This window comes from Poecile atricapillus, chromosome 22, assembly GCF_030490865.1.
Source record: "Poecile atricapillus isolate bPoeAtr1 chromosome 22, bPoeAtr1.hap1, whole genome shotgun sequence".
Taxonomy (NCBI): domain Eukaryota; kingdom Metazoa; phylum Chordata; class Aves; order Passeriformes; family Paridae; genus Poecile; species Poecile atricapillus.
Window position 1 is genome coordinate 2,124,763 of NC_081270.1, and position 140,020 is coordinate 2,264,782.

The 140,020-nt window shown below is 45.4% G+C and overlaps 6 protein-coding genes and 1 long non-coding RNA gene across 18 annotated transcripts; 1 reads left to right on the plus strand and 6 right to left on the minus strand.

The window, feature by feature from the left end:
* Positions 1-4,196: 4,196 nt before the first annotated feature.
* DVL1 (dishevelled segment polarity protein 1) lies at positions 4,197-70,267 on the minus strand. Of its 3 annotated transcripts, none has more exons than XM_058855246.1 (15): positions 69,881-70,267; positions 42,923-42,992; positions 29,825-29,946; positions 26,188-26,300; positions 20,678-20,816; positions 16,093-16,186; positions 15,086-15,155; positions 14,234-14,373; positions 13,883-13,959; positions 13,352-13,419; positions 11,840-11,989; positions 9,029-9,160; positions 8,005-8,172; positions 7,203-7,409; positions 4,197-4,630 (listed from the first exon to the last, which is right to left on the minus strand). In XM_058855246.1, exons 1-15 carry the CDS (start codon positions 70,048-70,050, stop codon positions 4,245-4,247), a joined length of 2,106 nt encoding a protein of 701 aa, XP_058711229.1. In that variant the 5' UTR covers positions 70,051-70,267; the 3' UTR covers positions 4,197-4,244. The 3 variants fall into 3 exon arrangements, with proteins under 3 accessions (XP_058711229.1, XP_058711230.1, XP_058711231.1); XM_058855247.1 differs by having other exon boundaries at positions 11,912-11,989; positions 69,881-70,266; XM_058855248.1 differs by lacking the exons at positions 29,825-29,946; positions 69,881-70,267.
* LOC131587403 (uncharacterized) lies at positions 69,888-74,135 on the plus strand. The gene is made up of 2 exons (XR_009279355.1): positions 69,888-69,999; positions 72,935-74,135. It is a non-coding gene; the product is annotated as an uncharacterized LOC131587403 (long non-coding RNA).
* A 3,888-nt stretch (positions 74,136-78,023) lies between these two features.
* Positions 78,024-95,765, minus strand: MXRA8 (matrix remodeling associated 8). 2 transcript variants are annotated; one of them, XM_058855252.1, is made up of 12 exons: positions 95,662-95,765; positions 95,222-95,311; positions 90,238-90,258; positions 89,341-89,649; positions 88,036-88,137; positions 86,652-86,782; positions 85,700-86,027; positions 81,652-81,810; positions 81,134-81,164; positions 80,529-80,605; positions 79,265-79,342; positions 78,024-78,418 (listed from the first exon to the last, which is right to left on the minus strand). In XM_058855252.1, exons 2-12 carry the CDS (start codon positions 95,268-95,270, stop codon positions 78,393-78,395), a joined length of 1,311 nt encoding a protein of 436 aa, XP_058711235.1. In that variant the 5' UTR covers positions 95,271-95,311; positions 95,662-95,765; the 3' UTR covers positions 78,024-78,392. The 2 variants fall into 2 exon arrangements, with proteins under 2 accessions (XP_058711235.1, XP_058711234.1); XM_058855251.1 differs by lacking the exon at positions 95,662-95,765 and having other exon boundaries at positions 78,025-78,418; positions 95,222-95,463.
* An 11,835-nt stretch (positions 95,766-107,600) lies between these two features.
* Positions 107,601-111,126, minus strand: AURKAIP1 (aurora kinase A interacting protein 1). 2 transcript variants are annotated; one of them, XM_058855301.1, is made up of 4 exons: positions 111,092-111,126; positions 110,555-110,643; positions 109,458-109,900; positions 107,601-108,453 (listed from the first exon to the last, which is right to left on the minus strand). In XM_058855301.1, exons 2-4 carry the CDS (start codon positions 110,604-110,606, stop codon positions 108,346-108,348), a joined length of 603 nt encoding a protein of 200 aa, XP_058711284.1. In that variant the 5' UTR covers positions 110,607-110,643; positions 111,092-111,126; the 3' UTR covers positions 107,601-108,345. The 2 variants fall into 2 exon arrangements, with proteins under 2 accessions (XP_058711284.1, XP_058711283.1); XM_058855300.1 differs by lacking the exon at positions 111,092-111,126 and adding an exon at positions 110,767-111,055.
* Positions 111,127-112,899: 1,773 nt separating this feature from the next.
* LOC131587349 (C-signal-like) lies at positions 112,900-124,776 on the minus strand. Of its 6 annotated transcripts, none has more exons than XM_058855128.1 (6): positions 122,436-124,776; positions 115,635-115,686; positions 115,222-115,409; positions 114,723-114,878; positions 113,839-113,949; positions 112,900-113,643 (listed from the first exon to the last, which is right to left on the minus strand). In XM_058855128.1, the coding sequence occupies exons 1-6, from the start codon at positions 122,574-122,576 to the stop codon at positions 113,542-113,544; spliced, it is 750 nt and encodes a 249-aa protein (XP_058711111.1). In that variant the 5' UTR covers positions 122,577-124,776; the 3' UTR covers positions 112,900-113,541. The 6 variants fall into 6 exon arrangements, with proteins under 6 accessions (XP_058711111.1, XP_058711110.1, XP_058711115.1 ...); XM_058855127.1 differs by having other exon boundaries at positions 112,900-113,655; XM_058855132.1 differs by lacking the exon at positions 122,436-124,776 and adding an exon at positions 116,195-122,396 and having other exon boundaries at positions 112,900-113,655.
* A 137-nt stretch (positions 124,777-124,913) lies between these two features.
* On the minus strand, positions 124,914-134,578 carry CCNL2 (cyclin L2). 3 transcript variants are annotated; one of them, XM_058855104.1, is made up of 11 exons: positions 134,053-134,578; positions 133,199-133,273; positions 132,804-132,913; positions 132,432-132,552; positions 131,275-131,339; positions 128,411-128,510; positions 128,212-128,316; positions 127,858-127,999; positions 127,038-127,155; positions 126,864-126,956; positions 124,914-126,570 (listed from the first exon to the last, which is right to left on the minus strand). In XM_058855104.1, the coding sequence occupies exons 1-11, from the start codon at positions 134,320-134,322 to the stop codon at positions 126,216-126,218; spliced, it is 1,554 nt and encodes a 517-aa protein (XP_058711087.1). In that variant the 5' UTR covers positions 134,323-134,578; the 3' UTR covers positions 124,914-126,215. The 3 variants fall into 3 exon arrangements, with proteins under 3 accessions (XP_058711087.1, XP_058711089.1, XP_058711088.1); XM_058855106.1 differs by lacking the exons at positions 132,432-132,552; positions 132,804-132,913; positions 133,199-133,273; positions 134,053-134,578 and adding an exon at positions 130,419-130,532 and having other exon boundaries at positions 131,275-132,416; XM_058855105.1 differs by lacking the exons at positions 132,432-132,552; positions 132,804-132,913; positions 133,199-133,273; positions 134,053-134,578 and adding an exon at positions 128,868-130,532 and having other exon boundaries at positions 131,275-132,416.
* A 426-nt stretch (positions 134,579-135,004) lies between these two features.
* On the minus strand, positions 135,005-138,242 carry MRPL20 (mitochondrial ribosomal protein L20). Its single transcript, XM_058855139.1, has 4 exons — positions 137,961-138,242; positions 136,803-136,913; positions 136,411-136,488; positions 135,005-135,601 (listed from the first exon to the last, which is right to left on the minus strand). The coding sequence occupies exons 1-4, from the start codon at positions 138,045-138,047 to the stop codon at positions 135,425-135,427; spliced, it is 453 nt and encodes a 150-aa protein (XP_058711122.1). The 5' UTR covers positions 138,048-138,242; the 3' UTR covers positions 135,005-135,424.
* Positions 138,243-140,020: the final 1,778 nt, after the last annotated feature.

The following is a 140,020-nucleotide window of genomic DNA, read 5'->3' on the forward strand; positions in this document are numbered from 1 at the left end:
GACCATTTAATATACACTTAAATCCTGACCATTTAATATCCACCATACTGGAAAATGCTGGGATTTATGGTATTTAAATTATGTTTCCCTCTCCCCTTGCTGTGTGATCTGTACCAGCTGGGAAAAAGAAATCTGCCTCACCAAGCTGCTCCTGTTCTTTTTATTTAGGCTGGAAAATTAGAATAATTTAGGCTGGAAAAAGCCTTTCAATTTTGAGTTCAGCTGAGCCCCTCAGACTGTTCAGGGTGTCCTGACAAACCCAAGGCTCACCAGAGTCACAGGGTGTCCCACTGATCCCTGTTTCTGCTGCAAAGTCCAAAAATAGGGAATATTTATGAAATAAATAATAAATAAATACTGCAAATAAATGAACACATACACTGTGCTTATCACATAAAATTAAAAGCTTTTTAGTGTTTAAAATAGCATTTACACATAAGCAGCTATATATTAACTATACAGACACTTGGGTTTTAATACAATATCTACAAAAAAGAATTCAATTATGCAATAGACATTTAACAGGAACAGTGCAGTCCATGCTAATAAAGAGGTCACTCTTTGAGTAGAACCAATTCTAGGATAGGTGATAGTCTGGGTTTTCATTATTTAAAATCATGTAACTTTGTTCCTCTACTGTACATAAAATTCTTTACATGTATTTCTAATCACTGATTAGAATTAATAATTTTAAGTCAATCTTATTACAATCCAGTTAAATGCAAAACAAAGTAAAAAACCAAAACAATTACATCAACCCATGAGCTGTCAAGTCTTAGGAGAGGAGAGAACAAAAATTATAGCAAAAGTCAACATCTGTGCATCATTGCTTGCCATCCAATAAAACCTTTGGATAAACTCCAGGGGAGTCCAGGGGACTGTTTCCTTGGAAAAGCAGATTCATTAACAGGAGGTAAAAGACACCAGCATGCTTTTAAGACTATTTGCCAAAGAATATACTCCTCAGAGTTTAAATACTGGGTGGAGACACTCCCCCTGCAGATCCTGCCTCTTGCAGATGGGAGATGTCATCCCAAAGTGTTTCCTCACCCTTGTTCAGGATCCTCCAGACATCCCTGCTGCTGGATCTGAGGCAGGGATGTGTAAGCACTGAGCTCAGCTTCAGAATAAAAATGTCAAATTACTTCAGGCTCCTGTTCTGAGGGTGTTCCCTGCACAGCAAACCTCTCCCTGGAGCCAGAGTACTCCGGGGCCATTAAATCAAAATTAAATGTCAAGCCCTGGTGGGAAAGAAATGATGGGTCTGCAGCACTCCAGCCTCCAAATTTTCTTCCACCTGGCACAATTCCCACAGTGGGCAGCTCCACTGGCATCGTTGGCACGTGTTCCTGCAGGGAATGCCAGACCCAACAGGAGAGAGCTGTACAGGGAGCTCCCAAGGCTGGAAAGACATAAAGAATGGAAACCAAGGATGGGATTTGGGAAATCTCCTGCCTTTGTTCCCTTGAGGAAATGGAGATCTGGCAACAATTCAGGCCTGATCTTCCACTGGCTCAGCCCAGCCTGTGCACGGTGGGGAAATGCAGGATTTGTCTTACTGTTCAATATTGCACTGTCCAAGAGGGGCACTGCTCCCTCCTGCTCTCTCTGGAAACAGCAGGATCCACCTCTGGAACAACACCCAGAGCATCCTTGACCTGCACTGGAGGAAGCTCCTCCAACCTGATTCCCTCAGCAAAGGCTTTCCCACATCTGTTAGGGACTCCCAGCCTCGTCCCAGGGTGAGCCACGAGCACACACGTTTAGAACACAGTCATTTTTCAACATAGCAGCAAAGACCAGCAAGACACAGAACAGTTTCTGCCAACAGCAAAACCACGAGACAAAACCAAACTCCCAGCAGGTGTGTAAACCGCAACTCTTGGAAAGACACGAGGAAATTACACATGGGTGAAAGCTCAGCCCTCAGCTTTAATCCCTTTTTTTGGAAATATTAAAAGGAGATATTTTTTTTTTCCTCCAGCCCTCTGAGTTATTCCTTAAAACAGGGCCAGAGAAATCATAATTTAAAGAGGCCAGAAAAATCTCAATTAATTTAAAAACAGAACCACTAGTGACTGTCAGTAAAGTCGCAGACTCCTCAGCAGTGTTTCTTGGAGACAGAGCAGAATTCAACCATTATTTTACCCTGTTCATTGTCAATCTTTCAGAATAGTTCATTGTTCAAGTGTCAATCTTTCAGAATAATTTACTAAGTCAGGTTTGCATCTGGGAGGAGGAAGGAAGGAAAAGTCCTGTTGTACAGTCAAGCTTTGGGCAGGGCCTCTTTTGGAGGAGCCATTCATGGATGGTGATGAAAGCTCTGCTTTCTGAAGCCTTGGGCAGCTTTTTGGGGAGGTTTTTGTAAAGAAAACTAATTTAGAAGCCCAGAAATGGGCCGAGTGACAGAGTTTCCCAAATGCCTGGCTCCCTATGGGAGAAGGAATTTAGTCTCCCATTACCACAAACACCCGGAGTCTCTGACAAAGTGAGGTGGGAAAAAGGAAAGAAGTGAAAAATCAGAATGAAATGGACATTCTGAAGAGTCAATTTTCAGGGTGACAAATGAACTCTCTTCACATCCACCTTGGATATTTACCCAAAAAGTACAGAACAGACCAAAAAGAAGCTTCTTACCAGTGAAGAAAATGCTTATTTACAGTAAAGACTGATTTTAAAGCACCTATCCTCAATCCTGCCAGCAGCAGGGATTTCACAAAAGAGGATTTACCTAAGGAATGGCCCCGTGGTCAAATGCCAGAGTGGCTGCAGCTCATGTCTCATTAAATGAGCCACTGTGGCAGAGGGTGGCTGTGCTCACCATACCTTAAAAAAGCTTAAATACCACTGAAGCTTCCTGAATTTACTTTCCAGAGCCTCAGGCCAGAAAATAGCCGGAAATTAAATTTTGGGGATATTCAACAGCAGTTGCTTCAGTCAGAGCAACTCAGCAGGAGGAGTCAGGGGTAAGGATTTCTTTTTGAGGAGCTCCAGGGTGAGTCTCACTCGATGTCAGGGGTAAGGATTTCTTTTTGAGGAGCTCCAGGGTGAGTCTCACTTGGTGTCAGGGGTAAGGATTTCTTTTTGCACCATTCCTGATCTGTTCTCAGATGTCCTGACACCTCTCTGCCCACTGTGCTCAGAAATGTTCCCTGGGGGATCAGACATCTCCAGGTCTCTGTTTCAACAAAAGTGAGAAAGATTCTGCTCAGAAAGGAAGGAGGGATCACAATGAAGAGCCACGTCCCAGTGGGAGCCAGGATTTCCCAGTGCCTCTGCTGAAATGGGGTAAACAGCCCCTTCAAAAGGGAAAAGCTGACAGAACTGCAGTAATTTTCCTATTTCTGTGGGAATAATTCTTCCAACCTGCAAGCAAGTGCACATCCAGAGGGAACAGCCACACCTGGCAGCAGGGATGTGACTGAAATTCCCAGGAACCGAGTGCAGCTGCAAAATCGCTCTTGGGAAATAAGGAAATAACTTTGTAAGTTCTGTACAATGAACACATACAGTAGCAAGACTCCAGCACTCCCTTGAGAGAATATCTTGAAAAAAAGCTCCTCAAAGAACCCAAGAAAGATTGATTTATACTCCCTAGACAGCAGGAAGTAGCCACAACTTTGTTCTCCTCTAGGAATTGGTTGGATCCTACTCCTTTCCAAGTACTTGAGGGTGCCATGTCTGCTTAGAGCTATGGATGCATCCAAGAAACATCATTCCAAGGCAGTATCCCAGATACCAGCCAGCAGTTGCTTTGTCCTTGCAAGAGAAAAAGCAGGAAAAAAATCAAAGTGCTCCTATGCATTGTCAGGAATTTAGAAGTCATGTGAAATACCAGTCCTCCAATCAGCCCAAAAAGAGACACTAATTCCACTGAAGTAGGTGCCACAATGACCAAAGCTCATTAAGATGTGAATATACACCAGCCATTCACAATCCAAAACGAGATGGGGAGGGGGAAAAAATCAAAGATAACGAAAAGATGCCGTCAATTTGCAATTTTTCGATATTTAACAATCCCAGGAGATTTTGTTGCTCATTTTTGTATTTTTTTTCTTTTTTCTCTTTTTTTTTTGTTCAGTTTTGTCCACTTTTTTCTGCTACACACTTGCGAACAGGAAGGTGTGACATGCAAGACAGCCAAGCCTCTTCCACTGAGCGTCCCACAACGACTCCCCCAAACCCACCCACCCACAAAAAAAAATCCCACCCTCGTGTGCAGAGTCTTTTGAAGGCACTTCCTCTCACATGATGTCCACAAAGAACTCGCAAGGGTTGCCCATGGCCTTCTGGAAGGACTGGCGGCTCCCGGTGAGCTCGGGCGGCACGGCGCTCAGCTCGCGCACCGGGGGCCCTCCGGGCGGGCCGCTGCTGCCCAGCACCTTGGAGCCCAGCTTGGGCAGGCTGTACAAGGGGGGCACCCCCGGGGGCCCATACGAGTGGTGGCTCTGGTGGCTCCTGTCGCTGGCAGAGCCGTGGCTGCGCTGGCTGAGCTGGCTCAGCGGCCGCTCCCGGCGCGCTCCGGGCTCCGACTCGCTGCCGCTGCCCCCCGACTTGCGCTCCTTCTCCCTGCCCGCTCCTCTCCTGCTGGTCTCGCTGGTGCTCCGGTTCGAGCCGCTGCTTTTGCTCCCTGCCACACCAAAAACAGGAGAGAAAAGCAGGATGAGCTGGGCTCTGTTGTGTGTCAGCCCGGCCGTGCTGGTGGTGGCTCGGCAATGAGGGTTGTGCCATGCTTGGGGACACACAGACACACCTCGGAGCTTGCACAGTGACAGCAGCTAAATTCCAACTCCTGGCTCAAATCCGGCCTGCCAGGAGTGGGGAGGAGCAGGAACAGGAGGAAAAAGCAGGAATTTGGGGTCTGACTCAAGCAAATGAAGTTTAATTCTAATTGTCTCTGCTATGGTATTTTGTACATTTTTCTAAACAAACCCCTTTGCCTCCTCTTTGTCTTTGTCACCCTTAAATCCCCAAGGTTTTGTGGCTTCAGTGGGGAGGTCCTTTTAAAATCCCTCACCAAAGTGTTGTGCTGTTGGAGAATTTGCTAGGAGACAGTTCCTGAACTGCTCTCCCACCAACCAGTAACACCCAGGATATTGTTCCCAGGAGAGGTCACTAAATCACCTTGGAAAACCAAAGGATTGCCACTGACTATCAGTTGAGTTGTTATTACAAACAAGCTCCACTAAACTCCAAGAACTGATTTTTTATGGAAGCTGAACATCTTGTTCTGTTCCCATGAGAGACAGATTAGGAGACAGTTCCAAGCTAATAATTTTTTTTAAATCCAACTAATCAACCCAAGGAATATCCCATTAAATTCATGCACTTTTAGTGCAAGATAGACTTCCCAAAAAGGATCCCCAACCAACAGAACAGGGGACCAGCTTTTGAGTCTAAATGAGCCACAGAAATGAGAAAAACAAAATTATTTCAGGCTGCTCCTTCTTTAGCTACAGATGCCCATTACTTTCTGCTCCTCCAGCTGATTGGAGAGATGGGAAACCAGAATGGTTTTTGGGAGTAAAGGCCACATTCCCTGCAGAGTGTGACAGAGGTGGCAAACAGACTACAAAACTACTGGATATTAAGTTAATATTCTATGTCTGGGCCTCTGAAGTGGTATTTGCTGATTGTTATGATTTAATACTGCAGATAAATGACAGAAGGCACAAAACCCCAATTTTAACACCATTTTAAGAGTGACCCGTGCAGCCCGTGTTCCAGCACTCCCAACACCTGCCTGAGGCACCTGGCCATCAATTAATGGGCAGTGCAAGGGCACTGGCAGAGAAATCCAACCCAGAGGGGTGACACCATAATAAATTTAGACTATTTATTTTCTGGAGGGCCTGGGGATGGGGTTTTCCTACCCAATTCCCTGCCCTCTGAGCTGCTGCAGCACAGTCCCATAAGTTGATATGCCAATGTCACACCACTGTGCACTGAGACAGGTCAAACGTCCAAGACAATTCAAAATAAAAATAAAATTAAAAATAAGAATTAAAAAAAAAAAAAAGGTACAGCTAAACATTTGGGTCACAAGAATCTAAAAACAATCATGCTGTGAATTCATCATGGAGGCATTTGAAGCTTACCAATCCCCTAGAGTCAGCCATCCCTCTAGGAATCCTTCAGTCTAACGCTTGCTCAGGACAAAACAAGGGAATAACAGTTACAAAGCAAGAAACAGCACAGAAGTTGTTTTCCACGAGAAAAAGTGTGGAAACCTTTCAGAGCTGAACACTCCCTTTTGGGAGGCTCTCCACAGCATGGATAAAACACCATTCCTTTCCTATTCCAGGGAGAGAATTTCTACTGCTCACAGAAGCAGCTGCCAAAAAACCACCCCCACATTCTGTCCAGGACAATCAGCTTCCAATTCTAAAACCTTTGTGAGATTCCTCATGGATATTTCCTATTTTGAGATAAGGTGAGAAGCAGCTGGGCCAAAATCCTGTATGCAAGTTCCTGTTATGAAATCCTTTAAAATCTGACTGGCTGTGTTACACAGGGATAAGTGACATCCAAGTTACTGGATGATCACTGTAAAAACATTAGGAATCCTCACCCCTTCTTTACTGGCAGCGTTTTCAAAAGCAAAACTCACTCTGGGAGTGATTTAAAAAAAAAAATAGAAATTTAAAAACAGTATCTGTACAGTCAAAAATCACGTAATTTTCATTTACTAAGGTTTCAAAATTAATCACAGCATTATGCTAGGGCAGAAAAGGAGGAGGACAGGTCTTTAATCCATGCAGCATTCTCTTCCTGTCCCTGTCACACATGCCAGCAGAGACTCTCCTCCCTCAGAGAAGTGTTTCAGCCCTGGAAACCCCTGGCTGGCTACCTCCCACTTGCAAAAAAGTGATTTTCCTTTTGTGCTGAGCACTGAAGTGAAAGCCAAGAGTACCTTGGTTCTAATCCCTGTCCCATCAGCACAGAAATTGCCTCATTTCCAGCAACAACAACGCTCTGCCGGCAATTCCTGACTGGGTTAAGCCTGGCAGTTTCCACAGAGAGCTGAAAGCCAAACCAGCTCCTCCGGAGACACAAACACCTTTGATTCAGTGCTGTTGCACACAATCCATGCAGGGAGCAACCAAAACCATGAGACAAGCACGGACAGCATGAAGGAACTCAAGCAAATGGTGGGGGGGCAATGAGAGCTGTGGAATTCAAACCAAATTATCCCATCTTACCTTCACTCTGCTGGCTGCCTGCACTGCCACTGCCATAGCTAAAGCCTGGGTCTTGGTAGGCTGGTGGGAAACAAGGAGGGGGCAGAGGATACTGGTAGGGATATCCTTGGCCCAAGGGCCAGGGAGCAGCAGGATGTGGGAGTGGAGCCAGGGTGTCCTGATCTGAGGCACCGCTGGAACCGTTGTTGAGGTTCAGTGCAGCCAGATCTGGGAAAGAAAAAAGGTGAAAACTTTTACCCAGCAGGTAAAATGATCACTGTGATTCATTTATGGAGGTATTTGAAGCTTAGAAACACCCTGGAATCAGCCTTCTCACCCAGCAGTGAGTGAGAGGTGAAAACAGGTTGAGAAAAGGGTGAGGACATCCCCCTTTTCCAGGCTGGGAACTGAGTGGGACTGACAAGCAGGGAATGAAATAAATCCTGCTGTCCTCTGTGCTCTACTTGATGGGTTCATCCTCCTCCAAGTGCTCTCCTTGCCTGGGCCACCAAGGAGCATCAGCCACTTGTCAATGTCCGGGTAATGAAGGGTTCCCCTGTTCTGGGACACACCCTGTGAAACCCCAGGAGAGCAGGGATCAGAAGGGACCTCTGGAGATGCCCCTGTCTAACCTCTTTGTCCAACCCTGGAGCAGGTGACACACGAACATGTCCAGCTGCGTTTGGAATATCATCCCCTGCCTGCTCCAGAGCTCTGCCACCCTCATGGAAATGCCTCCTCATGAAATAGGGCACTCTCTGAGCACCCTCAAGGCACAGAAGTGACACAGGGACAGCTCTGCCCCTCCCAGCTGGGGACTTACTGCCACAGAGGTCTCCGAAGACATAGTAGCACTGCTCTGAGAAGGTGATTTTGTTCACAGTGTGCCTGAGGTAGCCGTGTTTCAACATGCTGCTGGCGTATTTCCTGGCCTCCCGGCGGTCCTTGAAGCCTTCCACATGTGTGTAAAGCCAGTCCACCACATCTGCTCCTGAAATGGGGACAGCAAGAGGAGACACAGGATTATCTGAGCCAAATTGTGCCATCTGAACACCTGCAATGGGATTATCTGAGCCAAACTGTGCCATCTGAACACCTACAATGGGATTATCTGAGCCAAATTGTGCCATCTGAACACCTACAGTGGGATTATCTGAGCCAAATTGTCCCATCTGAACACCTGCAATGGGATTATCTGAGCCAAATTGTGCCATTTGAACACCTACAATGGGATCATCTGAGCCAAACTGTGCCAGCTGAACATCTACATGGACACTGACACTAACCACACACACAAAAAATCGTATTTACGCACACAGTGCAACCCTTTTAAACTGTAGGACTGAAGATTATTTTTTTCTCTGGATTTCACCAGAGAAGGTGACTCTTCTCTGGGAGTCACCTTCCTCAAGAGGCAGATATTAGGTTGCCAAAATACCTGTGTTCCAACCCCTTCCTCAGCAAAAAGCAGTTACAGCCTGGACTGGCTAAATATTAGCACAGCTCAGGTCACAGGCAGACTGGCTGTGGTGATTTTAAGTCTAAAGAGCTTTATTAAGGTTGTCTAGTTGAATTCCAGTTGCTCTGCTGAACTTGGGCAGATCTCTAGAGCCACCTGAAAACCTGAGATATAAAAACAAAGAAGAACCAGTTCTGTGTGGGCATGAGAAATGTGCAGCTATTTCGGATACCCAAGCTCAAACAAGAGTCACACTTACAGCATTCCATAAATGGAATATAAGTGGTCATAGACATGGAAAAAAACCTCATTAAAAGGTAGTTTCTTGAATCTGTTTTCATTAAGTCACTGTTTTTTTGACCCCTCAGCATTCCTGGGATCTGCTTACCTATTACTGCATTGGAGATGGTGATTTTTAACCACATCCTGTCCCGAATTTCAAGGCCTGAGTCTGGCAGCTGCATGACCTTGACAATAGTAGCCATGTCACTCTTCACAGTTAAGGGAGATTCTTCTAATTCTAAAAGGAAGAGAGGCCACAGACTGCTTTGAAATGAACTGAGGCTGGAGGAACTTCTCAGCTCCCAGTCTGGATGAAACAAAAATACAGTTTTATCAACAGATGCAAAAAAAAAAAAAGAAAAGAAAAGACACAAAGGTTCCCAAATGCATCCTCATCCATGGAGTGAATTACAGCATTTCTAGCAATTCTTCAGATTTTGGGCTCAGTGCCACCAGTTTAGTGACAGAAATGCTGAGTCCCCATGTCTTGGCTTCCCAGAGCACCTACAAGATCCACTCTGCATCAAAACTGGCAGGAAAGGAAATCCAAGAATTTTTGTGATCCATCATTTCCCATTTCAATGTCCAAGGAACACCCCCTTCCACCCAAGGGATCAGCACACTGCATGGAGAACTCTGTGGGACAAGCTTTTGGGGTTTGTTCTTTTAGTCTGAGGTTCATTGTCAGGATTAACACCCATCTCCATGGAGAAAGAGGATGACCATGGCTCAATCCATGTCCAGTTTTTATTTAAAGGTCTGGACATTCTTGTGGAGAACTGAATTTATAAAACAAATCTTCCTTCATCAGAAGAAATCAGTGATTTCCTTATAAAACCCCTTCCCAGAGTCCCAGAGATGGCAGCCTCACAATCCACTCCTCCCAGGATTACTTTGCCCTCCATCTTTCTTGTGGAACACTTTGAATAAAGCTCCCAAATACCTCCATAGCCATTCCCAGTTCACACCATTACGGCAGAAGTGGATCCCCAGAGGTTTCACACTCTCCTGATCAATTTTTACAATAAAATCAGAACAGGGTTGAGGTTGCTCTTGTCAAATTCCCCTTCCTGTCCCATCTTCCAGCCTTAGAAAATTCATTTTTATCTGTGTTTGTAGCCCAAGCCCTTCTCCAGCAGGAATTCCAAAACCCTCTTCCCCTCTCAGTTCCCCACATCACCCACCTTTTAAAAGCACAAGGGAAACACTTATGTCCTTTTCCAGCCACCCAAAATTTTGGATAAAAAAAAGGTACAGCAAGCGTGAAACAATGAAAACTGAAAATGCTTCTTTCCTTACATGCACTGCCAATATGCATGAAAACATCCCAGACCAGCTCTGCATGCAGCTTCAATACTTACAAACCTCAATTAAACACTAAAACTTTGCTTTTGCTTTAAGTTAGTTTGGTTAGTGGCAAAAAGCAACATGTCTGGGGAAAAAAAATACACCAACAAACTAATACTCAAGTACATGGGGAGCAATAAATTGTGTTTTCTTGGAGATCTGAGATCTGCATATGAACAGAAAACCGGTATTTTCTGAGTTCTGGTTGCTGTACAAATATGGCAAATTCTGAGATGCATCTGAAATGCTCCCATTTTGGTCTGAATTCAGCTGTGGAAAATTCACCCAACCCAGGTCAGGGCAGGTAACAGGGCTGAGCTGAAGGAAGAGTTCACAATAAAATCAGGGGTACCCTTTATTCTCTTGCATTACAGAAAGGAAATATTTTAAGTCACTGGCACAGAAATGAGAAGCTGTCTCCAGAAATGTGGTTCTACTCCCAAATACCTTTATTTTCAAAGTATGACTGAGAGGGTGCCTGTTCCCCACTTCCCAATCCCAGCACTATAATCAAGGCACAGGATACATCAATTGTTCAAGAGGAATGATGAGTACAGACTTGTTTGACAGCAATCACCAGAGACACTGGATTCCAGCAGTACCTGTAAGGCTCAAAATACATCTCAGGATAAAGCAGCCAGCAGGAAAGGGGTTATTTGTTTCCTGCTGCAGACTATGTCTCTTCAGTGGTGCTGCCTGATCTCTAAAAACACCTACAAAAAAGACCCCCACGGCCTTTCCCTCCAAGGTGAGGTGGAATTCCAGCTTATAAAATCTGAAATACTTTATAATCAATACCCCACAGGTCTTTAAAATCCTCAAAGTGTCGTTCTGAGTTAAATAAAAGGAAGAGTTAATATTCCTTACAGAAATTTTCTAAGATAAGGAGTTGGAGCATAATGTTATTAACACCAAGGCCGTGGGTCTGATCCCTGTCTGGGCCATTCACTTGAGATTTGGACTCACTGATCCATGTGGGTCCCTTCCAACTAAAAAGATTCTGCGATTAGAGTGCTCTGAGAGGCTTCTGAATTAAAGAAGCCTCTCTGAATCATGGCAACCTCCTGGTTTCATGGATATGACTATTTTAGACTGCCACAAACTGACAAACCAGGAAGAAGGCTTAACTCTAACCATAATTTCATGTGGAACGTTAAACTTAGTTTTAGCTTGTTCAATAAATTCTAAAAATATAAAAAGACCATAAAAAAGGATAAAAAAGTATAAAGGAAGGCCATGTGAGTATCAGGGAAGGATTTCCCAAATGAAACACTAACATTATTGTTGAAATTTATTAAAAACCAATCAAATGCAAGAAGGGAGCTCTCCCATCCACCTGAGAGGATAAACCTGAACTCATTTTTAAAATCCACCAGCAACCACTTCTCCCTGAGACAGAACCCTGACCAAACACCTCTAGATCAACCTTTGCCAAAAGTTTTTCCTGCTTTCCCCAAGTGTGAGAAAGCGTTCAAGGCCTGGCTGGCGCTGCCGCTGTCACCGTGCCTGTGGCCGGGCCCTGCTGGCCCCGAGCAGCCCCCTGCCCTGGGCTGGCCAGGGGGTGACTTACTTTCCGACTCGGGAATTGAGCTTGTTAGTGAGGAGCTGGTAGATGTGGTGATGCTCATGGAGGGGCTCATACCGTAACGGGGGTACGCTCCCGTCATGGCTGTGGTATGAGAGATCCACGCCGCGGGGTCGATCGGCCGCACCGGCTCAGCTGCGAGCAAAAGGGACAGAAAACGGGGTCAGACTTGCAGCAACCACCAAGATTTTGAGAGATCTGAGGGGTTTTCTCTTGTTTTCTTGTTGTTTCTCTGGTTTTCTGAGGTTTTCACAAGTGAGATCCCACAGACTGCTACCACCACAAATGGACAGTAAAACGGAGTCAGAGTTGCAGCAAATACCAATATTTTCAAAGATCTGAGGGGTTTTCTTCTGGTTATACTGGTTTTAATAAGGGTTTCACAGGATTGAGATCCCATAGTCTGCCCCACCACAGAAGAACAGCAAAATGAGGTCAGAGCTGCAGCAAACACCAAGATTTGGAGTGGTCTGAGGGGTTTTCTTTTGGTTATACTGCTTTCAATAAGGGTTTCAAGGGGGTGAGGTCCTGTAATCTGCACCACCACAAAGGGACAGCAAAACAGGGCCAGACTTCCAGCAAACACCAAGATTTTGAAAGATCTGAGTGGTTTTCTCTTGTTCTCTTCTTGTTTCTCTGGTTTTCCTACGGGTTTTTTAGAGGAGTGAGGTCCCGTAGTCTGCACCACCACAATGGGATAGAAAACGGGGTCAAGACTTGCAGAGAACATCAAGATTTTGAGTGGTCTGAGGGGTTTTCTTTTGGTTATACTGGTTTTAATAAGGGTTTCACAGGAGTGAGGTCCTGTAGTCTGCACTGGACAAAAGGCACAAAAAATGGAGTCAGACTTGCAGTAAATATCAAAATTTTGAAACATCTGAGGAGTTTTCTCTTGTTCTCTTGTTGTTTCTCTGGTTTTCCTATGGGTTTCAAGGGAGCTCCCACTGTCTGCACCAGTACTGTATTTATTCCACCCTCATCTGCAATGCCACTCTCATCTCCTGTGAACTGGGAACAAACTGGTTCCAGCACAGCCCTCACCAGCAGGAGGCAGCTGTGTTTGTCACAGGAGCACAAATCTTTTACAGCTACTGAAAACAAGGTAATTTTCAAGGTGTTTTATGTGTATCACTGCTGCTTCCCTCACATCTGCAAAGCACTCAGTTTAAGTTCTCTCTAAAAGTTCACTGTGAGAAAATGAGGATTTTTAACACTTAGTGTAATTATTTCCAAACCTTTTATGAACTGAAAGGTTAAGATCACCTCCCAAAAGGTTAGTGGCTTGATCAAATATGTGAACCAAGAGAAAAACACACAGGAATTCAATGGGCAGTGGAATCTCAGAAGAAAGTATCTTGAACCCCTGGCTCCCAACACATAAGTAAACAAATAAAAGAACTCAATGGTAGAATCTGTTCAGATGCCAAAACAGGTGAAAATATTCCAGACCTTGGGGGCTTCCCAGGAACCCAGCAAAGAGCCCAAATGTGTACTCACCCCTGGGGATGGTGAAATAACTCCTGGGAGTAGGGTCCCAGCATTTGGCTACTGTTAGGCTGATCGGTCTAGGAAAAAAGAAAACAGGTAAGGATGACTCTTAACTTTCCTACAGAGTTGGAAATGCTACAAGAACTATTTGAAACAAATTTCTTCCCATCCAGCAGTTGTCAAGCACATTCTGAGAATGGTTTTGAGAAGCTTTATAATATTTTCAGCATGAAGCACATCAGGATGTTCCTTCTTTTGCACAGATGATGAGCACTGGTGGTAAAATCTGTTGGATGATCAGCTCTTGAGATATTAAAATGCTAATCACATAAACAAACAGTGCTGCTGAAACCAGGCAACTTCTCATTCATGTTGGTTTTGGCCAGAACCAACCTCATCTATTCATCATTTACACTGAGAAGTTCACACATGAGATTAGTCATGCTGATGGATATCAAGATGTTGATTTCTGTGAGGTTTTCCCAGCTTCTGGAACTGCACATGGAGGATAAATAGGAAGAGGTTTTGTGATGTGCTCACCCTGGTTTGGAGACTATTTCCCGTAAAACCCGAACGGCATCATCATTGCTCATGTTCTCAAAATTGACATCATTCACCTGAAACAGTGCAGAAAGCAGAGGTCAGGCTTTGCAGCAGGAAAGTTAAATGTGTTTTAATTACTTAATTAAATCCCCCAACTTATCTACCTGGTCACTGCTTCCATTCCTTTGAAATGTCGTTTCTTAGAGTGTCTCACAAAGAATCACTGATTTCAGTGATCTTTTTGCCACATTTCTCTGAGGATGAGTAAATTGTGTTCCCTGGTTACTACAGCCCGTGGGGCTGGTGGGATGGTGAGCACAGCAGCAGGGTTTGGGGACAAGGACCCACCTGCAGCAGCATGTCCCCTGGCTCAATGCGCCCGTCCGCTGCCACTGCCCCTCCTTTCATGATGGAGCCGATGTAGATGCCACCATCACCCCGGTCATTGCTCTGTCCCACAATGCTGATTCCCAGGAAGTTGTACTTTTCTAGATGGACACAAAGTGGAGGGTGGGGAAGGGGGAAAAAAGCAAAGTGATTGGAATGACAGCAAAAAGTGAGGCTGCTTCAGCTTTGAAACATCTCAACTCATCAGCAGGGCAAGGTTTGACTTGCAATGATCTCAGGCTGCTCTAATGGTAAATATTTGCCTGGCACCTTCAGGGAAAGGCTGCTGAAAACAGGATTTTTTAATCTAAGACAGTGTTACTTTAAAAAAAAAAACCAGCAAGAGGAAGAGTACTGAAAAGGCTTGTCCACACCTGGAAATTAGAACTGCTCACATTGAGCAATGTTTGTTCCACATGTCAGAGAGGCAGGAAGGGTTTGGTGCTGCTGAAAGGTGCTGAATTCGTTGGCAGCCCTGCACATTTCTGTCTGGCTGACAAATGGAACACATGAGCAGCAGAAATGCAAACCTTCAATGCCCTCTACACTAATTCCTCACCATTAACTCCACATCCTGGAGTTCCAGCTCCTTCCCTGGACAGAACGCTGATCTGCTGGTGAAAATAGCCCTGTTCTGGATTAGAATCCAGGTGCAGTCAACACAGCAACAACTCTCAGCTGCCATTCCCTTTATTCACCTGGCATCCTTTCAAACCAAGGAACTCCCTCCTGGCTCCAAAGGCTCCCTCACCATCACAAAATACATCTCTACAACTTGAAATTCATCATAAAAAACGTGGCTTGTCCTCTTACCCATGTTGAGTGTGACAGTGATGATATTTAAGGACATGGTGGAGTCAGTGATGCTGCTGAACGAAGATGACTGCAAAACACAACAGAGAAGTCTCAAGGTTTTAAATGGCTCAGAGTAAGAACTGTTGAGGATTAACTCATCAGGAATTGATTAACAGGTCTCCAATTGAAAGGCATCCAGAAATTATTCAGGCTTCCTCAAAATTATGCTTCATTTAGAAACTTTAAGGAAAGAAATCTGAGCAGAGCCTGCACTTTCTCTAAAGGCTTGCTCACAAAACCCACAGAGCACATTCTTATTTTGAGGTTTCTCAACTGCACTTCCCCTGGAGTTATTTCTGCTTCCTGGCTGTGACTGACAGGCAAACATTTAGATCCTGAAGTGCCCAGCGGAGTGTGAATTACTGCACCCACAGCTCCTCCCTAAAGGGAGGAGTGAACAGCACTTCCAGCAGGAAGTGAGAAGAGAGACACTCCCATGCCTCTGAAATTAAATGCAAAGGTGCTTATCAAAGATCTTCTAAAATACTATCCTGTGATAAAATGTGTGTGAGGTCATTCTTTAATGTGTGAAGACTGGGAGAACAAAACAGGAACTTCAGGAGTCTGTGAGGTCACCTTCATCCTGCTGCCAAGGACTAGCATAGGACAGGGAAAAGGAAAAGATCTGGGATTTCCTATAAACTTTGATTTCTCCTTCCAGCAGAATGCAGGTCTCAGGACATCTCACACCCCTTCCCACATCATAATGGTCTTGGAAAAGACAGATCGGTCTTGGAAAAGACAAGAAATGGGATCACTGAACAGTGAAAGGAGAAAGGGAGAGGTGAAAACTTAACTTTGGAGCTACAGAATCCAAACGTAGAGATTTAGCCCAGACTGGAGCCACAAGGAGCCTTCCTAGTGAATTCAACAGGCACAGACCTGTCCTGGATCCCTTCCTAAGTCAACAGCTCCACTCAAAAACTATGGTTCACCTCCTTGGATAATGCTGGTGCCAAGCTTACCCTGTCAATCTGCCGCATCCTCTGTTTCCTCCTCCGGCGTTTGTGCTTCCGGATGAGCCGGGATGAGGTGCTCTGCTCCGTGGAGCTGCTCAACCTGAGGGGAAAGCAGAGCAGATGTCATTCCTGCAAGGCTCAGCCACCTGCATTTTCTGCCAGAAAGAGCTGATTCCTGCAGCAGCAGGAGAGGGGAAATCAGAGAGCTTAGGAGAAGATTCCAGCTAAACAACAGCAGGGATCAGATGAATAATTTAATGTTACAAGGTATAATTTAGCACTTGTTTTCTTCTGGGACCAGGTCTGAGTGCAACCCTTAATGCTCATTTTTGTGAGTGGTGCTGTATTTTCTTCCACTGTTACCAGGAAACAGTGATTTTATTTTTTGAAATTAAAAAAATCAAATAGAAATTGGTAACAGGAGGACAGTGAATATGATTTACCTTCATACATTCTGTTAAGTTTTATTTTGCTGTGGATTTTTTCCAGGCTCTTCAAACTTGCAGAGCCTAAATGTGCCACATTTTACATATAAATCTTTGAGGTCTTTAAGAGTTTAGAGAATTAATCATCCTCATTTTACAGAGAATAGAATGAGACAGAAATGGATTTGCCCAGGTTAATTTCAGGAGCCTGGAACAAAGCCTAGATTATTAAGATACCTCTATAACACCAGAGAGACATCTCTCCACTCTTTAATATGTTAAGAATGGCAAAAAAAATTGAAGACAAAGCAATGCTCCATCATTAACCAAGATTAAAAAATCCAACCTTATACAACACAAAACAAACAGTGCCAAGCTTTTCCCCCATTTTCCACATCCCTGCCTTCCATGTTCCAGCCACATGCAGGAATGTGAGAATAGCTCAAAAACTTGATGCCAGCAATTCCAAAAAGGAGCTCGGTGTCCTGAGAGCACAAGAAACCCCTCTGGCCTGAAATATTTTTATCAAGTATCACCCCTGGAGATGCTGGAGCTGCTCAGAGGGTGTGAATCTCCTGACATTCCCTTGGAGTTCACACAACTATTTCAAGCATGTTAACCTCACACACTCCTTTTTCCCCTCCCAGCAAGGGAAACTGAAGAGCCAAGAGGTGACATTTTTCAAATATAATAATTTCAAATATAATAATTCCTGGTTGGTAAAACAGCTCACACAGCACCTGGGGTTGGGAGGTTTTACCTTCCAACAGGAAAAATAAGGAGGTGTCAAACCCAGGGCTCCCAAAACTGGGCATGTTCAACATCCACTAAAGACTGACACAAAAAACCTCCTCTTATATTTTGCTGTCAATATTCTCCCCCTTCCTGCTTCCTCTCCCATTTCCTTTTCCTCCTCTTCCCTTCCAGAACATCTCACCAGAGGACTCAGCTACAACTTCCCAGTTCAGGAGAATATGAGGAAAGCCAAGGCACGTTGCTCACTCCACAGTGAAGCTGCCTGCTCTCTAAAAGGACATTTTTCTCTCAAATTAAACCATCAAAACCAGAGTTCCTAGGAAAATCTCTGAGTTTCTGTTAGCAGGTGATAACATGTGAGAAGTGAAGGTGTTCTTTGTTGTTATTTTTGCCATTCTGCTCGGTGTTAGGATGGAAGGATGAGAACCAGCTGCTTAGAAAACACCCAGTTCAGGTTTAGTTCAAGGGAACACAAAACATTTCAGGGAAAAATTGGAGCTAAAACAGCCTCTCACATCAGCTGCACAAAACTGATGATCAGAAGGCTCTGCAGGAACATTTTTACACCTATTTTCACGTAGCTGTGGCACATTTCATCACCTCTCCCCGTAATTTCTGCTCAATCCACAGCCTTAACACATCCTTGCTGAATCCTTAATATTCTGGGAGCATCTGGATGCCAAAAAGCAGCTCAAACCTATTGTAATGAGGAATATTTTGCTCTCTGAAGCATCTCCAGAAATGCTGGGTAAAAGTTGTTATTATTACAATCTGATGAGCAAGACAAGATGGTAAATTTGAGCTTTTGAGATAAATAAAGTGCAAAGATGAAAAACAAATCTGGAATTAACACTACCAATTAATTTCCTGCATCAGCTACTGCCAAAAAACCCTGACTGCACTTCCGACACAAAGGTCAATAAACACCACAGAAGAGATTTTTTAAAATATAATAATAATAGTAATAATTTTTTCACCATTTCACAATTCCAAAAGGATGGGGGGAAAAGGCAACATTTGTTAAAGAAAGCTTATCCACATGGTTTAAAAATAAATTATGGTAATTCCTTAAATGAGAAATAAACAATTTTTTTGCAGTGAATTCTTTTAGTTGCACTGAACTGAGAGCAGCAATTGCTGACAACAATCCTACAGTAACAGATGTCAAATTTGTTAGACCTTTACTTTAGAGAAGACAGAAAAAAGGCTTTTCCTGTAAAGTTCCCTACATCAACCCGTGTTCAAAATCCTACCTGCAAACAACACAAACATGCAATTATATCACACTTTGAAAAAAAGAAAAAAAAAATTATGGTGCTCCCACTGTCACTCTGCACTGTCCTGAAACGTCTGTGAACAGGTTAATTCACCAAAACACAACATTATTCTATAACTGAATGCAACAGATCTTCCTTGGGCTGGGAATTACCCAGCTCTGCTCCACTGCTCTGAGTTCAAATCAAACAAAGCCAAAGACACACAGTCAGAAGAGCATCCTCAGCCTCACAGCCTCTTCCCTTCCAGGACAGCAACATCCTTTCCATCTGATTTCCTCCCTCACAAAGCAGCTTCTGCATCCAGAAGCCAGCAGCTGTCAGGAACCAAACTCACCCCTCAGACCCCTCTGTCCCCAGGCTGGTGCCTCAAGCAGCTCTGGAACCTTCTCCATTTGCTCTTTGCCTGATTTGCCTCTACAAAAGAAGAAAACTTCTCCCTGCCAGCACAATCTCTCCCGTGCCTGAGAAGATCATCCCTGGAACACAACAGCATACCTTGGAGCATTCCTTTGAGTGGTTCTTCCTGACTAGCTGGCCTGGCAGCTCTTCCCTGTGCCAAAAGCTCCTGCCCCAGCCTCCAGAGGGAAAGGCAGGAGCAGCAGCTTCGAAGAATCTCTTTCTTCTCAGGTCAGACTCAGGAAGTTTTATTATTTTAGTCATACAGAAAGATTTCCCTGGGTCTGCTCTAATGTGCCCCAGTGGCCACCCTGAGCTAATCCTGCCCCACTGCATCACTTGCTGCCACGCAAATGATTCATTTATTTACAAGAAATCCAAATCAGCTGCAGGGTTGTTGTTGTGGGCTCGAGTTTTTAGGGGAGGCTTTGGGAAAGCTCAGGGTGCATTCAGGTTTAAGGGCAGATCTTGCCAACTCTCCATGCACATGAATATCCAGGTGAAGCACATCCAGAAAAGTGAATTTTTGTATGTCCAGGTGTTGTCAACTTCATCATGGAATGGTTTGGGCTGGAAAGGACCTTAAACTCATCTCATTCCAACCCCTGCCATGTGCAGGGATACCCTGCACTTCACTGGGACTGCAAAGTAAGTTCCTGAAACTAATTCAGGACTAAATCTCCAACTTGCATTTAGTTATCCTTTCACCCCTTTGGAAACACTCAGCCTTTAATCACAGTTGTGAGGTCTTTAAGCCCTGACTGACAAGACCCAACAGATCCACCAAGATCCATGAGCTGATCGTGTCTGTAAACACAGCAAGCGGTTCAAGATCTCCAGGAGTAGTTGCTCTTTGTTATTTTTATTAAAAATGCTGTGTTCTGCCTTATTTGTTTTAGCTGCAGATCCCTGTGACCATCCAGAGATCTGTCACCCTGCTGTTCTCTGACAAATCCATAATGGATTCTCAGAGCCCATTGGGATGAACAACAGCTCTAGAGGCAGTGGTCAGGAAAAGGAAGAAAAATAATTTTGATCCGTTTTACATCCACAAAAATAAGTCTATGAAATGTATTGGCTTAAAGACTTCTTAAAGAAAAACAAAACTATCTTTAGATATAACAAAAGATATCTTGAAATTAGAGGTATCATAGGTAGGGAATAATTCACACACTCTGCCTGCACAAAAAGAAAGAAATAATGAAGAATCCATAAATATATGGCAGCCCAGACTGCCTTTGCAACAGCATTAACTTTGATGAATTCCTGAACTGCTCATAGGTCTCAGACTCTGCAATTACCCAGGAATTCCTTTATAATTGAGCTCCAGTGAAGTGCACACTTATTAGGAATCTCTGCTGACAGTATTTTGTTTTAATATTCACACCATTTCTTTATAAATAGGTAGGCAGTTACACAGTGCTTTGATCTTGAAATGTGGCCATTCTTGCTATGAAAAGAAGAGGATCAGAGCTTTTCTTTCAACTGGAACAGTGGTTTGGACAGCCTGGACAGTGACCCAATAACTGAGGAGTGATTCCACACAATGATGTCACTGATGAATGACCAGTGCTCAAATCACAAAAGCAATGAAAGGAAAATTAACAAAAAAAAAAAAAAGGGGGGGGGGGGGGGGGGGCAGGGGGAAGAAAAGAAGAAAGAAGAGGAGATGAAACCAGAAGAGCCCAAGAAGGTGCCAGGAGGCTCTCCCAGTTCTGGCCCCTGGCAGGGCTGTACCTGCTGGTGTTGTCATCGTCCTCAGAGTCGATGAAGCTGCTGGACTCTAGCTCACTGCTCATCATGGTGGAGGAGCTGTCGTAGCCAGGGGGTTGCTCACGGTGCCTGTCCAGCTTGGGGTGCCCATTGATCCTGGGGACTGGAAAAGCACAATAAAGGGAGTGTTACAGTACAGGGGAGGAGCAGGGGAGTTATGGCACTGGGAGCAGCAGGACAATCACACCGATGGCTCTGCAGGAGGAGCTTCCTCCCAAAACCAAGCTCCTTGCAGGACCTGATTCCTCTCAACAGCTGGGAAACCTTCTGTCCTGCCTTTCCCTCACTTTTCCACCTGCCCATGGCTCAGTTTCTGGGCCAGCCATTAACAGTGTCAGGCATGGAAAAGCACTATTCAGGTACCAGACAGCAACAAGAAGCTGTGTCAACAGGAAGGGACAAACAAAAGCAGTTTGAGTTTGGCATGAACAGTCCCAGCAGCACAGAAATCCTGGAAGCAACATTCCTGGATGAATTTTATTAATATCTTACCCATAAAACCACTTTTACCTGGACCTGTGCTACACATTCCTGTCCCTCGTGTGGGCAGTACAGGACATCAAACACTGCCTGGACAGGTGTTTCAGAACAAATCCTCACTAATCCCTGGCTGAGTGAACACTGTCAGACACAAACATTCCCACAGATAATCCCCTCCCAAAAATGCCATTTACTTGAAGGCTGCAGTGACTCATCTTTTTCTAGAGATATTTTAGGGATTTTGCTCTGCACAGCAAACTTCTCCTGCACATTTCATTAGAATATCCTTAATTCCTAAGTGCTCTCTTTTACCAGGAATGCTTCTTTCTGTAAAACAAGAAGGGCTGAGCTTAATAAGGCACCTGGTAAAGAAATCAACATAAGAGATTTCACAGATAGCCTGAGATTTTAATCCACCTTCTCCAAACACACAACTCCAAGGTTTAAGGGATTTTCCCTTCAATTACAGAATGGAAAACCTGCTTAGGGGAGGAGGGCCTGCCATAGGAATTATGCCTGATGCATATTGAGAGTTAATTATTGAAATAACATGGTTTGCTTTTCAAGTGAAGTATCAGAGAAAGTTTGACAAAGTAATGCTCAGTGTTTATTAAAGATTTCCAGCACCAGGAGAACAATCAGGAATAGAGGAAGCCAAGGCATGGAATAAATCTGGTTTATACCTCCCAAGCAGCACCAGGTAGCCTTGAGCTCACAAGAAAGGTTTCCTGTGTAATTACGGTGAGCATTTAAATCCATAAAGTTTTTTTTGCAATTTCCCTGCAGAAGTGAAATTCCTTTTTCCAAGCTTTTCTAACGTTAGCCAGCATTGTTTGGGGGCAATTAACCATTATTATAATTCTGTACTTTCACAAACCATTATTATAAGGGGTTTATTCATAAAATATTCCCATGTAGCTTTCCAAAGCAATAAGGACTTTTGTTGCTCAAAGAGAGAAAAGGGGAGCTCTGATACCCTGATATTTTTTTTCCAGATCAGTTTTCCTTAGGAGTTTCTTAGTGTTTGTATCTGCAGCATCACACACCTCCAAATAAAGTTTTATTATGTTCCTCAAGCCACCACATTGTCTTTGTGGGGATTATTTTGAAATCAGGGAATATAGAAGTTTAAGTCTAAAGAAGAATCAATCATTCCCTGCTCTGGTTCAGTGCCTGTCCCACTAATGACCAGGGACTTTCTGCCCTGCTGACCCCCTGCCCTGTCCCTTCATTAGAGGACAGCAGAGTTCACCAGGCCAATGTGACAAAAGCCTTTCAGTGCCTCAAAGAGCTGAGAATAAAGCATAGCCTGGGAGGGTAAAACGTCTCCTCCTTGACTTTTATCAACAGCAGAGCAGGCCCTGCCTGAGGGACAAGAGCACATCAAAGACCAAATCAAGCAAGGCCTGCAAGCAGAAAGGTAAAAGCAGCATCTGCTCAGGGGAGCTGTGGAGAAGGTTCTGTGCCACTGCAGAGAACAAGGGTGAGGGCAGCTCAGAGAGAAGGCACAAGCTCCCAGCTAGGAGGGAAAACAACAACCCTCTCAACCCCTTCCAAAGGTCCTTCCCATTTATTAACAGGAAATGTGTTACCAATCCTCAATAAAGACTTAGTACCCTGCTGGGTGCAGGGCTCAGTCCCTGCTGCTTAAATAGGGAAAGACACTGGGATTGTCCTCTCCTGACTTACGGCCACATCCCTGTACCCTGACCTGCCTTGGGACTGAAGTTCTTTGGAACCTCTAACAGCCTCCAATCCCTCCACCCCACACAGGCTCAACATTCCCATCCCAGATGCTTTCCAGTTCCAGCCCTCCTGCAGATTCCTTGGCACACAGGATGGTAAAAAATCCACATATTACAGCAGCAAGGGAAAATCTGCAACAGCTCCTCTTCCCAAACATTTGGGATCAGTGAGCCTGCCCACATGAAGAGTTCCTCCAGACACAGGCATTTCTCAGCAGGCTGCACAAGAGTTAAGTTCACCCCACAGCAAACTGGGTGTTGAAACCCCAGTGTCAACACTTGACATCTGCAGACTTGTCAAAAACCAAGCAGCGGCTATAAAACATTCCTCAACACCCAAAAAAAACCCCAAAAAAAAAGCCCTTGTCCCTTAATTACCTCCCTAATTAGAGCTTCCACAGTCCCCTTTCCCACTCCTCCTCAGCAAACTGACACAGGAGCTTTGTTCCTCCCAGCCAGGGGTCCCCACAACATGTGCCAGGCAGACCTCCCACGGCCCTAATTAAGATCCTCACTCTACTTTCACTTAATAGGACTTTGTCAGCCTCCCAAAGCAACTTGGGAAGTGTGGCTTGTGGCTTGAAGAAAGAAAAGGGCAAGCTCTGACATCTTGATTTTTTTTGGTTTTTTCCCAGATCTATTTTCCTTGGGATTTTCTTGGTGTTTGTATCCGCAGTGTCACACAGCTCCAAAAAAAAGTTTTATTGTGTTTCTGAAGCCACCATGTTCTCTTTGGGGGGATTATTTTGAAATCAGAGAATACACAAGCACATATGGAGATTCATTGTCTGTGCACTTAGAATAGGAATACAATTTAAGGGAAATGGGTGGAAGAGCTTAGGGATACCCAGAATTCTTCTGCATTTTCAATGGGAAGAGGTGTGAAAACACTGTCAGATCACCCAGGTGTATCCCATGCCTTCCAGCTGCAGTTGGAATCAATATTTATCACAGCCTATGTGTGTGGAATTGCCCAGTAGCAATTCAGCAGAAACAGCTTTTGTGGGGTCAGTAATCCTGCAGCAATGAAGGAAAATTTCCAGGCTGCTGTGGTGAACAATCCACCCATGGTACCACACTTAATTATCACCCACTGCAGAACCTGGGGAATTCACCATCAGCCTGACTCCAAATCAAACCTCTGGAAGGATCTTGTTGCGGTTCAAGCCCAGGCTGAAAGCTGGCAACATTTTTCAGTAAAATAAGAAAGCTATTTTTGTAAATTAAAATGGAGGGCAGCAAAGAAAATCTTTGTTCAGTGTCCCTTTTCTTCCCTGGGATTTTCCCAATCTTCTTTCTGTGGAACCTCTCTGCACTGGGCTCAGTGGACTCAGCCTGTTTGACCTGATCAGGTTTTAACTTGGTGTTTCTCTGTTCCCAAATGGCTCCTTCATACCTTTCCTCACTTCACCTGTTTGAAATGAAGGCTGGAACACCCTGCTCCTGTTTTCTTGTGGAACAAGAACTCCTTTTCCCTTGAGGGAATCGAGGGAAATCCTTTTTGCCAGGGTGGGTGATTCTTTGTACCAAACAGTTACAAAGGCAGGTAATTGTCCAGCTGGGTGAGCTGTTCCTGTGCCTCTGGAATAAAAACTCTGTGAGTAACACAGAGCTCCAGGAGATCCCTCATCCTGCCCCTCTGCCAAGCACCAGGGCTATAATTTGGGCATTATTCGAACGAGTCTCTGCAGGAGCACATCAAACACTTTTACTGCATTTCCTGCTTTCTGCAGGGAAAGGAGAATTTTCCCATTTCACAATGAGGGGAGAGGACACAGCTGCTGCCCCTGGAATAGCTGGGACCCTAGTGTCACAGCTCTTTCCCCATCCTTGTCCCCCTTTTCCTAGGGCTGTTCCCCCGTTTTCCATCCAGCTGTGCTCCAGACAAAAAGTGAAGGTGCAAGAAAAGAGTGACTCTGTGATCATTGTTATGAAAAGGCCTTAAAATCCTTCCCAGGATTAGGGAATTTTACTTCTTTTAGTATTGTCAAGTGGCAGTTCAGGACAAAGAGTTGAACTGTGCATTTTAGACTTGCTTTCCACTGAAAACAACATACTCATGTTGTCATGTGTACTGGATGTTGTTATTGTTAAATGAAATACTGTTTTAACCACAGAAACACTATGGAACATTAAATAATGTATTTTAAAGCGGTTCTCCTTGCTTGCTGCACATTAACAGAACTCACCTGCTGCAGGCACAAGGCCTAAATTCCGAGAACATGTAATTTTTGTGACAGGCTCTTGCCTGGGCTTTGACAGAAGGAGGAAATTTTATCCCATTTATTTCTGAAGGGAAATGCATGAATTGGTTCCAGGCCACTCCTAGCAGAAACTCCTGTGCTCAAACAATTCCATCCACCAACACCGGCTATTATGGCATAAATATCCACTGCAAAACATGCACTGGCACAGATTTAATGTTTAAAACAACTCCCCTTTTCACATTCTTCCTGCAACAAGTTTTTAATCAAAACTCTGAGAGGATTCCACCTCTTTCTGTCAGTTCCCAAAGGAATTTGCAGTCAGGATCAAGTACAGACAGCTCTCTGCTCCTCCTACTGAAGGATTTTCATTCACTCCTAATCAGTGACACTTTGGAAGGGTTAAATGAGCAGAAACCCTCAGTATAAATCTGATTTCTGGTGTTCTAACTGGAGGCAAATACTTTGGTGTGTGGAGCTGTGAATAAAGGCCACGATGGCATTTCTTGGGCCCAAGTATTCCAAATTCTGGACCATTTTAAACACAATGGGCGGCACCTATTAATTCTTAATTAAGCCTGGAAATTCTTGTCTGACAATGAATGAAAAACCCAAGCTTACTTTGATGTACAGACCAGAGGCAAGAGATGGAGTTCTGAATTTTATAGGAGTACTTTGGGTGTATTTAGGTCTAAAAAAAGATCTTCATCGTTGCTGTTACAGAAAACACCCCAGCTGATCCAAGCCTTGAGAAATCAACAGCCCATCCTCTCCAAGCTGTTCACCTTCTCATGCTACAGGAAGCTCTGCATACTGTCAAAAACAATCTCTCTGCCACTTCACTGTGGGTTGTGCAGACCTCTCAGAAAAACACTGAGCTTCAAAGAGTTTCAGAGCAATTATCAAATTATTCCATTAAAATAATAATAGTCCCTGAAAGCAGGCAGGAATGCAGCCACAAGTCTCTTGTGTTCATGATGCAGGAGCTGTTGCTCTGAGAGATGAGAGGAAGGTTGGGAAAGAGGGAGGATGCAGCAGGACTCACCATCCTCATGGCCTTCGCGGTTCCTCCGCCGGTGCCGCTCGCGCCGGTGGCTCATCACAGACTCTGTTCCTGTCTCGTTGTCCAGGCCATCCCTGCTGCTGGCAGCGTTGGGGCTGTCATAGAACAAATGGGGACAATCACTGGATTCATCTCTTTTTCCTTTTCCCACCCAGGCAGTTGCAGTTGTGAGCACGTTGGTGCAGAAGGCACAAAACTGCTCTGAAGCTGAGCACTGCAAACTGCCCCAGGCTGCTGGGAACACCCCAAAAACCACCTCAGGGGTGAAAAGAGAACTCTAAAATCACCTCAGGGGTGAAAAGAAAACTCCAGATCGATGCCCTGAGAGCCAGAGCTGTTTGCAGGAGCACTGGCGCATCACCCTGGCGCTGGCAAAGCTGCCCCAGGGCTGTGCAGGACATTCCCACAGGGAAGAAAGGCTCCTGCTGGGCCAGGAGAAGGGATCATTCTGGCACCCGCTGAGATCCCAGCCAAGAGCAGAAGCTGCAGCTCACCGGCCACTTTGAATTTATAGCTCTGGCCTCGAAGGGTGAAGCCTCGCAAAGCTCACAGTAATTAAGCACCAGAAGCACAGAATGTCCTGGGTTGAAGGGGACCTTAAAGCTCGTCCGGTGCCAAAGCTGGCCTTGGGCACTTCCAGGGACGGAGCAGCCACAGCTTCTCGGGAAATCCATCCCAGCACCTCCCCACCCTCCCAGCTCTGAATTCCTTCCCAATATCCCACCTAACCCTGCCCTCTGTCAGTGTGAATCCATTTCCCCTTGTCCTGCCACTCCAGGCTCCTGTAAAGCATCTCTCTGCACCTTTCCTGCCAGCTCCAGCGCTGGCAAGGGCCACAGCTCGTTTAAATGCTTAAACTGGGGAAACTGCCTTAAACTTCTACAAATATAATAGTGACAATATAATCTGATGTGGGCCAAAGCTCCTAGTGCAAGATCTCCCTCAGAAAGTGACTGCTCCTCTCTGACCAATAAATCCCACCAGAATCTAAAGTCTCCACTCTCTCCTGCCCTGTGTACCTGTTATTCAGGTAATTCAGCTCCCTCACCTGAACACACAGGGAGGGCAGTGGCCAGCATTTACCTCCACTGAGCACCACTGATGTGTTTCTCCCACAATAAGGAGACTTTTTTTTTCTAGATTTTTTTCTGGAATTTTCTTCCATGAGGCTGGACATGCATGTTTCAGACAGGGAGTTAAACCACCAACACTGTAACCAACCATGCCCAGGCTCCTGTGGCAGCTGGAGCCAGACCTGGCTGTGTGAAACCACATTTAAGTGTCACATTTCCACATTTCAGAGGCTCCTGCACACCCACACTCCCTGTGCATCAACGAAATGCGCTGACATGCCCACCACAGAAATTAGGAAATCAAGGTTGTCGTTCAGGAAAACATCTGAGTGCACATTTTAATCCCTACCAAAATGCCAGGCTGGATTTCAGTGCTGTCACACAGCTTTTTTTACACTTCTCGGTTAGTCCAGCACAGCAGGAAAAGGGGACAGGGTGACACATTGCTCAGGTCACTCTTGGCCATCGCAGCAGCACCATCTACTGACTCCTGCTCAGAATTCCCACTCCTGAATCACCTCAGAACCCAAACCTGCCTCCAAAAGGTGATTTAAACCATTGCAAAGGCTGCAAAAGTAACTCCCAGCTGCTTTGTTCCCTTGCCATTAAATGCAACTCCATTTTCAGAGCATGTCAGAAAAGGTCACTGCTCTCACCTCACCCCTGCACCTCCACCACCAAACTCAGCTCAAAGTGGATTTGGCAAGAAGCAGCAGTGGAGCATGAAATGCAGAATGAGCTTCAGAACCCGCAGCAGGGAGGGGAAAAAAATAGTTTTATTTGGATTTCATTAATGGTGAAGCAAAATATCAGCGCTGTCAGACAGAGAGAGAGTAGAGTCATCACTTTAGCTGTGAGAAGGATCTCGTTCCCTTGGACAGGCTTCACCTATTCCTTGGATTCTTTGTTGTCCAGCACCATTTCTGTTTGTACAATTGCACAACACCCAGCTCAACTGGCACTTATTTATGTAAGGCCTCAGTCAGCACTGAAGGAGATGACAGATCTTTGGTAGCTTGAAGAGCATTTAAATAAAATCACAGGGATTTAGGAACCAGGAAAGTACAAGTCACTCCTATTGCACAAGGGCCACAGCAAAATCCCAAGAAATGTAATTTTCCATAATTTCTGGAGATCAGAAGAGGACTACAGTCATGATCCAGGTTCATCTCTCACAATGAAAGACTTGTTAAACTCAACAGCGAAACAAATAATTTCAAAGTATGGCGGATTCTTTGTCACTTTAAATCTACAGTGGGTATGCTTTAAAATTAAATTCTCATAGTGACAGAATTTAGGGCTTCATGCAGAGTAACAGACTGTCTGCACTGTGTTATGGACTAAACTCAGGTCAGCATTAGATTCTCTTCTGGACTGAAAAAATGAAACACAACAGAAAAATCCGCTGTAAAATGCTGAGATGTTGTGGGAAATTGTGAGGAGAAGAACTCAACAAGGCATGAAGGGAAAACAGGTTTTAGTCTAAGAAAACTCCCCACAAGCCAGATTCTCTACTGGAGTTCAGAAAAAGAAAGGAAAAGGGATGGAGGAGAAGGAAAGCAGGAAGGTGATTTATCTGGGAACGGGAACAGAGGCAGAAAATGCAACCTGAGCAACATCCTTCAGCCCTCTGAGCATTCCCACATGTTCTCTGTAATATTTGAGAAGAAGCAGGTGGAGCAGCAGGGCATTGGATCCACAGGAGTGAGCAGCCCCACAAACCTCACGCCTAATTCCAAGCTAATTATCTTTTGAAACAAAGCTCGAGCTTGCAGCTGTTCCAGGCAGGTTTAGGCCAGGAAAGACAAAGCCTGGTTTTGTTTTCTGGCCAGTTCAGAACACAGGAGGGCAGCACAGCCCTTGCAAGGCACTGCCAGGCAGGGTCAGGATTTCCCAGGATTTGTTGTCCCCTCAAAGAGGTTTTTCTCTGTGAAAGACTCACACACAACACTGGGGGCTCTTCCAGGCAACAGCCATCCCAAAAAAATCGCAAAGAGGCAAATCCAGGCCACATTTCCTTCTCCAAACACAGCCTAAGAGCACTAGGCCCTGCTTTAAATCCTCCTGGTGGAAATTCCAAGGCCCTCCCTGGAAATGAAGGTATCCTAAGGATACCCCTTGGATCAGGAACAGGAAATAACAATATCAAAGCAGATATTCCCAGTCTGGCCACACACAGATGGAGCTGGCAGCCTCTGGATGGACATGGAGCAGGAATTATCCCTTATGGAAATTTTCCCTCCTGCCAGCAGCATTCAGCTGGCTCTGCACCCTCCCTAATTACACATAACACACTAATCACTTGTCAGCCACACACTACAAAAAGCATTTTGGGCTCCCTCCCTACTTAACTCATCCACAGCAGGCTTGAAAATGAGATATTTTGGATAAATATTTCACTCTAACAATGACAGGGGTTTTTCATTCCTCGATATTTGATTTTTATAACCACAACAACAAACAGCTGGCTTGCAGCAGGAAGAGAAATGAGGGTGAGAAAGAGATAGAAATTAGAATTTGATAAACAAAAAGGCATTGGGGCTTACTGGAATGATGGGGGCCGGGAGTCTCCGATGCCTCCTGTCCTCTCCAGGGGTGGTGGAAGGTCCGTGTGGCTCTCAGTGCACTGGGAGCCCGTGTCAGAATGGGAGCTTTCAGCCAGGACCAGCTGCCAACAGAAGAAAAGCCAGAATTACACAAACTCCCACCAGCTTCTCCATTTTGGCCCAACGTGCTCAGCCAAAATCCCGGGACCAGGGGAAGTGCAGGGATCCCTGCCAAACTCACAGAAAATCAGGTTAAATTCAGTCTCCACATGAAAACATCAGCAGCCTGGATGTGCACAGAATTCCTGCAAGCACCAGGTATTCTTCTCCTCTTGTTAAAACAGGCAGCCCAGGCAGGGAGGGGATTTTGGGGACCTGGCACTGCAGCATCCACCAAGTTGTCAGCATCCCTTGCAAAATGCACCCACAGTTAAAGGCTGTGCTCCCAGCCTGGCTTTGCCAACACAGAAATGAAAAGCAAAAGCTGGAACGTGACAGAAATACAGCCCAAAACTGGTGTAACTCCTCCTACAAGAGCTTCAACCCCCTGAAAATCCACAGTCCAGTTTGCCCCCATCATCAAATCTCTGAGTTGCCACATCTCTGTTGGGAGCCTGAATTAAATCCCAAATCCACCCAACCTCAACAGAAAGATGCTTTCAAGGAGAAGCAGATTCCTGCTGTTCATCCTCCTTGTGCTTCTTGTGCCCATTTTGTCTCCAAATGTTCCCTTAAGGCAGAGCTGCAGATACAAAAAGGCATTTTCCAGCCATGCCATGGAAACCAGGATGTGCAGAGAAGAGTCTTCGATATTTCATGAGAACCTGAAAACTTTTCACGCTAGTCTGATGTAATCATCACCTTCAGAACTTCTCTGACACTGACATTTGCATTCAGGGATGCTGGAGGGGCCTGGCAGGTGGGGAAGGAAACGCTGCAGAGCACCCAGCAGCCAGAATCCCCATGGAAAAATGGAATTAAAGATACTGCAAGGATCCAGCTCCTCATTCCAAACACCAAGGGCCTGCACACAGCATTCCCTATCCTTAGGAATTATCACCAATTCCAGTCCTGGACAAGGCAGGATGTGGATTTTAATGCTATCAATATTCCCAGTCATTAGCAGGGACGCTCCTGGATAATGGATCAATACCCAGAATCCCCATGGAAAAATGGAATTAAAGATGCTGCAAGGATCCAGCTCCTCATTCCAAATACCAAGGGCCTGTGTGGAGCAAAGTGCTTGAGAATGATCACAAATTCCAGTCCTGGACAAGCAGGATGTGGATTTGAATGTTATCAATATTCCCAGTCAGTACCTGCATAACGGATCACAGGCATGGCCATGGCACACAGGAGGATTTCTGATCTCATTTCCAGTAAATCCAGGCCAGCCCATCTCCCCTCAGCACACACAGTGGGGCATCTTTAATCAGCAGAGAAAGAAGGAGTCTCCTCCTTTCCCCACCCTCGTGGTTTGTAGCTCATTTTAATGACTGACAGAAGATCTCAGATTGAACCAAGATCTGACTCCTACCAGCCTAGCACCTACTTTTCTGTATTCATAAAAGAAATAATTTATTTTTTTTTTACAAAAGGCAGAGATGCTTTGTGTAAAGAGTCCTTTTGTACACTTTGGGTTTTGACATTAATATATTTTTTTTAAATCTTAACAGTGTTGGAAAAAAGCTCCTGACTGAAATGTACACCCAGGAACCAACCAGAGCAGGTCTTTTCTCTATCAGTGGTTCATCAAATCAGCATTTTTGCCTGAATTTTCTAACCTAGAAAATTGGCACTGCCAATTTTGCAGCAGTGAGATGAAAGTAATCAAATATATCTAAATTCAACCTAAATCCCAGGGGAGGAGAACCCTGCTCTGGGTAAAGCACCACTATAGAAAAACAAACATGCATTGATCCAAGACTCCTTTTAATTCATCTCTGCAAACAGAACAAGGTGATTCCCAATTAGAAATTCCAGTTTAAATTCAACTTCACCTGTTAGATTAAGTGGTTATGTTTTATTAAAAAGCCTGACAGTGGAGAAAGAAGTCCCCAGTCCTCTGATTTACAAACAGCAAGGCAGATGCCCAATTTTGTGTCAAATGAAATGAGAATTCTATGAAGGACTTAGTTAATATTTTAAATGACTGTAGAGAGATTATTCTCCCATTAAGATGGGAGGATTTTGCATATCCTGTGCAAAAAAATATATTTAAACAATCCAGTGACCGCACACAGCATTTTCCACAGAAATTAGACTTGACCTGGAGGTGACCAGTGTGACTTTATCAACAACCCCCTGGGCACTTCATCACTTGGCTGAGTCTCTTTAAACACTGTGATTCTAAGGTCTTTAATTAAATAAATCCTCAATTAATGATAAAGATTAATACCTTTCATTAAGAGGCAACAAAGGTCTCGGCTTCCCTTTACTTTTAGCTGTGGAAGAAGCAGAGCAGGAGAGATTCCAACTCTTAACTGGTTCATTTATTAAAGACTAATTCTAATATAATGATAAGAGGGATACTGGCTGTTAAACAAGGGGATGGAGAGGAGGGAATTGGCATTCAGGATGCAGGGAATTACTCCTAGGAGCATAAACCATAAATATGAGGAGGAAAACACACAGAGGCTGTCAAAAAGGAACTGCCTGGAGACAAAACAGCTTCCCAGCACCACATGGAGTCAGCTGCATTATTCAAACTCTTATCACCAAAGCAGGAGCAACAGAGGAAACACTAAAGGAAAAAAAAAACCACCAGCTTTCCTAATAACTTGATAATTAAGGCTGCTTTCTTCCAGGTGGGGAAGTTAAAGGGAGATGTTTAGGAAGTGTGTTGGTGTTATGGAGATACAAGGATGCCTCTGAGCCTGGAACATTCCCTGAGGAATCTCTGGGCAAGCACTTTCGCTGACAAAAATCAAGCCAAGGGATGAAAAGAAGAAAAAATAAAGCAAAAAAAAGCCCGAAAGTGTGTGTAGGCAAGATCTGTTCATCCCCTCAGCCTTCACACTCTGGGCTGGGAATGCAGAACAAGCCCTTGGCCTGAGGTATTTGGGAGCAGGAAAAAATGTCCTTTAAACCTTCCTGCTGAGGACAACACCTGACTCCAGGAGGAGCCAACAAGACCAATCCTTCCCATATTTCAGGATATTTGCTCTCCAGCATTTCCCTGCTCCTGAAGGAAGAAGTCTTGGCAAGGCAGAACTGATTCTGCAGGCGGTCGTGGGTCACCTTGGGAGTGCAAAATCCACTGTAGCAAAGCATCTCCTGGTGAATGCTACCCCTGGAGTGTGATTTCCTCAAGGATAAAGCACTGGGAATCCATTTCTTACTGATCTGCAGTGGGATTAGAGCCACAAATAGCCTCCGATATCTGCATGCCGAAGGGGAGAGGGCTGCAGGAATTACCCATTCCTGATCTTCCAGCTGCACTGAGGAAAATAAACCACTTTAAACTTGAATCAGCTCATTTCCAGACCTCAACCTGAGATATATTTGAACTCAAGATACTGCCAGTATCTCCCCTTTTCCTAAGCAGCTTTTAAATCCTAGATAAACACTTCCAGGAGTAAATCAGAAGCACAACAGTCATGATAAAGCATTGGCCAATGCAGACATTTCCATGTTTACCTTCCCAAAAAAAGTTCCAAGCTGTGCTGTCTGCAGGCATTTCCCCACAAAGCACACTTAATTTAAACACATCCTCTGGGGTGAAAATTTTGCCCCTGAGGAATACTACTAATAATAATAATAAATAAATAAATCCAGGAGTTTAAGAGTTTAAATAAGTTTATGATAACCAGGAGCTGGGAGCTCCTGCAAGAGCTCAGCGGTTTAAGCGAAACTTGAAGCAATTAAGTTGTTTAAACCAGACACAGACTGTCCAGATCTGTGCCTGGTTACAAGTGGAGCACCCTCCCTTCATCAAAGCTTTTCCTCTTCACTTTCAGCTCCCTGTGTTCATCAAGAGCACTGAATATAAATGGGTGACGGCAGAGCAAATGAACAAAAAACACCCAAAAGAGCATTGGAACAACATTTGTCATGCTAGAAAAGAAAATCTGCAGCAGAAGGTGGAAGATCATTCCCACTGCACTGCCTGGCTGATTATTCCCATCTATCAAAAGGATCTAAAAGATGGAATTACACCCAGCTCCATGGAATTCTGGGCTTAGTTGGAGCTTTTGGATGGGCAGCAGCCCTGCCCCTCTCCAGGCAAACACTTTCAGTTTGCTGAGGGTTTATCAGTAACAGCTGAAGAATAATAATTCTAGGCAGAAGAGGAAGAATTCTGGGAAAAATAGGAAACGTTCAGGGTGCACTTGTTGAGAGAATTCCCGCATCACTGCCATGGCTGCAAGGTGAATGCAGAATTCCTGCTCCCTGCTTTGCTGTGCTAGCTTGGAGTCCCTCCCTTCTTCCAACAAGTGACACTCTGTCAATCATCATTCAGATAAATTTTTGTCCTTTTCTCTGACAAGCTAATAGGAATAAAGCCCTTCAATATCCCATAATTTTGAATGGAAAAGGACTGCCACAATGCAGTGGTTTTGCAGGAGAAAGGCAGAGTTCCAAGCAGTTCCCTGGCCACAAGCCAGCCCTGATAATTTTATTTCCCCCATCAAGCTTCCCCTGTGGTTTTGAGTGGCAGGAGCACTTTTTCTGGTTTCTGTGCTGTGCAGAGCAGGGCCTGTGGAACAGCTGCCAGGTTCCACCCCAAAGGACAGGATTTCCATGGATGTCTCCCATGTGCTGCACATGGAGGAAGTTCATCAAGGAGTTCATCAAGAAGTGTGGAACTAATTGCAGCTGTTGATTCAGTTAATTCCACCACACTGAACGCTGTTTCTTTTTACAACTGAGGTGCTGCCACCACATTCCTTACTCATCTATCCCAGGGAGTGAACAGAATATCCATAGAATGTCAGAAAAGAACCTCAGGTGCTTTTGATATCCCCAGTGATCCCCACAGAGCCACCTCCAAGCCCTGAGAGGACCAACACCAGTGAGTTGTGCAAATTCCATGCTGTGGTGACAAACCACTGACTGAAAGCTCCTGTTTCCTTCCCTCTTGTGCAGGAGAAAGATTCCAGCATTCCTGGCAAAAAAATCTGGCTGAAAAAACAGTCACAGTGGAAGTCACTTGCAGAAATCAGTGTTCAGTTCACCGCTTGTGTCACCACCAGACTTCCAACAGCATCTCCAGTCTTTGGATCAGTTGTTTCACCTCTCTGTAGCAAAATTTCCCTTTTTTTTTCTTCCTCTCTACCACATTTGCTGATGCTTTTTTAATGAATTATGGCAAGGCCTGACTCTTCCAGAGTTCAGCAGAAATGTGAACAAACTCCCCCAGGCGCTGAGCCAGCTCAAGGAATGGCCAGTGCAGAGTCCAGGGCTGAGGACAGCAGACAAAAACCAGCCTGGGGAGGGGAAAGAGCAAATATCGGTGCACTCTGCACCCAAAGTCTCATCTGGCTTAATATTTATTAATTTACCAGCATGAAAAGTACAATATTTAAACTCACTGAGGAACAGCAGCAGCTCATGGTGTTTCTCTGAGCTCAGAGAGAGGTGAGGAACCAATCCCAGTGACTAAAGAAATACCCAAAAGAGCCATTTATATTTTTGACAGCAACTTCAGAACAGCCACATTCATCTCCGAGATGGAAGTAATTATTTCCTATAAAGTCACAGGCATCTCAAATCCCAAGTCAAAGCTTCAGAGCCATGGCCCATTATCCACACGAAGGCTGCTCCCAAAGGAGCAATTGCAGAAAAGGGCTGTGCTCCACCAGGAATTCTCTCAAAGACACCAGGACTCAACATCCCTGGAAAAACCTCATCAGGAAAGGGATGTTTATTTTAGCAAGGAGAAATTGTCTACACTGAGATGAGGCTTGGAATGAATGAGGGTTTCTATCAAGTGTGAAGAGACTGGCCCTGCAATCCGCTCATTTTCTACAGAAACTCAACAAGATGCTGCTCCTGGGGATTTTTATTCCCTGCCTCAGCTCTGGGTACTTTTTTCATTTCCCAGCCCTGAAGCTCTTGTGCTGCCCTTGTCAAATGGTTCTGCCCCACAACGACGTTAATTGTAATTGCAAATACAGGCTCTAAAAAGCTGATGTACAAACAGGACAAGAATTATCTGCTGGCACCCAGATAATGGGGAGGAAAAAGCAGGGAAAACCTCATAGGAGGCAGTGACATCACTGCCAGCCAATGGGAAATTGCACATTCCCGGCAGTCAGGCAAGGAATTGTTCCCAGATGTTGCAAATCCTTCCTAAAAAATAGAGGTAACAGACCAGGCAGCAGCCACAAGCCAATTCCTGCCACACTCCCAGCTTCCACCATGCAAAGAGAAGGGAAAAACATTTTAAGCCATTGCAAAAGATCTTTTCTTTCACACTTTTTTTTTTTTTCAAATTGCCCAGTTAAGGCCCTAAAATAAAAAGGCAAAAAGCAAAATTGCATTAAAAATTTCATTCAGTCCCAGAAAACTCCAAATAAATGATTCCCAGAGAAAAATTATATTCTGTGTTGTATATTAGAAAAACAGGACAAATATCAACTATTTCTGGCAAAAGATGTGTTTGTGTAAATGCCATTTACTGTAATTAATTAAGAATTTTGACATACAATTAATGATAAGTCTCTCTATTGTCGAAAAACTAAAGGTCAACTACTTTAAAAGGAAAAAAGGACTTTCAAAAGGATTTTAAAGGATTCCTTGAAAAGGAATCTAGGAAGGAGCAGCTCTCTGTCCCAAATTATTTCATGCTTAAAAAACACAACAACAACAAAAACAGCAAAAAGAAACAAAAACACACAAGGAGGAAAACAAACCCAGCCTGAAATCAAAAGAACAAGATCTGAGATGCAGAGGAGAAAAACAAGCAGGACACAGGAGGGTTGGGGAGGAAGTTTAAATAGCTAATTAGCAGCAGTGATTTTAATTCAACACTAATCCAGCTATACAGGAGTTCTCAAGGCAGCAACGTAAGCAACAACTAAAGACTTGCAGATCCTCCCTTGAACATTTTCCCCTATGGAAATCAGTCCTGCAGATGACACCGAGATCAAAGTTCCCACCTCTGACAAATAGAAGGATTCAAATGTTATTAAAAAAGATGAAAATCTCACATTTCCAAACGTCAGTCATGGTGGAAACTTCAAAGTGGCCACGGTATCAGTCAGGAGGGGAAGAGGAGGCTCAGCTGTGGCATGTGCATTTAATTTCCCGATTTTACATGTGTGGTGTGCCTGTGAAACACACTGCAGTCATTTCCAGGGAGCACCACAATCCTCACAGATGGGTTTGTGCAAGAATCCCAAGCTGTCTCCCACCAGCTGATACTCATTTTATAGCACTGGAGACAAAGAAAGCTCAGGCCTAGTTAGAAAAAAAAACAACAAAACCAGAAATAAGGAAATAACCCTGCACAAATGACATTTTTTTCCAAAAGGTAAAGACCCAACTTTGCTATCCCTGGAAGATTTGTGTGCAGTTATCTGTTAAGTTCCAGTGAATGAGATATTAAAGAATTCGAAACTGAACAATTAACTTACAGTGAGATTTACATAAAACTCCTCCAGTAATTAGCAGCAAATAGAGGCAGATAAGCCCTGCAATTTTATGGGTGTTAGTATGGAAAGAGTAATTTGCAATTCATAATGCAGGTCAGACACAGATGTTTCAGCTGATTGCTGAACTGAAGGAACAGAAGCCCTTGTCAACATCATCTGCAAAAAGTGCATTGTGTGGGGGAGCTCCAAACCGAAGCCAAAGCAGGATCTGCACATCAATTTGGGAGCAGGCTGATGGGAGGGAAGGGAGGAAAGAGCCCAAGTTTTGAAGGAATAAATCCAGCCCTACTTCCTACAATCTGTGCTGGCTCTGCAGAGCTGGATGGGTTTATAATTCATCATGAGCAGCACAAAAAAATCAGTACAGCACACAAAAAGGGCTCCATTAATACCCCCAAATAATTAATTTAAACCACACATCTAAATTTTGCTTTTAGATCTTTGCTCTAGAACCGTTCTTTATCAGAGGCCTGGCCACTGACTCCAACAGAGCTGATTTTTGTGGGTTAAGCTCCTGTGTTGGCATTAAGAAGAAAAAATATTTATAGCATTTATCATCCATGTCATGTATCAGATAAATGTTATCTAACCGAAGGAAGAAAGGCAAATTGAACCCGTTCTTCTCCTGAAGAAAAGCCATGAGAAATGAAGGAGGGATTGTGGAAAGCCAGATTTGTCTTTTTATTTTCTGTTAAAGGTAGATGAGGAACTGCCTCATCATGAAAAAAGCTGATGGAAGCACCAGCAAAGCTGCAGGAAAAACAGTGAATATCCTCAAAGAATAATTTACTTTGCAAGAGACCTCTGGAACTGCTCAAAGCTACACCAGCAAGTGCTGAGAGATTGGAAATAAAGAATCCCAGAATGGTTTGGGTTGGAAGGGATCTTAAAGCTCATCCAGTTCCATGGGCAGGGACCTTCCATTGTCCCAGGGTGCTCCAGCCTGGCCTTGGACACTTCCAGGGATCCAGGGGCAACTTCTCAGGGAATTCCATCCCAGGGCTTCCCCACCCTCACAGACACGAATTCCTTTCCAATCCCTAATCTAACTCTGCCTTCCTTCATCTTGAAGCCATTCCCTCTTGTCCTACAATAATTTCCCTGAAGAACTTCAAGATGAGCAACAGTTTCGTGGTAAAACCTTGGTGTCTGGATCAGACCATAGAATGCTTTGGGTTGGAAGAGACCATCCAGTTCTATGGGCAGAGACACCTTCCACTGTCCCAGGGTGCTCCAACCTGGCCTTGGACACTTCCAGTGATCCAGGGCAGCCACAGCTTCTCTGGGAATTCCATCCCAGGGCCTTGCCATCCTCACAGAGAAGAATTTCTTTATAAATCTGACCTAAATTTCCCCTTTCAGTTTGACCCCACTGCTCCTTATCACCACAGTTCTTCAGCCAGGTTTATCCCTAAGGAAAATGACTGCACATCTCTGGGTGAGCTTCACCACCCTCAGAGTTAAAGAAAAAAGGTGGGTTTTTTAATGCTTGAAGGGAATTTCCTTTGTTTCCATTCATTCCTGTTGTCTCTTGTCACTGGAGGAGGGTCTGGCTCATCTCAATATCTCCTTGTTTGCCAGGTGCTCCTGTCCCTTAACCATCACTTTCCACTTGACAGGAAATTAAAAAAAAATCCATTACAAACATGTGTTTCCACCCTTAATGTGGGAAAACCAACTGATTGTGACAAAGAAAATAAAAAAATTTTCTTTGAGGAGTAAATAAAAAATAAGGTCTCTGGATCAGCAACTGTCTCCCATCATGGTCAAGAAGAAAAAGGAGAGCAGACACTGATTTTGTAGCCTCCAAACAAAAGTGGAATGCAAAAAAATAGAAAGTTTCAAACATGGATTCTGCCTTCTTCTGCATCTGGAAAGCAGCCAGCAACTTATACTGGTAGAGGAATCACAATAAATGGAATCAATTCTTGAAATGCATCTCAAAGACTGTGATGTTCCTCTGAAATGAAAATAGTAGCAGGCCCATAATTAAAATATAACATTTACAGAATTAAAATATAACATTTAACTGGTGTGTGTGCATATATATATAGTCTTGTTCTGATCTTATTTCTTCATAGTCTCCTGTTTTCCAGCTGGAAAAGCCATATATTTTCATGTTCCATATTACTGAAGGAGCTGGCAAAGAATTCAGCTCTTAACATGAGATAAAATGCCCTTGGGGGATTGGTTGGGAGAGGGAAGAAGGAAGAGGTTGAAGAATTGGGATGTGAAGGGGAATGAAATAATCCACATCCTTATTCATGTGGAATAGTTTGGGGTTGGGGGTGGATTTTTCCTTAAACTCCAAGAACACCTTGCTGGAACAACGTGAGCCATATTTTGAGAGCCTGAATGGTGTCTGGAAATCAGAATACATCATCAATACATTGAATTCCCCAAGTAAAAGATAAATTTAACTGTACCACAAAAATAAAAACCAACAGCCCTATCCTCCTGCACACACTGGGAAGAAGAGACCCAGGTCAGGGATGCAGAGGACAACTGGGATATTGAATTAATTGAGTATTTAATTAATATTTATCAGTTCAGCAGCATGGGAGAAAGGAGCAGGAGCAGGGAGGTGTGACACTGAGGAGCAAACACAGGGCAAGAGCTGCACAGAAGGAAGAGGAAAGGAGTGCTCAGGATGAATCTGCCCTCCTGACAGGAGCTGCCATCAATTCCCACCCCTCTGCTCCTCTAACAGACGCTGCTCTCAGGCCATGGCAGCACAAATCCCATCTCCATTTTCCCCCCTATTTTATCTGCAGCTTTTGGGACGCTCTCTTCCGCTCATTAATCACACATGAAATCCCTTTTTGTCCCATCCGTTCCCACCCTGCTAGAGCCCCACGCTCCGGCCCCCCAGTAATCCTTGGATTGAAGACAAAAACAGCACCACCAACATCCAGAGCTCAGGGGCATCCTGAGAGCAGCAAACTCAGCAGCACTGAGCCCTTCAGCCAAATCCCAACCCTGCAGAGCATCCAGGGGCTGATCCCACCTTAGGGGACACCGGGATGGATGTTCCTCCTGGAGGAGCAATCCCCATCCCACATCCACTTCCCACGTAAGAACAGACATAGCTTCATTAAGAAAGGACTCTGTGCTGTCTCCAGATGGACTCAGCTCTCAAACACTTCTCTGTTTGTTTAAACATCAATTTGATTCTCCAATACCAATGGTTTATTCCTTTGACAACCAATTTACTCATCCAGGGAATCTTCCCTTTTTCCTGGAGGCAAGTGGTGCTCGTTCCTTTCCCTGAGCACTGCCCAGCTTTAGACTGGAATTAGACCAGAAATGCAGCTTTAAATCTACAGAACTCTGCTTTAAAACACTCCTCCATTCCCAAACCAAGGCATTTTGGTGCTTGCTGTGTGGAAATGCATGGCTGAGTTCTTGGGAGGGCTCTGGAAGTCATGTTGGTTATTAGTCAGCTACTGCTGCTGAAGCAAAAAGCTGGAACACAAAGGTAAAAAAAACAGGTATGGAGGTCCTAAAAAAATAGGGAAAAAGTAACTTTTGCTTCTGAACAGAATTCCCAGGAACAAACAGCTACCTTTGAACAGCACAGACTGAAAATCCCAATTTTTAAGACCTAAATTTAATACAAAATCTAATAAGTGCTTAATACACATTTGGATGTGTGTGGGAGGACTGAGTTTAAGCTCAGCTTTACAAAGCCACGTGTTCTGTTTGCCTAACACTAAAAACCTGTTGGGACTACCCAGCTGCCAGAGTCTGAGTGCCCTAAAATTAAAAGCAATCAATAGAGCAGGAAGAAGTTGCTGATACTGTGTGATCCAGCTGAGCTCAGTTCAGCTGCCAGTCCAGAGCAGCATTTCCAGCAGCTCGGAGCCCAGCAGGGGCTGTGCCTGCTGATCCACAAGGAATCATTGCTTAAGAAGCATCCCCCAATCCAAGTCAGGTTGAAAAGACACACATTGCACTTTTCCTTGCTCAATGCTGGAGTGCACACACGCAGGAAACAGCATGGAGTCAATTCTGTATTTGATTTTTTATGTTATTTTGATGTAATCCTGAAGAAGCCAGGCTGAAAAAGTTCAAGCTACTCAGCGGGCAGCAAATGTCCTCATCCTGCATACCTTCATTGTCTGGGCTACTAAAATATTTTAAGGGATATAATAGTTCAAATATTTGAAGTTGTAAGAAATGTGAGCAAGATCTTCAACTCCTAAAATCAGCACAGGAATGGAGATCAAGAGATGGAGACAAAGCTGCTCATTCCACCTGAGAATTCCAAGTTTGTTCCAACAGTGAAGCTGGAAAAAACTCCTATAAACCTACTTTACTACTACTTCCTTGTGTACCTTCCTCCCACCAAAAACAGGATCCAAACATGGATCCAGGCATTTATTCCATGCTGAAAAGCTGTCCCAAGTCTCCATTCAGCACAGTTCTCACCCCCTGGCACGCACTGTTTCCAACCCCACTTGCAGCACTTGCTGAATCCAAGCTCTTCACAAAAATACTTTTTATACTCAAGACAAACTTGAGATTTTGGACAACACCATCCTTGTCCTCTGCTGTGTTCCCAGGATTGTTAAACTCAGCTTGAAGGAGGAGACTGAAATCACAGACTATGCCTCAAATGCTCTTTTGGTGCTAAAATCTAAAACACCACTGCTCTGTTCTCTGCCTGAAAGTGCTCAACCACTTAAATCACCCTTGATAGGCACAAACTTCCAGTCTCCAGACAGAGAAAAGTGTGCACAAAATACCAGATTTATCCAATTTATTTAATCTGCAACCCAAACATCATCTGAAGGTGGGATTTCCTGTATTTCACAGCTGGAGACTTTTCTTGCACCTCCATTAAGTGGAACAGAACAAGGCTGAAGAAGTGACAGCACCAGCTCAGCCTCAGCTCAGCACACACTGCCCCAATAAATGAGAATAATTAGGAGCTGGTAATTAATTACTCCAGTTAGGTGACAAACAAATCCTGGCATATCGAAGAAATTAGCACATTAAACCCAGACAAGACTGATGGAGATGGGATGTGCAGAGCAGCACAGTCACATCTGGATCACTGACTCCCTCTGCAAATTTACAGCCCAAATTCCTTCATTTTTATATTAAATTCATTTTTCCAAGCCTATAAATGTTGATGTCTTTTTACTGAATGTATACAAATATTTAGCCCCGAGATTTTAACCTCATTTAAAGCTTCCAGCAATACCAATACACTGAAATTTAAATACTATAACCAAAACCCACCAGAAGATCACATTTAGCTGTTTTGGAATAAATTGTTTTGGCTATTTAGTTAAAGTACTAAAGCTGTTTTCACGTTGAAACCACCTTTTCAGCTCTGCACACTTTCTGGAATTCACTCTGATTTTAAAATATATTACTTAAGAATAGGATAATTATAATTTATACCTTTGTTTTAATTGAGATTCAAGATACTTCTAAAAATCAGCATCCAGTATCAAACAACATAGATTTACATGCACAAAATCCAACATACCCAGGACACCACTCTTCCATTGAAGCAAGGGAGCTTTGCATTGTCATCTGAGATCTCTTCCTTCACCACCCTAGAAAACAAACAAAAAAAAACAACAACAGGAAGAAAATCAGGAATTTAAAATCACATCAGATCAGAATGAACAGGAATCAAATTGTCAAGGAAAAATACAATTTTTTCATTAAAATGTTGGTATCAGCAGGTGCTGTGTGTTTAAAGAATATGTGACTGTGAGAATAGAGGAAACAAATCAAAATAAAGGGTAGAAAAACAGCTTTCCAGACATCCACCCTGAAGTGGGAGGCACAAAAGTAATTTCAAGCATCTTCCCATTTTGGAGTCTCCCCAGAGCCTTTAAAGGTCTGATGGGACTAAAATCTCCCTTGTGCAGTCTTTGTGTCAGAGATCTCATATTTGTAGCAGAAACAGCTTTCTGGCCTCAAATTCACTGCAGAACAGGCACAAATTTGGTTTTGACAGTCTGAAGCCTGAAGTCTCCTCCAACTCCACCAAAATGTGTGGATCCATAAGTATATTTTCCTTTATGTTTTTGTCCTGTTGCTGTGTGAAGAAAAACCACAATAACCACAAAGCAACTCACAGGGTATAAAATAGTGCCATTTTGAGGGGGAACTGGTAAGGAGGGAGAAGAGAGCAAATGGACAGCTTTTGAAAAATTACAAATAAATAACTCCACTAATGCCTGCATTCCCACATATTTTAAGGAATGAGGACCTTCTTTTTTTTTTCTCCACACTTATTTGCATTGTTAATGGCTGGCAAGCCAATATTAGGCAATCTTCATCCCTTTTTTTTCTATTATTGGAAAGAAAAACGTTGCAAAATATTCACTTAATTCCTAAAACATCTGCCCTCCCTTCCTTTGGCAGCAGGAATCAGATCATATGATTCCATTATTGGTTTTAGTCATTCATCCTCAGACTCCAAGGAGACAATTAAGAGCAAACTCCACTAAAAGCAGATACTCAGGGCTTTAAAAACCTTTGACAATTCAGTGAAGCTCTCAAACCTGTAATTCTGGAGCTGCAAACCTGGGATTTCAACACTCTCCTGGATCTCCAGCCCCAATGGACAGACTGGAATCCAGGAATTCTCTTTTGTGTTCCACTGAGTCCTGCAGGGAACACTCACTCAGCAGAGCTCTAGCTGCTGGATCAGCAGAGAAAGATGCTGCAATAATTTTATCTTCACATTTGAAAGGGCAGGATCTGCAGGAAATGACACTTAGGGCATCCCAGAAACCCCAGGCGAGAATTCCTGTGCCAAGCAAGAATCGTATACGGAATTTCTGCACCCAGCAAAAATCACACACAGAATTTCTGCACCCAGCTTTAGGATTCAGGCAAAAAAACGGGCATTAAAACCTGCACTGAATGTGATGTTCTGTGCAGAGAAAAAGCTTGGGGGACTGTCTGAACCTGACCCAGTGAGGAGATCCCTGCAGTTCCGCACTGACCGGTTCAGCCGCCCTTGTGATGGAGAAGGAGCTCCCTGGACTCACCAGGACAAACCCAGCCCAGCTCCAGCCTTTGCTGCAGCTGAAGGGAACAACTTCCAGATCTGTTGCAACTTGAAAGTACTAAATATAGCCCTGAGCTATGAGGCAAGAGAATGGCAGACTGTAATTCCCAGCTTGCTTTGGGTAGCGACCGACCGGCAGTGCCAAGAACATCAAAGAGGGCAGCAGCCACTCGTGGCAAATATCACCGTTTTACAAATCATTATTTGTAGTAAAGAGGCGGCTCCTTTCCATCCCCAGCAAAGAGACAGAAGGCAAAAAGGAGGGATTTGAATGGTTGCAGCCATTTGCTTCAGTCTGAGGCCAACTTTGCAAAAACGAGATGCTGTTTGTCTGCATGGATTTCGAAGGGAGGGCAGACGGAGGCACGTGCTGCTGCCTGCTTTGGGAACATACAAAATATTTGGAACTAATACACAGCAGCTGGAAATCAGGGTGGAGATCTAAGTTCACAACCTGAACCTAGCCCAAAACAGCATGGAAGAAAAAATGGTGATTTCTCCCAGAGACCTCTTCCTGAGGTGAAGAATATTGGCATTGGATGTGGCCCACTCTGGAGAGAAATCACCAGAGCTCTCAAACTGATTGTTAATGGACTCACTGTTTGAAAATACGACCAAAGACCATCTGATAGCAAGGCACAGAAAAGGGGATGTTTATCCTCTTTCAGAAAAGGGTTATTTGTTTCCCAGGTCATGTCCTGGCTGTTGGCAGCCCTGTGCCTGGGGAAGGTTGGAAGGCTCAGAGCCCCAGTTCCAGCACACACAAGCTCGTGTTTAACTTGGGCTGGGACTCTCTGGGTCAGGGAGAGGAGAGCAAACAAACACCTGGCCACAGAGGTACCACTCAGAAAACAAAGCTGACATTTCCAGGTCACTGCAGGTCTGCCTGCCCAGCTCCCACCTCCACACCTCTGCCCCATGGAAAGGGAGAGCCCAGCACTTCAACAATTTAGAGATTTTTCTTCAGTATTCACAGACTTGTAACATCTCCCTCTTTACTGCACTCCAGAAAAATCTCCATGCATGAAACATCCTTTAATTCATCCTTCAAATGCAACCACCAGGTGGAAGGAAGACAAAAGAACACAAGGAGCAGCTCAGCCAAGGTCACATCAGAGACAGCATGAAAAATACCCCACTCTTTACCCCTAAACATCTGCTCTACACCATCAGCAAAGCCCCCACATCCATGAATATCTGCAAAAAAAAAGGGTGAGGAAGTGTGGGGAAGGGGAGGAGGGAATGGCTCCACAAGCTCACATCCTCTGCTTTATTTGACTTCGAGGAGATTTAAGCACTAATTACTAAATGAAACAATCACTGCTGGTAGCAGCCCCTCCTTCCTCTGGCTTCCTGGAATTGTGTCTGGATCCTCTGGCTTTCCTACCACACTGCTCTGCACACACAAATAGGTGTTTGTGCCTTTCCCAAACCCAAGAACCCTCACACCTCACCTGTTTCTGGGATAGATTACCCTCCCAGCATCCTGAATTGTTTGTTTTCTTCCATAGAGGATCTTAACCAGAAAACCAAGGGTTGTTGAGGCTTAGCCTCCCTCTCATCCCCCTGCCAAGCTGCCTCAGACTATCCGCTGATCCCACGTGAACTGGGATATACCTGGTTCCAGGTGAACCCCACAAACCCGCAGTGGCTCTGATTCAGAAGCACAGAGATAATTGGCTGTTAAAGACTACGTTTGATAGTGTTGCATTCTGATTGCATCATGCATGCCTGGCAGAGACTGCATTCTCCACAATTAGCTGGGTGATTTTTCATTCCACTCAGAAAAATGAGGTTTGCAAGGAAATTTTCCTTTCCCTCCAACACCATGGACATAGGAAATGGAGGGTTGAGACAGATTTATTCCAGGTTAATGTGCGCCATGACACAAACAAAGCATCTTAATGTCCTTTAGCACCAGATTAATCTCACCTTATCACTGATCATAATCAAGTCTCTTCTTAATTGTCTTTTACTGATGGGAAAAGGGGGGAGAAGCTTCATTCATTATGAACTTGCTTGCAGATCCTTAGAGAGAAACCAAAGGCATTAACTTCTTTGTGCTAAATGTATCTTTGTTTATTCCTGTCACCTCAAAGGCAGGTAAGAGAAGATTGAGATTTTAGTTTTCCTTCACAGAATCAGGTTGGTTGGATGATAAATCCAGGGGTCAGCTAATCCAACCTTCACAGAGGGCTTTGGTTGCTCAGGGCCATGTCCAGTCAAGTTCTGAGCATCTCCAAGGATGGATGTTCCACAACCTTTTTGGACAATTTGATTTTACTTTATGAAGCAGCAGTTTTCCAAAAAACTGTTTCAACTGGCAAAACCGTAAGTAATCACATAATAGCAATTACTCAACTGGCATCGAAGGCTGCAGCTCTAAAAATAGTCTGGCTGAAGCTGATTAACTCTTCAGTGTGAATCTTTAATGAAGAATTCAGACTTCAGGGATTTTACAGCTGAGGCCACAGCACAGAGAGCCTTTAGTCACCTTCCCAGTGCAGGGAAAGAAATGAAAATAAACCCAGACATTGAATTTACAGGGATAAACACTGGAATATAATGTGGTTTTTTTCTGGAAATAAGAAAGAGGGGAGGAGAGAAATCCCTTTGATGAACACAGAAACACCAGGAGCAGTGTGGGATCTGCACGAAAACCTCAGATCTCGTCTGCACCCCGCAGAGCCCCAGGCAGGAATTGTGTGGCATCATTCCCTCTCCTTCTCCAGGCTCATGCCAATCACTCCTCAAAACCCCACAGAGCCACAACTGAACCAGTATTCTCCTTTTTTTAGGCTGTTATTCCTAAACACGGTCAATGCTTTGCCTTTCCACACAGGCCCTGCTGAGCACCAGCTCCCACATAAACCTGTCAAAAATGGGTATGACTACACTGCCCACAATTATGACAGAAATGACACACCCAGATACATGTAAGTGACACAACTGTGGAGCAAAACCCTCTTCAAAACCCTCTTCAAACCAAGATATGCAGCTTCAATGCAAACAAGCTCCTTCTTAGCACTTCTATAGAAATTGTAGCGAGAAACTGTGTGCAATCAGTGCTGGGGAAGTCAACTCTTCCCACACAGGTGACAAACACATCAAAAACCACTTTTTCTTCATTGATGTAATGGCTGCTGCTCTGTCTCACGTTATTCTTAACCCTTTTAAAAACTGAAACCCTCCCTCTCAGTGATTCTGCCTGCAGTTAACAGTGAATGCATCCATGTGTTTATACCCTGGTTATCCTTGGCCACATCTGATCTCCAGCACCACACAAAACACTTGTGCCCACAGGATTGCCTCTTCCCTGGTTTTTCTACTCCACCTTTATTCCTGCAGGCACATCTAGCACTTTGTCCTGCCAGGGATAATCCATCATTCAAGAGAACTGCAGGATGGTGGAGAGGTTCTGGTACTTTGGTCCTGCACCACATACTGACTAGAGCTTGTGACTGATGCAAGAATTATTGTGCTCCCTAGCTGAGAATCAGCCCAAATCTGCACTGATTTCAAACATAAAACTTCACATTTTATGGCTATTCAAGGACAATCCTATTTGTTTAGGCTCTGCTTGGCACCATGGTGCAGTATGAGCTCGAGGAGGTCAGCTGGCACATTACACTGCAAGAAAACTAAGGCACCTCCATGCTGAAATGTTCCTTGGAATGTTTGAGACAGACATTTGAAGCAGCAGAACGCCTCCTTACTTGGTTAGGGAAGCCAGGAGCTCTGCTTAGAACTGAATCCAAAAAGAACAACGGGAGCGCGTTGGGAGGGAGGGGAAGCAGAGATTCCTTGTGTGACTCTGAAAAGGGAATTTTGATGTGCAGCAATCCCATTTTGCCCTGCCAGCCCTCAGCACTGCCACAGTGACTCCTTCCAAAAGGTCCCATGTGTTTTGAACCAGCTGGGGCTTGGGCTGCCAGCCCAGCTCTGCCTCATCCTTCCATTTCAGTCCAAGACAGCTCAGCCCCAAGCCAGAAATTCTGCCCCATGCCCTCCAAAGGGGCTCTAAACACACTGCCCTTTGCAGGAACAGCTTCCAATTAAGCATTCTAAAGTATTTATGACTGGCTGTCCAAGAGCAGTGGCATGCAGGGAATATGAATTGCTTCTCTCCTCCTTAATGAACAATATTTCAATAGCTGTGCCATGCTCAAGGTGTGAAAATCTCACTAAATTACAGATATTTGTGGCATTTAAATTGAGATCTACAGACGTGAGTCTGGTTTGATTGTAGCACTGCTAGATACAACTGTTCATGGTGTTATATCCCACTCCATGCCCAGCTAACCTAGAAAAAAATATTACTCTCAATTATGTGCAGAGAAGCCAAGGAAATTGGTGATTTTTAGAGTCCTAAAACCTTACAATTTCTTTTCCTCAATTTCCCCAGAAAGGGTTTGGAATAGAACTGGGCAAAACAAGCAACGCATTTTAGCCACACTGAGAGTCTCCTATCTTTTCTCTTAGTTCCCTCTATCCTCTGCTCCCTGTATTATTTAGTAAATTATTTATGTGCCTGTATTTCAATCTCACAGGTGTTAATGAATCTATTCCTGCAGCTGTCCCAAGGGACAGACACATCTCTATCACAAAAACAGGGAAGTCACAGTACAAAGAGCTAGGTCAGCATAATCCTGACCCGAACCCAGATTTCCAATGCCTGACTTACAAAACAATAAATATTAACAAGCCCCCATAAAATTAAGCAGCTCTTGAAAACAGCTTAGGGAAAAAAACCCACTGTAAAAGCAGCGAGCTGCTGGAGGAATGCCCATTTCAAACAGCTGGCTGGGATTTGGCTTTCCCCAGGGTGCAATTATCTTCCAAACTCCGGGGCAGGACACTCAGAATAGCTCTCAGGGATGTCATTCCCGGCAGGGATGCGGCAGGGTGGGAATCCAGGGCTCTGCAGGTCGTGACCTCGCAGGGAGAGCTGCTCCTTGTGGTGCTCAGGGCTCAAAAAAAACATCCAAGGGCACTTCCCCCAGCCAGTTTGGGAGCTGGAAATTGAAAGGGCAAGTTCAGGATGGTTTCAGGGGCTCATCAGCATCTTCCAGACCCACTGATACCCAGCAGGAGATGCTGCACAACTTCTGAGGGAATTGGCCATTCCAACTGCCAAATATTCCCAAGAAAATCTCTATTTCTGTGCAAGGATTTTGCAGCACAGACATTAACAGGACATCCTTTTAGCTGTGCTTCCAGTCCTTTTGAAGTTATTTGGGAAGCACTAAGAACTCCATGAATTCCCAAGTTATCAAGGGAATAACTTTAATTCACCAACACTCAGCCACTGCTCTGGGACCCCCACAGCCAGAAGAGTGTGGATACCTCAGCCTGAGCCTGGAATTCATCTGCTCAATATCCAAACATTTCGAGGTGCTAAACCAAATTTGCTTTTAAATACCTATGTTTTCATCTAAAAAGATACTCTCTGACTATTAATGCCTGGGATAACAAAAAGCCCTCAAAAACAGCCAGGTGCTCATTTGAGAAAATGAGTGTATTAATTTTGCCAAAATTTACTGTCCACCTTCACATCAGCTATGTTAAGGAGACAACTGTTAATCCTGCTGATGGAAAAGGAAGGAGGAGAAGAGATTTTTCTGTACAATTGTGAAGGAAAGGTTCAACATCAAACTGAAAATGATGACTCTGGCTGGAGCTGTTCTTCAGGAATCAGCTCCAGAGCAATAAACCCCAGGAATGAGGAGGCAAAGAATAGAACATACTCCATCAGTTCACCCCTGCCAGTATGGAATGAAGCACCTTTCTGGAGAACTGAAAATCACTCCCTGAGGGCCAGCAGAAGGAGGAGCTGCCTTTAAAAAATGTCCTCATTCTTCACTTTTTGGTCAGAATGACTTTAAGTCCTCACAAGGAAAGCAAGAAAGAATTAAGTTCAGCCTTAGAAAATTGACTATTTTTTCCTAATCGACTAAAATTGAGTTTATTTCTACCACTGGGCCTGGAAGCAACTCCAGACCTCTCATTCCAACTGTTCAATTCCTTATTCCAACTGTTCAATTCCTTTACAATAAAGGTGTCACACAGCCATGACAAACTCGGTGCCAAACAACACAAACCAAGAAATGTTAAACACACTTGAGATCGGGCAAGATAAGAATCAGCTCTTACTCCTCTGTTAAAGGCCCCTTTTGTGCTCTCTTGAAAGCACCTCATTAGAATAATAAAGCTGGGTCAAAAACCAGCCACAAGTGCTCATCAATTCCTCAAAGAAATATTATTTACAGAATTGTTATGTACAATTTAAAGTAATTACAAGAAGAGATGAATGCCAGTCCAGCTACACCAGGAACACCCACATTATCCACCAGTGCTCCAGATACTTGGGAGGGAAAAGAAGCTGTTCATCAATTTATTTAGTGTGGTCCCCATGCAGGAACCTCCAACACTTCTTACAGATAATCTCTCTCTTTCCCCTCTGGGTTATTTGTCTAGCCAGAAATTAATTAAATGGCATAATTATGGTCACTGGTATGGTGAAAATGATTCAGTTCAGTTTCACAAGGTTCCTTCCAGAAGCCCGTGACAAGGCAGGTGTGTGGGGCAGGGGATGTGACAGTGCACAAAACACGAGCACAGAGGTGGAGTCAAACACCTCTGGTACCTCCCACGCCCACCCAGAATTACACAGAACACCCTGAAATTATTTTGTGGGGAAAACTGGGACCCCAAACAAGCAAAGCTCACCTCAACACACTCATTAAACCAGAGTTGGTGCTTCATTGATTACTCTAGAAAATGGCATTCCAGTGGCAGGGCAACCCAAATTTGCTTTCTGCTAAAATCAAGGCAGAGCCTGGATATCAAAGCTTTCCATGCATAAATATGATGGAGATGGAAATCTTCTCTCTTGATGTTGGAAGAGCTTTAGCCTAAAGGAGATCCAACCACACTTCCCTTAAACACGGAAATTCTCCATATTCCCTTTCCCTGCTTAGTTCTTTGTACAAGCTTAGGAAGCGCAACCCATAATTCCCAAAATTTCCAGCGAGTCTCAAAGGCAGCCCACGAGGGTCAGAACAGGAACCCATTTCATGTTCCAGCTGTTCCACACATGGCCAGGGCAGTTTTCATGGCTAAAGCCCTCTAGAATGCAGATCACAAGGTAAGGTTGTGGTGTCTGCCCCTTGGAAGTTTGTTTTTCCACAAGGAACACCAGCTCCAGGCACAGACAGAGCCCTCCAACCCTCCCTGGCACAGCACAATTGCAGGACACTCCTTGCATCATGAAAAACTGGGTTCAGACCTCTTGCCTTCAGACCAGGTAATAAATTCCACCCACACTGCAACTTCAAAGTATAACTGGACCTACAAGTTTGTTTAGGCATTAAAAGAGAGATTCCCAGCTTGTCACAAAATCCCAAGTCAGATATAAATTCAGGAACAGGGAGTCTTTGGATCTGTGTCCCTATGGGATTGTGGTCTCTCATTACAGATTTGCACCACACAGAGCAAAAAATCTGTGTTTTCACCATGGGAAAAGTTTTCCAGCAGAGAAATTCAACAAGTCCTTGGTAATAAATGTAATCCCCCAGCCCCACGTTCATGTTTAGACATGGATTTGCTATTCCAAGCTAAACTACAACAAATTTTCAAACAATATCTACTATTTCACTTAGAAAAACAACAGTTCTAGCACAGATGGCAGGGCTGATGGATTACAGTGTCCATATATCTGGACAAACCAACCTCCCTCATTTCAGGAATGGCCTCTTCAGTGTAGAACTGGTAAGAGCAAGGCAGAGATCTTACTTCATTTATTACCGTGCTCCTGAAGAACTCTGAACACAAAGAAAACTGCAGTGCTCAGGGACTCACTTAGGTACCTGACACAGATCTTTGAGTTCTTTATCATTTGTCCGAGCTATTCTTGTTCAGTGCATCCTTACAAGATGATCTAGCAGGACACAGGAATTCTGTATTCCAAGTGGATCACAAGCTTTTCCCACCAACTCCTTATTCCTCATCCAACAAGACATATTTGGCAATAGGTCTTAAAGTTATTTCAGGGAAATAAAAATGGTTTAGGTTGAACAGCCCAAATAATTCAGCTAAGACTTTCAAAAACTGCTACGAATGTACCAAGAAATGGTGCTCCTCCAAATATTACTCATGGAAACATCATTCAGGAGCTGGAAAAAATACACAGGGAGCTTGTTCTGGGAGGGGCCCCATGGGAATCTTCACCTGCCCAGCTCTGCCTGTTCAGTTTCCCACCTCCCACTCTTTTAAAAGTCATTTCAGCAACCTGAGAGAAACAGCTCAGATAAAAGGGGCTGGGATTTTGTGCATCACAAACCTGAACCTTTTCCATATGCAAAGGGAGAGCAAAATTTCATTCCAAACCTGCACCAGCCCAACTGCATTTGACTTCTAAATGAGTATTTTTCATGGAATCCCAGAAGGGTTTGGATTGGAAGGGACTTGAAAACTCATCCAGTTCCCTGTCATGGGCAGGGACACCTTCCACTGTCCCAAGGTGCTCCAACCTGCCCTTGGACACTTCTGGGGATGGGGCAGCCACAGCTTCTCTGGGAAATCCATTCCAGGGTCTCCCCACCCTCCTAGGGAAAAAAATAACATCCAAAAATCCCATCTAATCCTGCCCTCTGTCACACTGAAGCCATTCCCTCATGCCCTGTGCCCTCATAAATTTTTGTAAACCTGCTTTTTGTAACTTTAAATACAGAATCCACCAGAACTTCAGCCTTCAAATTTCCAGAGTATTAATGTGAAAGAAAGTGGGAAAGCACAGGGCCCATTTCTTATTTTTAATGAACACATTCACCCCGAGAAGGTTGAGCTTGAAATTGAGAAGAAATTATAAAATTTCCCTATTAGTGGAGTCATTAGAGTTGCAATACAGGGCTATATTTCTGTGTTCCAGGCTGGATTTCTGTGTGTATCTCTGTGTCACACTCAGCCTGGGACACACAGGAGGGCTGCAAAACATTTCTCCCAAATCCCATCAGAGAAGCAAAAGCCACATCAAAATAATGAGAAGATCCCAAACTCATTGTGCTGACAAGCACCAAAATCTGAAAAGCTACAGTTCAGAGTCAGAGCAGTTTTTTAGGAATCAGAGCAGTTTTTCAAGAGTCAGGCTCTGAATTGACTCAAGCTGAGATAACACTGGAAACAGGCAAACCCTGAAGTTTGATTTTCTTACTGCTCTTTCTTCCAAACACACGGCAGAGCATCTGAACAGCTCCAACTCAGCCAATCCACTCCTAAATCCCCCACAGCTTCCTAAATCCTACTTTTTGCAGGAGGACACCAATAGCACCTCTCAGGAGTGAAACTCCCACTTTGTCACTCCCTAATTCCGAGTTCATTGAGACATTTATCCTGCTCCTTGGCACAGCCAGATAAGGAGAGCTCCAATCCCAGTGGTTTTGTAATCTGGCCATTCTTTAGTACAGCTCTGTTCCTGTCTTTACTCATTTTCTAACAGAGGCTGGGCAAGAACAGGAGCTTTACCAGCACCACTTTGCAGTGGTTATCCAGGGGCTGATTTCTTAATTACTGATCCCTGGAGCCTAAGGACAGCAACAGAAGCTATTAAAAGCAGACAGCAGGGATGAGGAGGAGGGTAGGGGGGTGGTGGGGATGGGAATTAAACACAGAGCAGTTGCTGAAATTAGCCCAAAAACATCCTGAGTGCCTCAGGCAAAGGTCTCGCTGTTTAAAGCCAGAATCCAATAAGCCACCAAAAATCCCTTTAAAGAGTCAGGTGGAGAAATCACAAACACACATCAAGCAACTCTGTCCCACAGCATCTTGAAGAGTTTAGGACGACTCCAGTATCTCTGAATTTTCTAATGCAGGTATCACCTCCTGACCATGCCCTGAGCCACTGTTTTCCAAAGGAAATCTGTCCCTAAGAAAACTCAGGTTTAATAAAAGTTCAGATTTTGTATCCTGCCTCACCCTTTGCGATGGAATCTGACATCTGCCCTTATGGCTGAACACTTGGGAGAGTATATCACATTTTGAGAGGAATAATATACTTCCAAGAGCACTTTGTTTTGCATTTAAATGTCTATACCTGATATCCTTAGAGAAAAGGATGCTTAAGGACTCCATGAGCTGCCAGATGTGCTCATTTCTATTGGTTTTATTTATTTCACTTGGCTGTTGCACATAAAATGAAGATATCTTAAAAAACAGGAACATGTGAGTGTGAGAAATCTGCCAGGAAAAGTCAAGCTAATTCTAGGACTACTTTAAATGAATTTTTAAGCAAATGCAGTTTTCAAGAGGCAGGTTTTCCAAGAGTTGACACCATTTAGTGCTGTTCCACCATCACTTAACCTTAGAGGGTCCCAACAGTCAGGAAAGCTGACAAGAACATCCCACTTGTGCACAGTTATAAATCCATTTCCTGATTTGGATGACATTACTGCAAAGGAATCAAAACCCAGAGAGCTCTAATGATGATATTCAGGCTGCTCTGAGAATTCCCAGTGCCCTGCTTATTAACTGACATCTCCTAAAGCTTCTCCTCAGTTTGGGAGCCAGGGACAAATCAGCACTGCAAGAAGCCCTGGGGAGAAAGGGAGAAGGGAACAATAAGACTCAGAAGTTTCTACGACTATAAAGAAGAGGAGTCTTATTTTTGCTTAATCTGAAGCAACACATTTTATTGGAATGACAGATGCAAGGTTGTCAAAAGCAATTCCACCGAGGAACAATCACTGGAAGCAACCTTTAGTCAGTTTGCCAGGCTTGGCTAAAGAATTATGTCACAAATTTGTTCTTCTATCAAGCAGATCCCAGGCCATGGGCACAGAGAGTGATTTTTAACTTCTACTCACTCATTTTCTATTACTTTCACTTTTATTTCAGGAAAACAAAGGTGTTTGCAGACCAAATGTACAAGGGGGCAGGGATCAAACTTCTTTCTTTTCACCGAATTTTACTTTTAAACCTATTATTTGCTGTTCCATCATCTTCTCAGTCAACAAAAAAAACCCAAACCCCTCAATTTTTTTTTGTGTCTTTATGTTGTTTTCTTTTTATTTAGGTTCAATGTTGAATTCTCCAGAGTAAGGACCGTTTTGTTACTAGGAGCTTATCAACCATGAGCAAACCTGTTGTATTTATTTCTGACATTTTTTTTTACCAGCTTGAAGAGCAAGTGCCATCAGCAGCACAGCAAAGATGTCCCCACAAAATTCCCTGTTGAGGAGATGCCTCCTAAACCTCAGTTTGTACCCTCCAACATCCCAAATTTCCAGTTATTTTTTTTTGTTAGTCACACAAGTGAAGTCAGCTTGGCACAGGGACTGCAAAGCTGCCCTGCAGCAAAGGATAATTCACAGGAGCATTATCTGCAATTCCCGGGCTTACTGGTAATTTGGGCTGAGCAGGAGGGAGGGCCAGGGGAGGGTTAGCAAAGACAAAAATAAGCAGATGACAAATTTGCTTATTAGCCACACTGAATATCAGATGCATTAAAAAAACGTTAAGGAGGGAGGAGGGATGAAAAGCAGGATGTGAAAGAAGCAGGAGCTGGAACAGCCTGGCTAATGTCAACCATGAAATGCAACCCCTGCTGTGACAATTTGAAAGGCAGAAAGGCAGAGTTTTTAATATTAACTATTTGATTGGTCTGCTTCAGATGCTTCCAGCTGATAGCACAGCACTTCCACATTCCCTCCAGGTGATTTTTACCAGCCAGAGACCTCAAACAACATATAAATTCAGTCTGCACTGAAGACCTGACTGGAGAATTACAATTTCTCTTCACTCAGTACACACCTGAGCTGTTGTGAAACCATCCATCACCAAAAAGCTCTTCCCAAGGCTGCAGCTGCACAGGTGGCAGGGCCAGGTCTGAACTTACCTTTCCTCCAAATCCTCCCAGCCCTGGGAAGGCACATCCTGTACCCTGCCAGGATTAGCTGCCAGCACCACTGGAGCCAGGGAGGATTTCTGCAATCTGGAATCAGGAACTCGTCGAGCATGTCCTGCACTTGCTCAACTCTGCAGTGACTAAGAATCCCCACATGATATCAGAAATCCAACCTCTCCCTGGAATTCACCATCCAACCAGCACCTCTGGGTACAAACAGCATATATTGAATATTCATGTTTGCTGCACCCTGCCATCACTTGCTGCTGTTTAGGTCAGGCACTTTTTTGCATATTTTTATATATCCATTCTCCCTCCTCATCTCTGAACCAGGCAAGGCTCTGGCTTCAAATAATTTTATGCCATTTATTTTAGTTTTGTTCCATTTATTTTAGTTTCATTCCTTTCACTGTACCTTTTTTTAAATTTGGGCCTGTAATAAAACAGGTCATAAATGACAACTGGAAATAAATGTATTTTTAAAACAGCCCCAAGAAGTCTTACAAATACATGGGTTTTTAACTGGTTCTTTCTGTGCTGGCAAATTATTTTATTTATGTGATTTTAAATATTCAACCACAATAGTAAAACCCATGGAAAATGGGTAGAAATGGATCATTATGTTGATCAGTAAAGAGAATTTCTGCCAAAAAGCAATGGCAGCAGACGTTTAAAATTAACATGTTCACAAACTCCTCCAAGGGCACAACTCCTGGACATAAATCAGGATAATCACAAATTTAACTCAAATTGTAATCTCAGGGATTAAATCGCTTAATCAAGATCAAATTCAGAGTAGCTGGAAGAGGGAAAATTGAACCCAAACCACATTGAACTCAAATCCCAAATCAGAATCCTTCTTTGCATTCCAGAGGGAGAGCAGAGCCAAGTCGTTTCCATATTGCTGGTTTCAGGTAAGATTTAACTTAAAAAACTTGTATTTTGAGACAATTTTCAAGTCTATTTGTTCCTCTCCAACTCTGTGTGATGAATTCTTGGTTTGAACAGCAAAGAGTTGTGAAAACACAAGCTCTTGTCCCAGTTCCCCACAGTAAGATAGGCACTAACAAACACTATTTGCACACCTATGAAGGAGTTTCCAAATGTTTCCACACCTCAGAACTCAGAAATCCACAGGCAGGTTTAAAATATATAAATAAATCAAAATCTGGAGGGTCCTTTTAGGCCTGCTCCTCCCAAATTGCTAAAGAGCCTTTACAGGACACTCCATCCAATATTGGAGATATTTTGAATATCCTCCCACATGATTTTTATGCTTTATCTTCCCAAGGCCACTGAAATAACCAAAAAATGGTGGTTATTCCCTCAGTTACTCCCATTCCACATGGAAATAAGCCACAACAGAATCACAGGACAATTATTTAGGTCGTTCCTTCCCTGAGCCCTGAGAATTCCTCTGCACTTGCTCAGCAGCTTGTCTGAACTGATTAAACTCTGCTGCAGGAATTGCAGGACAAGCCTCCAGCGGCCTCCTCGGAGAACTGGGACCCCCAAACCAGCAAAATTCACCTCAACACACTCATTAAACCACTAATTACTCTGGAAAATGGCATTCCAGTGGCAGGGCAATTCCAGTTTTCTTTTTGCTAAAACTGAGGAGTGAAAAGATGGGAAAAAGCAGAGCCTGGATATCAAAGCTTGCCATGCATAAATAGGATGGAGATGGAAATCTCCTCTCTTGATGCTGGAAGAGCTGAAGGCTAAAGGAGATCCTTCCCTGAAAAACAGAAATTCTCCATATTCCATCTCTTCTCCCCAAGCATTTTCTTATTGCAAAAAGCCTCTAAATCTGGTGTAATTTATAGATTACACACATTAATACCCAAATTCTGGGGTCTTACAGCTTGGGGCATCTCAAGCTGTCATACCCACAAAAGGGATTGTTGGTATCCTACAAAATCTGAGAAATACATTGGTCAGAATAATCAGAATTCATTATTAATTATTAAAGCGTTTGAGACCCTTTGGGAACTGAGAGCAAAAAGTGAACACCTGTGTAAGCACACGATTTAATATCTGGATGGATTTGCTTCTGAGATTTAGGATAAATAAAAAGCATTCTAGAATTGGATTAAATTAACCAAATTAGGGTTTAAAAACTCCGTGTGTCACCAAATTCCACGTGCTCCACAAACTTGGACACTACAGCAATGGGGCTTTAGGAGCAGCCCCTGCTCCCATCTCTTACTGTAGCTCCAAAAACCACAAATATTTCTATTATTGCTAAAAAACAACCATCAGATGAAGCAGCAGCAGCAAAACGAGCAGATTCCTGAATATTGAATACCCTGCAAAAAGCACCCCAAGATGACAAAGCACCTTGAGGGGTAAAATCCTGGAAATTCTGTATTTTTCAGCACAAATGAGGGGGGTATTTTCACTAAATTAAGTTCTCACACATGTAGAGGCTAAAACAATCAGACCAAAACACCCTACAAAAATAAAGATGGTTATAAATATCCTTTTCTTCTCTGTAGGCACAGCTAGAAAATGGCTTGTGCACTTTCAAAAACCACTGTATTCCTGCTAAAACAACAGCTGCCCAGCCCCAAACAGCTGGGTTTCAGTCCAGGGGGTGCTTTCCAACTCAAGGTCACCATCAGGTTTGAATTTGAAAAAAAATCAGGATTTAAAAAGATCTTCTCAGGAGCTGGACGGGTGCAGCTCTGAGGTTTGCAGGTTTTCTGGACAGGCGTGACCTTTTCATTTTTGCCTACAGAAGAGACTCATCTCCCTGCCAGTTTTGGGAGGGTGTGTAAGGACAGGAATTTTCATTGTTGTGTTCTCTCAAAGCAAAAGGGGGTCAGGAAACAGCAGGAGCTGCCATGAACTCAGAGGGGGAAATAAAAATGAGATGTTACTGTCATCAGATGCTGCTTCCTCAAAAATGTCTCTATGAATTTGCCCTAAAACTTTGATTTTTAGGCTGATTAAAACCATGAGGAGAAAAAATATCTCCCAAAATACTTTAAATGGCTATTGAGGGACTACATCTAATATAGATGGTACATGTAGGATGTGTCAGCATGTTCCAAACTAACCTTGGAGAAATCTGTGTCATGGCATTGGAATATGTAATTACAATTTTCATGATTTCCCTGTCAGCAACATCCCCTTAAACAGACATTTTGATTAAATTCAAATTAGGTTTCCAGCTGCAGTAGCAGATTTATGAGTTAAAGTAACAATGCAGAGTAATTTAAAAGCAACATTGTCTATATTTACTGATAAATCTTTGGACAGGAGAAAAATAAGGGGAAAAAAAAAAAACAATTTGAACTCTTGGAGAGGCAAAACTGAGAATGATGAGATTTTTCAGGAGTGGTTTTCTTCTAACTTCACTGGAATTAGTCAGACCTGCCCTAAATGATGATGAAAAAACAATTGCTGAGACAAGAAAAACAGATGAGTTTAATCATCTGCCCAGCTTCAGCACCCCAACCAAGTGAATAAAAGCGAGCACAGATTAAACAAACAGTAAAAACTGATATTAGTCAGGAATGCTTCATTCCCCAGCTTAATTTTCCCAACTGAACTCCTCGGTGGATTTTGTCTGCAAACAATTCTTTGGAACTGGGGTTGTGTATTTTGCCAAATTCTTAAGAAATAGCTGCACTTAAGCTGAATTTATGTCTTTTTTTTTTTTAAGAATTTACTTATTTTTTAAAAAAGAAGGGTTTCAAAATGCTGCCTGCCGAAGGCCAGGATGCTCTGACATTACTCCAGCTTAGCAGAAAGGATTCATTTGCAGCTCACACACACAGCCCTTGCAGAACTCTTAATTATCACCACATAATAGCATAATTAGAGCATATAAAATAGACATTCAGCAAAAAATGAGGCACCTGGTTTTTTTCTAAATAACCCAGCCAGGAACAAGATGCAATCCTGGATATTAAGGAATTAAACTACAGCAGGAATTTCTGTTCAATACAATGCAGAGGAGTTCTGGTAAACTAGGGGAAATTAATTAATTAATTAATCCTTATGCAAAGAAGGGGGTAAATGGAGAGTAACCATGAGCAGAGTTTTTAAAAAATAAGCATAGGATAAATTTATATTAATCTGTGTCCATTCAGAAAGGCCATTCCCATGATCTCGTTTATTCAGCCTGCCTCAAACACCCCTGGCACAACAGAATCCTGTGGGCACAAAGGCAACACTGGATTCCAAGGAAAAAAGGATAAATTAAGTGTCTCAGGGCACTGCCCCTGTTCTGAGCCTCCTTCTCCAGGGGTTTTTGGGTTTTCAGGAGTGCCCAGCACTGCTTTGCTCAGCCCAGGTGTCAAAATACCAGCGACCATCCCAACTCACTCACTTCCCTCTGGATGATCTGATGGACAAAGGCTGATTTCACCTCCAGAACTCCCAAAATAGATGGTCAAATCACCTAGAAATACCAAACCATTCCTATTCCCACAGGAAAAACAGGAATTCAACTCTTCTAGATATTGCCCTTTACTTCTCTGATTTTTTTCCAAATAAAACCCAGAAATCTCAGCACAAACCTCCAAATAAACTGCAACAATAAGCTGTAAAGAGTGGGTTTTATGTATATTACATAATACATGTGTAGATGTGTTTTGAGTCAGCATCGTTAATTGGCACAATCAGCTGGTTCTTAATTAATTAATTTCCCCTCCCATAAGGTGAGGCACAGGAGGGGGCACCTGAGAGATATCTGAGAGAGGGGGCAGGGTTTAGTGACTTTAAAATATTGGATTTCAGTGATCTTTGTAAGGAAAACATGGCAGGAACACGGAAAAGAGAGTGAGAATGAGCCAGAATTTCAGGAAATCACAGAATTTCACATAAAGATTAAGGCAGGGAAATCTGCTGTTGATCATATCAAGCAGAACATTTCAGTCAAACATCCAGGAACCTCATTGTGGGGAAAATAGAGAAAGGAGGTACCTTTAATTATCAAAACATCCAAACTGAACCATGCTATGACTCCTGAAGGAGATAGAAACCAGAGGAATAGAGGATTTTTCCTCTGTGTGTTGCCCAACCACCACCTGACACTGGGGCAAAGCAGCTGAAATAAATAGATAGAATGAATAGTTCTAACTAGAATGAGAACTGGCCACGCTGCACAAGCCATGGCAGCACCTCCCAGGCTGCATTTAAATGGCTCTAAAACGCCATTTAATTTTGAAAACAGTTTTAATTTAATTAATATAAAATTTAAATAAAAATTAATTAAAATCAAAATTCAATTTTGAAACATTTGTTTTGAAAACAGCCTCATGCTCAGAGGTAAGCAGGACCCAAGTGAAGGGAGCCTGCTGCCACTCATCTCAGTTACACCATGGAAATCTGCACAGGCTTCATTACTGCATGTAAATTAACTCCTTAATTCAACATTTTAATCTGCTCTGTAGCTACTTAGGGTGGCTTTCAAAGCCCCCTGCATGTGGATCTCCTGGTGCATCTGGATCTTGTCCTGCTTCCCTGTTCGCCCTCCCACAGCAGGCTGGGATGGAGATAATCCTTCAAAAATTATTATTAAATAAATCCTACTTAATTCAACCTCCTTCACAGGCAAATTTTAATTAGAGATACAGCCAGCCTATAGATAAATTGCTGAACTTGAATGCTTAATGTTTCCAGGAGCTGTGTGGGGATTCTTAAACCCAAACAAATCTACCTGAGCGCTGGGAAAGAAAAAATAAAAAATAGAAGAAAAACAAAACCCTGCATCCACTCTGAGGAGGTGCTCATTAAATGAACAGAAGTAAACTTGTTTTTCTAACTTGTCCCACTGCAGATCAGCAGGCACAGGAAGCAAACCAAACCTGATGGATCCCCTGAGCTTGTTTTCACAGGGTTAGCTTTTAATAAATGTAACACACTCCACCCTCAGAGCAGAGCAAGACTCAGGTTCCAGCAGGAAAAAAAAAAAAAAAAAAAGAGTAATTTTAAATATTTAGATTACATTACAGCTGGGACATTAAAATAAGCAGTGGCTTGTACTGCAGACAGGTATCAGAATCAGCTTGGTAAAATACGTGTCAGCCTGGTGTGGCTCCAAAGTCTGAGCTCTGGGGTTTTTGAGCTTTTATTATTTGTATTACAATGGTGCTTTCTGATTCCAGCAAGCAGAAAAGTACCACAGTGCTGGATGTTGTATAAACAGAAGTAGTGTGAGTGTCCAGAAAGTTTATATATTTCAGCGAGAAAATGGGGAAAAGAAAGGAGAAATAAAGGCTGTTAGGAGCAGGCACAGACCTCAATTCAGCCACTGTGCCCATTTTGCAAAGTCCAAGACTAAATGCAACTTCTTTTGTATTTCCAAGTCTCAATTCAGAGCTTTAATGACACCACCGTCCATAAAAGACCAGGGTTTTTTTCCACCAGTAATAGTTCCTCAACTTTCTGCAAGTATTAAACTCACCCTGGGAGCTTGAATTCTCCTTCCCTCTAAAGAGCTGCTGATGATCCAGGTACTCAGGGCTTGCTCTTAATAATCCAAATTTTCAGGCTGTTATTCCAGATTTGTTTGATTGAATCAATCTGGGGACTCAAGGTCACTTTGGGACACGGTTCAGAGATAGATTTGGCAGTACTGGTAAAAAGTTGGACCCCATGATTTTAAGTGTCTTTTCCAAGCTGAGCAAGAGTGTAGAATAAAAGCTGGAAAAGCCACTGAACTGCACAGCCAGAGCTGCCAGACTCAGGCTTAGGAGCTGTCTCAAAGAACTAGTAAAAATTAAACATCTTCACAACTAAATTTACTCAACCATCTGTGGGGTTTTGAGAAAAAAAACCCACCTTTTTTGTCAAAAACTTTCTCCTCCCACTGCACTCACTGCAAGCCACACATTGCTCATGTGACAGAACAGCTCAGCTAGAAAATGGCTCAAAATGTGTTTGAGAAAAAAAAAAGCCCCTCAGTGACTTCACCAGGTGTTGGATCAGCCCCAAGTGGTGTCAGGGCTGGCAGAGCAGGGGAGAAGGGCTGTGGATGTCAGCCCTGGACTGTGCCATGCCTGACATTCATCCCCTGGCCAGCCCTGCCTGTTTACACCCCAGGAGCAGCTGTCCCAGCCTGACCTGGAGCCAGCTGGGCTCTTACACAATCCTTCATTTGCCTCCAGCCAGGCAAACCTGGCCAAAAAGGAGGGGAAAAAAAAACCAAAACCTTTTACAAGAAACCCACTTGTTGCTCCATCTGCTGCTGACCAAAAGATATTCTCCATAAATGCGCATTTATATTTTCAGTAAATGGGCATTTGCAAAGGTCTGCATGGTAAATTGTGAAGCTGAATGAGCAGCTGAAGCCCCAGCCTGTGTCCAAATGAACTCTATTTTTCTCAGTGATGAGAGAACAGGGAAAATACAGAAGGTAAACACTAAGAGAACATCAATCTTCAGAAAAGCTGTTTTTATTAGTTCTGCCCTCATGGAACTGCTTCCTTACTCTTTTAAAAACACCCTGTTCCCCTCAATTGAGGGTAAAAGAGACAAAATGAGGAGGAGACAAGGAAAACAAGCACAGGAGGAAATTCTCCATGGCTGCTTTGTCAAGAACCTTGCTCCTATTTCAGTGCCAAAGGTTCCAGGTGTTGGATTCCAAACCCCAAAAAAGGTTCCAGGCAAAACTACCTGCCCATCCTTCAGCTCTGGACATCACCTGGAATTCCCTGGCTGCTCCACAGGCCCTCACATCCATCCTACACTTGGCTCTCCCTAAAGCAGCATTTCTGAAACTTTCCATTGGCACAGCTGAAAATTCATGCCAGAGCTTTGATCCTTGCAGTTGCCTCAACATCCCCTGGCCTGGTTCTGATCCATCCAGGCTCCCTCTGTGGGCATCAATCCCTATGATAAAGCTGCAAAGATCATTTTCCTAAACTGGTATTTTTAGCACATGCCCCCCACTCTGCACATTGCTCTGCCAGCTCTGTGTTTTCTACAGCAAATAAGAACCACTTGCTTTTGTTTTGTTTTGTTTTATTTGTTTTGTTTGATTTATTTTATTCTGTTTCAAAAAAGACAAACTCCTACCTGTAACTGACCTATATCAGCCTCTGTCACCTGCTTGCTCAGTTTTCAAACAAGGATGGAGGGAGGCATCCTGTCATGTGGCTCTTTAGTCTTGAGAGGGTCTCCTTAAAAACACCAGCAAAAATACCTCATTAAAATCCATGTTGCAATAACTACCCCCAAAAAAACCCAACCCAAAATTGTGGCCTCACTACTCCAGAACACAGCAGAGCCCACCAAAAAGGCAGAATCCTTTTGACCAGTCTGCTGCATATCCCTAAATAAGCCTGGAAAGAGCTTTCCAAGCACAGAACTTTCCTTGTTCCAAAAAGAACTTTCCTTGTTCAGAGTCTAGAACTCTGTGGCTCCTGAGAACAGAGAACAGGAAAAACAAAACTTCCAGGTTTTTGTCTGACATTCCTCTGCTTGCTGGATTTTTACAACCGATTTCATGCAGTGACCATGGAATTCTGTGGAGGTAACACCCAAATCTACTGAGGTTTCCAAGCTTTATGTCCAGTGTCCAAAAGGCACTTTAATTATCAGCAAATCCCAGACTGGTTTGGGTTGGAAGGGATCTTAAAGCTCATCCAGTCCCACCCCCTGCCAAGGGCAGGGACACCTTCCACTATCCCAGAGTGCTCCAACCTGGCCTTGGACACTTCCAGGGATGGGACAACCATAGACTTTTTTGGGTTATCTGTACCAGGATCTCCCCACCGTCCCAGGGAAGAAAATCCCTAAAATCTCATCTAACCCTGCCCTTTTGTCAGCCTGAAGCCATTCCCTTTTGTCCTGTCACTACAAACTCTTCCAAACAGTCCCTCTGAACTGTCAGCCTCGAAGATAAATAAGCAACTCCTACTTTCATTTCTCCCCCTGAAATTATTCTGTGTATTTTTAAAAAGCTCTTGTCTCTAAAAGCTTTCCTAATTATGAAATTATAGCACAGCAAGACATCTGTCAGTTGGACTCCTGATCCTAACTCCTCTTAGGGCAAGGGTGAAAATGGGGTTGCTGCATTGCCTCCACAAGAAAAAGCATAAAACACTTCCCATGTCCCTCTCCTATTAAAAATTACCCCATTCAGCTCACAATCCCAACCCCAACCTGGATTCCTACTGCTTTAGATCCCATTTTCTTGCCACTTTTCAACCAAGAAAACCAATTTTTAGCTGCACCTCAAAGTGCAGTTTGAAATGAAGCTCTTTTGCTGATACCAAAGGAATGCTCAAAAAGCCACTCCTCAGAGTGCTCCCTGAAGAAGAATAATCAAAGGAGTCTTAGTTCACACAATGGAAAGAATGAGGATTTGAACCTCACCCAAAGGGTGGCAGAACAGACACACTCTGCTATTCCATGGACTCTTCCTGCCCCACTCACAGGGAATGGAGCAGAGGAACCACAACAATGCACAGAAGGAATATTTATCCAATTTTGGACAGATCACATCTTTAGGATGGTTCAGTTCTTCACTGCAACTCTCCTGCCACAGCATCACATCCCACACTGGAACTGCAAAGTCCCAAACCAGGTTATTGTGTAGAAAATGAAACACACAGGAGTGCCTGGATCCTCCACATCCATCATTTTGTGCTTCTGGAAGTTACTGATAGTGTTTTACAAGCAAAGCTCTGGAAATACCAAATATTTAAAAGCAGACAGATATGAATTCCTCTTGTAGGATCTGTCACACAGATTCATTATGAATAATTTGGATCCCACACAGCTGTCAGCATTTCAGTCATGAGAGCCCAGGCATCACAAGCTACAGCTTTATTTTTAGATGTATTCATTAGCTGTTATTTTTTAAATCATCAAAGAATTAACAGAATTCAGTGTTCCTGCAGGGATATGTGGGGCTGTAACCTGAGAATCAACAATGTCAGTGATAGGAAGTGACCTCTGAGCTTTGCCCTGAGGAAAAAATCAGTAGCTGGAATTAATTAAATCAGCTGATGACACAGCTCCTTGTCTACAAAAACATACCTCAAACATCACCTCTCCTAAATTTCACTGCTAGTGGATGCTGTCACATTAATGAGGCTGATCCTCTAATGTCTCTGCTTGGTTTCCCACCAACCAGAATAAAAATATCAGCTCCAAGGGTTGAGTATTAATGTCAGGGCACAGTTGGACATCCTGCATCTTAAAACCAGCACCAGGTCTACAGGTGGAGCCAGCAGGAAAAGCAGAGTAAAGGCAGGGCCATCCCCTTCACGAGCTAGGGAGTGAAGTGGCACAGGGGAAAGTGGCAGAGCAGTAAATGAAACTGTAAGCAAAGCTCAGAAGGGAATGTGACACTCCCACACCTTCCAAGGCGAAAAGGTACTCAGAACACAGGGCTTTAATTCCATGCCACAATCATGACCCAGCTCCATCCCAACCCTCAGCCACTGCATCTTTCACAGTTGGAAACCATTCAGCACATCCAGTGGTTCTGAGCACATTATTTATTCCATTATTTCAGGATCCAGGAAAGGCCGTGCCTTAATTACAACAGCATGTGCAGAATTGCAAGGAGTCAGTTCCTGATCCCCAGCTTCCCAAGGAGGCTCCAATCCTCCAGGAAAACATTTGCTTTCCTAACACAAGGAGTGCTTTTCACATTTCACAGTGAAAAATTTAAGGATTTAGGGACTGCCCTGCCAAGTGACCAAACCAAATCCCAGCTTGGCACAACCAGGAATGACACCAGGATGCCACAGGGACACCCAAAATGTCCCTGCAGCTCCAGCCCAAGTGCCACTTCAGAACATGCAGGGAAGAGCTGCTCTGGAGGAGATTTTCAGGCACATAAGGGAGAAATTAAAGAGACACAGTTCTGTTATGGTTTGTGGCAACGGCAGCTAGAATTGCCTGTTTGCAACAATTAAAAGGATGGAGCTGTGCCAGGGGAGTTGGGATGGATTTTAGGGAAAGGTTCTTCCCCCAGAGGGTTCTAGGGCTGTTCCCAGGCTCCCCAAGGAAAGGGCACAGCCCCAAGAGCTCCAGAAGGGTTTGGACACTTTTCCCAGGGATGCACAGGGTGGGATTTTGGGGTGTCTGGGCAGGGCTAGGAGCTGGACTGGCTAATCCCTTCCAGCTCAGGATATTCCATGATTCTACAAAGTCAGTTTGCAGACAAGATGATGAAAACAAAGACCATATTTACTATTAACACTCACGAAGACAGCCAAAATTCATCTGAATTTCCTTCTAATTTTCCCAAATATTTTGGATTCAGAGAGGCACAAACACAAAAGGAGTAAGACATACAAAATAAATGCAAACAAAGATCTGACTGACAGCTCAGAAGGCCCACGTGCAGTCACTCGGAGCTGTCTCAAGGCAACTGACTGTCCCCCAAATGCTGCTGATTAAATAATAAAGACAGAATTTCCAGGTATTGATCCTTGCACCCCTTCATCTTCCATCATCTCCATTTCCAAGAATAACAGACAAGTTTCACCCCAACTTTCAGACTAATAAGAAAATACACCCTAGGGTTTCCTACTAACTCTGTTTCCTGGTCAAAGACCAAAACATCCCTGTGTGTTCAAGATGCCTCAGCACAGTTTATATTTCCTAATCCTAAATTTCTGTGGCAGTGAGAATGATGCAGATGCTGCCTGAACAATCCCAACCTCCTTTAGTGAAATCAAACCACAAACACAAGTTGAATTTCTACATGGACAACAATGTGTTCCTGTCACTGGGGGTGAAGGAAGAAAATTTACCAATAGTCAATTTCAAAGATGTTTCTTTTGAAAACAAACGTTTTGTACAGTTATTCCCCCCACAAAATGTTTGCACACTGCGAAAAACAAGAAATCAATCCACAAACTCTCCTATGGTTACAAGCCAACACTAACAACTCACCACATCAGAAATACGTGTCAACAAACAATATCCACATTCCACCAGGGATAAAAACACAATCAGCATGAAAAGCTTCGGGGTCTCGAGGATAAGAAAGAGGCTGCACAACACGTCCAAGGATGCTTGGGGTTATCCATCTCACCAAACATAAAACCTACACCTCAACCAAAGTGTTATTTTGGAGTCAGGTCCACACGAGTTTCCCACAAACCTGCTCCCTTTTTTTTTTTCCCTGGCAAAGCATTTAACTGTGCAAAATTGCCTTGCCAGCGACAGATGTGAGTACAAAGAGAAGTGATTTGCTACAAAAGGATTAATACATTTTGAAAGTTACTGTCTGGCAAACTGTCAAAGGGACTTTTATTGGTTTATTTTATTCTGGCTGTCGCTAAGCCCAGTGGCACGCAAGCCACACTGGTGTGCAGGGAGCAGAACGACGTCAAACATCCCCCGGCTCCGGTCACTGAGCCACAGCTCTGGTCACCACAGAGGTCATTTCAATGTCTGGCCCTGCTCTTCTCCAGTGCTCCCAGTTCAGTGTGTGCCCTTGCAATCAGACATTTGGCCGCTGACCGCTTGACCACTGACCATCTGGCAGCCGTGTGGCCACCAAGGGTTTGACAGCTGCTGGCCAAGCACAGCCCCTGGAGCCGTTTGACTGGTGCTTGTCAGTGTTGGCACAGGGACCGTGTGACACCCGTTTGAGCCCTGACCACCTGCCACCTGTCTGACCACTGACCATTTTACTTCCATCTGACCTTGGACCGTCTGACATCTGTTTGACCCCAGTGGATTTGACAGTCGATATCTGAGTGCAGGCCCTGGACGCATTTCACCAATGACCACTGTTACCTGCTTGACCACTGACCAGTTCGCACCCGTTTGACCACCAACATCTGATACCCATTTGACCACCGACCGTTTCACACCGTTTGACCGGGGACCGTCTGACACCTGTCTGACCTCGAGGATTTGACAGCTGCGGTCTGAGCACAGCCCCTGGCACCGTTTGACCTCTGACCACTTGTCACCCGTTTGACCACTGACCATTCCACACCCGTTTGATCACCGACCACTTTCACCGCTGACCATTTCACACTCGTTTGACAGCTGACCACTCGTCCCTCATTTAACCACTGACCATTTCACACCCGTTCAACCAGGACCGCTCGTCACCCGTCCGACCCCCGAGCTCTGACGGCCGCCGTCCCAGCGCTGCCCGCGGAGCCCCCGCTCCTCGCCCCGGCACCTCTGCGCTCGCCCCGGGTCAGCCCCGCGGCCCCTCGGGCACGCCCGCCCTGCCCGGCCGCTCTCGCGGCCTCCCCGGGCGCGGTGACAGCTGCGGCCGCCCGTCCCCGCCGCCTCGGCCGGACCCGAGGGCACCGCGACAGCTCCGGCTGGGCCCGGGAGGCTCCAGCCAGGACCGCGGGGGGATCCCGGGGCATCGCGGGGCGCGATCGCGGCAGCCCCGAGCCCGCGGCAGGGCCGGCCCGGCGCGCCCGCCATGTTCGCGGCGCCGCCGGTGCCGAGCGGGGCCGGCCCGGCCGAGCCCGGCAGGTGCCCCGGGGATGCTGCGAGCCCTGCCCGGCCCGCGGCGGACGCGCGGCACCGAGGGCCGGGGGTGCGCCCGGAGCGCGGCCGCTCACCCGAAATCCTGGTCCATGGACTTGAAGAAGAACTTGTAGCTGTGCACGGGCCGGTTGCTGAGGACATTTTTGAAATCGGCCAGCGTGACTTTCTCCGGCGGCACGGGCAGCTTCACCAGGTACGGCGTCTCCTCCTCGTCGATGTGGTAGATGATCTTGGTCTCCGCCATGGGCGAGCGGAGCGGGGGCGGCCGGCCCGGGCCTCGGCCGGCGCTCGGCTCCGCTGTCGGCCTTGCCCACAGGAAGGGAGCTCGCGGCTCGGGCTGGCGCTCCCTGCACTGCTCTCTAGCTGCCCGACCCGGGAACGGCAGCGCGCCCGCCCCGCCCGCATCCTCCGGCCGCCCCGCCGGCCTCGCTGCGCCGCCGCCGCCGCCGCTGCGCTGCCCGGGCCGGGCGCGCCGGGCCCGGCCTGAGGGGAGCGGGGCTGCCCCGGGCAGCGCCCTCCGCCCGCTCCGCGCCCCCGCTCCGCGCCCGCAGCGCCCGCACACCGCCCCTGCCGGCCCGGCGGCAGCACGGCCCGGGCAGCGGGGATGGCGGGGCGGGGAGGGTGGGTGGGAAAGGGAAGGGGATGGGGAAAGGGCAGAGAATGGGATGGAAAAAGGAAAGGGGATGGGAATAAGGATGAGGATGGGGAAAGGGGAGAGGATGGGAAAGGGGATGGAGATAAGAATGGGGATGGGGAAAGGGGAAAAGATGGGATGGGGACAAAAATGGGAATGGGATAGGGATGAGGAAAGGGAAGAGAATGGGAAAGGGAAAGGCGATGGGAATAAGGATGGGGATGAAAAAAGGGAAGAGGATGGGAAAGGGGATGGGAATAAGAATGGGGATGAAGAAAGGGAAGAGGATGGGATGGGAAGGATCGGGAATAAGAATGGACATGAGGAAAGGGGAGAGGATGGGGATGGGGATAAGGGAAGCGAATGGGCATGGGGAGGGAAAGGGTAGACAGATGGGAAAGGGGTCAGGGAATGAATGGGATTGGGGATGGGGAGGGAAAGGGAATGGGAGTGGGAAAGGGGGTGAGATAAGGTGATGAGAATAAGAATGGGAATGGGGAAAGGGAAGAGGATGAGAATAAGGATGAGGAAAAGGGAGAGAATGGGATGAAGGAAGCAGATGGGAAAGGGAAGGGGAAAGGGGACGAGAAAGGAACAGGGATGAGACAGGGAAAGGGAAGGAGAAGGGAATGGGGACAGGAAAGGGGACGGGAGAATGGGATAGGAATGGGAGAAGGGAAGGGGGATGAGGACCTGAAATGGAATGGAAATGGATAAGAGGATGGACAGGGAAAGGGATAGAAAAGGGACAGGACAGGGAAGGGGATGGGAGTGGGAATGGAGATGGGAAACAGGTGGGGACAACAGAATCAGAAAAAAACTCTTGATTGCCACGCAGATGATGTATTTGGAAAGAATTCACCTTTATTTCTAGAAATTCCCTGAAAATGACAACCAGAAAATGAAGATTTCAGAGCAGTGTCCTTAGGTCTCAAAGAATCTTTTGCTTATTAAAAAAATCCCTTTTCCAGTTAAACCTCATGCTAATGATGTTCTCTTTTACCCTTGCGAGGCAAGGGCACATTCACTTCTCAGGATGCTCAGCTGCACTCTGAAGGAAAAAACCACAGTGACTGAATTACCTGTGGCACTGCAAGGACTTTTCTACCAGCACCAAACAGAGGCCCAGCTGTGTCAGAGGCTGCCAAAAGGTCTGGGAACATTATTTTCAGTTTTCTGAAAGTTTAGTCATTGCTACCAGCACCACCTGAACTTCCCAAATTCTGCACAGAGCTGGGGCTGGATAATCCAGAATTTAACAAGGCTTAACAATAGTGAGAACAAAAACATCATCAATTATCTCCTGCCATTGCTGGTACAGTGAAGTAACTCCAAAATCACATCCAGCTGACATTCCTACCACTCATCCCTTGCTAAATGTGTGATCATCAAACAGGACAAACAGCAAGGTCAAGGCATGGCCTTACTCCTCATCCTGTAACCACTGATTTGGTGCTGGTTTGAATCAGGAATCACCAATTTAGGGCACTTCAAAGAGTAATTTTCAAGAGTTACTTATATTTAAATATGGTTCTTTTCAAGATGGTCAAGAGTTTCTCACTCTTAATTTTGGACTTATGGGAATAATGGAGATTTCTATAAAAATATGAGTTCAGCTTTCTGTCCTACAAGGCTCTGCAAGCACCCCAGAGCACTCCTGGTATGGAAAGTGCACCATGAATCCATCAGTCCCACCAGGCAGGAATGGGAAAGTTCCCTTTGGTGGGATCATAACTCTGGCATGAGCAGTATTATCTGAGATCCTGAGCTTTATGGAGTTTTTTCAGCATGAAACGCGGGCAAAACATTAACACCCAGCCCTCTGGTCGCCTCAGTTCCTGCATAACGATCTCCTGGCTTCCTCACTTGCCCACCCAGAGACTGAATCTGCTGAGAGCTCTGTTCTTGCTCCATGAGCTCCGCTTCCACTTCTGACAGCTGGAAATAGAAGGAGCTGTATAATTGTCAGATGATTACCTCGGAGCAGACCTGATCAGGCTGGCTCTGTGACTCACAAAAAGCTCCCCAGAAAGCACAGAAGAGAGGAGATAACTTTCATGCTGCAGTCAAACCAGCAGCTAATCCAATTAAAGAGAGGACACTGGAATGCAGGATACACCCCTGGCCCATCAGGGCTAATACCTCGTGTCTTGCAGAGCTCAGGCCTTAACACTTCAGCAAAAAAATAAATAGAAGGCACCAAATCTCTTGCTAATAGTACTGTGCTGTCTGTGATAGAGGGAATGGTCTTGCTGGGCCCTGCAGGGAGCAGAGAATGTCCTGAGGCATAAAAGCTGCTCACCCTTTTCTTCATTTACACAGCAGCTACCACACAGGAAATGAGCAAACCCTTTCAAAAAGCCATCCTTTAAATTATAGCAATGCTTGTTGCTTGTCTCAGGGAATTCTGAGAGCTTGCCACACTCTAGGTGCTCAGCAGAGTTTGTAAAAGGCTTCTGACCTAAACTACTGTCCCATGATGTTTTTGTTTTAGGGACTTCAGAGTTTTTACTGGAGAATCGCTAAAACAATTCTTGAACATCAGGTAGAACATGTGACCTTAATCCTCCATGGGAAAACAACTGAACCCTCCGTTCCTGGGCAAAAGTTTTGCAGCAATACTTCACACAATGTTTGTGTGAAGAGATGGGACAAAAGGGAAACCAAGCTCTGAACAGCCACCCAGAGGTTTCCTAGGTGGTTTTTACCCACCTGCAAGGATTTATCTGTAAAAGAACAAAATTTCACTTCGAGGATTGTTGGCAAGATTGGCATGGATGCAGAAGATGAACTAAACATGGAAATGATCCCAGAACAGAAAGAGAAGCAGAGAAATGTCACTGCAACCACACAGAGCTCAAAATGGAGAGGCTGTGGGCTGGCTCCCAGCTGGGAAATGTGAGCAGGATCCAATCCAAGACAGTTTAAACTTCTCCTGGATCTGGTCTGGAAGATCTGCAAGGGTTTTTTTTCCCGTTTATTCTCCCTCTGTGTGCAGTGGACCTTGGGCAGTCACTGACAAGGAAATGGAGACATTAAACACTAGAGGGAAGCAAAAGACTTTGCAGTAACCTCTGCAAAGCTCCCTGGGGCTGTCCCTGGACCTAAACACAAATCTGAGGAAAATGAGAAATAACAGGAGGTATTTGCATCCTCCAAGCCCCACTTAAGTTAGAAATACACGTTAAGGAGAAATACTGCCCCACAGGGAGGGGAAAAGAGGACAGAGGACAACACTCGTGTGGGTTTTCAAACACTTCCATGGAATGCAGACCCTATAAATGATAAATTCTTTGGATTGATCCCAGCTCCTCCTCATCCTGACTCAATCTCTTTTCTTTCCTCTGCTTTTCCTACCTCTCCTTAGCAGCTGCAGCCCCTTTTTTTTAAAAAGGGGAAAGTCACACTTGAACAAATTCCCTACAGGAACTGTCTGCAGAGCAGCTGATCTCCTGAGGCCACATACAGACCTCTAGGAAATTGGAGTTTTTTGCTTAGAAATGTTTACTTGGGTCTTTATCCTCCTTGTCTCTCGCTGGTGCTTCTTCCCCTCAGGAATTTGTTCTGTTGATGACTTACAAGTTCCTCTCCCCTGGTAAAACTCTCCCCAGACTGGGAGGCAGAAAGGAGACTGGGACAAACTGGACTTCACTTCAGCCAAGTGGAAGACAATAAAAATATTTGTTTCAGTGGTCTTCTGGTGTTCTAAATGAGCTTTTCCTTGTTCCCAGGTCTCCTGGAAAGTCCATTAACAGAGAAAAGAAAAGATGCCTCAGAAATAAAAAAAAAAATAAAATAAAATAAAATAAAAAAGGCCTGGACTAGAGTCTGCCAGCAGAGACCAGTAAAACCCCACAGCAGCTCCAGCAAGGATTATTTGGGTGCTGATTCACCCCAGAGAAGAGGTGCTGGGGAATGGCAGTGGGATTTCCACCAGGGAAGAGGGAAGGTGACAGTTTCACCAGAGTTGGACAAGCTGGTCAGTAATCCCAGCTTCCTGAACACACTTCTTTTGCCACGTTTTAGTTTCATATCTTGCCTTGATGCTTCAAATCCTTGTCCCTGCAGTGTCCAGCCAGACTGCAGCAGGAGCTGTTTCCATCTGTCCCTGGGAGAACTCTGCTGGGCCAGCTGGGGAAATGCTCAGGGGGTGGAGAGCCCCCCCAGGAGCAGAATGTGCAGCAGGAACTTAACAAGGTGTTAGTCCTGCAAGGAAAAGAGGAATTTGGGCTGGCAGGGAGATCCAGATTCCAGCAGGAAATGTTATCTTCCCTTCTGGACCTACAAAATGAAATCCTCTGGAAGGGCTGCCAGCCTTCCTCTCTGCTGGATGGTTTGAGCTCCATCTCCAGCTGCAGATTTGTTCCTTATACAACATTTCTGGAGAGTTTAAATTGCTCTGGGGGCCCCCTGACCCTGTCAAATAATGATTCCCCATGTGGAAATCTTATTGGAACCACTGGAATAATTTACTGGATCCAATTTGCACTTTGTCAAGCACTTTGGGATGCTCTGAGATTAAACACCCCTGCACAGTTACTGGGAAGAATTAGCTAATGCTGGCTGAGAGAACACCTCCAAAAGGGCAAGAAATAAAATCAACCTGAGCTGGAAAGTCCATTTTATTCTCCTTTATTTCTTAAATGTTTGGAGAATTAACAGATGAAGTGTAAAAGTTGAGCAACAATAATAACAAGAATTAATTCTGTTAAAACAAAGATAAAAAACAAGATTTATGGAGGAAGTTCGTAGTCTGGAGAGAGTGCACAGAGCTGAAAAGAGGTGGTTCTAATTCTAGTCTCAGTTTTAACCCCTTTAAGGTCACTGCCAAGCACCCTTTCCTTGTCCCATATCAAGAACTCACAGCATTTATTACCCTAAAAAACTTTTGATTTCTTTGCCATCATTGAGGTAAAGTTCTCACTGAGGGGAGAGATTATAATTATTATTTTAACTAATTGAATATAAAATCTATGTCTCAGAAAACCAGGGACACTGTGAGGGGGCAAAGTCTGCGAAAGAAGGTAAATAAGTTTATCAAAGTGCACCAATTCATTGGCACAGGGAGAAAATTACTTGGAATAACTCAGGCCAAGTGCTACACACATGAAAAAAGTGTTTCTCTACAAGAGGCAAATCCCAGATTAGGCAGAGAAAGGCTGAGATAACAAAAGGACAGAGAAAACCAAATTGTTTGGGAAGAGGGAGCAGGGCTCCTGCCCCCAGCCCAGAGGGGGAATTCCAAATGGAACCCTCTCATTTTCCATGGATTTCCCAGCAGTGCCACAGACTGAGAATGCACAGTGCAATGGGAATGGCCTCAGTGGCTTCTCATCAGGATTTTAGGGCAAACAGCCTTCAATAATTCCTTTGCATTAAGTAGGAAAAAAAAAAATAAATCTGCAGTTGTTTTTTTTTCCTTTGTTACCCAGCACTTGCCTGACTCTCTCTCAGCCAGAATTTTAATTTGCTAAATTACAGAGTGGCTGCTGGTGAAAGCCACAGTGGTGATCTCTAGGCCAATCACACAACATTCCTCTCCTGAAGGAAAAAGGGCCAGAAACCCATCCCAGGTCATTCCATGCCCAGGAAGAGTTATCCTGGGCCAGAATCCCATCCCATCCTGATCAGGAAGGGTTATCCTGGGCCAGAATCCCATCCCATCCCACCAGGGAAGGTTCCCTGGCATGCCTGACCATTACCCAAATCCCAACCAGTGATCAAAGCAAGGATGAGGAACTCAGAGCCCTTCCCAGCCATTGTTTCAGAGAATATATTAAATTTTCCCCCCTTAAGCTATTCTGCAGCCCAGGAGTCAGATAAAATATTGAAATGCCTCTGGAGTTTATGAGTAACCCCACTCTGAGCTGGTGTCTGTGTGAGCTGTGCTGAGCAATTGGAGCTGGCAAGGAAAAATCTCCAACCTTTGACTCACAGACATGAAAGGGAGGGAGAGAGACGTTAATGACTATTATTTGAGACTGTGCCACCCTGATGGAATAACCAGCACAGCCTCCTGCACCTGCAGGATTGCAGCCTGGGTTTCAGGGCAGCATAAAAATCCCTCTCTGCTTTGGGGAAGGGCAAAAAGGGGCTTGGGATCAACCCCAGACCTTCCTCGGCACCAATCCCGGGCACTTTCTGGGGTGGATCTTCAGTGAGGATAAAGGTAATTAATTACAGATCACAAAAGAACCTGTGGAGAGCAGTAAGAAATCAAAAGATGAGGATCTGCTCAGCTGCAGCTTAGGGAGGCTCACCTCCACCTCTAGTTCCCTTCTATTATTAATATTTTTACTGCTTGAAGGCACTGAAAATAAGGTCCCCTGATACAATTATTCTTTAACACAGCCCCCAGTAACAGACATATTGATATCTGTAAAAACGTCCATGGTCTACTTGTCATTAAAAGTGCATTGTTGTTATGTCCCACCTTGTGAAGAGCCAGCACAGCCCCTCTGGAGGCCTCACCCATCACGTTTTTGGCAGAGCTGAGCTCAGCTTTTGAGGACCCATCCTACCCTCTGAGTCCTGCTGAGCCCTGTCACACCCAGCAGAGATCCCTGGTGCCCACGGGAGGAGGGACAGGGGTCTGCATTGGGATTTAGATGCCTGAGAATGTTGGCAAGACACCCAAATTGGCAAGAAAAGGGCAGGGCTGGGTGCTGGAGAGGCTGTCCCAGCTCCATCCACACAAATCTCCCCCTGTGCCACCCCTTCCAGACCACCAAACAGAAGGATGGCAGTCCCTGGCCACCCTCACCCAAGTCCCTGTCACCACCCTAACAACAACAGGAAACACCTTTTCCTTCCATGCCCCAAGAACTGACAATATTCTGCAGCTTTCCTGGAGTTTTTACTTGCTTGGATTACAACACTGAATTACTTCCAATTTTTTGGCAGCCCCACCTGACACTGTTCACAGGTAGAACCCTCCCCCACCCCCCACCTCAGTCCACAGCCTCACTGCCACAGCAATCCACCCAAAATCCATGGGAATGAACTCATCCCCCTCCTGGACTCCCTTTCTGAGCACCTGGTCCAAGAAAATTCCTGTTGTTCCTCCTGTTCCTCATGGAACTGCTCCCTTTCGCCATCTCCCTGCGCTGGGTCCTACCTTTGGTTTGATGTGCTCTGTGTGGCCTGGATCCACCCCAAGGCTGCAGAAAAATCCCATCCCAGGTTCCACACAGGAGCTCAGCCCTCTCCACAACATTCCTGGTTCTGATCTAACTGAGGCTAGCATTTACAGCTCTGTGACTGCATCCATCAAATGCCTGCTCCTGCCAAATCTGATCTGGTCTGAAACAGAAACAAATCAACAAACACAGGGTGAGAAATGCAGAGTTCAGCTCTGAGCTGAGCCCTCAGCCATTGGTGGGCTTCCCTTTCCCTGTAAAATGAGGATACTGACATTTCCCCATGGATAAAATGAGGTTTTGCGCTGCCATTTGGGAGGGCTGTGCTCTTTGTGCTTCACCTGGGACATGCAAAGTTCTGTGTGAAATTATTTATGCCAGCCTAGGACGGGGATCAGCCTTTGCCATTGTTATCCTGATGGATTCACCACATGGAAAAATGCCTGGTGTAATCATGGCTCAGAATTAGTGATGCAGGTGGTTTTATTTAAAGCAATAACATCAAAGCAAAACCTCTGCTGATTCAGCTCATAAAAATCATTGATGCATAAAATCCAACAATAATTGTCAAGAAAGAAAAGGGGAAGGGAGGATTGGAAGAACAGAAGAAGGAAAGGCAACCCAACCCCATAAATGCACACAAGACAGTTTAACTCTTTCATGAAGCATTTGCACCCTTGTGTGGGGGAAAAGTGGATGTGGAAAAAATTCTATGGAAATTGGAGGGAGATGGAATTAAGAAAAGGCATCTCTCTTCCACGTTATCTATCTCTGATGAAAGCTTCTGGTCCAGCCAGCAGCTTGGGAGGGCCTTCATTTACAGTATTCCTTCCTGAAATCTGAAAGCAAATGGAAACGAGGGTCAGCACCTGGAGAGAGATTTCAAACCATTCAAAGAAGCACAAAAACATGGATTTCTTTCTGGAGTGATCATTTGCAGTCACTGACAGCCCTGATATTAAAAAGCCCTGCAGTTAGACAGACTGTGGGTAAATTATTGCCCAGATCCACCCTACAGGATGCAGAAGAAAATGCCATGAGAATTCCATCAGGGACAGCTCCTGGGCTCTCCATTCCCTGCTTGATGTCATTTCAGCCCCATTTATTAAATCCTCATTCCCCTGGAATGAGTCATGGAATCTCTGAGCTGATCACAAGCCCTGCTTGACAGAACTGCTGTCCTACAAGCAGCAGCACAACCCTGGGGATTAATCCTGGATCAGAAAGAGGAGATTCAGCCCCCAGGGAGGGAGAGCTCTTTGCTTTTCTTGGATGAAGTAACTGCCCATTACCCATAAATTAATTCAACTCCAAACACTTTCCTTCTGCACAGTGTTTTCTGCCCAAACAGCACGCCAGGACATTTTTGAGCTCCATCTCTCTCTCTCTGAGGTCACAGTAGAGCAGGCACTGTTCCAGCCCTGCCAGGCTTTCTTTTTCTAATCAAGAAAAATTCCAATTTGTGCCATGCCCAAAGCTTTTAAAAGCCTAATCACTGCTTGTGTCTTGTGGCTCCATGATGAAAGGATGGGAAGAGAGCTGGCTTCTCATTCCTGGTTTTGCCATGAAGTTTCTCATTCCTCTTTGGCTGTGCCTTGGTCACTCTTCTGGACTGCTTCTCCCTCCTGCTGCCCATCAGAAGGTCCCTGCAGCCACCAATTAAAGGGGAAGAAAGTCATGATTACCTTTGTCTAGATCAATGTTCTTTGCTGGGAAGCTTCTGGCTTGCTCAGCCTTCTCCTTCAGGATGTTGTTTTTGTAATCTGTGTGAGAGAGGAGCAGAATTCCCACAGGCATTAGGATATTAAAAGGAAACGAGTTTTGTGAGCAAGACAGGGGTGATCAGTCCTTCCTTGATGTGCTCTAGGTCTGGCACCTCTGATTTCTAGGAATTATTTGTGGGGTTACTCAGCAGGAAAACAGCTCTGACTTCATTTTAGCCCCTGGCATTAATCAGTTGTGCAAACTTCAGCTCCCTGCTCCTCACAGCACCACGGATCCTTGCAGCTCTGGATGATCCCCTCAAATACCACCCCTGGAGGTGACTGATGCAATTATCCAGAGATTTTGCTCTCCTGGGACACACAGAGAAGGACTGTTGCAACCCTCTGCAATTCCTTTCTTTACTTCCAGTTTTATATGTCTCCTGTTTACTGGGGCCTTTACAGTAATTCTTGGGACCTCATGTTTGTCAGTTTGTTCTTTTAAAGGTTGTACCTTTACTGGGGATGCAACATAAAAAAATCAAAGGGACAATTATTTCCTTGCTTACCAAGCAAGTTGCAGCTGGTGTGAACTTGGCATCATGACAAAGCTTCAGGAATCTCAGGATGGTGCAGACAAGAGCATCACTTTCGTGAAATGGATTCACTCCAAGTCCCAGCAAGAACCAACCCCTGATCAATCACTGATGCAATAAACTGAAGGCTGCACCTTCAGACCCCAGCAAGGAACAGCATCTATCTTCAGGAATGTTGGAAATTCCCCAAATCAGTCCTATAAATCCCCCAAAAAAACCACTTTCACAGTGTGAGATGAGCTTCCTTACCCTCTGCCCACTGTCTTTCATTTTACCATGAGTTCCAGGGGGATTTGTATTTTCTCTTTTCTGCCACAGGGCCTCTGTTGCAAATTTTCTTCCTCTCATTCTCTGTTTATCTGCCCTAATTGCTACCACAGATCTTGACAGAAGGCCCAAATGTTCACTGAATGATTTGACATCCACGAAGGATGAAAATCAGAAAGTTAAACCAAACTGGCTTCAACAGAAGGTGGAGACAATGAACTCAACTAACTCAGGACTTCTCTTTACCCAGTTCTGGTCAAATAAAGTCATACCCACTTCCAGAGGTTAAAGAATGGGTTAAATCACTTTAAAATATCCAAGTGCCATTAGAAATTTCAGATTTACAAGGCCTTTGACCTGGTTTGGTGGCCAGGGATACCTACCCAGTCTGATGTCTTCACTTTTGTGTGGGGTCAGATCTGTCGTGTCCACTGTAAATTCTTTAAGATTCACATCCTTCCTGAAGGGGAATAATGGTGGAAAATGGTATTGTCACATCCTTTAATAACTGGCTCCTTTCACACTTTTTCCCCAATAGCTTTTCTAATGCTTCTTTAGAGAATTTAATTGCTTTAATTTTTATTTTTCCCCCCACTTTTTCTCTGTTTGTCCAGATCTTAGAACAACGGGCAGCCAATCCTGGAACTTCCTTATCTCTTTCACTTTAATCGTATAAAATAAGGTCTGGAGGAGCCCAGGTCCATGATCTTGGCCCCATCTAACCGCAGATCTGTGCATTACTCCTTTCCCACCAGCTCCCAAGGACATCTCACAGAAACTTCATCCCTGAATCAGTTCCCAAAGAATAACAAGAGAAAATTCAATTGCCAAATCAGCCCCACAAACCATTTTCTCCTTCCACTTCCTCCTCCTAACCAGATTTTCAGCTGGTTTAGTCTCTCAGCTGAGGAGGGGGGGCATGAGTCCATTTTAATGCATTCTAAACCAAATTAATAATATTAATTCTATTATAATTAAGTATACTTACTCTCCGTATTTCTTCACATTGTATTCATAACCTACACAGGAGGAAAAAGCAGAATGAGCAGTCCCAGCCAGTCCAGATCCATTCCTGGATGGATCCATGGATCCAAAAGCAGTGCTGTGGGTGTCACCCAGAGATCCCAGTGTCCCTTGATGGAATCCCGCAGAGTCACCCAGCACAGCAAGGACCCGGACCCCTGAGTTCCCAAGGGATAAATCCCACTTGTGAAGAGCTTTTCTTCTCCCTTCTACAGAGCAACTCAGCAAATCAGTGAGTGGGATTCAGCCAAAACCTGGACTTGATGACCTTGGAGATCTTTTCCAACCCCAACAATTCCATGAAATCGAGGCCTGGACATTTTTACACCACACCAGCCCTGCAAATCCTCCCCACTGGGCAACTTCCTGGTTTTCCAGGAGGGGATCCCTGCCTGCAGCACTGTTCCTTGCAGGAACCATTTGCAGAACAATGTCCCAGGATGCCCCTCCAGGCAGGACAGGACAGGTTTTCCCTGGACTCACCTCTCTGCCGGCGCTTGCGGGTGATGAGGACCACAATGATGAGGAGGACGAGGAAGAGCAGCAGAGTGGCCAGGATGTAGCCCAGCTGCTGGAAGAAGTGCATCCTGCTCTCAGGGATGATGACATTGATGACATTGTGGCCCCTGACCACATTTGGATCTGAGGGAAGGAAAACAGGGGATGACTGGAAGTGACATCCAGAGAAAAGCAGGATGACAGGTGGGAATGCTCAGGGGGGTGAAATTCTTCTGAACTGCAAGAACTAAAGGGCAAATCAGTGCCTGATTTACACCACCCTGCACCTCTGGCAGGTGGGACATGCTGTGCTCTTCACCAAACCATGATTCCCCAAATTTATCAGGGAATTGGTGATCCCTGGCCATCAGGAGTGGGGAATTTCAGAGCAAAGTCATCCCAGCCAGCCCCAAACCTTCCAGAGGGCGACACAGCCCTCCTCTGGGTCCCTTCCAACACACACTCCACACTGCTCTGGCTCCGGAGAGCAGCCCCTCCTTGTCTAGGGTTATAATTTATGGAGTGGGAAGAGTTTTCAATGCCAAAAAATGAGCTTACTTTGAAATGAAATAAAAATCGATAAAATAAATACCTCCCCCACCCCCCCAAAAAAACACAAGGCAACAAAAGCCACAGAGGAAAGCCAAGATTCCATTCCTTTTGTGGGTGCAGTAGAATTTCTGTTCCACAGCACAGGGAAGGGGAACTCAAAACTTCTACGTGGAACATTTTTTTGCAGATCTCAAATAAATAGGTCAATGTTTTACACACGTAAAGAGGAAGTGACTTCTCTGCTAGCAGCACTCAGAGAAATGGACAAAGCCAGCCCAGGCATGGATGGAATCGCACAAGACTTTTCTGGGAGAAGGTTTTTTTCCTTCAAAACAGAGCTGAAATGACACCTTCATGCCTTACAGGGAATTTTCACAGAGCACCAGGTGAGAACAGGATGGAGCCCTCACCTCCCATTCCCTTGGGAGTTCCTCCTGCTAATTGCCATGACAGAATAAGGGGAAAAGTGGGGGGGAAATACCTCCAAAGCCACAGAACCCATTAGCAGATGTGTTCTGACACTTCTGGAAGTGCTGGCACAAGGACTGGTTCCAGTTTTTTGGGCAGTTTGTTCCCAGCATTTAAAAACACCAACCCAGCAAAAATAAAATCAAACCAGGCAAGAGTGAATTGAAATAAACTCTCTGAAATCAGAGCTGATTGTTTGCTAATGCCAACAGCAGTCCTAGAAAATCAAAAACCTTGAGCAACATGCTCTGTTCTGGTGGCCCAGTGCTCTACTCCAGCAGCACTCTGCTTTTTACTGGGATTTCCAGATGCCCTGTGCTCCCTGGACACAGTGCTGGAAAATCCATGGGATTTCCACCCTGCCAAGCTAAAAAACATCAATTCAAACCCACTTGCAAAGCTGAAAACAGCACATGTGACAGCTCTGCTTTGTCACATCCCTGCCTCCTTTCTGCTATGAGATGGAGCCACAGCAAACAAAGGAATTCTATTCCTGGCTTTTTGCTTTCCCAAAGTACTGCAAGACAGGGGTAAATTGGGTTGAATTTTAGGCAACACTGAGGAGGTCACTGCAACAGCAAACAGTGGAAACAGAGATTGCATAACTTTGGGCAGTGGAATATATCCCCTTTTATAACTGGGGAAACTGAGGCACGGAGGGACAGCTCTGTCACGCCAGTGAGTGTCAGTGCCCTGACCAGGATCACAAGGTCTCACAGACTCTTCATCACCCTACACCAGAACTGAAGCTGCGGTGATGAAGGTTTATTCTGTATCCAAGATCTAATCTCTCAGCACATCTCACAACCTGCCCCTCATTCACTCCCAGGACACTTTAACCACTGAAATAAAATCCTGATGGTGTTGGGGGAGAAAATAAGTCCTAATGCAGGGGGGATAAATCCCAATGGTGTCAGGGGGGAAAAGCTTAGACCAGATGTGGTTTAACATGACTTTCCCCAAGCATCAAGGACCAAATTCTTCGCCTGGAAAAGTGGGGAGCTCTCCACAAACCTGGCAAAGGGTTGCCAATATTTTAGCCCTCATGATGAGACACAACAGATTCTTCAGCCATGTGCTGCAGAGCAAATCCTGAGTAAAAATACTTTTAGTAGACATCCACCACATTTACACTGCTGAGCCTGAGAGCAGCACTGAGCCCCTGCTTCTCTTCCAAACAGGATGAACTTTCCTGTCTGGGAATGGCTCTGGAGCTTGGAGCAAGGCCAGGAGCTGAGGCTGCTGCCTGAAGAAAGCTCCTTGGTTTGCTTTTGTTGTCTCCCCATTTATGTTGTGCTCTCCAGAATTCCAGGCAGTTTTTCATGGAATGGGGCAATGCCTCAGCCTCCCCTGGTGCACCCAGGCAGGGCTGGAAAAGGAAACCTCTGGATGTCTCCACTGCTTGCACGTTCCCACAGACTCAGCACATTTTTGTGTGTGGTGCTCCCAGCCCAGCTGAAGGGTCACTGCCTGCAGGGGACAAAAGTGTCCCAAAGCTGCTGCTTTGGACAGTGGAAGTGCCTTTTGCCAGGAAGGGAAATTCCTCCAGCACCACAGCCAAACTCAGCCAGGTTAAATCACTCAGAGATTCCACCTCATTTCTGAGTAGGTAGGGAACTACTCATGACAACATCCAGGAAAAAAAGGAATAAATTTCTGGGTGAACTACTCTGGAAACAAGATCTGGCTTCCATCTGTGGATAAGGCTCAAGGGCTGTCTCCAGGAACTCTGTTATTTGAATGGCTTGCTCTCCAGCCACCTCTCCTCAGCACTGCCTGGACTTTCTGGACACCAACCTTAGCCCCAGGGAAAAAGTTTAGGTCTCTATGACTTGAGAAAGCAAATTTCTACAGGAGAATAAAACTATTAAAAAATGTATGAAGCAAATCAAAATTCTATATTAAACAGCCAATAAATATTAAAACACAATGAATATTTTAAAGTGTTAATAAAGAACTATACCCAAAAGACATTAAAAAAAAAAAATTAAACTTGGGATTTTTGTTTTCTTTTTCTGCCTGAATGAGGCGTGATGGTTTTGAGTTTGGACAGGCTGACAGATGATAGCTCAGTGCAGCGGAAAATATGAAAATTGGTTTATGGCACACGCACACATAAAAAAAAAAACAAAAACAAAAGCTGAAGGGTGGAGTAAAATTCCTGGTGGTTGATTCTGCATGGTCTGGCACCTTGCACAGCCTAAACATCCGTGCAGAGGCAAACTGTGGTGAGAAGAGCTGTGACAGCAAAGGCAGGGCTGCATCAACCCCCTGCCCACACCTTCTCCTGATCCATAAAAGCGTGGAGGAAAGGAAGCCAACAAAAAGTGAGAGGGAGCTGTACAAAAACACGGAAAAAACCCATCTGGCTTGCCCCAGGGCCTGTCAGCAGTGCAGAACTGCCCTGGGACAGAGGAACCAGGAGCTGCCCTGTGCCCTCAGCACTGCAAAAGGGGGACTGACCCTCAATTTTGTTTCCATCTCTCAGGCCTGAGGCAGCAAGCTGTCCTTGATTCCCAGGCCTGGAGAGGAACTGTTGACCAAAATGGGAAAGCTGTAGCTAACACTCTATATGGATGCAGGACTACAAACACGTGAAAAAATATAAAAGCTAAAATCCTAAGGCATCAAGTCCAGTGATGGAAGGACATGGCACAGCATCCTCACTGCCCCTGTGCAGCTCCAGGTGCAGGCAGCTGATGGAAACAGCTTGGAATCATCTGGAGCTGAGCTGGCTGAGCTCTTTAGAGCCCCAAATATGCAGCTGTGGATACTTCTCATAGTGTGGAAAACCCCTCTGTGAAAAGTCCACAGAATCACAGAATGAACCAGGCTGGAAAAGACCTTTAAGATCCAACCTTTGACCTAACAGCTCCTCATCAACTAAACAACAGCACCGAGCACCACATCCACCAACGAGGCAGAGAAATCCCACAATTTTATCCAAGAGAGAGAGAGTCTGGCTTTTCCCAGCAGGATTTCCTGCAAATTCTCCACAGGAGAAAGCACTCACCTGCAGCTGGGGCCACGCTGTGTGTGGTGAGGTTCACCACCTTCCTCTCCTTCTCTGGCTCTGTCACGGACACGTGGTAGATCCTGCGCTCGTGGAGCCCGCAGTAGTGGTGGTGCAGGTGGCAGGAGTAGGTGCCCTCATCGGCGCTCTCCAGGTGGGAGATGCGCAGGGAGAAGTCTCCGAGGGCGAAGGCGCCGCGGGTGACGTTCATCTTCTGCCGCAGGAACAGGGGCCCGTAGGAGCGGCGCTCGCCGGACGCGTACAGGTCCACCAAGCGGTCAGCGCGGTCATGGGGCACGCCGGGGGGCTGCCGGTCCCAGTGAACCACCTGGGAAAAACACCCGGTTGACTTTTTCAGTAAAATTTAAGAGTTTAATAAAAGGCAATAGGAGACAAAGATAATAGAGCAAAGATTAACAGCTGGGTGTTTGGCGTTCTGTCAAGAGCACACTTGCTATCTTGGAGACACTTTTTATATATTTATATTGTATTAGCTTATTGCATATTTATAAACAATATTTATATTTATTGCATATTTATAAACAATTCTACATAATTAAACTTTTCTTTAAATTTGTTTACATATTCTAAAAACTACATAACTTTTCTTTAAGACTCCTTTTTTTAAACAAGCTCATTTTTTAGTTATAGTTTTAGTCTATTCTTACTATCACCTCTAGTTTTAAGTTTATATTTTCTTCAGACAATAAGTACTGATAGTTAACATATCAGTAACAAAAGTTTTCATTATATGTCTGTCAAATGTTATCTTAATTAAACAAGTAGTTTAAGCATAACTACCAATTATTTTACTATTATGCCTAAATTTAGTTAAACTAAAAACTATACCAAAACTACTTTAAATATATATATATATATATATATATATACACATGACATTTATTCTATTATTTTACAAAAAACTAATATTATAGTATGTATTGGTAAGAACCTGCTGCTCCTCCTCGCTGTGCCGCTCTGTCCAGATGTGCTGGCGGTTGATGCACGGCAGCGTCACTGTGCTGCCTGCTGGGGCCACCAAAACCGGCTTCTCGCCATCCCAGTACTCGCTGGCCTCCTCACCTGCTGGGGAAACTCAACCTTGGAATGGGCATTTTGCCCCACTTGTGCCATTTTTCCCTCCTGTCCCGTTTTTCCCACTTAATCAACTTAAGTTTCCTTCCCAGGTTTCCTTTCCTTGGCCAAAATCAGCAAAATTTTAGTCCAGTTCACTGTCATGCACCGTGATCTCATGGACATGGCTGATGCAAAGTTCCCACTCGATGCCAAGGGTCAAGGACAGCCAGGCACATCTGAGATTGCTCCCAGAGCCTGGATTCCTGAATTCCAAGTGTCAAGGACAGCCAGGCACATCTGAGATTGCTCTCTTGGAATCCTAAAACTCCACAAGATTGGAATCCTATAAGACACCCCCACCCAAAATCTTGCCACACGGCACAGCTTGAACATGCATAAAACTGAACAACCCTGGCTTTTCCACACTTATTTCAGCAGTTAGTAAAAAAAAAAAAAATCTTTATCCTCTACATCTTTGGCCATTTCATGAAGCAAGACCACTTTCTTCTCCTTCTAACTCAGAGTTAATCTACTGCTTCAGAAAGCAGGAAGCAAATTCCCTCCACAAGCTAAGAATGGAATGAGGATCTTCATCCCAATCCTCTGAGCAGGAAATGCTTTCCTACCCACAAAGGCCCTAATTACTGGAGGAGCTGAAGCAGCACTGCTCTATGTTTGGCTCTTGAAAAGGAATAACAGAAGAAGCCAGAGCACAGAGGAGCAGACTGGGCTCTCTGGATGTTTTTATTGTGCTGTGCGAGCAGCAGAGGAGATGCACTTCCACACCAGTAGCTCCACTGGTGCTCTCCAGAGGTTTAAATGGATTTTAATGGGTGCCTGTGTGGATGGGTGGGACTCCCTGCAGCTGCCAACAGCTTGCTTTTAGAGCTGGGCTTAAAGTGTAGTAAGTTGAGGTGGGTTTTTAAGTACAGGCTGCCCAGGGCAAGCTCAGCAGCCAGAGCACAAGCAGGTCCTTGTGGCTGAGCTGAGGGTGTGGATTGTCACCAGGGAGGAATTGTCACTAGGGAGGGATTGTCACCAGGGGTGTGCTGCTGCTGCAGCAGGGACAGTTTGGTAACGACCAAGAGCAAACACTGAGCTGAGCAGCCTCCAGGCACTGTTTGGCCAAGAAAGAAGAGAGGTTTGTAAATGAACCTCTGAAACTCAGACAGCAAACAGCACAGAGAGCACCAGGCTCTGCTGGTGCTTCCCAAGCCTCCTGTAGCACCTGTAAAACCTGGAACTGTCTGTACACCCACCTCTCTTGGCGATGACCAGCTGGATTTTCACAGTTTCATACAGGTGGCAGTAGTGATGGTGAAGATTGCAGGAATATGTGCCTTCATCACTCTCTGCAACACCTGTAGAGCAGGGAAGAGAGAGGAATTCAGTGTTCTGTACTGAGACAATGATTATTTGTGTCATTTGCAGTTTCCCAAATCCTTGTCTGGATACAAGACAACTTCATTCTAAGCCATCCTTATCACCAGGGTGGGATAAACAGAAACAAATCATCTCACCCAATATAATGATTTGGTCACTTAATGAAATAATATGTTCAGTTGGTTTGCTCTTGTGAGGAAGATATTTCTATGAACAGGTGGAAAGAGGAAGCTGGTTCAGGTTTAGCTGAGAGCAGGCACAGGAACAATGGCCATGGAGTGTTCATAGTTCAGGAACTGAACCACAATCACAGGGCAACAAAAAACCCAGGTGGCTTTCAGGTGGTTACAAATTCTCTTTCAAAACAGGTCTGTTTCAAAGGCAAATAAAACACTCAGTGCTTCAGAGAACCTCACAGAATCACTGAAGTTGGAAAAGAATTCCAAGATTGAGTCCAACCTCAATCTCCACCTTGTCACCCAGCCCAGAGCACTGAGTGCCATATCCAGTCCTTCCCTGGACACCTCCAGGGGTGAGGACTCCACCACCTCCCTAAGCATCAATTCCCATGTTTAGCAACCCTTTCCAGAGAAAAAAAATCTTCCTATATCCAGTCTGAACCTCCCCTGGGCCAGCTGGAGGCTTCATTTTGAAGCAGAACCAGACAGCTGCCCTGGGTTTGAGGGCAATTCCTCAACTTCTCCTGCCTTGAATCTCCAGCTGAAAGCTCCACTTCCCTAAGTGCCCAAGGAGCAGAAATTAATTAATGTAACTGTCCAGGTATGCATGTATTTGGTAAGAGGGAATGCTGAGAGGATTTTGATCTGCTGAATGTGCTGAGCTGTGCAGGTTTTCTGGGATAGACTTGGAGGTACACAAGTAACCAGAGCACTGTCTGCCACCAGTGCACTGAGATTGCTCCCAGACCCTAGAATCCTGAATTCCAAGCATCAAGGACAGCCAGGCACACCTGAGATTGCTCCCAGACCAGGGATGGGGGCTTCCCCACTTCCCCGGGCAGCCCCTTCCAAACCCTGAAATTCCTCCTGAGAATTAGGCTTATTATCAAATATTAAATTTATTTATCAAAAAATATGCAGTGAGCCAACCATTTACACCAAAACCCACAAATCCCATCGAGCCCCAAACCCTCCACGGGGAAGGGGGGGAAAGCTCCACACCTTTGATCACCAGTGAGAAATTCCCATCTGCAAAGGCGTTCTCGGGCATGAGGATCCTGCCCTGGTTGTAGGAGCTGTAGACACGCTGGTCCCCAGCTGAGTACATGTCACAGAGCCTCTCCATCCTGCTGTCCCCATAGTAGGAGCTGAGCAGGTCCCAGTGCACCACGCGCTGCCTGTCGTTGAGGCGGTCCTGGGTCCACACCATGCGGTGGCTCTTGCAGGGCAGCACAGCCTGGGAGCCCAGCACAGCGCTGATGTTCAGCACAGACACCACCACGCTGGCTGGGTTGGAGGCATCAGCTGGGACTGAAAATCAGGAGCAAACAGCAGAAAAAAAAAGAGTTGTAGGGTTATGCAGTTAATGGCGTGTGAAGAAGGCACTGGAATGGGAGTCAGGCTTGTGCTGGAATCTCCACACGCTTTTGATTCTGGTTTCAAGACCAGCATGGGGCACTGTCATGGAGAATCGAAGAATCCTGAGCTGGAAGGGACCCAGAGAATCACTGATCCAACCTTATCCCTGCACAGACACCCCAACAATCCCACCCTGTGCATCCCTGGGAGTGGTGTCCACAGGCTCCTGGAGCTCTTGGGACTGGGACCATTCCCTGGGGAGCCTGGGCAGTGCCCTCCTCAGGGGAAAAACCTTTTCCTGATAAATAAATTTTTAACACAGAGATTTCATTCATGTCTGTTCTCAGGATTGTACACTCAAACTGTCCCACCCACCCTTCCTAATCCTGACCCCCAGCTTAATCCAGGTTTAGAGACACCAGTGCATGGGATGCATAATCCATGAAAGTTAGGAATGAAAGCCCCAGTGCATGCCATGGAATCAGGGTCCTTCTCACTCTTCCTCACAAAATCTGGCAGATTTACAGAGACGCCGCTCACCTGAATATGAGCACACAGAACCTGTCAAAGCAGAAAATGAAGAGTGTTACTGACAACAAAAGGATAAAAAAGCTACAAATGCATTCCAAGTCACCAGCCACCTCTATTATTGCTCCATCTATTCTCTCCTTCCCTGTTAATACTGATGTTTATATCTGGCTGCTCCATTTCCCATTCCTGCCACACTTTGTCTACACAGTTAATTCTGTGGTGGTCTGGATGCATCAGCTCTCTCCAACTCACATGACTCAGATCCACACAGGAAGAACTTTGCCAAAGATTAACCAATTCCTTTGATTCTGCATTTTTTTGGTCCAGTCCCTCCTGTTCCTTGTGTGGGAGGGGTCTAGAAGGTCTCCTGGCATCAGGCTTTTGATTCCCAACACAGATTCCCAACACAACACCACCATTCATCTCTCCACCCAGCCAAACCCAAGTGGGTTCCATCAAAATCATTGGAGGTTTTGTCCTGATAATGTCAGAGGCACAAAGTCCTGCAGACAAAGGCTGTATTTTTTTTTTTTTAGCCCTGGAATTTATGAATTTCAAATTCAACTCCAGACTGGGGGTATTTTAGCACATCCCCAAGTGCTGAGAATAAACTTGGTTTCCTCCCCTTTTTCTGTCACAAAGTGCTGGGCAGGGAGAGAAGAGAACAAAAAATGAGCAGCACTCTCTGTTGAACTGCCAGCTCAAAGGCACCGGAGATAGGAGACATTTTTTTTCTTACATTTAAAATCTCAGCATCACAAAGAGAAAAATCAAATTTTGGTCCAGGTCTGTGTTCTCTGTATATAAGAAAGAGACATCACAATTCCATCATTTGATTGTCTCTCCTGACAGGCTGCAAAATGTATCAGCCAATGTTCCACAGCACCAAATCAGCCAGGAAAAATCGGTGTCACTTGTGACAGGCCACCAGCTGCCAGCACAGCACAAGTGTCACTGTGCCCAGGCAATGTCCTTGTGGCTGAACAAGTGTGGTTTGTGACATGAACAGTGATTTGTGAGCTGGGGAATGGTGTCTGAAGCTACTTCCAGAGCCCTGCATGAACAACGAATTGATTTGGTGTGACAGAAACATCCTCTTCTGGCTCAGGCAGAGGAATGAAGGCATTTACTGCTCTCCTTTCCTCTGGAGAGCTAATGGCAAAAACATGGAGCAGCATCAAATTCCCAAAGCAGATTTACAAATGCAGTGCTGTAAATACAACAAGTGGCAAAAGCTCAGCCACCCAAAGCTCTGAGCTCACACCAGCACCTGGTTCTGCACCTTTTTGGACCCCTGTACCTTCCACCTACCAGGGCAAGGACCAGCCTTCTCTTCCCTGCCTCTTCCCAGGTGGAGCTGCTGGAGCCTGAGCAGCCACAGGCACTTCTCCAGCACTTCTAAACACAACTCTCTGTGAAAAAGGGGCTTGGCTGGGATGGAACAGCTTTTAGATAAGAAAAATTGATGTCTTGTGGGTTCTTTTCCTCTCCACTCTTAAAACTTCAGCCAGGAACAGGGCAGGAATGCTGCTGCTTCCTCAGAAAGTCATTCCAAGGTGTTTCTGGTTTGCCCCTCAGTGAGCAGGAGATGCTGTGTCCTGTTGGGACTGGGGAAGATCCTGTGGATTTTATACTCTGCATTTTATAGACTGGATTTGTGACTCGCTGGCTGTTGCCACACAAAGCTGGGTTGACACTGAGCATCACAACAAAAGCCATTCTAGATGAGGTAAACTTAAATATTGGAGCTCAGCACAGAGAGATGGGAGAGAAAGGGTTTCTCACTTTGTGCAAACAGAGTCTGGACAGAAACTTTGAGTCTGAACCTGCCCTAGGATATCTTCCATAGTTTGACAAAATGGTGCAAATATATTAAAAAAAAAAAAAAAAAAAAAGACATTGTAGCCAAGCAGCAGATTTCTAGAAGGGGAAAAAAAAGGATAACTCTTCACAAGAGGCACAGGAACTCCAGCAGACAAAGAAGGAAGAACTGATTGTTCTGATTCCCCAGCCATGGTAGAAATCTGCACACATTCATCAGCTCATGGGTAAGGCTCAAACTTATTTGACAAAGCTGTAAATGAGATCACTCAGAAATCGGAGGAATCTGGGATGTCTCTGAGCTCTTGAATGCCTGGAAAAAATGGAATTTAGAACAACTGATCTTCAATAACCTGAGCAGAGAGCAGCAGTGGAAGGAGGAATGAGCCCTTTTCTCTTTTCAGTGTCCTTCCTCTGCTATGGGACCCTGCTCTGCTGTATGAGACAAGCAGAGCAACCAAGCCCTGTTTTAAAAAGGGATTTTATGACACAGCAGCTTCTAAACAGAGGTAGAACCACAGCCCAGTAAAGGTGACAGCTCATGAACTGCAGCACTGGGGTCAGCTGCAAGCAGGGATTTTGGTGAGCCAACTGCAAAACCAAAGAGTCTTCATGTAGCTGGTGACAGCTCTGACCTCTGTCATCACAGGCCTCAGCTTCTTCACCTTCTAAACCTCAGCTGCCTTCAGAGCTGTCAACACAGAACTCAACTGGGGCTTTCATTTTAAAATTTCAAGCTCCATGGGATGGACAATCACTTTATCTTCTCTGGGTGACATAACCACAAAAAAAAACCCAACAAAAAAATACCAACAAAAGACATTTCTGTGCTATCCCCTGACACATTCTGTGCTGATTCAGCAGGATCCCAGAGTTACTCTCTGGTCCCACAGTAGAGGAAGAGGAAAGCAGTCTGGAAAATTATTTCTTAATCCCTTGTAAAAGGCAGAGCCAACTCTTACTTCTTGAATCCCATCCATTTTTCACGTGAAGAATTAAGCCACAAAAACACTGTGGGCAAACTAGAAGCAAAAGGCTCGGGCTGTGAAAGATGTGTGACATGCTCAGAGCTCTCCAGGTAGTGTCCTTGGAGCAGGGCAAGGACAGAAAACTGTCCCCTGAGTCCTCACTGAACAATCCTGGGATAAACCCCCTCCTGGGACACAGGAGCTGCTGCTCAGCTCAGTGCTGGATAAAACCACTGAGTCCCTGTTTCATATTGGGGGATGCAAAATGACCAGAGCAGAAAAGTCCTGCAGAAAGGACATCTTCCTCCCCAAATCTGTGTGAGCCAGATTCCTCATTCCTCCCATGAATCCCTTTGTTTAGAGGGGGTTCCATGGGCTCTGTAGGGTCATTACACAATTATGGGAAAAGCAGCAGTCCCACCACACTGTCCCCAAACCCTCTCGGGATGGCAGGGGCTCCATCCTGACTCTTTAGGGGGCTGAGAGGCCCTGACAGCTTTTGATGCAGCAGCAGCAAGGTGACAGTGAAATAAATGAGCCCAGCTCTCCTCTGGGAGCCAGGTTGTTTTAACCCACTGAGAAGGAACCAGGAGAAACATCTGGGTTCATCTGGAGGAGGGATATGGTGCACGAAACAGCTCCTCCTAAACTTCCCCCATTCACCTCCTGTCCAGCCTGCAAGACTCAGCTTTTCAGTAAAACAGAAATTTCCCTTCAAAGCCCACTTGATGGTCAAGCCAGGCTTTGAACTGGGGTTTTCTCTAAATCTGTGTTTGTTTATTTTTAAAGACTTCCTGGGATAACTTTTCCAGCAGCAGAGTCTCCCACTTCCAAAAAGGATGTCAGAGCCCTTAAATACCCATCCAGCTCCAACAATTCCAGCCCACCCTGCAGGTAGGAACATGCAGAGAGCAGGAAACTGCAGAAAGGAAAAACTTTGTGTCTGTACAAAGAGCCAATCCCCACCTGGGGCACAGACAGGATCCAGCTTTTCTGGGATTCTGAGCTTTAGGAATCCTCCCCTGCCTTGTGAGCTCCCCCTTGGCTGCAGGCCCATGGAATGGTTTTGTAGAGCCATTCCAAACACGGGCTGTTCCTCGCTGAGACATTAACACTTGAAGGAGTGGTTTCCGTGCAGGAGGGATAACAGATTTCCTCACAGCATAGATTTGCACCCTTCTCCCCTTCCCATCCTCACTATTGAGTTATAACCTGACTTGGTTGGGCTCATCAGGGCTGCTTGGAGTGCAACCAGGTAAATCCAAAATGCACCTGAAATTCTGTCAGAGATCATCCATGCTCCCATGGGACCTCTGGCTCTGCAGCAGCCCAACTTGCTATTCCTGCCCTCGGTGCTCTGCCAAACCTCACTGGGAGTCACTGGACTGGTTGTGACAGAACTGTGGCCTCTCCTCCTCCTCTTTAACCCACCCCACACCCCAGCTTTCTGAGCCACTTTAACCCTTCTGTACCTATGACTGATCCATCATTTGCCAATTCCTAAACCTTGCCTTGGGGCATTGCAAAAATGCCGTGGTGACATGGAAAGTGGATTAATTAGGGACCAAAGGGAGAACTTCTCACCTTACTCCACCTCAGTGCTGAGGAACTGAGTGGTCCAGGTGTCAGCCACAGCCTTTTAAAAGGGCTGGGAAGAGCAAGGAGTCACCAGCCCCCAAAAAAGTTCTGCTCCTCACTTCCTACTCCTTTCTTGCACCTTGCTACCCAAAAGTCAATTCTGTGTCTGTCTTTATGCTGAAAAGAGGAAAAGAAACCCAAAAACCACACATCTTTTTTTCCCTCCATCTGAACCCTCACACACACATGCACCCTCAGTTGTTTCTGCTTCTTCAAACCTAAAAAAGTAACCTTAAGTCCTGTAAATATGACTGTGAAAGCTTTGCTGTACTCATACCCAAGGCTTATTGGTTTTGAATTTGTTGACAGGAAAAAAAAAATTAAAAAAAAATTGCACAAACATGTGAACAGAGCTCCAACAACCTCAAACATTTTTCCATTCTCTCCCCAAAAAAAGCAGAGGAAACCCACAACTCCCTCCCCTCCCCAGATAAAAACAGAGCAAATTTAGGAATCTGAACAAAATCTTACAAAGATAACAGCTCAAAATCTCACAGCCAACCCCCAGCCCCATTGTGCAGCTGGAAAAAAAACAAGTAACACCAGACCAGCAGCTCAGAGCTTACTTTGCTGAAGCAAAATCTGCCACAGGAGGAGTTTTGCAAGTTGCTCCATTTCTTCGACTTCTCAGAGTTTTGCCTCTCTTGAAAAACAAGCTGAAGATTTTTTTTTTCCTTTAACTTTCTTTTCTGTAACTGGAAAACACTATGACCTCATCAATTTACATCCCCAGAGCTGAGGACAGCAGCTCAGATTCTGCAGGATTACTCCACCTCCAACTTCCAACTCCCCACCTCCCCAGTCCCACTCCACCTCCTTCCTTTCCCTCACACTTTCTGCAGATCCCTCTCCTCCTTCCCCTCCCTCTGAGACCTTCTGAGCCCTCCCTGACTCTGACATCAAAGTTTCAGTTGAAACTGGAAGTTGGTCCCACACAGCTCTGGACTGACAAAACAAATCTTTCTCCCTCCCCTTAGGGATGGAACCAATTTTCCTCATGCTTTACTTGATCCAGCTGTTCCTCCCTTTGTCTGACACTCCTCCAGACTGGATTTATTCTGCTCCCTTCAATAGGGTTTTGATCTTGGTCTCCTCATATGGTTTTACTTCCAGCTCCAGCCTCCAAAGACAACCTAGAAAACAATATTTACCCTGTCCTGCAATTTGTAAGCAAGGGCTGGGTATTTACAGGAAAATAACAATGAGTATAAAGTCAGGAAATAGAGTATAAAATAGGAAATAGAGTAGCTGCTGCTAGGATATTAAAAGTAAAATTACATATAGGAAAATTAAAATATGGTCAGTTTTTCTGTTTTCTTGCATTCTGTTGTCAGGTTATTGTTGCTTATGGTTAACACCATTTAGTGGATTGGATTTATTGGATTTTACAATTCAGTCATATTAGTCATCAAGTGAAGAAAGGGAATTAAGACTGACTGTCCTTAAATGTCTGTGGGACTCCATAAGAGAACTTAAAAACACAAGTCAGGAGCCTTCCCATGGGATCCATGAGGATAAACTTAATTGCCACACTTGAATTTTTCCTTCTGACATTTTTCTGTCTCTCTGCTCTACCAGAATATAGATTCCCCCTATCCCAGAGGGGAAAGAGTTTCAAGAAAGAGGAGAGAATTATAATTATAATTGCCCCCTAAATAAACATTTAAATAACTACACACTACAACAAAGGAAACTTTGGGAGCATCCAGATCAGAACTTCACCCAGTCCAGGATCCTATCTCCATCATCAGACAGAACCAGGACTTCCAAACAAATTCCAAGAAACTGAAGCTATTATTATTTTTAGATAACATGACCATGAAAAAAAAAGCCTGCTGTTAACTTCACACTCTCCAAGACAGATCCAGAGAACTGGTTTGTTTCTAGGGAAAAATCCTAAAATAATCTTCAGATAAGAACTTTGTAAAATTTCCCTGGAAACTCCAACTCTGACATTTCTATGAAGTGAGGAGATTTGGGGGTAATGGGATAGGAACAGCCCCTCCCTCCACATTCCCACCCTCATCACCTGAGCTGTGGCACCACCTGGATATGAACAAATCCAGCCTAACTGCAACCCTAATCCCATCAGTTTCTCTTTGCCAGCCTCAGGAATGCTCATTATTCCAATCCCAGAACCACCTGCAGGCAGCAAAGGCTCCTGCTCCCGTGTCCCTGATGTGTGCCAGGTGTCACAACAAGGACAGCACTGATCCAGAGCAGCTGCTGGGCCAGGAATCTCATGGAATCTCATGGAAGAAGAAGAAGCCTTTCCTGTTGTCTCCATCAGGGAGCCAGAGCAGGCTGTGTTCAAAGCAGCCTGGAAAATGCCTGACTGGGAGGCAGAAAAGCTGCTCCCACTGAACAGGCAGCAAATCCATCATTCTCTCCTTCACCTGCTCCCAAGCATGGACAGGACCTTCCAGGCTGCAATTCCAGGGTTTTTTACCACTGTTATAAACACATATTGTGATATTGGCTTTTTGCAAGTATTAAGATGAATATATGTTAGAATAGCTTTTACTGTGTCTTTTTCTTTTTTCTCCTGCTAGTAGCTAAAAAGTTTTTAGGCGTAGGTCAAGAAGAAGTTTGGACGTTAGGGCTATGTTCTGTCAGAGCAAGGATAACCTCCAGGGAACAGATGATGGGGCCCAGGCTGCTATCAACACTGACCGCCTGTAGAAGAAAGAACCCCAGCCCAAATAAAAAGATTATAAAAGAGACATTGGAACCAAATGCATGTGCTCTAAAAAGGCAGACCTGAGGAGTGACCGTGCAAAACAGTTCCTGGAAAAGTCTGAATATGCGTAAATCCATGTAGCAGGGGATGGTATATAAAGGGTGTTTCCAAAGCACCAGGTGTACCCTCGGCAGAGAGCCAAGCACCCGGCCGTTTTAACCCTTTGCTTTATTATCTTTGTCTCCTATTGCCTTTTTGTTTATATTAAACCTTTTAAAATTTTTCAGGCGGGTGAACCTCGTTTTTCACAGCACCTTTCTGCCTCCCAGCTGTGGCACTGCAGAGGTTACTGTCTGCTCCTCGCAGGGTTTTTGGGAGGGAGCAGATTGCTGTGGTTGCTGCTGTCACGGACTGGATATTTCCTGACTGCAAGGAGCCAAGTCCAGGCTGAAATCTCCTAAAATCACCCACGGGAAGAGCAGCAGCTTCTCTGGGGTTCACAGAGGGGAGGAAAGCGACACAGGGTTTGCAGATCTCCGCCTTGTCCCCTCTCTAATCCTGCACAGTCTGCAGCCAGCCCTGCTTCCTGGGGCTTTGCTACTCCAAAGACATCCTGGAAGAGCAGCTGTGTCAACATTTTTCCTGGTCTAGGAGCTGAATTCTTAACGAGCTGCTCCATTCTGAGCTAAGCCATGCTCCCCAGCCTTTCTCCTTCCCCACTCCCAGGGGAATTGGGATTGATTGTCCCAATACCGAGCATCCCTTGGCTGCCCACTGCTCATCTCCAGCTGCCCACAAATCCTGACCAGAGAAAGCAGCTTCATCCAGGCAAGGAAAAGGGACTTTCCAGCGGCATCAGGAGTGGTTTTGCAGGCTCTGCACCTGCCATCAGAGCAGATCAGCAGCAGAAGAAAGGCTTCCCTGTTCCCGAAGTCGCCTATTTTTCATTGTGGCAAAAGAAAATCGGTATTTCACACCTAATTCAGATCTAAAGCAGTGGCTGGTGGACAAAGCCCTGCTGAAAGTGCAGGGGTCACAAGGGTAATTGGCTTGTGAGAAGCTATGACTGTCAGGAAGTTTCCTCTTTTCAGGCTGCACTGAGACACTTCCCAAGAAATACAAATTGAAGATCAGCAGCAGTTTAAACTGAGCAAGTGTCAGATTAGGAAAAAGGTCTGATGCCAACGGGAATCCCGCATCCTTAATTGCAATTTTTGAGAGCCACTAACCCTGGGAAACAGGAGTGGAAGTGGCCCCTTCCACCCCATCTTCACAGCCATAAATACATGAATTAAAAAGGAATGTCAGCATTAATAATCTGTTGACACAAATTACAGTACAAGGCCTTGTGTGCAGGATTTGTCAACACTCCAGGCTTATCATCAACAACTTCCTTAAATACAGGACCCAGAGTGTTCCACCAGGAAAAGAGAAAATACCTACTCATGGGAAGAAGAAAGGATAAAAATCCTGGAACAGAAAGTTAGTAGGGAATGCTACAGTGTATGAATAAAGAGTACAGCTAATTGGCAGTGGCAAAGACAGCAAGGATTCTTCAAAATAAAATATGGGAAAAAAGAACTTTGCATGGGAACAGCAAAAGAAAGGCAGTGCCCTTCAGGGTTAATTTACACTGACACCATTTTTCACTTGGTGGCAAAGCTTTTCTCTTTAAACCAAATCTTCCAGCTGCCACGAACCCCTTAAGCAAGCCTGAAATAATCCAGTTTAGAGCAAGAACTGTGAACTGAAAGGACAGAATTGAAAGCCAACCACAATGACAGGGCTGCCAAGCAAAGCCTGTCATTACTGCAGGGCTGGAACAAGTCAGGCACCTCTCAGCCCCAGCATTACCCTGCTTGTTCCCCAGCCACAAACACAAAAACCCTTGATTTGCCTTTTCTGAAGGGCACATCCAGAATGACAAGGTGATGGTCTCACCAGATGTCTTTTTGTTTCATTTCACTGGTTCCTCTGTAATCAGCAGCCTGAGATGCAGCCACTAAAGCAGCTGAGGCAAACACGGGCTGGGGGATGAGCAGAGCAGAGCTCTGACACCTTTACACTGGGGTGAATAAAAAAATATCATGGGAACATTAAATACCAGCCCTGGAACAGTCAGAGACAGGTGAAGTTCACAGAAATACCCACTGGCAGTCACTGCCATGCTGTGCCCAAGCACTCCTCAATCGCAGGATTGCTGAGGCTGGAAAATCCCTCCAGGATCCGAGTCCAGCCTGGGACCAATCCCCACCTTGTCCCCAGCCCAGAGCTCCGAGGATTCCTGGGACACCTCCAGGGATGGACACTCCAAACCTCCCTGGACAGCAATTCCAGTGTTTAACAACCCTTCCATGGGGAAATTCCTCCTGATGTCCCCTGGTGCAGCCTGAGGCTTCATTTTGAAGCAAAACCAGAGGAATAGGAACAGCAGGTGGGTTTGGGGCTGCCCTTTGCAGGCAGCTCCTCAACTTCCTCCTGGAAATCTCTTGATTTCAAATTCCGTGAATCTCCAGCTGGAAGCTCCACTTCCCAATAACCCATGGAGCAGAAACTAATTAACGTGCATGTTCAGGAATGCAGGAATTTAGTCAGATGGAAATGCTAAGAGGGTTTTGATCTGCTGAACTCACTGAGCTGTGCAGATTTTCTGGGACAGACCTGGATGTGCCCAAGTGAGGAGTTAAACTGCAGCATCCAGAGTTTTCCAGCTGCATGGATTATTCCCATTAATCCATGTGTTTGTGTGTTCTTCCAGCTCTGCTGTCCTTGGAGCAGGTCACAGAGCTCTGTCTGCACCCACAAGGCATCTCCAAAAGCTCCCTGCATTCCAGCACCCTTGGATGGCACAATATTTAAACACCCCCTTTGGCTGGAAAGCTTCAGATTCCTGGGATTCATCTCAAAACCGTTAATAGAAACCAGTTACAAAAACAGAGAAATTGCCCAGGAAACCAAGACTGATTTTTTTTCTTTTTTTTTTTCTTTTTTTTTTCTTTTTTTTTTTATTCCAGACAGAAGCAACCCAGAAAAAAAAAAAAAAAAAAACCGCCAAAAAAACAACTGACCGAGAAGAAATGGGAAAACAACAGGCAGCAAATAAATTTGGGATGGAAAAAGAGACACAAAACAGCACCTTACTGACACCCACAAAGCAGGTGTAAATTATAATCTTCTGTTAAGTTTAATATTTTTAGCATGACCAAACTGTAAGAAGGTAAATCTGAAAAAAAAGTTCTCTATAAAAATAAATTTAGTTTAAAAAAAAAATTATTTTAAGTACTTGCTATGATTTTTTTTCAATTTAAATGCTATTGAAAAATAACTAAAATCACATTAAATGTGTTTTCTGGTCCCTCATTCTGTGTGCAAGGCTCTCTCTTGGGTCTGTCCCACATAGCACAGGCAGCTCCTGGTAGGAAAAATTTGGAATCTAAACAGACAGGAGCAGGAGGGAGCCATGGAGCACAAAAGGAAATGAGTCACCCAAACTCACAGAGAGGAGCAGTGGCAGAACTGGGAGCAGAGCCTGGACCAGCTGCACATCAGCCTGGGCAGATTTTGGGAAGAACCCTCATTTTTAACTTTCCAGTGACCCCATTTCATCCCTCTTGCCTTTCAGATCTTCCCAGTATTCCCATTCCCTAGGGAAATCAGGAGTCATTTTGACCTGCTGCTTCTTTGCCCCAGTGAAATTATATTTTCTACCTTTAATTTAATTTAAATTACTAAGTACTCATATCCCAGTCTATTCTGAGTGCCAGGGATGCCTTCAACACAGAGTGTTAAAGAAAAAGCAGGTATGAGCTTGAAATCCCTCCATGAACCCTGAGGGGATGGAAAAATGTGCAGCTCTGAATTGGAGTTACAGCCATCAGAAATCCAGGAGTGGTTCTGTTCATGTATCTGCATCTGTTAATCCTTCCCTAAGGTCCACAGCAGCAACCAGCAACTGGATTTTCCTAGGAAATCAGGTTTTTTCAGGGTCACTTGCAACTGAGTGCTCCCAAACCTTCTAAATTTATACAAAAGGTCCCCAGATATCAACTTTTGAACCTGGAGTGCCTGAGACAGGAGAGTATCCAAGCCATGACACAGGACTGACTCACTCCCATGTGGTTCTGGAGCATCTCAAGCTTTCCCAAATCCACAAAGAATCCATCAGGCTGTGCTCTGGAGGATGGATCCCCAGTCCTGGTCCAATTTGACAGCTGCAGACAGCGTTGAAGCTCAGGAGGAAATGGCTGAGGCATCAGATCACCCCTCTGCACTCTGCTCAGCCCATGTTTGTCTCCAGAATTGTGGGAGAATGCAGCAGCTCCTGGCTGTTCCTCATCCACGTTCTGAGTTCCAGAGAAAAGTCACCAGACCTGGGTCCCATCTCTAAAGGGGCAGGAATTGTGCATCCTCCGTCATTACAGATTTTGAGGCATTTTACGTGGACATTGTTAATCCTACACAAAGTTCTGGGGAAAACAGGGGAGAAGCAACTGAGCTGGAAAAGTGTCCAAAAATCCTGCATCACTATCCAGTATTCCAGGTCACTCCCAAGCCCCTGGAGCAGGCTGACCACAACACAAATCCTGACCACAAGCACGGCACAAATTGAATTTCACTGCTCCCACGGGCAGCACAAAGTCCCGTTTCCCTGACCTGGGAAAAGCTCAAGCCACAAGTACCCAACACTGCTCATTCCTGTGAGGAATGAGAAAATTCTGGAAGTCCTCAGGAGCTGAGAGCTGGAATTTTGTGTCCCGTTTGTGGCCACCAGCACTGTGCTTCAAACCACATTTTGTGGCCTCTCTGCACATGGGAACAGAGCTCTGGTATCAGGAGGTTTTGAAACTAATTGCAGCCCATCCATTGCACCCACCTAAAATAATTAAGCAGTGGGATTCCAGCTTATTTTGAGATCAGAAATGACTGGGAAAAGAGTGGAAAAATTAATGGGTTGGTGCTGAAGAGGGTGATCAAAGGTGCCTCCCAGAGTTGTGTTATTTACCTCAGGTTTGCAGGCTGTTTCATTAAAAATAAAAATACTTTGGGTAAAAGGAGGGTGCTTTCCATAATGCAATATAATAACACTGCCAAATTTAGACACATAAACATGGAGCCTAGTCATCTTTTAAGGGTAATCTGAAAAGTGTATTTTCTCAGGATTAACCCAAGAGGACTCTGGCAACCATAATTTTCTAAAAAACCCCAGGGTGCTGCTTGATTTTCCTCCATTAGAAATCAAGTGAGAGTTCCCACTCCACTTCGGGGATGACACCACATGTGGAAATGCAATTTCTCCATTAGAACAATGTGGAAATCCCCATTTCTCCCCCAGAACAAGATGGAAATGCATATTCCTCCCTCAGAACAGTGTGGAAATGCATATTTCTCCCCCAGAACAATGTAGGAAAGTTCAGGTAACTATCCTGGCAGCCCCACTCCAGAAGGAGCTGTTCCTACACTGGAAATGACATTTTTCTCTGCTCCCCTCTCCACCATCAGAAATCACTCCAGGAGAAGGTGTTGCCATCCAAGGCACAAATATTGTTATTTTCCACTCTTTTTTTTTTTTTTTTTCAGTTCCAGGTTTTTGTGAGAATTACTGGTGAGAGAAACCTTTTCCTGCCTTCCCTTCCCTGAGGGATGATGTTACCAGCAAGCAGGACACATTTACCCCTGCCCCACCTTCCCATGGGCCTAGAGGAGTCAGGGATGGCAGGAGGCCAAGAATAACACAGGGTATTCTCCAGCATCACAGAGACAGTGAAATTGATGCATTTTTAGGCTATCTAAAAACAGAGGCCAGACAAAATTAAAAGACTAAAAAGCAGTTCTATTTATTTAAGGGCCTTTAAGTATATTTAGGGCAGGCAAAACCCACCCCAAATGGACCACGGCTCATGGGTTTTCCCATTTTTATGAGTTTGATCCATTTGCAGATTGGGGGTTAATCCTCCAATTCCAGCTTCAGGTAATGAAGGAATTTACCCCAGGTTTGCTGCCCCCAACTCACTTTTGTTTCCATCTCTCAGGCCTGGGGCAGTGAGGTGTCCTTGATTCCCAGGCCCGGAGAGGAATTGTTGTGTCTGCCCAAAATGGGAATGCAGCAGCTCACACTGTGTGTGGAGTGTAGAGTTCTGCACTGAAGAGCTGCAGGGTTACAAATCCATGGAAAATAGAAAAGCTGAAATGCTAAGACATCAAAATCAAGCAGGGAGAGCCGTCTGGGGGAGCCCACTGAGACCTGGGCAAAGCCACAGATGCAGGAACTCAAAGAGTTTGAGCAATGCAAGGGCTGCTCAGTCAAGTTGAGGGTGAGCAGTCGCAGATTTACCCTGGGGATATACCTGGTGCTGCTGGGCAGATTCCAGCTGGCTGTGCCATCCCATCCTGGCCTGGCTGTGCCACTGCTGACAGCAGGCAAAACCCTTTGATCCTGAGGAAACAGCCCTGACTCACACACAGAGTGAGGCCAGTGAGTAACGTGGTGCTGCTCACACTTTGCTGACTCCAACTCGATTTCTTCCACCTCTTTTTCCCTTCAGCTTTAACCAGTTCCTTGCTGGCTGGTGATAAAACTCAGCCAGATTGTCCTACCATGAACTAATTCCCTTAAAAATTCCAAACTATTAATTTTTCACCTGCTGTGCCAACTCCTTGCTCACAATTCCACATCCTTTTCTTAACATCAATCATTTTACAAGTGAGAAAGGAATTCCACAGTATTCCAGCTGCTGAGAGGCTCCAGGAATGTTTTTTCCTAGACCTGGACACACCAAAGGCAGTGACATTCCCTCAGCACAACACCTGCCTGAGCAGTAACAAGTACCAATTACTGAAAAAGTAAGAAAACCCCCAATTTTTTAAAAAAATAGTTCATGTTTTCTACTTCAAACAAAATTTTAGCCACTTCCATTTAGCCTTGTCAAGGTGCCACTGTCCATTCAAACTCCTCCTTTTTCCCATTATTTTGCAGAAAATTCCAGCTACATTCAAGGGGGACAAGTCTCAGTTTTAGGATTCTTAGTGTCCATACAAGGAACAAGACAAAAAAAAATCCCTAAATCTGGGATTTGACACAAAAATGATGTATCACATGGTTTTCTTAAATTCTCTGACTCACAGAACTCCTTGTTTCAGTTTTATTCCTCAGTTTTGTAGGGAAAGTGAACCAAGAACGGATTCTTCCACAGGAAAACCAGCACCCTGTGTTTGCTCCAAGCTACCTCAGATGTTTACAGGAGCTACAGTTATTGATATTTTTATTTATTTATTTATTTAAAAAGCAGCAGGGGAAAAAAATAACAAAAAAACCACCACTTTTCAAACCCATTTCAGTTCTGCAAATGCTCCAGGCTGGGTACAGAGTGCTGTTATTTTTGGAGAGGTTCAGCCCAAATGACCCCAAATGAGGATGTTTTCCTGGAAAACAGAGAACAGCATGAATGGTGAAAAGAAAAGATGGCATTTGAGTCAGCCCCAGGTGCTGTTTGCAAGATCAGTAATTTCACCTCAGCCAGGTTTTCAAGTGGTGGGAACAAACCTGGTTTGTTAAATTTGGAACTTTTGGATCAGGGATCAGTCCCACCAAGGCAGAGCTAGCTCCAGGATTTGAGAAGGAGCAGGTCAGAACTCCTGGAGCCAATGTACACCAACATCTTGGTTTTTCACATGAAAGTGCCCTATTTTACATGGCATGAGCTCACCAGAGTAAAAATGCCTACTGTTCCTGCTCAGGAATTATTAACAGTATTAATTATTAATGGTACTCAGGTTCTATTAATGCCCTGAAAGGTGCTCTGTACACCAAATGCTCATAAATATCCCCTGATATTGGCTGATTTACTCCCTTTTGAGACTGGAGTTTATTATTGGAAGAAAGAACAGTTTTCACAATAAAAATATCAGAACAACTTGGGTTTTTTTGCAGAAAAATCCCACAGCAGCAAAAGGAGGACGCATCACCCCTGTCCTCTCCCTCTGATGTCAAAAAACCCCAAAACAAAACCAACCAACCAAAACACAAACCCAAAGCAAATAAAAACCCCACAAACAACAACAAACAAAATTCCAAATAGAAATAAACCACATACACAAAAAACAACCCTAAAAGATGCCCCAAAATAACAGGTTTTAAGCACACCAGCTATCAGGAGCCAATACAACAGGAAGAATATTTCTCTTTATTTCTCTTTTTGTTGCTCCAGTTCTGTGCAGCCAGGGGCATCCCACTGCCTGTCCACATGAAGTCATCCTTGAAAACACTGGGAATAAACCCCTTCAGTCTGCACCACACACTTCAGGATTTAAGGATTCTCAAACCTTTTGCCTGCCTACAACCAGCCTCAAATCAGAGCAGTGTTTTCCCCCTGGTGCCTTTACAAGCTCCTGGTTTGAATCAGGTCCCTGGAGCAGGAGAAGCCATCAATACATCCCAGACCATGATGAACTCAGAGTGGAATTGAATTAATGGGAAGTGAGTCAAAACTAGAGGAAACAACATCCAAAAATGTTCCTGTGCAGAACTGTAGAGTGGCTGCCCAGGAGCTGAAGTCTCTTCTGCATACCCCAGACCATCACAGGGTTAACTCAGGCAGCAATTGCTGATCTGCTGCAATTTATACACAATTTAAATGTTTCTACTTCCCACCCATTGGGTTTCAATCCTTGTTACCAAAGGGACCACACTGCCTGATTTGCAGTGGAATAGAGAGGTTGCTATTTTATAAAAAAAATTTGAATTAATTTTGTTACTCCCCAGCAGTATCATAAATCTCCTGATTTTGCTTTAATCCCAAAAGTCTCCTGTCATTTCCAACACCTCATCTCTACCACCATGGAGCACAAAGCAATTTTCTAGTTATATAAAGTATTGAAAATTGATCCAGGCTTTTAGGAAAAAGCTGCAGGAAGCAGTTATTTCCCATTATTCCCCTTCCTATATACAATCAGGCCCGATTCTCAGCTGGAAAGTACTTTTAAGTTAAACTGGATTTATTTGTGGCTGAAATAACTTTTATTTTATGTCCAGAAGCCTCTAAAAAACTTCAAGAATCCACGCTGATGTCATTGAGCACCACATTTTCTAGAGAAGACTCTTAAAAATGCATTTAGTTCTTACTCTGGTAAGAATTATTTCTCTCCAGGTTAAGGAGACAACCAAAATCCTGATTGCCAGGAACTATTACTTGCTAACATTAAAAATAAATGGTATTTTTGCCACTCCCACCACATTGCTGGGCTCTGGCCTTTCCAAAATGGGGCAACACCCTCCACATTTGCAATGGGATTTCGTTCAGAGAAACAAAAATCAGAGTTTTCATCCCCTCCAAGTCAGCTGATTTCCTATTTTACAGCCAACCCATTCCAGCACAAACCTAATCACTGAGAAAACTCCTGAATTTGTTCTGTTCAGTTGAGCTTGCTGCCTGCAGTTAAATGCATCAAATCCAACAATTAAGGAAAAGAGACACTTGATTTATATTCCAATTTTGAGGGACCTTTCCAGCCCAATGAGTGACATAAAATCACCACCCTACCAGTTATCCCCAAGCTCTGTAATTAATACCATTAATTTGTCTGGTTTTCAACCATTTCCTCTCAGAAGAGCAAAATAATGGAAATCTTCAGTATTTTGGGAATTTTAAATCAAAGCTTTCCTGTTTGCAGCTTTTTTTTCCATTACCACAGCCACACATGCACATAAACCTTTATTAAGTGTGCAGATTCAGTGGGATGCAGGTATTTTGAAGAGGAAGGGCAGCTCCTACTAAAGCTTTGTGAGTATATCCTGGACTCATGCTCCCTCTACAGAAAATCTGGGGCACTTTCCATCTCCCTGATTATTCAGTAAAGTGAGTTTCAAATTCCATCCTGTGGTCAAAAGCATTGAAGGAAGTTGACACAGCCCTGGGGTGTAAAACCTACGTGCCTTGTAAGACAGAGTTTTTTGACCAGGAAAACACAAATCTTGAGATTCAAGATGTTAGGAAGGAATTCTTGCCTGTGAAGGGGGTCAGGCCCAGAGAAGCTGTGGCTCAGGATGCCCTAAAATGCACCTTGTAGCAATGATTTCCAGAGATTATTTTTCTCCCTTTAAGTTTATTTTCTCCTAGCAGAAAAAAGGGAATAATTTTCAGCCTGAAGGAGATCATTCTTTTCCCCCTCGATCCACCCCATCTTTTTGCCAAACTACACAAGTTAAATCACATTAAACCACCCAGAACTGCCTCAAACCCCAAAAACAAAAGCAGAACCCGAAGCAGAACCCAGATAAGAAGTCCTCTGACAGGGTTTATTTTAGCTGTATTTTTCACAGCTTTCACAATTCAACCATGCAAAACCAGCTGATTTTATCAGGCTTGTCTCAGGCACATAAGTTTTTGTAGTTAATGAATAATTAGCTCTGAGCTTCTACTTTGATGAATATCTGGATGTTCTACATGACAGGGGTCAGTCAAAGACAAAAATAACCACTTTTTATTAGCACAAAATAGAACACAAAAATAAATGTGCCTTTTCAGGATGCTCACACAATGCCCAAGGCACCTGCACACCAAGACTCTAGATGAGACAACAAAAGCTCTTGCTGATAAATTCCACAGAATTCGGATCCAATTCCCATCCCACCACAACTCTTAGGAAAACCCCAACCTTTCTGCAGTAAGGCTGTGAAAGAATGAAGTTTAGAAAAGAACTTTTCCAAAGGTTTGTGCCATATAAACAACAGGAATTCTTTCACTGATCCCATCTCCCACATCTGATTTTTCTTAGGTTCAGTCTCATCTCAAAGACGGACTTCAGAAACTCATCAATGATCACAGGACAGCAGTGCCAAACCACCAGAAAAGAGCTCACACCTCTGCTCTGGGGAGGAAAAGCTGCCAGTTTGTCCTTGGAAAACTCCTTCCTACTATTTTCGTCACAATCAGAAAAAGATTAAATGTCATCAACATACTTAAATATTTTTTTTAATTACAAATGCAGGTTAAAATTTATGACAGGTGGGTTTTTTTATCGCCTGGAACTCCTCAGGTAGATCTTGGGGGTTTGCCACCCTGCAGGAGTACTTTTCAAGCCAGCTTTTTTCCAGATGCGCTCCAAATCTTTCTCAAATTTTATCTAAAACAGGGGAAAAAAAAAAATTAACACAGCTTAGAAGCAACAGCCACTGCCTATGTGTCCCAAGGACAGTGTAGGTGTAACACACACAAAGGAAACAAGTTTTTAAGTGTCAAAATATTGAATTTTACTGCAGAAAATACATCAAAAGACATTAAAATACGCAAGGATTTTGGTATCATTTTAAAATTCCTGTGCAAGGAAAACTGAGAAGGTGGACAATGAAATGGTAAGGAAAATAAGAAGCTTTTACAGAGTTCACTGAAAATCTGAAGCAGTGGAATTACAATTAACCCCAATTTGCATCTGGGCAAGGTGAGAATTCCTAGAGTTAACTAAACTATATCCCATGAAAGGCAGTGCTGAACGAGAATAACCCAGCTTGAACAAGCCCCCATGTCTTCCCTCACCTCTTCTATTAAAGGAAGTAAAAAGGCTTCTATATAAAAAAATAAAATAAGAAGCACTTGAGGATGGTGGCAAGACAGGGAAGAAATAAAGATTAAAGCAGTCTCCCTGATCCAAGGTAGACACATGATTTCATCCCTCACACAAATGCTAAAATTCATCGCCATTATTCACACATATTTGTAAATTACTGTCATGGAAGAAAAGTTATGCCCAGCAATTACCACTTTTATGTTTGGAATCACAGATTCACTGAGGCTGGGAAAGATCTCTGAGATCACTGAGTCCAGCTGTGACTGATGTCCACCCTGTCACCCTGCACTGAATGCCACGTGCAGGCATCCCTTGGACTCCTCCAAGGATGGGGACTCCAAACCTCCCTGGGCAGTTTCAACACCTGACCATCCCTTCCATGGAGAAATTTCTGCTGGTTTCCTATCTGACCCTCCCCTGGTGCAGCTTGAGGGTAAATGCTGAATTCATTCAGGCTTATTTTTCCCCAAATCCATTTAAATCCATCATCCAACACCTGAACAGAGGCTGGTTTGATGTGTGGGCACATTTCCATCAGGGAACTCTCCCTCCCCTGAGCTCACCTGACGCTTCTTCTTGCGCCCCTCCTTTATCCTCCTGCGGATGAACTTCCTCCTCTTGAGCAGCTTCTTGTACTTGTGCCTGTTCATTTTCCTCCTGCGGATCTTCAGGACATTTCTGCACTGCACTTTGTCACCCAGGGCTCCCTCTCCTTCACCAACATCCCCAGTCCCAGCAGGAGGGGGACACTCAGAAGGCTGTGGGCTTTCATGGCTCGCTTCTTCCTGAGCCCCCTCAGCTTTGGGGAGGGAGTACCTCACTGTCAGCCAGCTCTCCAAGGGGCTGATGGAGAGTTTCCTAGGAATCAGGATCTCCTCCAGCTCAGGGTCCAGCATGTGCCACTGGTGGGGCTGGGCCCCACTTGTATTAGGCGGCTGGGTGCTGTAGCATGCGGACGGAGAGCGGCAGCAGAGGAAGGAGGACACTGACCTGGGCAAGAGGTGGCCTTTGGGAGAAAGGGGTTGCACTTAAAAGGCAGAATTTTCCAGCAGGAGCACAAATAAAGCTCTGCCCAGCTCTCAAAATGCCAGACAGCTCTGGCTAGATCAGGCTAATAAAAGGAAACCTTCACAGAAGTTGTATTGTCATCACAAAAGCAAGGAAAAAAATTCAATTTTCATTTCTAACAATGCTGTAATCTTAAAAATATATTATTCTTTAATGGGTAAGCTGTCCAGGTCACCCAGGCAGAGCAGGGTGGAGGTTCCACTTCACTGGGAGGTGTCCCTGCCCATGGCAGGGGGTTGGAATTCCATGGCCTTTAAGGTCCCTTCCAACCCAAACTTCTCCATGACTCCATTAAGTGGAATGTTTTTGTGTTTTCTGATGGAAAATCAATTTGGAATGGTAAAGAAGTGTTAGCTGTATCAAACCTCTCTGCTGCTACAGAATCTTCTCCTAAAGATAAAAAAGGTTAAACCAAAGCCACACCACACTTACACAGTAAATCAGAGACATGCAACCACTTGACAACCACTAACTCAACAACAGCCTCCTCTCTCCTGCACTGCTTGGTAGAAAAGAAACTTCTGGGAGTCAAATTACCCCAGGAAAATAAACCCAAACAAACAGAAAACTTGGTCACACAATACCAATTTACCTGCAATTCTCGAAGCCTTCAGTAACTGTGAACTCAGCCGTGATATTAACATTTTGCTTCACTTTGTTCACTGGCAGAGCCAGCAATGACTGTTCAAATAAGAACATTTATTCAGTAATGCAAACATGCAGCTTTGAGAAACCTTCCCTATTCAACCAACCCCACGTCCCAAAAGGACGGGCCGAGACCCTAAATATCCTCATGGTTTTAACCTCAGTCTGTCGGGCTCTGCTGTGGGGGTCAAGCACCGGGGCAGCTGAGCCACGGAGGCGATTTATTCATAAAGCTTGGGCTGTTTTAACTTTAAAAACACGGTAACTCCAGCCGAGCTTCCTGGCACAGCCCTGGTCCTCCCTAAGGCCGGGAGAAGCAGCCGTGCGGCTTAAGAACGGGCCGTTACCAATGGGCCGCCTTCTTCCCCTCAGCCCTCCCGGCACTCCCGGCACTGCCCGCCCCGGGCAGGGCCCGCACGGAGCCCCCAGGCCGCCGCCCTCGCCCTCCCCTTACGGCCCTGCCACCATCGCCGCCATCACCCACCGGCCCCGCCGCCACCGGAACTTCCGGCCGGCCGCAGCGACCCCTGGCGGCGCGGGGGGTAACCGGCCCTCACGGTCCCTCGAGATCTTTCCACGTACCGCTCTCGCTCCCTCGCGGGCCTTTATAGTTCCTCACGGTGTCTCAGGATCCTTCCAAGTGCCGGTCTCAGTCCCTTACGGGCCTTCATGGTCCCCCATGGCCCCTTAGGGTCCCTCAATGTGCCAGTCTCGGCCCCTCACGGTCCTTCATGGGCATTCGTGGTTCCTTCACGACCCCTCATGATTCCTCAAAGTGCCTGTCTCAGTCCCTCATGGACCTTCACAGTCTATCGCGGCCCCTCGTGGCACCTTTGTGGTGCTTCACGATCCCTTGTGATGACTCACAATCCTTCCTCGTCCTTAGCCCCTCACAGTCCTTCACAGTCCCTCACCATCACTTGTGGTCCTTCATGGTTACTCACACCCTCTCATGGTCTTTCATTGTCCCTCATGGCCCCTCACGTTCCTTCCTGGCTGCTTACAGTCCTGCATGGTGCCTCAAGGTCCTTCACGATCCCTCATGGTCACTCACAATCCTTCCTGGCCCTTCTCAGCCCCCCACTGTCCTTCCTGGTCCTTCATGGTCCCTCACAGCCCATTTCAATGCTTGCCAACCTTCCCATGAAGAAATTTTTCTGAATATCCAACCAAAACCTCCCCCGGTGCAATTGTGGCTGTTTCCTCTCCTCCTGTCCCTGTTCTCTGGGAAAAATCCCAATCCCCCCCAGCTGTCCCCTCCTCTCAGGGAGCTGTGCAGACCCAGAAGGTTCCCCCTGAGCCTCCTTTTGTCCATGCTGAGCCCCTTTCCCAGCTCCCTCAGCTGCTTCTAGTCCTGCTCCAAACACTTCCCCAGCTTTGCTCCAAACTAAATCCTTCAACCAGTTCAACCCAGGTGTGTCCCCTGCCCACCAGTTTGCATGGAGACCTCGGCCACACATGGAAAGTGAGTGACTGGGATGTGTTCACCTGCTGAGTCACCTAAAACCAGTCTGAGAAGGGAAATGTGGCACAAAGAGCCACATCGGGAGAAGTTTTGGGCATCAGAAGGAATTTCTTCATGGAAAGGGCTACTAAGTATGCGAATGTGGTGGAATCCCCATCCCTGGAGGCACCCAAGGAATGACTGGATGTGGCACTCAGTGCTCTGGGCTGGGTGACAAGGTAGGGATCAGTCACATGTTGGACTCAATGGGCTTTTCCAACCTAACCGATTCTGTGAAGGATCCTGTGATGCTGTGAGGATTCTGTGATGCTGTTACAGTGGGCCTGTCCCTGCTGATACAGGGATCATGGAGACACCTGTCACAGACACCTTTCCCTGCCACACCCTCGTCTGGATCCAGGGGCAGGTCCCAATGGCTGTTGCCCAGGGACAGCCACACCTGTCCTCTCCCTTTACCTGGCTGTTGTTTATCTTCTCTTGCTGGGCACAGGAACCCACCATCTTGGCAAAGCATGAAAGTGCCTAATTAGCTGGCATGAGGGAGGGATGTTGAAGCCAATCCCAGACTTCAAAGAGCTTTTTGCATTTATACCTACCTCAGACAGAACACAAGAGATTTATTCACCAGCTGCTTTTAGTATTTCAGACCAGAACAAGGGTCTGTCTCTCTTTTAGGTACACCCCACTGTGTCAAACCCAACTACCCTGAAAGTTTAGCATGGGTTAGTTTCTTCATGAAAATTAGGACTAAAACTGCCTTGCCAGGAAAGAGAAACCTATGAGGAGAAATGAAATGAAGTAAACAGTTCAGTAAACAGACTGTTTAATCAAGACTTTATTGAAGACACTTCAGAAGTTTATGTACAAAACAACATTCCCACCCCCATATCAGGCTGTTAGTCACCCACTGGGAACAAAGCAAGTGCCTGGTGTACACTGGCAACCTGGGGACACTCAGAGTTTGCCACAGAATTCACAGAACTACCAAACTGCCTTGGTTTAGAGCTGGGCAATTTCAGCCTTGGCTCAGTTAGAAACAAAGGAAATCAAAGGAGTTTTTTTTTCTGGAGATAACTGAGCATACTAGAGTCTGACAGCCTACACTGGCCTTATTCTGAGGTCAGGTCATTTAATTCTGCAAAGAGCCAGAAGCCCACTTTGGGTTTGGAAGTGAAAAGGAACCACCAGCCCCTGGATATAATTTGCAGGTTTGAATCCATTTCAGAGGGTTCCAGAAGATGCCCATCACCAAGAGCACAGTAGCGTTTGCAGGAAGCATTAGTGCAGAGCAGAGCAGAGCAATACCAAGTGAAAGACTCAGCCACTTTGCTTTCCAAATACACTTACAGAGAGGCTGCGTGTCAGACTGGCTATTTGAACAAGCGTGTCAAAAAACCCTAGAGACACAGACAAGAGTGGCAAGGTTAAATTGTGACTGATGAGCTGTTCCTGTAGAGTTCTGTGTACTTCTACCACGGCAGAGTTTCCCCTTGCCAGTCCAGGAAAGAACCATTTTCTTTTTCACCAAGACGGTCCAGAACAGAGAGAATACCTGGGATAGCCTCCTGCACCTGCATGGGAGCCTGGAATGAATCAAATGTAGGTCATTACTGGGAATATCCTGCAGAAGAGAATTAAATGTATTTAAGGAGGTTCTAGAATGAAGGAGGATGTGTTTTAGTGTGTCACAGCACACAGAGGTGTGCAACCAAAGGGTTGGGACAGCAAGGGAGCCCCACTGTCACATTTCCAGCACTGACACTCACCATGTTTCCTCCCATGTCTGTTTGAAGCCAGCCCGGGTGCAAGGAAATGCAGAGAATTCCATCCGATTTCAAGTCTGCAGCGAGACACCGGGTGATCATGTTCAGTGCAGTCTGCAGGAATGGAAACCACCTATTAATATGCTGCTTATGAGCCTTGAGCAAGACTTCAAGCCCAGCTGGTAGGCAACTCCCTTCCACCCTGTGGTCTCCTGGCACAGGAAGAGGCTCTCAGTAACTCATCCAGACTTTCTAGGAACTCTGAAAGTTCTACCACCACAAACTTACTGCTGAAAGATGAAACTAAGTTGTAATGGAAGATAAAGTAGCATTTGAAGCACTTCAGGAGCTGTGAGGAGAATAATATTGACATAAGGACTGTGTTTTTCTACACTAATCACTACACAAACATTCATTTACTTCTGAACAGGGAAAACAAGCATTTAACAGCTTATGAGTAGGTGGTGTAGGAGAAACTGTATATGTGTGATCCTGACTATCTGTACAAACTCAATCTCTGGATGTGAGAAAACTAAAAATCCCACCTGTCACTAACTGACATCATCACATACAGGTCAGCACACCTATTGATGAGTTTCCTGCCTGCTCTCTCACTTGGATGGGAGAGGAACGCAGCTAATGGAACCCACACTCAATGGCATCAGCTCTTCCCTGAATGCCAAATCCCTCAGGAGTGGATCTGTATCAGAGCAGGGATTTGGGAGCCTGTTCTCCAGAAGTTGCTGCAGGTGCAGTGTTCCACAGCTCCCATTTCCACCCGCATAAAGAGCACTTTTTGTGTCCACAGAGGGGCTGGACACCTTCCTAAGGTCAGCTTGGTCTCCACCTGCCCTCAGCCAGACAGCACAGCCCAGGGGCCCACAAACCTTTGCTATCCTGTAGGGATAGACCTTGAGGAACATCTCATTTGCCTGGACGAGCTGCATGGAGGCAGCAAGAGAGGACATGTTGATGATGGCAGCTCTGTGACAGCCCATTCCAGTGCCCAGCTGTGCTGCCTTCCTCAGCAGGGGGAGGAATGCCTGTGAAAACCAGAGATTGCTTTAATTTGGTAATTTGGGTTGGAATTGAATCATTCCCTCATTCAAAGCAGGAATTCCAGCACAGCTCTGTGCCACCAGCACAATGTGGTGATGGCTCCTCAGACCCAGTGGCCGGAGGAAACTTTCCTCCAGCAGCCTCTTCACCCACCTGCCATGCAGTGATTGCACACCAGGTGTACAAACAGCAGCTCTGACTGCTCTCCAGACAGGCAGGTCCATGTCAGAACTGTCTCTGTGCAGTTCCAAGGGGACAAATACCTGGACAAGTCCAGCTTCACTAGTGGGAAAGCTCCAGATTAAGCCCATCCCTCCCAGTCCTTACTTTGGTGACCATCAGCTGGGCAACAGTGTTGGTTTCGTAAATGGTGAGCATGGTCTCTGCTGTGACCTCCTCCAGCGAGGCAAGCACATTGATGCCAGCGTTGTTGATGAGGCAGTTCAGGCCTTTGTCTCCCACAATTTCTTCCACTTCCTTGACCACTTTCTTGATGCTGTTCTCACAGACCACATCTGCACAGAGCAGGCAGGAAGAGCCCCAGTGAACAGTGCAGGGTTCAGGGTATGCCTCGCACGAGTCAACCCGTGCCACACCAAAGCTGAGGCTCAGTGGGGACATTTGGGCAGCACACAGGTGAAAATGCACAGATTTTACATCACTCAGGAGACTAGTTTTTTAAGGTGCACTCACCTAAGCTGAACAAATTCCTGTACATAGAAATAAAGCCCTTTACTCACCCAGTTGCAGGAGCTTGATGTTGCTGTATTGCTTGCTAAGCTGCTGCAGTTCCTAGGAAGAAGAATTTTTTTTATTTTATATATCTATACATATATTTAAAAAATACATATCTCCATGGCTATTACATAAATCACTTTGAATTCTGCACCTCCAAAATTGCAGCTGAAATATTTTCATTATTGGACTGAAGGCAGTGATTCTCCTTTGTTTTCCAACCTGCTGAGCAGCTTTCATAAGAGCCAGATCAAGAAATTAGACTCTTCCCCTGCTTAGTCCAGATTCCAGTGTGCTGGATTTTTAGTGGGATATTTCTCAGTTTTAGTGCTCAGTTCTCAGCATTCCAATAAAAATCCAGTGCCTCCACAATTCTGTAAGAAAAGCATAATTCTCCTGAAGCTCAGCTAGTGCTGGACATCACTTCAGGGCAACAGGAACGCTTTTAAAAAGCCATTTGGAATTCCTATTTGCAGGAAAAGTTCCCCAGCAGTTTCCCCTGGGGAATTCTGTTTCCCCAGCAGCCTTGTTAGCGTCAGTTCTTGTAAGCAGAGGTGAAGCCCACCATGAAATCAGTCCCAGGCACAGCCACTGTCCAGGAGAACAGTTCCCTCCCTGCTGGAACTCACCCATCTGCCTGTCAGCACAGCAGGCTGGTGTTCCTGCAGAAATCCGTGCTCTCCGGTGTTCCGGCTGCACAAAGTGTGTCCAAATTGAATTTATGGGCCCAGCTGGAATACTCAGGTTTCTGTGCCATGAAGCCAAGTGGGAAGTGGCCAAAGACAGCAGATGGATTCCATATTCCCAGTCATGTTCAGGAGACACAGCAACCTGGCCAAACATTCCAGCCCCAGCAAATCCCTTTATTTAGGAGCCCTTTGGGAATAGGGGTCAGGAGGGCAGGTTTGGAAAGAATCCTTCTCTGCCCCTTGGAGACACTTTAGGGACTCTGTGTCCTCTGACAAACTGTAATGGATCACATCTTTTATCTCACATCAGACCCTGCAGGGTTCTCTCCAGGCTTGTTTGGGAGATTTGTTCTCCCACCGAGGCCAATCTACAACTGCAGTTAAGGCTGTTAAGGGGAGGGGGAAGGAAAAACAAGTCAGAAGCACAAAACCAGAAGACATTCCTTGCTTTGGACAGGGCTTGGTGGGACAGATTTCCATAAATTAAAGGCCCAAAACACACTGTCTTGTTTCCTGATAGTCCAGGATGAAATAGCTCTACCATGTCAAGGCCTGCAGTAATTCTGTGCCTTTGGACTGTCACTTTCAGTTTGACAGTATCACTTAGTGCATAATAATCTCCAGGAGCACTCTGGCTTCTCAAGGTTTGTCCATTTATTTATAGTTCATTTATTTATATGCTTTACTCTGCAAAGAAATGAGCTACTGACTTTTGCTGAAAGGCCAGAGCTGCTTTGAGTAGCAACAGCAACTGAGAGGCTTCTGAAGTGAGTAAGCAATATTTTCAGTTAAGAACTCAGTTAAGTTCTCCAGTACCATAGCATGAAATTACAATAGCTGCATGCAAATTAGGTTTAAAATTCAATGGGTTTTCCAGTTAATTACTTAGTTAACAAGTGACTCCCACTTCAGGGGTTTACACTTCTGAGAAGCAGCTCCCAGGCACAAAGCTGATCTAGACAGCTTTGGTCTTGAAGAATGTTACACCTGATATAAGCTGAAAAATCCAGTTAGAACATCTAAAACTTGCAGGAAAGCCTATTTCTCCCCTCCTGTGACTGGAAGGAACATGAGAGAAGGAGGACTGAGACAAGTAGGTACAGCCAACATATCCCAGCTAAGTAATTTTTAATTAGTGTGCTGTGACAGATAATTTAAAATAAAACAAGAAAAACAAAACCCAACAAAAAGCCACAACACAGCCCCCTAACACTGTGTTTATTTAGCACAGTAGCTGTAGAACTGCTCTACACCTGAACAATCACCCCTGAGAATCAGCTGGTAGGGAGTCCAAGACAAGAATGAAACTCTGATTAGCATCTGTTGTTTCCTGCTTGCCGTTTTTTAATTACTATTAACAAAGAGTCAGCCTATTCTGATTTAAACAAGATCCTCTGGAACTCAGGGCTCCAGACACAGACTCATCAGCACACAGGGTATTTATTGCTAGATTTCAACCAAGAATGTTTTGTTGTCTTTATCATTTAGCAAGATTTACTTTGCCTTCTTTATGAAAGCATTATCCACTTCAGTTACAGCTCTTGGAAAGGGCCTGGCCCCACTCAGCCAGTTGGAAGCAATCAAGCCAAACAAACACAGCCTTCGGGCAAGATAAAGGTGCTTGGGAATCCTTCACCTTATCCTGCTTGCACTCGGGACAAAGCCAGAGGTGTATCCTATTTTTCTGTGTCCCTCTGAGACAGCTTTTCAGTATCACAGTGTACAGCCAGCTCACTGTTCAACCCTGGAACAGCTTCCACAGCAGTGCCCTGACCCACAGCTCTCTCTTACTCCTGAAGAGCCAGACCTCACTGCTGTAGGAAGTGTAAAACACGTCCAGGAAAAAAAAAATACAACTCTGCAATAACCCAAAATTAGAAATACTTCAAGAATGCCCTCTCTGATATATATTCAGAAATGCCCCCTTTGCCTGATAGATCTGGTGCACATATCACTCAGCTGCTCTTTCCAGTTGCAAACCACATGGCTAAAACATGTGTTAAAGGGAAAAAGAAGCCCTAAAGCTGACAGAGACAATGAGCAGAGAGCTCCGTGTGTGACAAGGGAACAGGCACAGTTTGTAACAGAATCTCCTGCTTCAGAGCAAGGAAAACTGCACATTAAGCCCTGGAAGCTTCCCAGAGTTCTGTAGAGGACTCGAGCAGTGAGGAATTTGTTCACCTGGGAACTCACTCGCGCTGTGGGGAGAGCAGGAGAAACAGGAGATGCTCCTGTGCAGATTCCACAGCTCAGGGCACCACAGATTTATTCACCCCGTGGCCATCGCCTCCTTCCCCCATCACACAGAGGTCTTCAGGGGCTGTACCATTTTTAAGTGCAGTACTTTAGGGCAGAGTTTTTCCCTTTTATGGGAAAGCAGGATGAGGGAAGAAGGAGCAAAGAAGAAAAAAAGGAGTGTGGGGAGAATTCCAGCTGGGTCCATGAGTCTGTGCTGGCTCCCTGGTAATGACTGCACTGGGGTTGTGCCCATCTGGACAGCAAAGACGGGACATCATGATTATTTCCCAGGAGATCTGTAGCTGCTCCCACTGTCAGCGCTGGAGCAGCCCAAGAAAAGGCAGATTGGAATCAAGAGTGTGGCTGGAGGAGTCTCCCTCCGATGGTGCTTTTCCAGGAGGGGCAGTGGTTATCTGGCTGCCTGCGGGCCTGCTGCACGTTATCGTGTGATCTGCAGCCCATTTGTTAGGCAAATGTTCTGGGGAGGCCACCTAGGAGCTCCTCAGCCCCAGAACTCGAGTTTTCACAACTTCTGCCAGCACAGACTCACATGCAAAAGCTTGCAGCTGTTCAGCATTAGCCCAAGGTTAGGGAGTTAGAGGAGATGTGCTGCTTTTCCTGGTAAAGGGAGGAAAGCAGTCAGACTTCCCCAACATCTCTGGAAAGGCAGGTCTTTAGGGGCTTTTCTCTGGCCACTGTTTGGAGGGCTCAGAAATATTCAGTCATCACTCTGCTGAGAGAGTCTTGCCCAGGGTGGAAGTGCATTTGCCAGCAGCTAAGTGTATTTAATCACTTGTCATCTAAAAACTGGAAGATTATTTTTAAGAGCCTTTTAATTTAAGCTCTGCCCATCTCCATTCTGCAACAGGAAAACGCTGCTCTGACAAACCAGATAGCAGAATTTAGAGGAACTGTCCAAAGTTGCCGTTCTCCAGGTTCATCCTTTCAAGCAGGAGAGGAAGTGGGGGACAATTAATTTGTATCAAGGAGGATTTTTCATGTGGTCAACAAAAGGGAAAAAATAAAATTAGACCACCTGAATTGCTGTCAGGAGAAAAAGCACTGAGCCTGGTGTGCAGAGAAAGAAAAACTCCCTCAACTTCACAGCCCAGTGTGCACAGCCAACAAATAGGTCTGTGCCCTAAGCTGCCCTAAGTTGAGCCAGCAGTGCCAATCCCTGGAGAGCATGAACCCATGAACTCTGGGTGTTCAAAATTTGACTGGAAGTTCAGAGACAGCAAAGGTTCCTCTCTGAGAAAGAAAAAAATTAAAAATGACAAGAAAATCACTGAACCTTTACCTTTCCTACCACACTCAGCAGTACTGCCAGGCTGGAGTAAAGCTTTGAGAGCAGCAGCTGAATTTGGTGCTCCCATGACCAAGATTCCCAGAGCTGGAGGCTGGAGCAGGTCTGTTCTCGCCCTCTGCCAGCCCCAAGGACCAGCAGCACAGTGGGAACACTCTCAGAGGGTCAGAAGGATTTGTGCCAGCTCTATGCATTGCAGATGGGGCAGATAATGCTGGTGAAACCACTACAATACCTTTACTAAAGATTTCTCTTCCTTGTGGAGTTTCCAAACCCATCTGTTAGAAATCTGCTTTCAGCTGACTGCAGAGATTTCTATTGATGTCCTGCCAAAGCACAGCACATGGCCTAGAGGTCCTTACAAAGAACAAAAACCCACCCTCATCCACCAAGGACAAAACTTGCCCCCCTAAAAAATAAAAAAGCTCAGGATGCACCCATGTGGCCAGCAGGATCACCACTGGGGTGGCTGGAATGTGGCTCCTGGCCAGCTTCCTGCCTACAGGAGACGACCTGCCAGAGGCTTTCCAGGTTTCTCCTGCCAGCGAGGAGTGACCCAGACTCTCGCCAGACACATTGCACTGCCTGAAGGCTGCTTCATCTTCCTATGCAGGTTTACAGCCTTTTTGCTCCAGATTTTTAAATACTGACCACACAAAATAAAATCCCAAAACTGCTGAGTTGTGCTGAGATTTGCCCGTGTACTGCTTCCCAGGGAGCTCTTCCTGTTGAAGGAACTATTTCACTTCTCCGTGTAATGGATCTGAGACCATTATGATGAAAAATCATAGGGGCCAGTTGGTGAAAAAGAGAAAGAACCTCCCTCAGCACTGGCTGAAGCAGCTTCAGGACAAACAACCACGCAGGGAGATTTCAATCTAACACAGGTCAGATGTCTCTGCTGCTTTCCTGTGCCACTACTACACCGGGCTCTTGTGCAATCACTCGTAGGAAATAGGGCTGGGAGCGGTGCCAGCTCGGGTAACAGGAGTTAAAAGGGAACAGAATGGAGTGAATTTCTGCTCAGGTGGTGCCAGGAGTGTCTCAGGGGGAGCCGCAGGGAAGAGCAGCCCAGAAAGGGAGCTGTGCACCTGATCCCAGCCTTGCTGGGCTGTTTCTCTGCATTTTCATTCAGAAATACCCTAAATGTACCATTGTGGTGGAGGTATTTGGGGGGGGGAGGGGGGGGTGTGATGTTTTGTTTTGGTGGTTTTTTGTTTTGTCTTTTTTAAAAATTGAGATATTTTCCTTCAAGTTTCATAAGTACCTGCAGAGCAGCATCAGCTTCTGGAGAAGCAGGGGTCAGACTGCAGATGTTACCTGTCCCACATCCTGAGCAGCACCGTTTAGGGGTTTTTTGTAGCTAAGCAGTAAACAAGCTAAGCTGTGTTTGGTCTATTGCTAGGACAGTGTGGTCACCGTCTACGGTGTGGTCAATCTGTATGAAAGGAACCAAATCCCCCAGAAGGAACAGACACAGGAGCTTTGTTTGCTTCCCTCTGCACGTGCCACGGAATTTGCCTTCAGCCTTGCTTGAAGTAGGGGAGACGCAGGAATGGGGCTGTGGGTATCAATTCTCCTTCCAAATGTCTGGGCCATTCCAGAGGGGTTTGAAATAGTCGCAGGGCTGAGTGCTCCGCTTCCTGCAGCTCTGGAGCACCGCAGGGAAGGAGCAGAGGGATGGGTACCTGTGTGTGTTTCTGTGCTGCCCAAATTCCCCCTCGCCGAGGAGAGCCGAGATCAGCCTAGACATGCTACAGGGGACATTGTTGGGCACAGAGTGACTGATCACCCTCAGCGATTTTCCTCCCAAAAGTTCGAGGCGTGTGTGAAATTTGTCTGGCAGTCTTTTATAGGAGTTTTGGGACGGGGCCGTCCCCAAACTGCTGCGATGCTGCAGCAGCAGAGACTTGGGCTGAAATGGGAGAGAGAGGGCTGCAAGTGGATCCACGAGCAGCAGGTAACAAAAGCTCCTGTTTCCAGCAGAAACTCTGACCCCTGCCCAGCCAGGACAGCCACTACGAGAAGTGTTTAATTCATTGCTTATTTGGTCTTTCTCACTTGTTGCAAGTGCAGCGGAGAAAAAGAGGCAGACAGGGCAAGAGGCTCCTGCTGGGGACACAGACACGCCGTAGAGACAGAGAAGGAAAGCTGTGGCAGGTCCCACGGGAAAGGTTTCTGAGGGATGATGGGCTGCCCCTGCAGGGCTCCAGGCCGTGCAGATCTGGAGAACAGGACAGACATCTCCAGCAGCAAATCCAGCGAGAAACTCGGGGATGAAAAGAAGCGTTGGAGATGCTGCAGCTGCCCGGCCGTATCCCGCTCGCTCTCCTCCCGGGAACGCTCCGTATCATCGATAAACGCCAGCTCCAGCCCCGGGGAGCTCCTCGGTATCGGCTCCACCCGGCCCGGCTCCTACCCCGGACGGGAGCTCAGTCCCGGCTCCATCCCAGCCCGGGCTCTCGCTGCCGGCACAGGGATGCTCGAGATGATTCGCGCTTCCAAGTGCCTTCTCCTCCCTCCCGACGCCTTTACCCCACTCCGGGGACCCCGGGCGCCCCCGCACCGCTTACCTGCGCCTTCTCGGGGTAGCGGCAGGTCGCAAAGACCAAATCCGGGGAGGGGCTGGCGGCTGCGAGCCCCCGCACCAGCCCCAGGCCGATGCCTCGGCTACAGCCGGTGATGAGCACGGAGCGGCAGCGCGGCTGGGCCATGCTGCCTCGGCCCGGTTCGCTCCGCTCCCGGCGCTTCCCAAGCCCACGCGGTTCTCAACCTGCGCTGTGCGGAGCCGGGCCCGCCGCCCCGGGCCCGCCCCCGCCGCGGCGCCGCCCCCGCCCGGCTCCGGGAGAGAACGGGCTCGCAGAACGGCCGGGGAAGGGGAATTGGCTCTTCCCCCTCCCACCGCGACCCGAGACTGTCCCGCTCCCGGCTGGTACCCAAATCCTGCTCCACGAACTTCAGAGCCCTGCGGGTGACAGTGATGGCCGCAGAGCAGCCCCTGTCCCTTCTGACCCTCATTTATCGGCCCCACAGATCGGGACAAGGCTAAAATCGCTCCCCCGCGGCAGCCGGGAATGGGCAGAAGGAAAGGATTCAGCTCTTGGACGGGGGGATGAAGCAGAGGCAGGAAGGAACCCCCGTTTTTGGACTCTCCACGTTCCTGCCAAGGGCTGCTGGGGGTGTGCACTGTCGTTTCTCTCCCTTCCTCACCGTGCATGACCTGGTCCTGGAAATCAGTACAGGCTCCTGTCCTTAGCTCATCCTCACCCTGTCCCCTATGACTGGCATGTGCCTTCTCTAATCAAGAACCTATTACTGATCTGCACAGTCATGCAGAAACTGTTGGATGGAGGTTTAAAGGCTTTAATTACATCTGTAAGCATAATATTGCTCTTTTTTTAAAAAGATCACTACACTTTTAAAACTAATTTCATCCTGCTAGAAGGATAGGCTCTCCCCTCATACTTGGGAAACTGAACAAAGATTGGGTAATTTAGAAAAATTCTGTAGAAAAGCCTCAAACAGCTGAGTCTGCCTTGTTTCCCTTTTGTTGGTTTAATTCTAAATTCCTACAGCAGCTCCAAAAATGTACAGGATTGATATATATTAGAGTATTGCTGCTGGATCGCTCAGGTTTGATGTTCCCATGACATTCCCAGGGGAGATGAAGATGACAAAATCCTTCCAGACATTTCTCCTACCTCAGACAGTGTTGGCTGTGAGCAGAGCTGAGCAGGGGCTTCCGGAACAGCCTGGATTCCCATTCCCTAAGGCTGGGGGAAAAACTCATCCCTGTGCACACAGCAGCTGTGGCAGGAAGCCAGCAGCAAGGCTGCCCTGGATATTGATACCTGTTTTTCTCTTTTCTTCCAAATAAAGCTCCATTCCAGCAACTTCTGTCTCACAAGCAGCAACACTTCCCCCGGTGCTTTAATCCATTACCTTCCTTCCCACAGAAGGTTTCAGAACAATTTCCTTTGCGCATTACCACAATTCTGGTGGGGTTGGAAAACCTTTTTAAAAATCCCCATCAAGCTAAAACTGCTTAGTGACCTCTTTGTGCTTGGGATGTTGGCACAGCTGGAATTTTACACAGCAGGGATTAGCAACCTCTAGGAAATAATCCTTTGGGCTCTCACCTGACAAAGCTTTGGTGGCCAAGCCTCTGCAGAGGCAGACAAATGCAGCTCTGGCAGTGAACTTACTGCTTCGTGAACCGTTTTTGGGAAATTGAGGATTTTTTTCCCAGGAAGGATGGGGTGGGTGGCCAGAGCAGGTAGGAGATTTTATCTGAGGAAAGAGCAGGTGGGATTTATCTGAGGAATGCAGATCAGCACGTGGCCGAGCCTGTAGCGTCTTCTACCAATCAGGTTTCAGTGTTGACCCTTCAAAGCAGAACATTTCTCAGAGCAGAAGGAATTGCAGGTAAACACCAGGAACAGATCAGAGACCAACCTGAGGTCCTGATGACTGAGAGCCACAGTGGAGTCACCAGAGATTAAGAAAACAAAGCCTTAACTCACCTGAAGGGCTGAGAGCTGTCTACACACACAGATGCACATGGGGCTTTTTATTTCAGGTGAACTCCTGCCAGCTCCTGCCCTGCTCAGCAGCAGCACTGACTTCCTCCAATGTACCAGCAGCTCCCACACCAAACCCACCACAGATGTTCAGCCACACCAACATTTTCACCCCTCAAGAACTGGCACAAAGCCCAAGGGATGGGATTCTCCCAAGGCCCAGCTGTGCAACCTTCAGAGGTCAACCCCAGCGCTTCCTCCTTTGTCCAGGTGAGGAGGCCCAGAGCAAACACAGCTCAGGAAACTTAGCTGGGACCTGCCAGCTACTCCTGAAGTCAGAGAAATGCACTTTCCACCTCAAATCTTTATGGATCAGGGGATTTTAGGTTTGGTGCCCAAAATTCCTGCCTCTAAGGGAATGGCGATTCCAAGTCTTGTATCTATTGAAAATCTCTTAAATTTGCACCAATTTCTTTCTTTATGAGTAGGCACAAGTGGTGTAGCTCATAAGAAACTACTCTCAAGTGAATGTAATAGAAAATCAAATACTTTAATGAAATTAGGGAGCATGAGAGTAACAGCTCAGATATACCACTAGAACTGATACTACTGGGCTGTGGGGCTCTGCTAATTGGTTTTTAAATGCTCTGTTCATCAAGCATGCAGACTGACAAACTACGAATTCTTCAGAGTGTCAAAGATCCTGAGTAAAGAATTTTCAACCACTTCAAATGGATATATAGGAAATGTCTTCCAAGCTGGTGGCCTGCACACAGCATTGCACAGATAAAAATATACTACTCTCAATGCACAGAGCTAAATACTTTCACATTTATCAGAATTTTCTACACAAGTCTTTTTTGATAGAATTCAAGTTTTGAATTTTCTGTATATATCTTCACCTGTATTAAACAAATGCTTATTTACATTGTGGGTAAAGTGTAAAGGCTAGGAAGGCCATTTTCCCATACTGTACTGTAACACTGCAAAATATATATACACAGAGAACCTAATATAGGCAACAGGTAAAAAAAAAGTCACCTCCCACCTGTACAACATCATAGAGCCAGTATGAAAAGAGGATGTTGTTAGCACCAAAGCACTCCCAGGGGGCTGAGGAGCTTTCCAGTTCCACAGGTGTAAGAACTGCTGGGCATAGCATTCCAAGGATGGGCCACGGAGCTGCTGCCTGCAGGAATGGAAGTCCCAAACACTGCACTGCATTGGGGATGGAAATCACTCAAGAGCAAGGGGCACCAAATGAGGGCGGACAGTGACACCCCAGCACAGGGCACTCCTGATATCACTTCCTACCCCATCAGTCTTTCCTTTGGATTCATAGATGAGCACAAACCGCTGGCAGAACACAGCTCAAGCCACGGGTGCTTCAGGAGCCAGATAAACCCTGATACTGCACAAGCCACCGGAAGCAAGCTCTGCTGGCAGAGGGAATTCTGAGGGAAGCAGCCCTGATTCACCAGTGGCATCAGATGGAATTCCTGAGGGAAGCAGCCCCAGCTCACCAACTGTGCCCGGGTGCTGGAGGGAAATCCCTCAGAAAGCAGCCCCAGTGGGCATTCCCAGCTCTGTGCTCAGGTGCCAGAGGGGATTTCCTCAGGAAGCCATCCCAGCTCACCAGAGAGAATTCCCACTGGAAGCAGCTCTGGGGCTCACCAGCAAGAACTCCCTCTGGACACAGCCCTGGGGGTCACCAGCAGGAATCTCCTCGGGAAGCAGTCCTGGAAGCAGCTTGGGGGCTCACCAGCAGGAACTCCCCTGGAAGCAGCTTGGGGGCTCACCAGCAGGAGCTCCCCCCAGAAGCAGCCCTGGGGCTCACCGGCGGTGCCGGCTGTGCCCAGGGTGTTCGCGCTCGTAGCGGTGCCCGGCGCGCTCGTAGGAGCGGGAGCGCTCGTGCCGGTGGTTCCGGTAGTAGTGGCTCTTCTTCTTGTACTTGCCCGAGTGGTCGGAGCGCTCACGGGAGCGGCTGCGGGAGCGGGATGAGCTCCGGCTGCGCGACTTGCGCGCTTTGTGCGTTGAGTATTTGTAGTCTTTGGATTTCTTGTAGCTCCGCACCTTGGAGCCCTTGTACCCGGAGCTGTGGTTGAATTGCCTCGGGGGAGAATCACTGCGGCTCCGCGAGCGGCTGTGGGATTTGGAGCCGCTGGACGTGGAGTAACTCTCACTTTTCCTACACAAAAAGGAGAGGAAGAATGATTTTCTTGAATTTTAAGAACTTCTTTCTGTATTTTGCTGTTCAGTACCCCATGAAAACTCATCTTGTGTCTTAAGCCTCCATCTGGCTACTGTAAAACACTGATTTTTTAGGAACTCTTATCGCGTTCTCCAGCTTCAGGTACAGTAATACTGTGAACACCCACACCCGGAGTAACACACTCCTGGGTCACCTCAGCCTCTTAGTGATGATTATCAGAGCTGGCACTGGGAAACTGGAGACTGGGAGGGACTGGGAGCACACCCTACCTGTGCTTAGGGGATGCAGATCTCGATGGTGACCTGGAGTAACTCTGATCTCTGCTACCACTTCGACTCCTGCTCTCTCTTCCCTTCTGGACACTGCCAGAGACAATGAACAGTTGGTTATTTTGTTTCAAGAACTCATGGGAGAAAAGCAGCTGCTTCCTTATAAAACCATACCCATTTACTGGGCTGTTGGAGCTGGTTCTCTTGGCTCCCTCAGTTTTCCTTTTAGCATTCTTCATGGCCTGCACAGGTAGTGGTGAAGGTTTATTCCCTTTAACCTCTTTTGGAGACTCTGCAAGAAGAAGCCTTTGTTATCTCTTTGGAAAGTACCTGAAAGGACTTCAGTCTCCCCTCACCCCATGTCTACACCAAGCAGAGCTGCACAGCTGTGCTTTGCACACACATCCACCCACAAGCAGATCTGAACAAGTTCACAGGAGGCAGAAACCCATCTGAAACATTTCTGCCGAAGTGTTGAAGTAACTGCAAGAAAAGGCAGAAAACCACCCTCCTTTCCTTGCCAATTATTCAGCATTGTTTGAAAGGTAAACTGGGGAAGAAGATGGTGAATGTTGTCTTCTAGGTGAGACAGACTGGAAACTTTCAACCAACAAATTCCCCACCCAACATCCCAAAATGTTACCCCTGCCAGAGCACCTCTGCTTCAAATATTGCTTTAGCACAACATGCCAGTGGCAAGGATTTGAGTTTATTGCCAAATCCACATAAAAGCAAATCCCTGGCCTATATGGGTTTAAACTAGTCTTAATTTTGGACTAATTTGATTCTATCTGATTTTAAAATTTGATTTTATCTGATTCAAGAAATCACAAAGTTACAATTCTATTCAAACCCTGCCAGTTTAGTAGTGCTAGAAGCCATCTTAAAAAAATCCCCAACAAGCCCCAAACCACACTAGTAAATGCTTCCCAAAAGGATAAATATACATGAACGATGTGAAAGAGTTCCTAAAAATGACTTATCCACCATTTACCATTTTTTGGGATAGGGGAGAATCCTGATGTGTTATCCAAGCTTGGAACTCCCTCGGGTACCAGACCTTTAGCTTGTGCTTTTGCCTCTTCAATAGCCAATTTCTTCTTTTCTATTTTACTTTCCAGATCAGATAAATCCACCTGTGAACACAGGAGCATTGCTTGTGAGAAATGAATTTCCTGGTTACTCATTCCCAGGGAGGGGAATGAAAATCGAAGGAGTCCCAGACAGTGACTGCTCTTTGTTCACTTCCAGGCTTGCAGCTGTGGTTTCAAACAGGGTCAAATTTTCCAACTCCTGCTCTGAGCTGCAGCCTTTACTTGAAGGCTCCCAACATGAAAAAGAACCAAACCTTTTTCCTTGTGTAGAGCTGCAAGATCTTTAAGCAAATTTCTTGAATTTCTTCCTCCGTTGCTCCAAACAGTAAAAACCAATGTGGGCGATTTGGAAGTGGGATCTGAAAGGGAGAGAGAGAGAGAGACAAAGTTCATATTTCTCCTCCTGTTAAAAGGCTTGGAAAATAAACCCAAATCCATGGAAGTGTGGCTCACCTCCAGTGTCCTGGCTGCCAGGTAAATGCAGGCACAGGCAATGCTTTCTGGCTGGAACCTCACAAAGACATCTGTTCTCAGGCTGTCATTCATATAGTTCCTGAAAAACAGGAGAGCAGGAGGTTGCAAGGCACTGCAAAACTCTTTGGGGCTCTTTTTTTTGGTTTTGACTTGGTTTTACATCTACAAGGGCTATTTATTTCTGCATTCAGTTACTAGACTTCAACATGACATTCCTGTAAATCTACAGAAAAGCTGAATGATTTTACTGATACAAAAATAAAATAAATAACTAAAAATAAATCCCTCAAGGGGAGGGATGTGTGACAGAAACAAAGTCTGACTGCTGAAAATTCAGTGGTGAGAAGAGAACCAATTTTAACTTCACTTTTGCTGCTGGATCTCTACTGGCCTGCTCTCATGCAATAAACAAGTTATTTTCATCAAGACAACATACAGTGTGCTGAGAAATACTCAGTTATAGAATTTTAGGTTCACATGTTCCCCTGAAATAGGGCAGAACCAGTGTCTGGCAAAAGCTGCAGCTCCTGGAGCAGTTCTCCCATGAAATGCAGTCCTCTTCAGCACAGGTCAGCTTCCAGTGGGATTTAAGGGTCCATCTCCATCCAGAACAGATTTCTTTTTGATGCAAAAAAGTCAGCCACAGGAGAAATCAGGGTGTTTGGAAACATCAGTTCGGGAGAACAGTCAGTATTCAGGCAGATCTCCTCTTTGGCACATGAAATAAGGTTTCCAAATTGTCCCATTTGAGTAAGGTTGCTTAAAATGAATATTCACAGAATGAGAAAACTGTAAAATATTGCACATATTCCAGTCAGTACACTTAAGCATTATGTTGTTAAATCTTAAATACACAAAGTAAATGCCTGTGAATCTGTCAGCTGATGTGATTTAGAAGATCTAGACTTGGGAGCACATACATCAGTAAAATATCAGATGGAGAAAAACTAAAGCAAGACATAATAAAAATCCTTAAAATAATACTTTAAAGTAATAATTAACCATATGGGTACCCAGTATACAAAGATTCGCTGACCCCCAAAATATCCAAAGCAGAGACCACAGGCCAGGCACCTGCAACATTTACAAGGACAGAGAGGAGGAACTGGAATCCCAGGAGTTCCCAACTCCCACCTGCCCCAGCTGTCCTCAATTCTTATTTACACAAAGAGCAACTGCTACCCTGAAAAAGCAACATTGAGCACCAGCTCATCTTTCTGGGAGAAAGGAACTTCTAAACCTAGTTCTTGTCCCACTACAAAGAGAGCACAAACTTTTTGGCCAAAGAAGTGATAAAGGAAAGGGTGACTTCAAACATCTGAAAGGTACAAAGCTTTTTTTCTGATTTGTCAAATTGAGAACCATGCCAGCTTCCAAGTTTGGCCTCTTCCCTGTGGGCTCAGTCAGACACAGGAGGAAATGAATCTTTGTCACAATAGCTTAAGAAAGAGGTAATGTTGTAAAAATGCACATGTCAAAGACCAGTTATACTGGATACCCACCAGTTTTGGGTACTGGAAGCAACAAACATGAGCACACAGATGTGATATTGTAACGTCTAACCCCTTTCTCAATTGGGTTAATTCCCTCCCTCCCCATCACCTCCCCTCCTCCCACAAGCAGCAGATTCCTGGCAGTCCAAAACTCCCATTCCACTGCTCCATGCAATGCTTCTGGGAAGTGCCTCTAAATACTACATTTTGTATCCAAGCTTCACACATATACTAGTTTACAAATGGAAACTATCCATTTTTATTCTTGTTAATTCATCCCTTTTTAAGATCTAAACCCCTACTTAATTTGCCTTATCATGTAAGAAACACATCACATTATAACAGTTAAGAGAAATAGAACATTAAAACAAAAACTTCAGAACTTCAACACTCAGGTTATCAAATATACAAACAATCAAAAAATGCAGTGAAAAATAAAATTATAAAGCACAAGAAGCAGTTGGCCAGTTACTCTACTATCATGTATATACCACCTGTCTAGAGCCAGCCTTCTCTTTGGAGAGCTTTGGGTTGACTGAAGACGGCAGCTATCCCTGCACCATGGGCAGCAGAGGAGAAGTCTTAGTCACTTACCCTCAGAGGCTACCCTTTGATCAAAAGAGTACAGAAAAGAAAAGTCAAAACTGGTTCTCTACACACAGGTCACAGTACCAGACAGTTCAGTCAGCAGAAATATGGTCTTTGAATTCACTAAAGGTAGCTTTTTTTTAGACCATTGGTATTGTTAAAAAGCATTACGGTTTAAAAGCATTATTTGGTGAAGTTAAGGACGTGGAATTTTACAGAAGCTTCCCACCCCCAAGCAAATATTTATTAAATGAGAGCAATAAGGCAGAGAACATTTATTGGAAAATATGAATCCAGGCTATCCATCTATCCAGTCTTAGAAGCTGACATCTTGCATTATCCACATAGATAAAAGAAATTTATCTGTGCTGAGGTTTTGATATACCTGGAATCAAGCTCAGGACCTGGGAAAAGCCATCTCCCAGCACTGGGAACAGACTTGAATTACACCCAAGTTTTCCCTGAAGAACAAGAACCCAAGGGAACAACTCTAAACACACCCAACCTTTTCCCTTCAGCTGGAAAGTGAGAGCAGAGAGGAGGGAAGTGAGATGTCAGGGTGGAAAGCTACCTTACCATTAAAACTGTGCCTCGAACTTAAGAGGCCGCTCAACATTTGGGAAGTAGTTTGGGGCACACCAAGGACAGTGGAGCTGTCTGAGGTGGCCCCAAGCACTGCTGAGCAGTGCTGCCCAGTGCCTCAAGTGACATATTTCTGCTACTGCCCCTTCTGGTCTCTTAGAATAAAGAAAATCAACTTACCATGAGGTCTGGACCAGGTGTTGGTTACGTTCACATTCTAATACCTGAAGGTACATAACGATTATCTGGAAGATATGGGTTATTGAGTTATTAATAAGCATCTGGAGAGCCACATGCTTATTTCAGAGGGACATCCATGAGGCATCTGTGATCCTCTTTCAAGGCCTAAAACACTCCACATGAAGTGTTTGCACCATCCCCAGTGTTTATCCACGCCAGCTCTGACCTTCCGAGCCCTTCCATCCTGCCACTCAGCCAGGCCTTGTCCTCACCTGGGTTTGATTTTGTTCTCCTAGACACCTCACAAATCCTTTTTTAGCTGCAGCCTGGGAGAAAAAGCTGCTGACTGCAATCAGCAGTGAGGGAAGTTGGCAGTGCTTGCAGAGAACAGACAACACTGTGCCATGGTTCATTCAGTTCTGAGGGTTTTTCCTTTGGTTTGAAAGGAAAACAAGGCTGCAAAGAGGCAGAATAATGGCAAAATTCACCCCAATTAACAAGCTACAGCTGCCCTCTGGGGTAGATAACAGAAGGAAATCCTGAAGGTCAAGAAGCTTAAAAAGAATGCTCTGAACAGGAGTTTTTTTAGAGGAGAAAAGAGCAAGATCCCAAATTGTTTTGGTACAGAAATAGGAAGTTCTTTGACCAGTTAAGGCAAAATTTAAATATTTGAGGTAATTGTATCTTTCAAGTGTCATACACTCTGACCCTTGTTACTTTTATACTGAGCCTTGTCTCCTTTCTAGCCAAGCCTGAGTGTGGTTTTAACACACTGCAAACACTAAACTGGCACACAGAGCATTAATACCTCAGCACATTCCCATCAGGAGTGATCGTGACAACCCCGGGCCTCCAAACTCCTCCCTACTTAGAGATCTAAGTTCAGGGGATATTTTCTACCACCAAAGCTACCTACTGATCCAATCTGCCTTCGAGGAATACTGAGCACCTGCATCCACCTCGCCGTCACTCAGCAGTGATACGAGACCAATTAGTAAGAGTCTCTTAAATGAGAAAGAAAACATCAGGATGGTAAGAAACTAATCTCACTGAATTCACTGATTATCATGTGCAGTCCAAAGAGCTTCCAGGCAGCCTCCTCAAAGCTTTACAGAATATGAAACATTGGTTATATAGTGAATTTATAAAGTACAAACCTTATGAGGGTGCTTCACATGAACACAAAATCCCAACTCCTTCAACACTCTTCTTTCTGCCTTAATTATTTGATTCTTCAAGTTCACGTATTCTTGATCCAATATCAGAGGCACAGGTTTTCTGCAAGACAAGGTCAAACTCACAAGATGATCTTCTTAATCCCTACCGAGACTCAGGTTGAATTGTGTAAAAATAAAAAATATTATTATTTATACCATCAAAAAACTTATTTATTAAAACAGGTCAGCTCACTTCATGAGATCCCTTCAAAATAATCCCTGATTTATGAAACGGGGAATGATGCTGTCATGAAGTTTAATAATTAAAACACAACACAGATAGTTCAGATTATTCTGAATTCTCAAGCTTACTTTTTCTCCCTCAGGTGTCTCAGGCGATGGAACACATTGATCACATCCCGAATGCGTCTGGGGGCTTCCTCAATTTTGGATGCCAGATGAACACAGGCCATGGACACATGCTGAAAAATAAGCATAAAATACAATATTTTACACAGTATATCCATTTCAGTTCAGGAATTGAGCTCCTTCAACATCTTAAGGAATAGTGAAGGAAAAAATGTGGAATAATAAGAAAAAACTAAATACTTGACAAAAATCACTATTAAATAGCTTTGTAAAATCATGTTGCTCTATAACTGTAATCTCCAGACCAGTTCCTAACACTGATCACATCTCAGATGACTACTTGCCAAGAGAGATCAGAAGATAAATATAGCAACAAATGTAATTTAATGCCTTCTTACCTCCATGGAATGCTTCACGAAAGACTTGGTATAAAAAAAACGCTGGAATAGCACCTGTCCTGTAGCCATAGCCACCTAAAAAGTGGACAATAACAGGGGATAATGAACAAAACTACCAATTCCTTAAGACCCAGAAAATTAATTAAGCATGGGAGGAAGTTCAAGGGTATCTAAAGAAAACTAGAATTGCTACTTAAGTAATTAAGTTGCCCAAAATGTTGTCAACACTGGAAAAACTGCCTACAAGTCAAATACAGACAGCAAATCTCAATTTTCTTGTATAAAAAATGTGAAAAATACGCTCTCAGTTAATAAAACTTATAAAAAAAGCAAAATAAAAAAAAACGCAAACCAAATAAAATTTAAAGTTACAAAAGTATGCCAGAAAAAAAATTTGCTTCTAGGGCGTGGAAACAGGGGGCATCTAATAACGTCATGATTTGCACATATTTGAATATACTAAGACTCGATCGCTAGAAGGTGCCTGGAAAATTTTACGCTCAGAAAGCAACGAGGCTGTTTAGCCCAAAGTTCTCCGGGAAACAAAACCTTCCCGAGGTCACCAGGACTCCAAAAGAGTCTTCAGAAATCCGTCTTTACACAATCCCCGATCCGCATACGGGGGCGGCGGAGGAAGGCGCTGACATCCCCTGCTTCCGGCACGCAGCGGCCGGGAGGGCCGGAAAGGCCCGGGACGATCCCCGAACACCGGGCGGCGCCGCGGCCTGCCCGGCCATTAACTACGGGGCGGCCCCACGGCCTCCCCGGCCACTAACCGGGAGATCGAGGGCTGCACAAACAAGGGCCCAGCCCCGCTGAGTCCCGGCCCTCTCCCTGCCTGCGCCCAGCCCCACCTGCGGCAGCCGCAGAAGGATCCCGGCCGCCTGGATGAGCTCGCAGCCGGTGACGCGCAGCTCGGTTTCGGTGTCAGGGTCCAGGCCGCTGCTCATGGACGGCGTGAAGCGCAGCGTGTGCTCGGGTAACAGGCAGTTCTCCAGCGTAATTAGCACGCCCGAGTACAGCCGGTCGCCGATCAGCACCGCGCCGGGACCCGGCACTGGGGCGGGAGCCGCGCCGGCCGCCTGAGGGCCCGCAGGGCCGCCGCCTCCTGCCGCCGCCGCCATTTTGTGCCGACGCCTCGCTGGCTCCGCGCTCCCTCTCCTTCCCCTCCCCGCATCCGCCCGACGCCGATTGGTGGAGCGCGGCGGGGCCGCGGCCGCTGATTGGCGTGAGGGCCGTGACGCACGGCGCCGTCCGGGCAGCGCGCGGCGCGGTGACGCAGCGCTCGGGAATCCGGACAGGGCGGGGCCGCCGCAGCACGGGCCGCGCGGGGGCTGGAACTGAGCGCTCACCGAGCGTCTTTGTTTACTCCGTAAAAGAACAGACTATGTGCGTCCTTAACTTGGGGCACACCGAGGTTCATGTGTGTTGGGTCTCCCCCGTGCAGCGCCAAATTTCACCACACAAATCGTTTCCCCGTAGAAGCGACCAACTAAAATATGTTTATTATCAAGTCCCTAACAGAACAGGTTATGTATGTCCTTCAGTTGGGGGCCGCTGGGGGCTCATGTCTGAGGGCTGACATCTCCCTCACACTCTGGCCTGTTTTTTTGCTGTGCAGCGCCAGAACTCCCCACAAAAATCGTTTATTCAGAGCAATTACCAAAAAAATACCTTTCTTAAGTTCTTATGTGTGTCCTTAACACAGGGGCCATGTGTGAGGGTGGGGATCCTACCTTCCCTCCATCCCATGGCTGTATTTTCCCAATGTAGTGCCAAAATTGACACAAATTGTTTCCCCATTGCAGTTATCAATAAAGATGTCTTTATTTAAAGCCCTTAAAAAGTACAAACTACGTGTGTCCTTAACACCCAGGGTCCATGTGTGAGGGTCAACATCTCCCCATCCCAGCTGTGTTTTCCCCATTCAGCACCAGAATTCACCACACAAATCAGTTTGTTTGTTTTTTTTTCTAGTAGCAGTTGCCAAAAAAAAAAAATAGCTTTATTAAGTCACTGTATGGCCTGACCCCTAACCTTGAAGTGTGCTTTTAATTTAACAGGTTTCAGTGACAACAACACAGGGAAAGAAAGCCATCAAGAACCTTCACACCCACACAATCCTTAGAGGATTTGTTCCACATTCTCCATTTCAGCAGCAGTCCCACAGCAGGTTTGCTTCACAATCAAACCCCTGTTTCTAAAACATACATACAGACTCTGATATCAATAATGGTGGTGCACAATACGTGAAAATATCCCCTCTGGTTCTTTTCCATCTCCCAGGGCAGCCAGGAACCCTTCCTGTCTCCTCCTCTGGGCTAAGGCTGCCAGGGACTTGAATGTCTTTGGCTCATAAATAGCCAAGTCAGCCAGAACTTTTCTGTTCAGCTCCACCTGGGTCTAAACGCAAGAAAAATTGTTGGTTAAGGACTGTGCTTTTTAGGAATGACACCGCAATGGCTTAATCTCTATTAAATATAAGGAACACTCTTTACTGTTTATATAAACACTCTTCATTAAGTGTCATTAAACACTCTTAAGGCTTAAGACCTGAGGTCTTAAGGCAGATTAACTTTTTTCTGCACTGTGCAATCTGGAGCTGTTAAAGACTGTCAGACACTCCCTGGCCATGGATGTCTCATTAACCCATCATGTAAAAATTATTTACAGACTTTATAATTTTTCTGGTAGAAACCAAGAACTGAAGAAAAATCTCTAATTTTGCTCAAGGCCACATGTTCCAGGTTAAGCCATGGCATCTATTTCAGCTCGAACAAATTAAAACAGAATTAACAAATTGAAAGAAATTTCCAGTGTGTTTTAAAAACAAGGGACAATGGCACCAAGTATCTGCACTCTCCACGCTCCCTAAATCACACAAATAGTGAAAAGAATAAGGATTTCTTAGGTTTTTGGGCTTTTTGCTAATCCAAGCTTTGTATTTTTAAATTTCTTGAAGTAAAAGGAAAAGCAGCTGTCACTGAATGCCCATAAAAAAGCATTTTAAAAGCCTCATTCCTAAGTTTTAGGGACAGAACATGAAGTGGAGCCCCAGTGTCCACCAGGATGAAAGGGAATAATCCATATAGGGAAGAGAAACAAGTTTAGGGCAGAACGCAGTTCCTGAAGTGGATGAAACTGCTTTCACAAGCAGAAAGCCTTTCATCACTCTAATTAGTAAGTAACTATCCTCCAAGCCACATCCTTACCTTGACCAGGTTGCTTATGAAGGCTGGGTACTTCAAACCATGTTCAAGGGAAGCTGCTTCAATTCTTGTAATCCAGAGCTGAAGGTGTAAAAATTAATATATTGCATAATAAAATACTTTAAAAGTAAACCCTTTGCCACACTGGTCTGCTCACACTTACTAAATATAACATTTTCATAGGAATGAAAAGAAATATTTGCTTTCCATTCTAAATATTCCATTCATGGAATATCCTGAGCTGGAAGGGACCCACATGAACATGACCCAGGAAAATGCTGCCTTGGACTCCTACTTTTCACCCACTGGAAGGAAACCCTCCAGTAAAAAAAGCAGCTGTTTCACTTCTGCCTTCCTCCCATTTTGATGTTTCCACCCAATATTTTGCTCTTTACCGCTCTGAGGAATCTCTTCTTCTCCCTCCTGGCCTTGGTGGACCTCACAAAAGCCCTGCGGACACTCCTCACTGCCAGCTTGTAGCAGCGGTTCTTCCTGCCACGAAAATGCTGGGAAAAAAAACAAAACAGGATGGTCTTACTCAATTAGATTTAAAGATACAACACTAATAAAGCTCATTTGTATTCACAGCTCTCCATAACAAGGATCACTGAACCCTTCACAAGCACCCCCTAAGCCTTCAGCTGGCACATAATGAAAATATTCTTTCCTTGGTTTTTATCCTGGAAAACCTGAAGCTAAGGAGTTGGAACAGGGTGGAAAAATCCCAGTCCAGCCGAAGCAAAACCAGGCCTCACTTTGGGCTGTGGCTCTGTGAGAAAGACAATCACAAAATCATGGTCACTGCTTTCACCCAACCCTGAATTCACATATTTATTCTCATTTCTGAGCTCCCCTCAGTTGTGTCTGTATGAGCACAGGGATGGGGCAGGAGCCTCTGATTTGTCAAAGAACTGCCCAAAGAAAAAAAAAAAATATTAAAAAAAAATAAAAATTCTGACATCCATCTAACATAACACAGTGCTGCACCATAACTGGTACTGTGGGCAGCTTGGATGCTACAATACCAAAATATTCTCACTTCCTTCAACTTTTTCCATTTCAGTATTACGGCAAGATGTACAACCTAGGATGCCCTTGAGAAAGATTCTTCCCTAGCCTCGGCACAGTAGCTTCAACTTCAGCAGAAATCCCATTTCAAAATGCACTTGAGAACAAGGTTAATTTTTTTGCCCCAGCTTCTTTACCCAGTAAAACAAACAAAATAAAAAAAAAACCACTCAAGAAGGAAACACAACCAGCACAGCCTCCAGCACTCTGTATTTAATTAAATACAGATCAATTTACAGCACGAGACAACCACAGAATCGCAGAACGGTCGGGGTGGAAAAGGGACCTCCAAGAGCACCCAGTGCCTCCCACGGGCAGGGCCACGTCCCACCACCCGCGGCTGGATAGGGCTTGGAGCAGTCTGGGCACTTCCAGGGATGCAGGGGCACCCCTGGCTTCGGGAGCCTGCAGAGGGCAGGGCAATGCGGGGGTTGGACAGGGGGATGCAGGGACGCCTGGGGGCGGCCCGGGGAGCCCGCACTCACCCGCGCGTACTTGAGCACCTCCTGCACCCTCCAGAAGCGCTCCGAGAGGCGGCTCCGCAGCCAGCGCGCCGCGCTCAGCACCACCATGGCTGGGCACGGAGCCTTCCGGGGCGGCACCCGAGCCTTTCCCCGCTGCTTCCTCCAACCCTGCCCCCGCTGCTTCCTCCGATCCTGCCCCCGAGCCTGCCCGGTCCTTTCTTCGGTTCTTCCTCCGGTCCTTCCTCTGATCCTTCCCTCGAGCCTTCCCCGTCCTTCTTCCGGTCCTTCCCCCGAGTCTTCCCGGTCCTTCCCCCGATCCTTGCCCGTCGTTCTTCCAGCCCTTCCTCCAGTTCTTCCCGCTTGTCCCGATCCTCCCCTTGCCCTTCCGCCAGTCGTTCCCCTGTCCCCAAACCTTTCCCCTTTTCCCGGATCTTTCCCAGCCTTTCTGCCTCCCCCGGCCCCTCTCCCGCACCACAGTGGCTTTTCTCAGTGCTGGGCATCTTTTGCCCCGGCCTGAGGATGGAATATCCTGAGTTGGAAAGGACCCACAAGGATCCAACCCCCGGCCCTGCCACCCCCAAAAACCCACCCCGTGCATATTTGGGAGCGGTGTCCAAACCCTCCTGGGGCTCTTGGGGCTGTGCCCATTCCCTGGGGAGGCCGGGCAGTGCCCCAGAACTCTGCGGGAAGAACCTTTCCCAGAATCCAACCTAAACCTCCCCTGGCACAACTCCAGCCGTTCCCTCAGGTCCGTGGTCACCAGAAACATTCACCCTCTGAAGAACCTTTACCTGATCCCAGCCGTCTCAAGTGACCACGACACCCTCATCACCTGCACGAGGTGTGACCCAAACCAGCCCAAACCCACAGCTCACCTGGAAGCAGCCACACACTGTGTGGTGGGGTTGTACCACGGAGCTGCAGCCAAAATTCCCTGTAGAAAGGAGTTGGGCTGCTTGGGGAGTGCATTCCCAGAGCTCAGTGAGGGATTTGGAGCAGACTTTGGGCTTTGTATCCCCAGCAGTGCTCCAGCAACCAATGTGAGAAGATTTGGTGGTGTTTTCAGTGACTGGAAGGATTCCATAGTGGATAAATGGGTTATGAACCCATCCTGTCAGGTTAGGGTTAGAGAATGGGAGACATAAATTGGAAATTTATGAACTGCAGCAAACCACAAGATGGTGCTGCCTGAAAATGATTCCTTGGGAGGAGCAATCCTTGGCGTCAGAGAACTGATGTATATTTCTGATGCTCTTTAATCATCACCGGTTCCAGCATCCCAAAGCAATGATGCTCCTGTTATAAACTGCTCCATCATCAGGATCTTCGCAACTTCTGGGAAAGTTCTTGTTAAGGATGTGGAAATTTCACAGAATTAGAGAGGAATCTTCATGTTGCTGAGCTTTGTCTGACACAAAGGTCACTTGATTATTACTTGATATAAGAATCAGTAGAATGTGTAGGAAAGAATTGCATAGAACACAATTTTCAGACCTCCCTAGAAAGGTTAAAATACATTTTCATTATAGCCAAAGAACTTTGGAAAGTTTCACTGGATTTAGCAAAACTTTTTAGAATTTATGGCATTTTTATGAATGTTTAAATTGTGTTTCACCACACCCCTGTGCCATCACCAGCAGATGGTAAAAGCAGCTGTAGGATTTTTAGTTGCCCAGCACCGAGTTCATCTTTCCATGGTTTAAGCCTAAAATTAATTCCTCTTCCTATAGTTTTGGGTTGGGTTCTTTCTGTTTGTGTGGCTTGTCCTTTTTTCCACTTCAAAGGCATAAATCAAGCTTGAAAAATATTATGTCTTTAAATCTAAACAGAATTTAGACACTGAGACTTAAAAAGCTCCCTGCCACTTGTCACATTTATGGTTTCCTGCACAGCTTCAGACTTTATTATTAACACTGTCTCTGGCCTGGGCAGCACTGAACTGAAAACAGGATGGATCCAGCAGTTATTTCCCTCGGGATGCCTGGACAGATCTGAGAGGAGATTTCACATTTTGCAGCTTGAGTGGAGGCTGCTGCCCTGCAAACTCCCCTGGGAGCCATCCAGCCCGAGAGTGCAGGGAG

Excerpts from the sequence above, each read along its gene's own strand:
- DVL1 (XM_058855246.1), bottom strand. The coding sequence starts at position 70,050 with ATGGCGGAGACCAAGATCATCTACCACATCGACGAGGAGGAGACGCCG. Across the intron at positions 13,420-13,882 it reads GAAATAGTCTCCAAACCAGG|ACCGATCAGCCTAACAGTAG; the intron begins GTGAGCACATCA and ends CTTTTTTCCTAG. Across the intron at positions 8,173-9,028 it reads CATCTCCAATGCAGTAATAG|GAGCAGATGTGGTGGACTGG; the intron begins GTAAGCAGATCC and ends TCCCCATTTCAG.
- MXRA8 (XM_058855252.1), bottom strand. The coding sequence starts at position 95,270 with ATGGAGCAACTTGCAAAACTCCTCCTGTGGCAGATTTTGCTTCAGCAA. Across the intron at positions 90,259-95,221 it reads GCAGATTTTGCTTCAGCAAA|GTTCTGTGTGCTCATATTCA; the intron begins GTAAGCTCTGAG and ends CTGCTTTGACAG. Across the intron at positions 81,811-85,699 it reads CAGCGTGGCCCCAGCTGCAG|ATCCAAATGTGGTCAGGGGC; the intron begins GTGAGTGCTTTC and ends TCCTTCCCTCAG.
- AURKAIP1 (XM_058855301.1), bottom strand. The coding sequence starts at position 110,606 with ATGTTAATATCACGGCTGAGTTCACAGTTACTGAAGGCTTCGAGAATT. Across the intron at positions 109,901-110,554 it reads GAAGGCTTCGAGAATTGCAG|GCCACCTCTTGCCCAGGTCA; the intron begins GTAAATTGGTAT and ends TTTCTCCCAAAG. Across the intron at positions 108,454-109,457 it reads GGCGCAAGAAGAAGCGTCAG|ATAAAATTTGAGAAAGATTT; the intron begins GTGAGCTCAGGG and ends CCCCTGTTTTAG.
- LOC131587349 (XM_058855127.1), bottom strand. The coding sequence starts at position 122,576 with ATGGCCCAGCCGCGCTGCCGCTCCGTGCTCATCACCGGCTGTAGCCGA. Across the intron at positions 115,687-122,435 it reads GCTACCCCGAGAAGGCGCAG|GAACTGCAGCAGCTTAGCAA; the intron begins GTAAGCGGTGCG and ends TCTTCTTCCTAG. Across the intron at positions 114,879-115,221 it reads CCCAGCTGATGGTCACCAAA|GCATTCCTCCCCCTGCTGAG; the intron begins GTAAGGACTGGG and ends TGGTTTTCACAG.
- CCNL2 (XM_058855104.1), bottom strand. The coding sequence starts at position 134,322 with ATGGCGGCGGCGGCAGGAGGCGGCGGCCCTGCGGGCCCTCAGGCGGCC. Across the intron at positions 131,340-132,431 it reads ATGTGAAGCACCCTCATAAG|ATAATCGTTATGTACCTTCA; the intron begins GTTTGTACTTTA and ends CATATCTTCCAG. Across the intron at positions 128,317-128,410 it reads TGGCAGCCAGGACACTGGAG|ATCCCACTTCCAAATCGCCC; the intron begins GTGAGCCACACT and ends TCTCCCTTTCAG.
- MRPL20 (XM_058855139.1), bottom strand. The coding sequence starts at position 138,047 with ATGGTGGTGCTGAGCGCGGCGCGCTGGCTGCGGAGCCGCCTCTCGGAG. Across the intron at positions 136,489-136,802 it reads AGAAGAGATTCCTCAGAGCG|CTCTGGATTACAAGAATTGA; the intron begins GTAAAGAGCAAA and ends TTACACCTTCAG. Across the intron at positions 135,602-136,410 it reads TCATAAGCAACCTGGTCAAG|ACCCAGGTGGAGCTGAACAG; the intron begins GTAAGGATGTGG and ends TCTTGCGTTTAG.